The sequence below is a fragment of the Saimiri boliviensis genome, chromosome 9 (assembly GCF_048565385.1).
Source record: "Saimiri boliviensis isolate mSaiBol1 chromosome 9, mSaiBol1.pri, whole genome shotgun sequence".
NCBI classification, from domain to species: Eukaryota; Metazoa; Chordata; class Mammalia; order Primates; family Cebidae; genus Saimiri; species Saimiri boliviensis.
The window spans coordinates 74,195,900-74,340,078 of NC_133457.1; positions in this window are offsets into that span (position 1 = coordinate 74,195,900).

The window sequence follows — 144,179 nt, forward strand, 5'->3', positions numbered from 1 at the left end:
CGCTCCGCCTCCCACCTGCCCTATCTCCTACCTCCCACCCCCTTCCTCCCACCCACCCTTCCTACTACCTAGCTCATAGGTAGGGATGTGACAAGCAAGAGGTGACGCCTGTGAGGCTCCTCCTAGAGCTAATGTGCCATGTAGGTTGCAGCAGTGTTTGCCTGTCGAGCGGCTGCTGTTTGCTTCCCCACAGCCCCTGACCCACCCCGGAACAGCTGGGCAGCCCACGTGGCCAGCTCTCTCACTCTGAGTCTAGGTTTTCTGGCCGAGACTTTCCTGTACCACAGCCTGCGACAAGCACTCAGGCGATGGAGTGGCGCTAAGTGGAGCGTGCTGGGCCTGGCTCATGCTCACCGGATGACCCTTGCTAATGGCCTTGCGCATGCTCGCTGGATGGCCCTTCTCCTTCCCTATCTCACTTTCCTTCCCAAATCCCTCACCTGTGCTTCCCAGATTGCCTCCTGAATGGATTCCTTGCAATCAAGTCCCTGTCCCAAGGTGTGCTTTTTGAGGAATCCAAATAAAAATCTCAGTATAATACAGAAATTCACACTAACCTAAGGGCAAGTAGAATTTTCTCTGGAATTTCATATTTAATTGGTTAGGGTGTGGCCTAAGCTCAGAATTTTTTTAAAGCTCCCAGGTTCTGCACCTGCCACGATCAAGGTTCAGAACCACTGCTTCTGAGGGCTGCAGCCAGCAGCGTGGGCCCCCATGGGAGCTGGCCTGACACAGAAAACCTCAGGTCCAGCCAGACCTACTGCATCGAAATCTGTACGTTAGCAAGTTCCTCAGGCATGGGTGTGCTTTAGAGTTTGGGGCATGCTGCTCCTCACCAGACAGCAGAGCAGGAGAAGCGTGGGGTTTACCCTCCCTCCTTCTGGGTTCAGGCCTCCTTGAGTGTGGCCTGGGGCAAATGATCTCAGTTCTTGACACTACAGGAGCCTAATAGTACCACCTCCTGCATGGTTACCGTTAGAAATAAGGAAAAATAGGCTGGATGTGGTGGTTCATGCCTGTCATTCCAGCACTTCTGGAGGCTGAGGTGGGCGGATCACCTGAGGTCAGGAGTTCAAGACCAGCCTGGCCAACATGGTGAAACCCTGACTCTACTAAAAAGATACAAAAAGAGCCAGGCGTGGTGGTGTGCACCTGTAATCCCAGCTGCTCAGGAGGCTGAGGCAGGAGAATCACTTGAGCCGAGGAGGCAGAGGTTGCAGTGAGCCGAGATCGTGCCACTGCCCTCCAGCCTGGTGACAGAGTGAGACTCCATCTCAAAAGAAAATGAAAAAGAAATAAATCAAATATCGTCTTTCTGTTCTTTGTAAGCAAGAAATACTGCAAACTTCTTTTTTGCCCAGTATGTGTTTAGAGTCGAGGTTCTACCACGAAGGCACTCACGGCTCTGGTCAGCCAGTTGTGCTGTTGCCCCAGTCACGGCGACAAAGAAAGAAACCCAGATCTTCCAGCTGCTCTCAGGACAGCATCACCCTCCAATTTCAGCTGCATCAGCTCCCTGAAGGGTGTGCTGAACACAGACGGCTGCGCCCCACCCTATAGTGCCTGATTCAGAAGGTCAGGCGTGGTGCCGGGAATTCATGTGTTTAATAGCTTCCTAGGGGATCTCCATGATGCTGATTAGCAAACCCACTTTGAAGCTTTGCCTCCTTGCCAGAGTCCTGTGGTGTGGACATCTCACAAGCAGGGACACTGTCTGGGGAGGACACCACAGGCACATGTGCTCGCAGGGATGGATGGTCGCAGCTGTGAACACCCACAGGCATGGATACTCTTAGGTACAGAGTGGACACTCACAAAGACAGGCCATTAGCAATGAGACTTCTCCAGTTCAAGGGCAAATGCTTATATCTTGGCCTCACAAGCCTGCTGGCCATTTCTTCTTGTTACTTGGAAATCTAGAGGAAATTTATAAAGTTCAACTGGCCCTTCAGTTCAGTCCTTAGCTGCCCTTTTAGATCTGAAATTTGGAACCTGAACTAAGAGCACTGTCCTTGTGGAAATGCGCTTACACTTGGCCAAGGCCCACAGGGAGCCTGAACAACAGGACACAAGAAGACAGGGTCCAGAGCTGTGGAAAGGAAGGGTCAGCTCGGCAGGTGGCGTCTTCTCACCCAGGGTGGAAAGTTGAGGCTGTGTGAGCTCTCTGGGGCACCACGATTCTATGACAGCCCTGATAAGCCTCAGACTTCGCACCTGGGCACCTGGATCAGAAGTCACCTGTGGGGCCACTTTCTCAGCTCCTCTCTGTCACCCACACAGGTTGGCCAGTGCCTTGACCACTCAATGCACTCGCCAGATGCCCAGTGGCAGGCAATGGGGTTCCTTGGGCCTCCTGAGATCATGCGCCCTGTTTTAACCAGAGAAACCCTGTATAAAACCCTGAATAAATAAGGCTGTGGATGGGCACTGTGAGAGCATTAGGGGCTGAAGACTGGGCTGCATGGGCCTCAGGATCTGTCATTCCCATCACAGCTTTTGAACCCATCTAAGTTGTCCTGTACACCGCACCCTCGGAACTATTAGCCCTAGTGTTAGGGGCTGAACTAGGTGCCCCCAAGTTCATAGGTTGGAGCCCCAGTATCTCAGAGTACGACTGCATTTGGAGACAAGTCCTTTAAAGACGTGATGACATTAAAATGGGATCATACAGGTGGGTATTAATCAAATACAACAGGTATCCTTACTTGAGGTCAGGAGTTCAAGACCAGTCTGGCCAACACAGTGAAACTCTGTCTCTACTAAAAATACAAAAATTAGCTGGGTGTGGTGGCGGGTACCCATAATCCCAGCTACTTGGGAGGCTGAAGCAGGAGAATCGCTTGAACCAGGGAGGCAGAGGTTGCAGTGAGCTGAAATTGTGCCACTGCACTCTGGCCTCGGTGATAGAAGGAGATTCTGTTTCAAAAAAAAAGAGAGAGAGAGAGAAGAGAAGAGTAGGGCATAGACACACACAGAGGGGAGAAAATATGAAGACACAGGGAGAAGACAGACAAGTTTAAACCAAGGACAGAGGTTTAAGGAGAAACCAACCCTGCCAGCCCCTTGACAGAACTTCAGGCTCCAGCATGGTCAGAGAAGATCTTCTGTTGCTCAAGCCACCCAGGTCATGGTATTATGGAGACCAGAGTTGACAACTCTTGTATTTCTCACAGCAAACAACTTAGGGCTGGTTTATGATTTGGCCTCAATAAGCATGCATGGCTGACAAGGTATCAGGGATTCATTCTTAGCATGTCTGATTAAATGTCCTGGTACCAATATAATACAAATAAGGTGAAGGCAGGCTAGCACAAACTAAGAGGTTTAGTCTGTGTCCTGGCTGTGTCCAGGCCATGTGCAGACCTGCTGCCTCCTGTTCATGAGGCTGCCTACATAAACATATCTAGAATGTCTCATCGTAAAATGAGGATAATGAAGGCAGTTTTAAAATAAAGCTGTTGTGAAAATTTGTATGAGACCAATTTAAATAAAGAATTTAGCACAGTGCCTGGCATAGAATAAAGATGCAATTGGAGTTGGCTATTTTTCAGGTTTTTAAAAATAATAATTATAATAATAATGGAAAAGGAGCATTCATTTAAAACATTTGACCTGGGACACTGCAGAATTAAATATGGACTTAAAAAGAAAAAAATTAGTTACAAAAAGGTTTTGAAATTTGTTTGGAACATTTGCCTGCAGAAGATGTGTGTTGGCAAAGACCTACCTCTATCTTTTTCTCCTCAGTCCTACAGATTTTTGCTTCTTGTTAGAAAGCAAGAATGTGTAAAACAATCACTCAAAATTAGAAGACATAAAAAGCCACTTGAAGCTTCATGAACCTAAGGTTGCAATAGTTTTATATATTTCTTTCCTGTCTTTCAAAAAAATCTTAGTACATGTGCTATTTATTTTTATCTGCTTTACCCACACACATTGTCTAAAAACTCAAGTCCTTCTGCAGGATGTGTCCCCACCCCTGCAGGGCCAGCTCCCTCTTTTCTTGCTTATACCCAATTTTTTGCCCCTCCCCATAGCAGTAACCCCCTCATCTCCAACTCATTCTTCATATAAAGCTCATTTTCATATCTCAAAGTTACACATTTATATTTCTACATCTTGATTTTTTAATCTTAGACATTGGCTATCAACTTGCATTCTATAGATGGCGGTTAACTCTGCTGCCTTATCAGAACAGCAGTAGTGACAGGTGAAAGCTGATACTCAACTCAGCAGACACAACCAATTCTAACCCTGAGCCAGGCTGGTTACTCTCTGTCTCAGAACACAGGACAGGGAAGGCAGCATGCCCAGTGTCTCCATCCATCTGGAGTCCAGGAGCCCTCACATCCATGTGGGATGTGCACAGCCATCACAGAGGAGACCCATGGTGAGCAGGGCTGCCTGGACACAGAGAGACCACAGACTGGTTTACCCTCGACCTTTTGCATTTTCCTGGTTACTCAGGCCCAAGGCCAGCAGGCCAGCTCACAGCCTCCCCACGTCAGGGCAGCCCTAGAGATCAGGGGTTCCAGAGCAAACCAAGTGGACAGCCCTTTCCTCATGGATCTTACCTCTGCCATCTCCAAGGAAGCCGCATTGTGTGAAGACGCTTAGGTCTTTTCTCCAGGCAGGTCTTGATCAGCCCAGGCCAAGGCCTTAATCAGCCCAGATATTAACCTTTTATGTGTATATACACACACTTACTCTCCTTGCCTCCAGCAACACACACCCACACTCACACCCACCCACACTCACACATAAATGCACACCCACACATACACACACAAGCATGCATGGCTGCACTTCCATCCTCTCTTCTTCTCAGCACAATCACACTGCAGATTTTGTGAAGTCCCCCTATTCAACTTTTTTATTTTGTGGTGATGTCACCCTCATTGACAGCTGAGCCTGATAGTGTACTATGATTGCTCTTCCCCCTCACTTGACTTTTTGTTTTTCCTGGGGTTCTTGATTGTGTTTTTGTACTTTTCAAATACAAATCACTAATTTATTCTCAAACTCTCCTCCAGTTACTTAAGATACCCACACCAGATGCTCTTAATTCCTTTTTCTTGAAGAAGTGTCTCCTAGAGTCCCCAACTCTTCCAGCCTGGACTGAGATGTAGATTTGATGCGTTGCTGCCATCCTGGCCTGGAGTTCCTCCAGAGAGTCTCCTCTCCTCTTCTGTGCTGGATTATCTGCTTCTTGGATTCTATCTCACCACATTCTTCGATTCATTCTCACGATTCACTGGAGTACAAACTCTAGTAGCTGCTTTAGAGAGAGAAAGGAAGGAACATTTCTGAGATCTCACATATCTGAAAGTGTCTACAGTCTACCTTCCTACTTAATCGACTGGTGCTATGATATGAATGTTGTTTGTCCCTCCAGAATTCTAATGTTAGAACCGAATCCCTAATGCAATAGTATTAAGAGGTGAGGTCTTTGGGTGGTGATGAGGTCATGAGGGCTAAACCCTCATAAACAGAATTAGCACCCTCGGGAGCTTGTCCATCCCTTCCACCATCTGCATACACAAGGAGGGGAGGGCTGTCTATACATCTGCATACACAAGGGCTGTCTATAGAGACTGAGCACTCGTCAGACACTGAACCTGCTGACACCTCGATCCTAGCCTCCAAAACTCTGAGAAATACATTTTTCTTGTTTACAAATTACCTAATCTAAGGCATTCTTTATGGTAGCCTGAATGGTGTAAGACATCCAGGTGTAAAATTCTAGGTTGCAAATTACTTACTGTCACAATTGAGGTTTGTTGTTGTTGTTGTTTGTTTTAAGATGGCCGGAGTGTAGTGGTGCCATCTCAGCTCGCTGCACTCCAGCCTGGGTGACCGGTTGGGGAGCCACCGTCTTCCTGGTGAAAGCAGGTCTCGTGCCTCAACTTCCCGAGTAGCTGGGATTACAGGCACCTGCCCGCATGCCCAGCTAAGAGAAAGTTTTGATTTATGTCTTGTAGCTTCGAATATGGTTGTGGAGAAGTCAGATGGCATGTGACCCTTGGTCTTTGGTATAAACTTTTACGGTTTTGTTCTAGAATGCATAGGAATTTTTTATCTTAATTTACTTTCTTCCAATGTGCTGGGCTCTTGAAGGGCTCCCTCACCCTGGAAATTTTTGTCCTGCAGTGATCTCTTAGTGGGATGAGCAGGATATATTACACAATGGTGTGGTTGATGGTACAGCTGGTTGGTTCCCCTGGTCTTGGCTGACAGAATTTTCCCTTTCCCAGCTATGACTGCTTTGGAGCCTAGAGGAAGTTGAGTCACTTCCTGGTACAAATCAGAAGCTGTCAAAAACGTTATTCTTGCAAGTGAATTTTCCACATATCTGAAGTAATGATGGCTTAACAGGAGCTTTAAAAACACCCGGGCTTCATTGACACTAATCTGTAGAGTTTATAAAGTAATATCCAGCCCATTGTCAGCTGCTGAAAGATGAATGGGCTATTCAGGCTTCCGCTCTGGACTCGCTCAGGTTAATTCCCTCTTGTTCAGCCCAAGTGGCTTAGGAGTGAGCAAAGGGATGTTGGAAATAGGAGGCTGAGTGTAAAAAAAATCCTAGCAGTATTGCATTCTGGGTTTATCAGTCATCAGGCACCAAGCTTTCTCACCAACAACATTTGCATAAGTTCAGGCCAGCCTCTAATCAATGATATAGTCCTTTCTCCTCTAAAGAAAGCCTTTTGAGTGTTTAATGGAAGAATGATGGCTGCCGTTGATAAGGCTCACTCCGGGAGTTATGGCATCTGGCTTTATATATGCTGCTTTTATGCCTCTGCGATCTCAGACAGGGGTGATTATCCTCTTGTGACAGTGAGTGAGCTGTGACTGGAACACTGTGGCGCCTTGCGCAGGGCAGCAGAGACCAGATTCACATTTAGGTCTTTTTGCTTCAATTCCCCGGCGACTAGGCCACACATCCCCTTGATCCTCAGGTGGAAACATACATGCTGATAGCGGAGGAAAGAAATGGCAGCCTGTGAGGTGACGCTGTGGGGTGAGCATCGAGGCAGGGCCCTTCCGGAATGGGGGCTGTGTTCCCTTCCAGACAAACCACACAGGCTAAAAACTGCTTCTTAGGTAGCACGGGGCCACTGAAGGCCCTGAGCCTGGACAGGGCCTGGGCTCTGACATTAGCTGTGCCTCCTTGGGAGAGAGCTCTGTGCCTGACATTTTGTATTTGTAGGTTGCAAATGAAAGTGCTGGCCTATTCGTGGTCACAGCGCTTTGTGAGGGCTCAGATGAGTAAGGTGTCTGCTAAGCAGTTGTAGAAACCTGGAAGCCCTGAGTGATTTCTGTCACCTGCAACTCCCATCTTTTTCAGTATCCTGGATGTGGAGCTGAGGAATCGCTGCGCACACAGACAGATCTGTGCATTTAAGCAGCTGGGTGGGTTTCTGCTCACATAGCACTTTTACTGTAGGAGAGAAAAGTGGCCAGTTTCTCTTTGGCCTGGCACTGGGACACTTGCCTTAAGGTGGGGGTGCATCTCTTGGAACGCAGCGTGGAAGTGGAGCCTCTTCCTCCTGGATGGGTGTGGGACCCCTTGGGCTCTAGCCAGGATGGAGGGCAGGGTCTGGAGGAAGTGGGAAAGGCTGGCTCATCTGTTCCTGACTTCTGTCCCGTTTCACGGGTGACAGAGGCATCTGTCTCTGTGTCTATTGTGTGTGTGCTCCCAGGGTCAGTCACGCCTTCCAGGGTCTTATCAGTGATGAATGACACTGCAGGGCTGGCCGCTGCTGGGGAAGGTGAGCTATTGGAAAGAACAGGTAGGAAGGTGGGAATAAGGCTTCTGGGGCTGAACTGCCAACTTACACTTCCTGAGTTGTTCTTGTTATTAAGGACAAACGCAAAATGATGTGAACGAGGACGTGTGCTCCTGGGTATTTTTATGTATCATCCTGCCTTTTTCCAGCCCAAGATAGGATGATCAGATCCACCAGGCAGGAGCACTTAAAATGCTGGCCACTTCCTAACATAATAAATGACAGCCTCTACTTTAAGATGCAGAAACTGAGGTTTAGAGGGATTCGAGAAATTGGACACAGTTACTAAGTGGCAGGGTACTTGGGTGGGAACCTAGGTTCTGACCCAGAGTCTTTGTTGTTAACGTGCTGGGGCAGCTGACCTCCTCCTGCTAAGAGCGACCTGCTTAGACATCACCTGTGATGCTTATATGCACCGTACTGGCTTGAAGAACACCTCCACACTCCTCACAAAAAATCTAGGTCCACACAGAACCTCAGAACCACATCCTCTGAGTGTGTTGCAGATGTAATTGTTTACACTGAGATGAGGTCATGCTGGAGTACAGTGAGCACTTCATCCAGTAAGACTGGTGTCCTTATAAGAAGAGAAGTGCCTCAGAGACAGAGCCACACAGGGAAGAACGTCAAGGTGGAGGCAGAGATTGGAGCCACGCAGTCACAGCCGTGGAAGGCCTAGAGCCACCCGGAGCTGGAAGAGGCAGGAAGGATCCTGCCCTGGACCCTTCTAGGAGACCGTGGCCCTGCCGAAACCTTGACTTTGGACTTCTGGCCTCCAGACCTGGGAGAAAACACCTTTCTGTTGCTTTAAACCACCCAAATGTGGGCTGATTTGTTACAATAACCCAGAAAATGAACGCACATGCTGATTGGAGTCGGCCTTGTGAGCCTCCAGGCTTGCTGGGCTCCATCAGACAGATTTCCTTTCCTCACAGCTGAAGCCTTGCAGCAGCTGCTCTGGCCGAGCCTGGAGTTTATGTTGGGAGTTGCTGGGAATCCTTCCTGCCTTGCCTGCTTGGTTACGAGGCTGTCGGTGAGTCCCATCTAAGTGCTCCTGCCTCTCTTCCTCCACGGAGCGGAGGCTGTCACAGGCACAGAGTCCACCCCAGGGTGCTCCTGCATGCACCAGTGAAGCCAGCCAGCCTTGCAGATGCAGGGCCCTGGAGACCCACACCAAGCAGCTCTCCCCGCAGGGCGGCCCCAGGCTGCAGCCCCCAGGAGGGAGGGACAGGAGAGCTGCACCTGGAGGCTGTGTTTGAGACATCTGGTGGCATCTCACACAACCCCTGCCAGGTCACCAGCAGTTATGATTTAAAATCTGAGGGTAACCGGCTGCAAAGAAAGGGTTACTACTGTCCTGAAAAGCCAGCTGGAGACCCCAGTTTAGTTCTGAGCAAACATTCCCTAGCACACTCCAATCTGGCTCCTCGAATGGCTCTTCATGATGGTGGTTTCGGAGACAAAAGCAGAGAGATTTAGTCCCTTCTCATCACAGACCAGCCAGCACTGGGCATGTTCTTAGACATCACTGGGGGCAGGAGTTAGCTGCCCGGTTCCTCCCTTGTAAAGTTTCCAATTTTCCCTCTTCATATTTGGAAGCAACTCACTGAGTCTGCCCGCCTCTAACGCAGGAGAAGGGAATTTAGCTTCCCTCCTGGAGGGGGAAATGTCCACATGTATTATTTTGTGTCTCCTGTTTTAAATTGTGCCATTCCCCCGCTCCCATCTTGGTTCCCCCATTGTGGACGGCGTGCTCAGCCCTTAGCATTCATGGACAGGCTGCAGGTGTATGGGTTTATGGGTCTCTCCCTCCAGGACATCAGCTCCAGCAGAGCTAGGGGCGGGATGAACTGGTGAGGAGCTCAGAGGAGGGAAGAAGGGGCGCTTACTGAAGTGTGTCTTTGCCCGCTGTCAGATGTGAAGCACCTTGGGCAATAGTTCTGAGCCACTCCTGAAAAACTGGGATGAGAAGATCCGGCTTCTAGGGATGTTGTGAGAGATTAACGAGAATGAAAATAAAGTGCTTTGAACCAAGAAGTTTCTGATCTTTTTTTGAAAAAACTTTCCTTTCGTTTGTTTAGGGCAAAGCTGCTCTAGCATTATTTCTCAGCTGCGAATCCTCTCAAAGAAAGTACTTCCCTTCCTCCCTCCCTCCCTCCCTTCTTTCTTTCCTTCCTTCCTTCCTTTCTCCTTTATCCTTCCATCTCTGCCTCCCTTTTTCCTTCCTTCCTTCCTTCTTTCCTTCCTTCCTTCCTTCCTTCCTTCCTTCCTTCCTTCCTACCTTCCTTATTCTGTATCCTTCCACCTCTGCCTCCCTCCTGCCTTCCAGCCACCTCCATGCTGGGGCCGGGATGGTGAGTTCCTCGAAGCCCTTGCCTTTGTGCAGTCTTCACCCTGGTGACCTACTCTAAGATCTTGGCTTCCATTTTAACTTTCTCTGTTTGCCCACATGACATTAAAGTTGCTTTCTTGCTGTTTGATTATTTGCAGACAGTCTCCTTCATGGGGTTCTGTATACCCCAGAGGTAGACCCCAAAGCCACGGATGATCATGCAAAGGGAAAGCTGCTTCAAGAGGCAGCCTGGGTACAGGGAAGCCACCCAGTTGAGGCTGGACAGCCCCACACAGGGTGGGAGGGGGTGGCTCACTGCTTTGTCCAGAGTGGCCTTCTGTCCCTTTATTGTGGAATAAGGAAGCCACAGAGTCTCAAAGCTGAAAGAGCCTGTTAATATCTTCCAGACTCAACATCCAGGGTAATGGGGACTGGCACTGTTCAGGCCCATCCAGGGGGTGCTGGAGCCTGCTTCAACCTGAAAGCCAATTGTTAAAGTGTCAGGATTCTCTGTAGCCAGTTTTTACATACAGCCCTTATGAAGAGGTGAATTATGTACACTTACAATGAAATAGATCATATTAAAACAAAGGGAATAGTTACACCAAACTCATCACTTTCTATTTTACAGTTTTTCATGATCTATGCTGTTAAGGTTAATTTCATCCACTGTGTCTATGTGGTGGGGATAATCTGGAATGGTGGCTTCTGCATATTCCTTCCCCAGTTCACATTTGGTGACATCACACTGGCAGCCCGAGCGGGCCTGCTCGCTACACAAGAATTTCGTGTTTTCTGGAGAGCCAGTTCTTCCACATTTACCAACACCACTGGATCCATCTCCAAACAATGCATCAGAATTTCTGTGATTGGGCCTGGACTTTCGTACTTTCTCAGGGGATACTGAGGTAGCCAGCCAGGCAAAGTCTTCAAAGTGGATTTGGAAAATGCTGACCACCCAGCCTGCAGAGCTGGGGAGATGTTGTCAGAGGTGCAAACCTTCAGTTACGTGTTCTGGGGACCCAATGCACAGCATGGTGCCCGTGTTTATATTACTGTATTGTTGACTTGAAATCTGATAAGGCAGCGAATCTTTAAGTGTCTTTACTGCCTTATCCCCCCAACATGATGGTAATCGTGGGTGGTGATGTGTTCATTAATTTGACTATGGTAATCAGTACGCTGTATATATGTAGATTAAATCATCACATTGTGCTTTGAATAGATGCAGTTTTTGTCAATTACATTTTTTAAAATAAAAAAAGGATTCCAGCACCGCATGAGTGGATGGGCTGGCCAGTGTCTTCTGATGATTGCTGAGCAGTGGTGAGTTTCCAGTCATTGGATGTATTCAAGAACTGACTGGACATCAGTTAGCAGAAATTCCAGCTGTTCGTCGTATCTTTTCAGTTAGTTGTGAACAATATGGTACTGACTCTGTCAACCAACTTGTTACCTTTTATTCCTAGTTATAGGTCAACTGCCTCATCTAAACATCCATAACAGTGTTTGATGGGATGAAACCTTTAAATAACAACCTTTTTTGAGACATTCAGAATCAAATATAATTAGAACATTTTCAGACATATATTTGTTGTGTAAAGCAATGCTTTTCTGCCAAAAGAAGGCTCTATTTTTGCGGAGAACACGATTTAGTAAGAACCAAATCAACCGTCTAAATTCTTCCCAACTGACTACTAATTCAGGATGAAATCTTAAATGAACAATTCCTTAATGAGATCTTTCTCATCCCAGATTATGTATTCTGTTGTTCTTGCTTAAAATTTTTTTTTTTTAGTGTTTACTTTTTCTTTCTTTTTTTTTTTTTTTTGAGACAAGTTCTCGCCCTGTTGCCCAGGCTGGAGTACAGTGGCACAATCTCCGCTCACTGCTACCTCTATTTCCAGGGCTCAGGTGATCTGCCACCTCAGCCTCCTAAGTAGCCAGGACTACAGGTGCTCGCCACCACACCTGGCTAATTTATGTATTTTTTTTTTTTTTTTTTTTTTTTGTAGCGATGAGGTTTTGCTATGTTGCGTAGGCTGGTCTTGAACTCTTGGGCTCAAGCGATCCACCTGCCTTGGCCTCCCAAAGTGCTGAGATTACAGGTGGAGCCTCCACATCCACCCTTACTCTTACTTTAATTCCTCTGAACACACCTTTCTGGTCCTGATGGGACATCACAGTCGACCCTCTTGCTGCCTCATGGGTTCATCTTCACTGGGGCCTTGTCTCATTCCCTGGTTGGGGTCATACACCCCCATGATCCTGTTCTCTATAGCCACCTCCACCAATCATGCCCACACAGACTCACTCTCTGTTGGGTCCTGTTTCCCCAGAACTCCTGTGGTTTATGTACCATCCTTAGAAATGCCCTACTAAGCGCATGCATCCCCAAACCCAAAGGAGGTGCAGAAACTTTCCCTGTCAGGGCCAGGAGGATAGAACCTTTGGAACTTTACTATGTGGACTGGAAAGGCCTTGAGTTACCAGGACAGAGGATAGGGTACAGCCACCATGAGGAAGGTAAGCTGGTGTTTGCTGCGTGGCTGAATGTGTGTAGAAACGGGACACTGCTTAGAATTGATGTCCACGCTCTTCCTTTTGCTCAATTTGCCTTTCTTTCTCTTCTTGCAAGCTAACAGCTGAGAAGCATTTGTTCGTGCATTTAAAAATGCTTTTGAGCCTGTACTATACATTAAGGATTGCTCCGGGCACTGGGGACTGACCACAAAACACACCAGTATGAACCTCCACCTCTGAGCCACATACAGCGATTCTCTTTAGAGCTGGTACCTGGGGGAGGTGGTGATCAGGAGAAAAGCTGTTTCTGACATCATCAGAATCTGTAAGATCCCTAAATTATACGTCCCTTCTATTGTGAGTGCTGTCCTTGTTTGAGGACTGGGACCAAAGCAGGCTGCTGGCAGGACTTTTTCGCAGTTTCCATAGAGGCTCAGACTTTGCAGGTAACTGGGATTATAAATTCTTGACTTGCTCAGGTCTAGTTACTTAACTTCACAAAGACATGATTTCCCCAGATTGGTGATGCTTCATAATCATAAAATGAAGATAACCAGATGATCATGCAGGTGTGACTCGCCATGGGCACTAAACACATGATGGACCCACAGGGGGCAGACAAATTCCCAGGGGGGCTCTCCCTCCTGGTTTCTGAGGCTGGAAGCCTGGCAGAACCAGGTCTAGGGGTTTTAGGCCAAGCTGGGAATCTGACAGAGGCCAGAAGAACGCTCCTAATGATGGATGCTTAGGCATGGTCATCTGCTCAGGGCTCATTTTAAGATAGAACAGACTTTGGCTTCATCAAAATCAACTACAAGGGCTTGGGACAAGTTCAGGGTAAGAGCCTATGGGGCCTTGATAAGATTGCAAAGCAGACATATTAGGCAGACAGAAAGCAAGTAGCAGAGGCTGTCCTGATTGGGTGGAGAGGAGGTCTTCTCTAAAGGCGGTGGAAACACAGACGGAATTCTTCCAGATGACAAGTAGGGAATATCTATGGTCATATGCAGTACAGATTGTCATATAATTTGACTCAATAAAACTCCCTCTAATAATTTATTGTAAGAAATAACAGGCTGGGGGCAGTGGCTCGTGCCTGTAATCCCAGCACTGTGGGAGGCAGAGGCGGGGGGATCACTTGAGGTCAGGAGTTTGAGACCAGCCTGATAAACATCATGAAACCCCATCACTATTAAAAACAGAAAAAATTAGCAAGGCGTGGTGGTGGGTGCCTGTAGTCCCAGCTACCTTGGAGGCTGAGGCAGGAGAATTGCTTGAGCCTAGGAGGTGTAGGTTGCAGTGAGCTGAGATTGTACCACTGCATTGTAGCCTTGGTGACAAAATGAGGTTCTGTCTTAAAAAGAAAAAAGTAAAAGAAAAAGAAATAACAAAGTATCCAGGATATGTATGTAGTGATGTTCATTGTGATTATAATATTTAAAACTAGGAGTGGCGCACGCCCAGCACCATGCAATGCATTTTAGAATATGCATGTATGGGATTCTCCACAGCTGGGTGCAATGACAATGCAGAACTGTATGTTCCAGAAGGATAATGAGAAGACTGGCTCATCCCAAATCCAGTAAAATGTCAGATAAGTATAAATCCTCAATGTGGGAAACTGCATTGGGTAGAAATTCTGATGGGTTTCTGAAACAGAGAGAAAGCAGACGGGATACACTCCATAAAGAAGCAATGTGGAGGACCACACAGCTCAGACACCTGCTGGAAGGAAACGCCTCACACAGACGAACCATTGGGAATTCTGAACCCAGAGACCACGGATAGAGGAAACGAGGAGACTCCTGGATAGACTCAGAGCTGATCTGGGAAGGTGGATGTAGCACCCCAGGCTGGGAGCCCTTTTCTCCCCAGCATCTTCTGCTAAGCAGAGAGAAGTGAAGGAATAAGATCATAGGGTCAACGGGGCAGTACAGCAATGGGCCCGGAAAGGCTGGGCAGAGCGTCAGGAATCCCTGCAGCTAGGAGCGAGAGGAAGGTACCCTCTTCATCTCAGCCACTTCCAGAACCTCCATCACAATCCCTGCCATAGGCTAAGATAAACTCAATAGGGATGACAAGGATTCTTAAGCACAAGAGAGGAGCACGTCAGCACTAGAAAAAGCAGGCATGGACTTAACAAATGGAAATGGCTCTCAAGGAAACAGAGCACACAGAAAGCAATTTTAGCACATGCGCAAGTACTACAAGTAATACGTTTGTATATGGCAAGTGTAGCCTTTTGAATATGTGGGAAATGTTATGTTCTGAAACGACACTTGGATTCAATTGTGATAAGTGGATACACTTTTAGAAAAAAAAATTAGATCCCTCCTTTATGTCATTAATGTTTCTGGAAGTTCTTTATAAGAAAGAAATATAAAAACTAAAACTGTGTCCAGGCACGGTGTAATCCCAGCACTTTGAGAGGCCAAGGTGGGTGGATTACCTGAGTTCAGGAATTTGAGACCACTCAAGGCAATGTGGTGAAACCCTGTCTCTACTAAAAATACAAAAAAATTAACTGGGTGTGTGGTGCAAACCTTTAGTCCCAGCTACTTGGGAGGCTGAGGCAGGTGAATTGCTTGGGCCCCAGAGGCAAAGGTTGCTGTGAGCCGAGATCACACCAGTGCACTCCAGCTTGGGTTACAGAATGAGACTCTGTTCAAAAAAAAAAAAAATTAAAACTACAGTTTGTATGCATACGACACTTGTACAAGTTTTTTTCCCCCCTTAAAAAGCTTTGTCTTCCATTACCTCCGAACACAACATAATTTACTATGGAATATCTATTCCGATTGCAATGCTTTCTTCCCAAATAAGTATCTTTTCTTTTAGAAAACCTCTTTTTGTTTATTATTTATGTGGACACATTTTTAAAAAACTGAAAACCCGCAAAGCTTATTAAGGAAAAGTGAAGGTTTTGATTACATAAAAGTATTTTTAAAATTATCTGTGATCAAGTTACTATAAACAAAATTTAAAAAAACATATAAAAAACTGAGAGAAAAAAATATACAAAGATTTAGTGCCAGTCTATAGAAAGAAGTTCTAGAATCACTTTAGAAGACTCAGTACATAGGGGCAAGGATGTGAGCAGGTTATTCACAGCAGTGGAGATACTCCGGCCAAGGTAAACATCAGCAGTATTCAGGGAAGTTCAAACTAAAACAGCCATAATAATTTTCGCCTATCAGGCTGGCAAGCAGTAAAGTATGTAACGATTTCAAATGTTAGCAGGTGTGGGAAAACAGCCGTTCCAATTTCAGGAGAACACATCAGTACAGCTATTTTGAGAACAATCTGGTGTATTTATTAAAATAAAGAGTATGCCCATGCTTTGACTCAGCAGTTCCACTTCTCTGTGTCCCATCCAGAGAAAGGGGTGTGAGCTGGGGCCCTGGGAAGATGTTCACAGCAGCATTGTTTACTGGGGCCCTGGGAAGATGTTCACAGCAGCATTGTTTACTGGGGCCCTGGGAAGATGTTCACAGCAGCGTTGTTTACTGGAGCAGGGAACAGCAGCAGCCAAAAGGGGCTGCATGAGTGTGGGGGCTGATGGGGAAGGGGCTCTGTTCATTTTTATGTTGTTTGAATCTTTTGCAGTATATGTGGGGGCTCCAAAAAACCAATGGAAAGATTACGAGATGAACTCATTTTTAAAAAAATAATTATGTATGTGCATATATAATATATATAATGCATACTGGAAAGAAAAACGTCAAAACATGAGTGGTGTAAAGTAGGATCATAGTGAAGAAGGATAATTGGTATTTTCAGCATTTCTTGACATCGCTTCTCTTGACATTCTAATTTTCCTACACAAACATAAACATTTCTGTAATATATGTTTTAAAAGGTGTCATTATCACCCAGGGATTGCCCTGATGACCTGGGTTGAATGGAGAATACCATGACCTTGGGTGCAATGTGTTCTGGGCTCAGGCCGCTCCACAAGGGAAAGGCAAGCACTGGGCTTGAAAAAGGGGAACTTGTGGGGTCCTGCCCCTACCCTGACTCAGCATCCCTGTCCCATACTTCTTCTGGGATTGGGCCATCCCCCTCTTTCTTTCACAGGGGGCCTGGGTTGGGGACAAGAGGCTGTGTGTAATGGGGACTCCCCTTAATGTCCATTGAAACTTTCCTCGTGGCTCTGAGGAGTCTCTTAAGGACAGCAAAACCCAAATGTGTTACCAGTGCCCCGTTCATCCTCCCTGTGAGGCAGGAAACTGAGGCTCCGGACCCAGCTCCTTGCCTAGCTGGCCAAGGCTGGAGGAAGCACAGGCCTCTCTGAGCCCAGCCTTCCTGGAGATCAGAAACCACCATTGAAGCAACAGTATTCTTTTTTGGGTCTTGAACTTAAAATATGAGAATTATTATGGTTTCAGAAAACAGCTTGAGACCTTGAGTCCTCCAGGGCTTTTATGTAGACAGGCTGAACTAGAAATATTGGTGTTAGGATAATACATTTGCTTTTGTTTCCAGGATCAAAATTTACTGGAAACCAGAACTACATTCTAAGCATCTGAGCTGGAACAGGAACTGATATCCCTGTTAAACAGGTCACTGGGCACCACGGCTGTGAGAAGTGCTGGCCATCTGTGAAAATCTCGGTGGCTTCAGCAGCTCGGGAAAGAAAACCTCAAGGGATGAAAACTATAGAGAGAACATTTTTCGCTTGAGCATTAGGGAAACTCAGAAGATGCTGTGGCTGAATGAAAGGCTTGCACGGGCCCTGGAGGTGTAGCTAACCATGCTAAGTGCTGCTGACGGACACTCGGCCACTGCCAGCCCCAGAGTGCGGCCGCAGCGTCAGCACATCCCACTGAAAAACACGGGGCTGGGTGGGCCAAAGGCCACTTCCGTGGTCCTTTGCCAAAAGGTGGAGCCCAAAAATTCCAGAACAAATGTAATGTCTTGACCTGGGAACTAATTTTGCAAACAGCAGCCAAAAATTTCTAAACGTGGAGGCTCTAGAAAGAAAGGCAGAGGGCGGGGGTGGGGGTGGGGGAGAGCTGAAGAAGGCAGCACGTTTAGTGTATGAGCAGTGAATAATGAGTTAAAGAATGGGTCATTTCTGTAATCTTGATGAGGAGTCAGTGCCTGCCTCAAGAGACCATAGGGGTGGGGTTGCCCTTCCAGCTCCACTCACGCTGGTTGCTCAGTCACTGGGTGAGTCCCCACTTCAGTTGCTCTGGATAGCAGGTTGATAATTTTGTTTCACAGAGAGACTCTGCACAGTCCCTCTTGCATCCTATCTCTTCTGTGTGTAAGCAGTGGACACGCTAGGCGCACACCTTCCTTCCCACAGAAACCTTTCAGATAGTGACATCCAACTTACGGAAATATTTACATCCCCCAATTCATAGTGAGAAGTGACCCAGGAAACAAGAGACATAGGAGCGTGGTGGTTAGGGACACCAGCCAAACATTTGCAAGGGATCCAGGCAAGTGCCCCAGCCTTACTAGGCCTCTGCCTCCTAATCTGTAGAATGGGATTGTATCTGAGGATGGGCACGCTGCTGGAGTGATCGCACATGCAAACCTGATGGAGCTGGGCTGTTTTTATAGTAATTACCGTGGACGTTCCTCTTGATACAACTGCTGTATAAATTCCATTAGCCTCAATTTGTTTAATTTAAAAGCGATTAGGATTCAAGTAGTAATACTAGGATTCCTTCAAGACAAGGCAGTGGCTGGACAAGACATGTCATGGCTGAACAGTGTGATAGCAAACTGTTGTCATCTGCTTATTTTATTTATAACCAGGGTAGTGGGTCAGGATAAAAGTGGGGATGTGGGGAGGGGACACTCAAAAGCGTAGGGCAGAAGAGAGAGGGCCCCAGAGAACAGCACGTGGCCCAGTCTCCCCAGGACCCCAGACTGATGGCTGAGAGCCCAGTGGGCAAGAAGGGATGCTGACCGCCTCACACCAGCAGTGACCAGAGGCTGATGTTCAGACAATAACTTGACAGTCTTGTCTATCAAGTTACTGTGCCAGCTCTTATTATACAGTAGCATCTGAGTTTGGATCAGTGTGAAATGGCTTATCGGAGAGGCGACTCCAGGAAGGATAAGAGATTGGGGAAATGAGGCAGGGAAGCAGAGGCAGAGAATCAAGGTGCGCGCTCCAGCAGGGGCCCCTGTGGACAGCTCCAGCTCCGTCCTGGGAGGAACCCTTGAGATCAGTGTGAGTGTGCACACACAGACACACATACACAGACACACACACACACAGACACACATACACAGACACACACACATACAGACACACATACACAGACACACACACAGACACACATAGACACACACACATACAGACACAAACACACACAGACACACATACACAGACACACACACAGACACAGACACACATACATAGACATACACACACACAGATACACCCAGAGACACAGACACACATACACAGACACACACACACAGACACACACATACACAGACACACACAGACACACACAGACACAGACACACACACAGACACACACCGACACACATAGACACACACAGATACACCCAGAGACACAGACACACGTACACACACACATACAGACACAGACGCACACACACACACACAGATACACATAGACACACTCACACAGATACACCCAGAGACACAGACACACGTACACACACACACATACAGACACAGACACACACACACACAGACACACATAGACACACTCACACAGATACACCCAGAAACACACAGACACACACACACACACAGACACACACACACACAGACACACACAGATACACCCGACACACACACAGACACAGACACACACACATACAGACACAGACACACATACACAGACACACACAGACACACATACACAGACACACACACATACAGACACACATACATAGACATACACACACACAGATACTCCCAGAGACACAGACACACATAGACACACACACATACATAGACACACGGACACACACACACACAGACACACACACACATAGACACACACACATAGACACACTCACACAGATACACCCAGAGACACAGACACACACAGACACAGACACACACACATACAGACACAGACACACACAGACACTCAAACACAGACACACATAGACACACTCACACAGATACAGCCAGAGACACAGACACACATACACAGACACACACATACAGACACAGACACAGACACACACAGACACTCACAAACATAGACACACACACAGATACACCAAGAGAGAGACACAGACACACGGATGCACACACAGACACACACATATACACACACAGAGACACACAGAGACACACACACACAGACATACACACACAGACACATACACAGGGACATACACACACACCAGCACTGTTCCTCCCGGGTGGAGGGAGCCCACCGCACGCACTAGCACAGTCTGTGGGTGAGGGCTGCTGCCAGGCAGTCTGGGTGCCGGGTACTCCCTTCCTGTTGCTTCTGTGCACCCACGTGTGCGCGCAGATCTGCTGCTCTGGGGAAGGCTGCCGGGCATGACGAAGCAGGCTCTGCTGTGGAGGCGGGCAGGAGCCACCAGGACGGGGAGGAGGAACAAGGCAGCTTCCTCACTGAGGCCCCACTCTGACCGGTAAGAGGGAGAGGTGAAGGCCAGAGGGGGATGGAGAGGTGGTGAAGAGACTGATGATAAGGGGCCCCAGAAGTTCTCCTGAGGGAGGTGGGCAGGTGGAGACCAGGGTCTGGAGAGGCGTCCCTGCGGGTGGGGAACTGCCGATGCCTTGAGAAAGGATGCGGACATGTCCATCTTTCCTGAGCTTTTAAGGAGAGGCGTCACCGTCCCATCTGTATTTTAAGATCCCTCTGGTCCCCAAGTGGAGCCTGAGATGGGAGGGGACATGCAGGGTCGGGGCCGAATCGTGGTCTGGACTGGGACCACGGCTGAGGGGAGGGGCATGGGGAGGACTTGGGACATATTTAGGAGTGACCTTGGCAGCTCCGTTGGGTGTGGGAGGTGAGAGCGAGGAAGGCGTGGAGGGCGACCTCGAGTCCGTCCTGGTGCCTGGCAGAAGGCACGCACTGCCCTGAGACCCCCAAGTCTGTCCTCCGTCCTCCCGGGCCCGCTCCTCCCATCACAGATGCCCTCCCTGAACCCTCTCCCACTCTCGGGCCCTCCCGGTGGCCCAGGGCGCCGGAGCCATTCTGTCTCCTTAAGGTGCCGGCTCTGTGCACAGGGTGATCTGGGCTCTGGGCGCCAGTCCTGATGGGGCCACACGTTTCTAGCTTCATCTCCAGCCAGTCCGTGAGCTTGTCTTATTTTTGAAAGCGGTAAACAGTGATTCAGTGTCTAAGTAGTCAAAGCCAAGATCAGCAAAATAAAGGCTCAGAAAGATCAGAATTCCAACTTCCTGGAAACGCATCTTGTAGAAAGACGATCGCCGTGGCTCAAGCCGGAGCCTGGGGCCCTGAGTTTCTGTTTGCCAGCCACGCAGATCTGCCTGGTTCTGTCGGAATCGCGGGTACAGGGCCCTCGGCCGCCTCCTGCAGCTCCGCTGTGGGCCGGCTGTGCTTTGCTTTGTGAGAAAAAGTTCTCTGAAAAACAAAATTGGGGTGAGGGACTTTATCCCAGTGAACAGTTTGCAAACCGGGGCCTTTGCTGTGAAAGAAAGATACCTTCCTGCGGCCAAAGAGAGGGTTTGGGTTTTGTAGCAAAGGTCCCACACAGGGTCCCAATCAGGTCGGGTGACACACATACAGGATTCAAACTTGGTTACTTCTGATTAGTCAAGGCAGCTGAGTTCTGATTCAGATACATCTGAGCCCTGATTGGTCAGCTAAGCTTCGATTGCAAAGGTCGATGAGCTCTGAATGCTTGGTTCAAGCGAGCTCTGAAAGTCTCAAATCGAAAACAGGGCTGGTTTTCAGAGTGCTTGTGTGAGCACCTGTGTGGCCTCTGATTCGCAAATAGCCACATGGTTATATTTTAAATATAGGGTCAGTTACCCACATGGGATTCATCTGGAAGGCTGGCTCTTCCAGCTTCGCATTTGTTCACAATTTTCACAAAGGTGTCACAGTGGGGACAGCAGGGACTAGACTGATTGTGTCCAAATGCTGATTCTGCCACGTACTATCTGAAGTCTTGGGCAAGGCCCTCATCCCGTCTGTTCTCCACTTTCCTCGCCTGTATCTACCTAATCAGTTGCAGGAATGATCAAATGAGGTGCTGGGTGCAGGCGCTAGGAAGCGTCCTGGGCATTAGCCGCTGCTGCTGTTGGAATTTGGACGTTTCAGCTTCAGCTGCTGAAACTGGTGGAGAGTGAGCTGGTTAGCCTGAGCACGGAGGGGTAGATGGGTTTTAAGGGAAAAATCAACATTTCTTTTGGTTTTGCTTTCCCCCCAGTTCTTCACAGAGCTGCTTTCATCTGAGCATGTGGGTCTTGGGTGGCATCTGTGATTTTTGTCTCCAATAATTATGTGGGTATTTATGTCAGTGCTTGACAAATTATGATCCTCGGGACAAATCTGGCTAGCCACCTGTTTTTGTATGACCCATGGATGTTACATTTTTAAACAGCTGGGAAAATTAATATTGCACAACACCCAAAAATTATATGAAATTGAATCTTCAGCATATGTAATAAAGTTTTACTGGAACACAGTGACACAATTTGCTTATATATTGCCTATGGCTGCTTTGAAGCTACCACATCAAGTTAACCAGTTGCAGCAGAGACTGAATGGCTCCCACAGCCTGAAATGTTTGCTGTTTGCTCTGCACACAAGAAGTTTGCTCATCTGGTTCAGACTGTGAACTGCCCAGCAAAGATATTAAGTTAAGCCCAAGGGTCAAGAAGGGTGCAGGCTGACCCCTGTGTCTGTTTTGCTATCAGGGTCCTCCTGTGATTCCTCAGACATTTCGGTCCACAGCCAGATGTAGAAAAATGTCTGGACACTGGGGAAGGAGGGTGCTAAAGAGGAGATGTTGGGGAGGGAGGGCATGTAAGCAGGCACCACGGAATGATGCCAGCAAATCCCAGGGCTGCTGCTGGCCTGATGGGAACCAGAGCTCCTCTCTGCCCTCTCCGTCCAGGTGCAAATGTTTACCTGGTGGCTCCTAAGGAATGTTGGGGACAAAGCTTAAGGCACTGAACTCTTTCTGACAAGCATAATGGCCACATACATCTTGAATTCATCATCATTTTATTTTTAGATATTTTCCTCACTACTTTCACTAAAGCTTCAGAGTTAAGAAAAATTCCAAGGGTCCTTTGCTGGGTGGTGAATTGAGGAGTGTCCCTGCAGTGGCATAGTGCCCTGGTGACATGAGCTGGGCTGTGAGGGCAGTGAAGTGTGTCAGTTCTCCCCAGGCTCTGTGGAGGGCCATGTCCCAGGACTGGCCAGGCAGGGGGCTCAGACTTCCTGGGCTCTGCCTCTCCTCCTCCTCCATCAGCCCTTTTGCTTCCCTCGGACGTCCTGTCACCCTGCTGTCCTGCTGGTCCTCTGAGCAGTGCCTCATGGACCCCACTTCTATCATCTGCTTCCTCCCACCAGGGGATCCATCTGCTTGATGGAAAGAGCCAGTGTGGGCACCTCATGTGCATGAGTGAGCAAGTGCTGCAAACCCTCCAAAATTTTGTACCTCAGGAGATGCTTGTTGGCTGGACAGGGTGGCTCATGTCTATTATCCCAGCATTTTGGGAGACCAAGATGGGCGGATCACTTGCTATTAATGGAGATTTAGGCCATTTCAGTTTTTACTTGTTGCAAACAGTGCTTAAAAAAAAAACCCCACAATGTACATATCTTATCGTGCGTGTATTTCAGAGATCAATACCTAGATATTTTTAAAAATAAAATTTGCTGAGTCATGGGATAAGCTGTTTTCAACCTTTGAAGCTAGCTGATATTACCAGATAGCTTTTCAAAGATGTCTCATCAGTAGTGTATACAAATTCACAATTTCCTACCACATCTTCAACACTTGTTAGTGTAGAATTTGTTAGATTTTTCTCTCCTAAGAATTGAATATATGGCTGGATGTGGTGGCTCATACCTATAATCCCAATACTTTGGAAGGCCAAGGTGAGTGGATGACCTGAGGTCAGGAGTTCAAGACCAGCCTGGCCAACATGGTGAACCCTGTCTCTACAAAAATACGAAAATTAGCTAAGTATTATGGCAGGTGCCTGTAATCCCAGCTACTGGGGTGGCTGAAGCAGGAGAATCACTAGAACCCAGGAGGCAGAGGTTGCAGTGAGCTGAGATGGCACTGTTGCACTCTAGCCTGGGCGACAAAGTGAGACTCCATCTCAAAAAACCAACAAAACAAAACAAAACAAAAACAGAATTCAACATATGACGTTGTTACGGTGGATAGCTAGTCAAACACAAACAGAGCAGGAGAAAACTTCCACTTCCCCACCAGGAATGTCAGGTGACCATCAGGTGATGGTCAGAAGGTTGTGACACACCTTCTCTAAAATAATAATTGGTTGCAGCCAGAGCCAGGGAAAGGCAGTTTCTCAATAGATAGAACACCTATAACTGGTGATTGGCAGCTTCCTAATAAGATCTTAGGAACTGGGCAAGTGGGCTCAGACATGCACATTAAGAGGCAAAGTTGAAAAAAAAGGGTTTGCAATCCTAGTTTCTTACAAAACAGACTTTAATCCAACAAAGATAAAAAAAAAAAAAAGACAAAGAAGGGCATTACATAAGAGTAAAGGGAACAATTCAACAAGAAAAGTTAACTATTCTAAATATATATGCACACAATACAGGAGCACCCAGATTCATAAAACAATTCTTAGAGGCCCTCAAAGAGACCTAGACTCCCACACAATTATAGTGGGAGGCTTTAACACCCCACTGTTAATATTAGATCAACAAGACAGAAAATTAACAAGGATATTTAGGATTTGAACTTAGCACTCTGGATCAAGCAGATCTAATAGACATCTACAGACCTCTTCACTCCAAATCAACAGAATATATATGGTTCTCAGTGTCACATCGCACTTACTCTAAAATTGGCCACATAATTGGAAGTAAATCACTCCTCAACAAATGAAAAATAACTGAAATCATAACAACCAGTCTCTCAGACCACAGTGTGATCAAATTAGAGCTCAGGATTAAGAAAGTCACTCAAAACCATGCAATTTTATGGAAATTAAACAACCTGGTCCCAAATGACTCCTAGGTAAATAATGAAATTAAGGCAGAAATCAAGAAGTTCTTTGAAACCAATGAGAATGAAGAGACAAGTACCAGAATCTCTGGGACACAGCTAAAGCAGCATTAAGAGGGAAATTTATAGCACTAAATGCCCACATCAGAAAGCTAGAAAGATCTCAAATTGACAACCCAACATCATGATTAAAAGAGAGAGGCAAGAGAAAACTAATCCAAAAGGTAGAAGAAGGCAAGAAATAACTAAGTTCAGAGAAGAATTGAAGGGGATAGAGACACAAAAAAACCCTCCAAAAATCAACAAATCCAGGAAACAAAATAGACGGCTAGCTAGGCCGTCTATAAGAAGAGAGAGGCCGTCTATAAGAAGAGGTCTATAAGAAGAGAGAAAAGAATCAAAATAGACACAATAAGAAATGATAAAAGGGATTTCACCACTGACCCCACAGAAATGCAAACTACCATCAGAGTCTACTATAAATACATCTACACAAATAAACTAGAAAATTTAGAAGAAATGGATAAATTTCTGAACATATACACCCTACCACGACTAAACCAGAAGAAGTCAAATCCCTGAAAAGACCAGTAACGAGCTCTGAAATTGAGGCAGTAATTGGTAGCCTGCCAACCAAAAAATGCCCAGGACTAGACAGATTCACAGCTGAATTCTATCAGAAATACAAAGAGGAGTTGGTACCATTCCTTCGGAAACTATTTCAAACAATTGAAAAGGAAGGACTTCTCCCGAACTTGTTTTATGAAGCCAGCATCATGCTGACATCAAAACTGAGAAGAGACACAACAAAAAAGAAAACTTCAGGCCAATATCCCTTATGAGCATCCATGTGAAAATCCTCAATAAAATACTGGGAAACACATCAAAAAACTTATCCACCATGATCAAGTCAGCTTCATCTATGGGATGCAAGGCTGGTTCAATACATGCAAGTCAATAAATGTAATCAATCACATAAGAGAATCAAAGACAAGAACCACATGATTTTCTCAATAAATGCAGAAAAGGCCTTTGATAAAATTTATCGTCCCTCCATGTTAAAAACTCTCAATTAACTAGGTACTAATGGAATATATCTCAAAATAGTAAGAGCTATTTATAACAAACCCACATTCAATATCATATTGAATGGGCAAAAGCTGGAAGTATTACCTTTGAAAGCCGATACAAGACAAGGATGCCCTCTCTCACCACTCCTATTCAACATAGTATTGGAAGTTCTTGCCAGGGCAATCAGGGAAGAGAAGAAAAGAAAGAGTATTCAGGTAGGAAGAGAGGAAGTCAGATTGTCTCTGTTTGCAGACAACATGATTCTATATTTAGAAAATCTCATAATCTCAGTCCCCAAACTCCTTAAGCTGACAAGCAACTTCAGCAAAGTCTCAGGATACAAAATCAATGTGCAAAAATCACGAGCATTCCTATACACCAATAATAGACAAGCAGAGAGCCAAGTCATCAATTAACTCCCATTCACAATTGCTACAAAGAGAATAAAATATCTAGGATTAAAAAAGAAAAATACCTAGGAATACAGCTAACAAGGGATGTGAAGGACCTCTTTAAGGAGAATTGCAAACCACTGCTCAAGGAAATAAGGCACAAACAAATGGAAAAACATTCCATCTTCTTGGGTAGGAAGAATCAATACTGTGAAAATGACCATAGTGCCCAAAGTAATTTATAGATTCAATGCTATTCCTATCAAACTGCCATTGACATTTTTCACAGAACTAGAAGAAAACTACTCTACATTTCATATGGAATCAAAGAAGACCCTATATAGCCAAGACAATCCTAAGCAAAAAGAACAAAGCTGGAGATATCATGCTACCTGACTTCAAACTATACTACAAGGCTACAGTAACCAAAACAGCATAGTAGTGGTACCAAAACAGACATATAGACCAATGGAACAGAACAAAGACCTCAGAAATAACACCACACATCTACAAAAATCTGATCATTGACAAACCAGACAAAAACAAGCAATGGAGAATGGATCTCCTATTCAATAAATGGTGCTGGGGAAACTTGCTAGACATATGCAGAAAACTGAAACCAGACCCCTTCCTTATGCCTTATACAAAAAGTAACTCAACATGGATTAAATATTTAAATGTAAAACCCCAAATCATAAAAACCCTATGAAAAAACCTAGTCAAACTCCAAATCATAAAAACCATAGGAAAAACCTAGGCAATGCCATTCAGGATATAGGCATGATCAAAGACTTCATGACGAAAACACCAAAAGCAATTGCAACAAAAGTCAAAATTGACCAATGGGATCTAATTAAACTAAAGAGCTTCTGCACAGCAAAAGAAACCATCAGAATGAACAGGCAACCTATAGAATGGGAGAAAATATTTGTAATCTACCCATCCGACAAAGGGCTAATATCCAGAATTTACAATAAGCTTAAACAAATGTACAAGAAAAAAACAAACAACCCCGTCAAAAAGCAGGAAAGAATATGAAGAGACACTTCTCAAAAGAAGACATTTATGAGGTCAACAATCATGTGAAAAAAAGCTCAACACCGCTGATCATTAGAGAAATGCAAATCAAAATCAGAGTAAGATACGATCTCACGCCAGTCAGAATGGCGATTATTAAAAAGTCCAGAAATAATAGATGCTGGTGAGACTGTGAAGAAATAGGGATGCTTTTAGACTGTTGATGGGAATGTAAATTAGTTCGACCATTGTGGACAGTATGGCAATTCCTCAAGGAGCTAGAACCAGAAACACCATTTGATCCAGCAATCCCATTACTGGGTATATACCCAAAGGAATATAAATCATTCTACTATGATGATACATGCACATATATGTTTATTGCAGCATTATTTACAATAGCATAGTCATGGAACCAACCCAAATGCCCATCAGTGATAGATTGGATAAAGAAAATGTGGTACGTATATACCAGGCGTCCCCAAACTTTTTACACAGGGGGCCAGGTCACTGTCCTTCAGACCGTTGGAGGACCGCCACATACTGTGCTCCTCTCACTGACCACCAATGAAAGAGGTGCGCCTTCCTGAAGTGTGGCAGGGGGCCGGATAAATGGCCTCAGGGGGCTGCATTTGGCCCGCGGGCCATAGTTTGGGGACGCCTGGTATATACCATGGAATACTATGCAGCCATAAAAAAGAAATAGATCATGCCCTTTGCAGGGACATGGATGAAGCTGGAAGCATCATCCTTAGCAAACTAACACAGGAACAGAAAACCAAACACCACGTGTTCTCACTCGTAAGTGGGAGTTGAGCAATGAGAACACATGGAGACAGACAAGGGAACAACACACACCAGGGCCTGTTGGGGGTGTTGCGGGGAAGGGAGAGAACTTAGAGGACAGGTCAACAGATGCAGCAAAGCACCAGGGCACACATATGCCTAAGGAATAAGCCTGCACGTTCTGCACATGTATCCCGGAACTTAGAGTAAAATTTTTACAAAGAGGCAAAATGGCAGAGTTTAACTCGTATATGACCTTCCTGGGGGCATTCCACCAGAAAAGGGAAGAATGCCTCAGGTGAGCATTTGTACAAATCCAGAAAACACTGCACAGTCTCACCTCCTAAGTGCCAGCCAGCCACCGCGCATGCAGGTGGCCCTCCCTAAGGGGAGGGTCCAGAGAAACGGGAAGCCGGACACTGAAAGTGGGCCGGCATGTAAAACTCCAAGTCCAAGGTCAATTGGGGCACTTTACCTCCGATAGGCTCACCTGGCCCTCCTTCGAGTGTATTTCACTTTCTTTTCATTCCTGCCTAAAGCTTTTTAACAAGCTTCCATTCCTTCTGAGAAACTCGTCTTAGTCTCTTTTTCTGCTTTACGCCGCTCAGTCAAAGTTTTTCTTCTGAGGAGGCAACGATTGAGGTTGCTGCAGATGCCTGTGCATTTGCTGCCGGTAACAATATTAACTAATTAATAGGGCAATTAAGAGTTTTTAATAGCACCACAACTGTATTTCCATTTTCCATTGATTAGAGTGCCTATTCTTGTGTATGGGGGGATGGGGTAGGTGTGTGTGTGTGTGTGTGTGTGTGTGTGTGTGTGTGTATGCTGGAAAAAAATCACTTGATTTTATTTTTGTGTCTTCCACAATTTTGATGTATTTTTTAAACTGCCAACTGTTATAAACCATTGGAAGGATGAGTGGGTACAAAGAACAAGTGGGAAAGATGGTAAATTCCAGAGGACAGGTGAGAGGAAGAAGAAACGGACGTGTGAGGACCCGTGTCTCATGAATTACAATAAGATGTTAAGTCAAAGGCAGACCTCCCATCGATCTTGGGAACAAATTTAGCAGGTGACTCAGCTGAGCTCCTCCGGGAGCCAACTCTAGATTAAGAACCAAGTGCACGTTCATTTGAAAGGTGAGCCTGGGAAACATGGGTAGGGGAGTGGAGAATTGATTCACATAAAAGAAGGCAGCAGATAAAGAACATTTTATGAAGCAAGATACTGCTGTGGGCACCTGGAGTGTAATCCTGATGGGAACCTCTGGGAGACGGTGGAGAACACACATCTTGCTCGTTGCTATGAGGGATGAGGAAGCCGGGGTGTGGATACACCCACTCTCCTGAGCCACTAGGAGTCAATTAACACGTTCCTGGGAGCACTAACTACCTGGCACTTCCAGACTGCCCATGGGCAGCAAAGTGTCTCAGGTGGCTAGAAAAAGTCCTCAGAGAAAGAAATGTCTATACAGGCAGTTGGGAGATTTTTATGCACTGACGTGTTAATGATGAGACAATATGGAAGAACAGCAACAGATTCTTCCACAGTGATATGCCAGGTATTAGGTCCAAGTAACTTTGCATCCTGAAGCTCACTGACGTTGTATCACACGTTGTAAGTGGCTAATGGCGTGTCAAGTAGAAAGTACACAAAAAGCAGAGTAAAAAAGCAGTAAGGACTGAATTTTTCAGAAAGCACTGTGTAAGAGGTGAATACAAAGCTAATCTTAGGAGAAAATTCAAATAGACTAAAACTGCTTATCAACTAAGGTCTCAAGCATTGTTCATTCACTTGGTCAGGACCCAGGGTCTTCTGTACCAGTTAGCGGAGATATCCACTGGCTAGAACAAAAGATGAGCAAGGCTTTGCCAAATCTGTCAGTGACATGGGCCTAATGTGCCCCCCTGCCAAATTTCGTATGTTGACAATCACCAGTGTGACAATATTAAGAGGAGTCTTTGAGAGATGACTATAGCATGAGGTTGGAGCCCTTGTGAATGGGATTAGTGTCCTTATGAGTGAGGTTGAAGGAGTTTCCTCGTCCCTTTGCCTTTCTTCTGGTAAGCCTCTTCTGCTGACACATGTCCATGGTACTTTTTTACATCATGAAGGCTCTGTAAGTTTATTGAAGTGTCCCATAATTAGCAACTTACTGCACGGGATCTGATTTAATGGTACTGACGATTTAGCCCTAAATTGAATCATGACATGCCATCTAAATATTACCTTTCACACTTAGGCTGTAAGCAGCTTATATTAAAGCTACCTCTTTTATGTATCTGCTTAACTCTGTGGGTATATGACAGGTGTGCTGGGCGCTTGTAAAATGCATGGTACTTGTTTTCGATGACAATATCTTGTTATTCTGTGATGGTTAATTTTATGTATCAACTTGACTGGGCCATAGGGTTCCAGATATTTGGTCAAACATGATTCTTGACGTTTCTGTGAGGGCTTTTTGGATGAGGGTAACATTTGAATCAGTGGACTGAGTGAAGCAGATGACCCTCCCCAACCTGCGTGAGCCTCATCCAATCAGTTGAAAGTTTGAATGGAAAAAAACTGGCCCCACTGCAAGTAAGAGATAGTTCTGTCTTTGGACCACTCTTCTTCATGCCTTTTTCCTGTCTTTGAACTAGGATGTTGGCTTTCGTCTGCCTTTGGCCTCAGACTGAAACACTGGCTCTTCCTAGATGCCTGCTTGCCAGTTTCAGGATTGAAACTAGCCCTTTGGCTCTCCTGCTCTCCAGTTTGCTGACTTACCTTGTAGATTTGAACTTGTCAGTCTTCATACTCCTATGAACCAATTCTCTATAATAAATCTCTTTCAATAAATATATACACCCTACTGGTTCTGTTTCTCTGGAGAAAGCTTATTAATACGCAGACAGACTCGCTGAAACTATATAGCTAAGTATGGCAAACAGGCTAACTTTACTTTGTCAACCACAGTATCTTTGACTTCCCACAAGTTACTGTGCACATCTGTGCTTTTCCTATTGAATTTCTATTATATTCATTATCAAATGAAGGTTTTTCTCATCTAATAGGTGAGCAGACCCAATTCTCTTGGATTAATATAAAATGTTAAAACAAATTAGAAATTTTTGATTGGAGGTTTCAGAAATATGTGGCTCTATGTATTAACTTTTCTTTTCTATAACTAATCAAAAATGTTTATTGAGCATCTAATATACATCAGACCCTGGAGATGCAGTGCGTCTCATAAGTGATTATAATTCAGCACTGTTCTGAAGCTCCCTGAAGCTTAGGCCCAGAAACAATCCAATGTTGTTCTAAGCCTCTTAAAGTTTGACCACAGGACTCCACACTCACTTCCCTGCTTGTCAGAGTCTGTACTCTGAATTTTACATACGGTTGTTTCTTACGTGGGGATTTTAATTATAATGTCTTTGCTAGAGAATGTGCAAGAAGATGAAAATAAGATGTTGTCTTGGCAACGGGGACACCTGGGCCTGATGCTTCCCATCGAATCTGTATAATTCAGTCTGCTCTCTCCACACGTAACCCTTGGTGGAGACACTCCGTGCATGGAGTGTCGTGGGAGAGGTTATAGAACCAGCATGAGCACCATTCCTGACCAAATACAGCCCTCCTCACTTACTTTATAATTTTTGAACAATGAATATAATAGTTGCATCATATTCATAATGCAAATAGTAAGATTTGCTGTAGGTGGTGAATCTGGAGAAAACATGTTGTTTCCTAGACCCATGAGGGAAACATTCTCCCACCCCCACGTGTCCTGGAAATGCAGCCCAGCCACCTCCTTCACTTCTACCTCCATCAGCCTCCTCCTGACAGTGGCAGAAAATTGCAGGAAACTTATGTTTGCATCAAAACAAAGCTTCGCTGTGGCCTAGAAGGCCGACGCTCTTGGTCTGTCTTGTCCTCATGTCTGCCTGTTTGGAATCTGCAGTTGCCATGACCAGGTGTGTTTTTCTGAAACTGTCTTTTGGAAATTTGCCTGGACTCCTGCTCTGTTGCCTGGGAGACACTCAGGAGGGGACTTCGGGCTTGCAGAAATGTTTGGCGCTAAAAGGTCAGTTTCACCTTTCTCTGTTGGACTTACTGTAGGTCAACTAATTGGCATTGTCACTGGAAATCCATGCCTCTTTCATTGGACTTTGTATTACTCAATCGAGTCTCTGCTTACCTGCCCTGCTAGGTAAAAAGTGTAGATAGATTAAATTTGTTAATCAATTTCTTACAATCTTCTGGTCAATTGAATGTTTGCATGTAGTTGTTAAGGATTTAAAAATGTATGCTGACTGAAAAAATATTGCTATAAAATACACCCTAAGGACAACTGATAAAATTTAAATAGGTACTGTGGATTAGATAACAGTATTGCATCAATGTCAAGTATTCTGATTTTGATGGTAATACTATAGATATGTGTGTAAGAAAGTGTCCTTGTTTTTAGAAATTACAGGCAAGTGATCATCAGTAAAGTTAGGGATGATTTCTCCAACTCAACTCTCAAACAACCAAGGAAAAGTCTGCCTTTCTCTCTCTTGCTTTCATTGCAAATGGAGAAATAGGTAATTAACTGGTGAATCTGAGAAAAAGGTAAAGAGGAGCTCTTTGAATTATTTTTACAATTTTTCTTTAAGATTAAAATACAGTAAGAAGTTAACAAAAAAGATGTGTTCTGGAGAAAGCAACTATAAGGTGTGTATTCAATCAGGGAGACCTGCTCCAACAAGCGGAGCGGAAACGCAATCCTGCTGGTTATTTTCAGCCACTAAAAATTTATTTTCCTCATTCGTCTTAATGTTTTAAAGGCCGGAAGGACAACACGCCTTCCTTGAGCCGCCATGGGGCTTATAAGCAGAAGAGGGTCAGTCCACACCTCAGTGGGGAAAGACAGACCTACACCTGTTCCGACCCTTAACACCATTTCTTCTTGCTGCCACACGGTGTCGCTGTTGGGGACGGAGCGCACAGATTCCGCAGCGCTGTGCTGGCCCAGGCCCCTGCAAACGTGGCCTTGGTTTTGGATGGAAGCGAACATGCAAACGTGGCCTTGGGTTTTGGATGGAAGCTAACATGCAAACGTGGCCTTGGGTTTTGGATGGAAGCGAACATGCAAACGTGGCCTTGGGTTTTGGATGGAAAGCGGGGTGCTGTAGAATGGAGAAGGGGGCTGACGTCCTTGGGGAGAATAATGGCAAGGCTTCACGACGTTGGAGTAACTTTGACCTTTTGACTCAGACAGTTCTTACAGACAGGACAAGGAGGGGCTGCTTCTTAGAGTCTTTGGTAGTTGGGGTTCCTGGGGCTGTTTGCCTGTTTGTAAGCTGTGCCCCGGCAGGTACTTGAAAATACGCAAGGAATTAAAGCTTTTGCATCTGCTAGGTGTTTACCGTAGTATATGGAAGAACTGGCCACAGCCTGTCACCACTCCCTGTACCTTGCTTGACCTCTGCAATATGACTCGGCAGCTCCACTCACTTCCTCCCCACTAGGACCTGAGCTGACCTCGTGTCTTGCTTCAGCCAACGGAATGACGTAGAAGAGGTACCCTGTCGATTCTGAGACTGCACCTCAATATGCCTTGAGTGCTTTTGCCTCGTTTCTTAGAACCTTGTCCGGCTTTCATGTAAACAAGCCCTTCCTAGCCTGCTGGAGGGCGAGAGGACGAAAGAGCAGAGATGAGCTGTCCTAGCTGAGGCTGTGCGCCACCAGCCAGCCCTCAGCTGACCCAGCAGCTGCTGCTGACGCCATGAGTCAGCCCCGCTGGGGGCGAAAAATGCCCAGATGGTGAGAGGGATGCATGGGTTTTGTTCTGAACCCCGAACAAATTGCCAAATAATGCACCTCACCCACCTCGACACAGAAAGATGTCCACTTCCTAATCCCCAGTATCTGTGAATATGTCACCTACCACACACAAAAAAAATGGCCTTTGTGAATGTGCTGAAGTTAACGGTCTTGAAATGGGGAGAGCATCCTGGACTATCCAGGTGGACTCAGTGCAATCACAAAGTCCTTATAAGAGGGACACAGGAAGGTCACACAGAAGACAAGGTATGGCAGCAGAGACAGAGACTGGAATTATGCAGCCTGTGGATACCAGAGGCCTCTAGCAGCCAAGGAGGCGAGGATCAGTGTCTCTGCAGCCCCCAGAAGGAGCCAGCCCAGCAGATGCTTCGATTTTAGCCCAGGACGACTCACTTTGGACTTCTGAGTCACAGAACTATAAGAGAATAAATGCGTAGCCTCCTTTTTTTTTTTTTTTTTTTTTTCTGAGGTGGAGTTTCACTTTTGTCGCCCAGGCTAAAGTACAATGGCGTGATCTCGGCTTACTGCAACCTCCACCTCCCAGGTTTGGGTTCAAGTGATTCTCCTGCCTCAGCCTCCCAAGTAGCTGGTATTATAAGCGTGTGCCACCACACCCAGCTAATTTTTTGTATTTTTAGTAGAGATGGGGTTTCACCGTGTTGGCCAGGCTGACCTCGAACTCCTGACCTCAGATGATCCACCCGCCTCGGTCTCCCAAAGCACTGGGATTACAGGCAGGAGCCACCACACCTGGCCAAATGTGTAGCATTTTAAGTCATGACATTTGTGATCGTTTGTTGCAGGAGCAATAGTAAATGTGGTAGCTTGTTAGGCAGCAAAAACTGACTCACAGCATTGTGGAAGCCTTAGGACAAGAAAGAAAAGTGGGGTGCTAACAACGATGAGAAGGGTGTGTGCTTAGAGGCCCCGACAAGCAACGCTTTAGCAGGTATTTTGAGGAAAATGGTTTTCAAGGTACCTGCTATAAAAAAAATATATGGGACATTCATTTACTGGTAAATCCCTTGGTTAACAAGAATCTATATATTTTGTGCTAGGATGGAGGAAGCTGACTCAAAGATAAATGAAACGTTTTCTTCGCCCTCATGAAACTCATAATCACCCACCCAGAGCGCGTCCTTTACGAAGCTCAGCCACATGCAGGGGCTTGTCCTTGAAAGAGCCTCAAGGCACTTCCTGATGAGCCACTCTGGCCCCCTTCACAGCAGCCTCTCTGTCCCTCTATCCTTGGTGCATTTTTCTCCGTATTTTTTCTTAGGTGAAAGTCCAGGCTCAAGTTTTCCATCTGTACCTTCCCCCAGGCTGAGCCTTCGTCTCTTGCCCTTGGCTTGGCACATGCATGACAACTCCTGGGAAAAGGACTCCTCTATTCTAACAGGCTCCAGGATCACCCCAGCTGCTTCTGAGGATGTATCCCCCACAAAGCCCTGCCCCAGTCTGCTCTGACTTCCTACACAAAGGCCTGGATGGCAGTCTCATGCTGGGGTTGGGCCTGACGCAATCCACACTGTCTGAGACATTCTCTGATAGCCTCATGAGCGGGAACGTGGGGTAGGGGGATGGCTTCTTCCCGGGGCCAGGGAAAGCTTCTCTCTAGAGGGCACAGAGAGGCTCTTTTACAGCAGCAGGTAACTGGGACTGGGAAGGGCTTCCATCCGCAGCTAAAGCAGGGCAGAGGTGCAAAGGCATAGAATGACACAGTAGCAAAGGCCAATTCTCGAAAGTTAACATATGATCCCCACACACATATTTTTGTATCAGGTATTTACTTAGCTCATTAGTGAGAGAACTCGGATGATAAAGCTGGTTCAAAGGACTGGAGGAACTGGCAGTGCATATCAGAATAACAGAGTCCAGTGATAAAGTCAGATACAAGACTGATAATGTCCTGTAAGTCCATGGAACCACTGTCTTTCAGGTAATTTACTCTGCCAGCAAAAAGGGTTGCAATGTATCAGTGTTCAACAAGATAACATCCGACTTCATAGAGTCTGGTCCTTAATCAATAGTCACACAATTTGATTTTTTAGTGTGGTGTCACCCTAAAACTCAGCAGCCTACACCAGCACACATTTCTTGTCTTGCACAGTTTCCGAGGGTCTCCGTGAGGCTCCAGTCAGGCTGTGAGCCTGGGCTGCAGTGTTCAGAAGTTGCTGCAAAATCTGCTTCCAGGCTTACTCAGGTGGTCCTTGGCAGAGGCTCCAGATCTTCTCAGCACGAAGGCGGCCTCTCTGCACAGCTGCTCACAAGACCTGGTGGCTCCTTCCCCCAGGGAGTGATGAAAAGGGACATGGGGAAGGGGAAAAGGGGGAGGAGCCAAGATGGAAGCCACAGTCTTTTTATAACCTAATCTCAGAAGTGATGGCTCATCACTTCCATTGTGTTATATTCGCTAGGCGTGAGTCTCAAGGCACAGCCCACGCAAGGGGAGGGAAACTAAGTTCCACCCTTTGGGGAGGATTATCAGAGTGTGTGGACATTTCTTAAAAACCACCATGTTACCTCCCCCAGAGAATTTGATCACTCTCAGGCAGGCCTGATCAGCAGCCAGTGCTCTGGTGTGGCTGTCAGAGGGTCACATAGTAATCTTTTGACTCATCCCATGTCTTGGGTAATTCTCCATAACAAAGGCATGTTTAGTGACACCAGGTCATCCAGTGGGGTTGGGCGGGAGAGGAGAGAAGAGACAGGCTGGAAGGACATGCTGGCAGGGTGGGAATGGGCCTGTCATCCTGGAATATCTTGTTACATGGGAACCCCGTGCTGTGCTGGCCTTAGTGTGGGCTCCGGCCCTGCAGCCAGTCACTAGATGGGTGTCTTAAGAGGTTGCTGACACTGTAGAGAGCTAGGCTGGTTGGGAGCTGGCAGGTACAGCCAGGCGGAGACCTTGGCCTTGGAGTCTGCAGGAAGGCTGTGGGGGAAAGGGCACAGGGAGCATTTGAGGGAAATGCTGGGCCCAGGGCTGTCTCACAGCCCTGCTGAGCACCACAGAGTGAGCAGAGGAGAGACAGGAGGGCAGAGGTGGAGGCGCTGTGTGGAGCGGGGAGAGGACTGGTACCTTGCGCTGCCCCCCAAGACCGCCATTTCTACATGCAGAGTAAAGATGAGGGATTTTGAAGGGGAGCTGAGAAGCGTGTCTGGCAGATGACTGAACAAATGCCAGAGGGTCCAGGCTATGAGTGGGCCAATGTCTTGGGTTTGAGCATCTTAGAGAAAAACCCAAATCCCTCCTCTCTTCAGGGGATTGGGAGAGCAGGCTCCTTCTGAGATGCAGGAGTCACAGCAGTCCCAGTGACTAGAGGGCAGCTGTGCCCAGCGGCTGTCAACCAGCAACAGGCAACACGACTGTCCAAGATCAAAAGATATGGAATTAAAAACACACTGAGATATCGCAGGCAGTGGGGCCAGGCGGCAGGAAGTTCCGTCTCCTATATAAGGTGGAGATCCTTCCTGTGGGGCCAGACAAGTGCTTCCGCCTGGCACATGCCGGAGCAGGTGGCCCAGATGCAGGGAGAGCTGGCGGATACGCGGTGCCATGGCGCCTTGCCTGCGGCTGGTGGGAATCCCACTCCCCAGCTCTGGGACACGCCCTTCCGGAAAACACAGTGGCGATGACTGACACCACACTTAGCACAGTCTTGAGTGTTTGGAAGAACAAGAAATCCATGCAGTCTGCACACACCGCACCTTGTACCACTGGACAGGAGGCCTTGTCCATTGGACTTGGTGGCACGTGTTTATGTGGTCACCCTGAAGGCAGACTCGGTACTGGGGGCAGGCAGTACACCTGGGACGTGATCCCAAAACACAGGTGCGAGGGGGTGGGGAAGTGAGATGGGAGGGGAGGAACAGCTGCTGTGGGAGGGGTTCTTATGGGCAGAGCTGGGCAGCGTCGGCCTCAGAGGTGTCGGGCAGCAGGGACAGGGAGCCAGGGCCACTCCTCACCATCAGTTCTTTGCCCCTTCTCTCATTCATCTCCCGGAACCACATGCCACCTGGGGCCAGCACTGTTAGGTACACCTCCATGTTTGTTCTGTCTTACTTTATTCACGGAAAAGGTATTTATTCTTTTCTCACTGCCCTTATGCCTAAAAGTGTTCTCTCTGAGTTGGATTGTAAACTTTGAAGTTTCTTTTCTTGCGTTCCTTCTGCCACCCCATTATTTCGTTGTTAATTTCCTGGACAATCAAAACCATCATTAAAAATATCTGCACATCCCATGTGACCACGCTTGTCCAGTGGTGGGTGTGAGGGCACCTGCCTGTGATGTCTACCCTGGCAGGGGTGGGTGTGAGGGAGACGGAGGTGAGAAGAGGGAGCAGGGGCGGCTTCCTCCAGCGATACCCAGAGCAAGAATACTCCCTGATTTCATCGTGGAAATCCTGTTTCCCCTCTCACTCAGTGACGGGTACTTGTTAGCTCTGGCCACTGTCTGAGGATCTAACTTAGGTGTGGGTTCCACATTGGTCCTTTGGTCAGAGTACCTCCTCCATGTGTGTTTGGGCAGAGCAGGGGCAGTAAGGAGAGGCAGGCCAGATGTCAGGTGGCATGGAAGCTGTAGGGCAGAGGTGGGCATGACGGGGCTTCTGGGTGGGCGGGGGCTGTGGCCAGCTGAGAGCCTGGCATGGCAGTGTGGCTCCTCAGGACCACCATGCGGTTGAACCATCTGGGCCACTGAGATCCCCAAAAATCTAAAAACTCATCCTCAATATATGAATGTCTATGGACACACATGTGTTTTATCCTCATGATGCTGACATAGTATATGATTTGAAAAATAAAATATACATTAAAATAGAAAAGATACAAAGAAAACAAATATGAAATAAACAGTGTTTAAAATATTTTCTTATTATAGATGCAATTTTAAAAATTTTTGAACTAAAGTGGTATTAAAAGGATTACTAATACTATTGGTCATGCTCTGTAGATTTTATAAATCTTAGTTGATAATTTCTGATGCAGCAATTCAAGCTTCTCAGTTTGGGCTGCTTTGGGATCTGGTCTAAGGGTTGCCTTGGTTGGGAAGGTCCCTCTCAACACACAGGGTTTCCAGAGATCCAGTGAGTGCCCACAGCTGCCTAAATCACAACACTCATGTTTTCACCAATCATGCAAAGGCTTGTGTTGAAATGTGGCGAAAACTTATTTTTTTTAAATCTCAGTTTTTCTTACAAAGTATTTGCATTTTTTATAATTTTTAAGCAAATAGTTTCAAAATCCACTAAAACACTTTGGAAGATTTTTAAACAGATTACAAAGTTCTGATTGTAAGTTTTTTCAATGTATCGGACATGACCATTTAAAAAAATAAATGACATGTTTATGTTATTTTTGGTAACAAAATCACATAAGGAGGAAAAAGTTCCACATATCCTTTTGCAGTCTCTCTGTAGGGTAAGTTTCTTTGAAAAGTAGTTTCCTTAGCATCTAGTGTTCAACCTCACCTTTACCTTGAAAAGACAGCTGGAGCGTGTTTAGTATTTTTGGAAACACTGCTGGATTGCATCTTGATGACTCGCTCTTGTGCACCCACAGAGGACAGTTCAGTCAAAGAAGTGCCTGCCTTTTGTCAAAGAAAACCACCCACCTCGAAATCGCTTGTCTGAGTACATTGGCCACACACGGAGTTGCTAGCAGAGTGGTGTGAAGATTCCTATCTGTAGGGAAATCCATGCACCCAGGTGCGTCTAAACTGCACAAATTGCAGGCAGGGTCTCACGCCTGCCTCTCCACTTGGCAGCTCCTGCCCTTTGCTCTCCATAGCTCAGACTTCCGGGACTACAGTGCTTGGCCAAGTGGAGTTAATCCTTGCACTGTTAGGAAACATTCTTTATTATATGCAGGTGAAATATGGGCAGATCGCTCTGCGTACCCTTCCCATACGCCACCGGATTATCACACACACCCTTGCGGTTCCACATCTGCCTTGGAGACTGCTGATTCAGGCTAAGTGCTGGTAGGACCGAGCTTCCAGCTCCACTGCCGGAGCCCCTGCTTGTGCTGGTATCCTGACTCCATGCACACTGAGTCAGGGCAAGTGTCTTCGTCTGTCTGGCTGCTCAAACAGAGTACCATAGACTGGGTGGTTTATACAAAACAGAAATTTGTTTCCCACAGTTCTAGAGGCTGGGATATCCAAGATCAAGATGCCTACAGTTTTGGTGTCTGCTGTGGGCTCTCTTCCTGGTCCATAGACACGTATTCTCACGGTGTCCTCACATGGTGTTGGGGGAGTGAGGGATCTCTCTCCCTCACTTAGTGACCTTTTACTAGGTCACTAATCCCAGTCACAAGGACTCCACCCTCTGACCTCCCAAAGGCCCCACCTCCAAATGCAATTATATTGGGGATTAGCCTTCAACATATGAATTTTGGGGAATGAAACCATTCAGACCACAGCAGCAGATGTGACCACCACTGTCACATTAACAAGGGATGTGCCATCTAGACTCTCCAACTAAATTAGGGTTCTCTAGAGAGATGGAACTAATAGGATACATGTGTAGATAAAGGGGATTTTATTAGAAGAATTGGCTCACAGGATCCCAAGATGAAGTCCCACAATAGGCCATCTGCAAGCTGAGGAGCAAGGAAGCCAGTCCAAGTCCCCAAAACCTCAAAAGTAGGGAAGCCGACCGTGCAGCCTTCACTCTGTGGCCGAAGGCTAAGAACCCCTGGCAAACCACTGGCATAAGTCCAGGAGTTCAAAAGCCGAAGAACTTGGAGTCTGATGTTGGAGAGCAGGAAGCATCCAGTACAGGAGAAAGGTGAAGCCTGGGACTCAGCCAGTGACATCCTTCACGTTCTTCTGCCTGCTTTATTCTAGCCATACTGGCAGCTGATGAGACGGTGCCCACCCAGACTGAGGCTGGGTCTGCCTCTCCCAGTCCACTGACCCAAATGTCTATCTCCTTTGGCAACACCCCCACAGACACACACAGGAACAAGACTTTGCATCCTTCAACCCCATCAAGTTGACACTCAGTATTAACCATCACACATTCTCTGCAAAGGGTTCCCAATTATGGACTGTCAGGTCCTATGCTGGGTATTTTGGATGTTCATTTCTGATCCTTGTATCTTTATAAGGTGAATCCATGATTCCCGTTTTACAGACGATGTGATTGAGGCTGGTAGGTTTCAGTTCCTCAGTCTAGAGAAGGGCAGAGGCAGAAGGCACAGCACAGACTGCCTCTACCTGCCATACGTTTCTGGTAGTCCCATGCCCCTGTCTCGCCACCTTTTCCCTGCCTTGCACACTTCCATTTGGAAGGGGAGAAGTCATCCAGCCAAGGTAGAATTCTCTCTCTCTTTGCTGCAGTGAGCCATTGCCCTGGGCTTGCTTGAGCTGCCCTCAAGATGTTCTCCATTCAGGGCTGGAAAGCAGACTTGTGGGTTGCAGGGCAACACCCTCGTCAGGGCTGTGGGCCAGTGCTGCTCTTCAGCAGGGTTCCGGCCCATCCTCACCCTCCTGCAGGTAACTGTCAGGGGCAGGCACAGGCTGCTTCCCTCATGGACCTGGCCTTAGGCTTGAATAAATTCATAGTTCATCGATCAGGCTCGGGTGGTCAATATACCTTTATGAACTTGAGAAGCCCTTTCTGTCTCATCGTGGGTGCTGAACCCTCAATCCATGGAAAACTTGTCAGGAGTGCACTTGGCCAACTAGGTCTTCCTGTTTTTAAGCTCTGAAAGTTTCTTTAAAAACATAAACAAATGGAAGTTGTTTTGGACTTTGAGTAAATATTCCCCAAGAGCATTTAGCGTGAAACATGAGTAAGCAACATATGGGCTACATTTCCTTCAAAATACACACATTTTAGAGGAAAGGGGCTTGGAAAAGCACATCCTAAACTTCTGCTGAATGGAACAGTATCTGGAAAGATGACTGCATCTCATTTTTGTCTTTTTTTTTTTTTAAGTTTTTAATTATATCATCTAAATGCAATTTCTGAGGCTGGCATTCACAGGGTGCCCATTGTTGAAAAACCATTCTCCACCTCTGTCCTCCTTCCCCGACAGGATTTATGTTTGTTGCTGGCAAAACTTGGTGTCAAACCTAGAATCCAGGCCTGTTGAGCTAGGGGTGGGGGAGGAGAGAGCCACCTTCTGATTTTCACAGTAGAGAAAGGGAAACCCAGAGAAGGGAGCTGCAGCTGGAAGTCCGGCCTCGGTGCCCGGCTTACCTGCCACCGCCACAGTTTCTGCTGGACATGAGCCCAAGAAAGGGAGTGCTTAAACATACCAGATCTCCAGGATCTGCATCAGGTCAGTTTCTTGTTTCTACTGGCTAAAAGAAACTGACTTGAGGCAGTTGGAATGGAGAAAGGAAATTATTGAAAAAACACTGGGCTTCTCCAGGAGTTTAGGGAAGAGTTGGGTTGGGCAGGTTTGGGGATCTGTCTTCTCTGCAGCCATCATTGGCAGGACTTGGCCCTCAACTCCCAATGCTGTAATCTCATTCCAGATTCCCAGGGGCAGGACTTTGTGTTCCAGGGTTGGGGGGGCCCATCCCCAGCCCCAGGAAGTGACTTACATTCTGTATCGTTAACCTTGAACAATCAGGTGTGTTCGCCTAACGTGCCTTTCCACGCTCTGTGGCTCTTCGGCAGCCCCAGTTTTACTGATACCCTTCTAAATCACAGCCTCCCTCCTTTCTCCCTTTATTGTTTCTTTGAAGAAATACATATTTTTTTTTCAATTAACAGCTAATCCAACAGCAGCTAATAGTTTACTATATACCTCACATGCGTTTAAGGACTTTCCATGTATTATTTAATTTGCACAGAACCCCAGGAAGGATGGTTCTTGTTCTATCTGTTATGACCACCGTTCAACAACACGGAAACTGGGGGCAAAGGAGTCCGTCCAGGAGTGACGGCTCTTCTCGGGCTTCCCACTGGCCTCCCACGTGTGAGCTTCTGGAGTCTGGGCTCACAGCACAGCCTGCTTCGTACCCCACACCCAGCACAGCGCCCTGGGCAGAAAGGGGTTACTGCCCTTTGCGCGTGACGTTGACTCTCTTGACCTGTTCCTGGGAGCCCCTGGCCTGGGAGGAGAGAAGACACAATTTGGTAAGCACTGAGCAGAATGAAAACAAAAAACAAACAAAAAAATGGTTGATTTTGGTGCTCAGCAGCTGCAGAATCAGGATGAATGACCTTCCTCATCAAGTCCAAGCCACGCTTGGCTGCTATGCGTTTATCTGGGAGAGCTCAGCCTGCACCTAGAATGCAATCTGCTCTCTACTGAGGCCGGGCCATTGCCTTGTCTGGGGCGGGAGGGCTGCTGGCTCAGAGGTTGTGCAAGCAGGAAATCAGTCTCGAAGGAGGGCTCTGAGGTTTCTTAGCCCATTGGGGTGCCATTGGGCAAGCCATTCATTTCAACATCTTGAGAGAGCAGAGACCAGAAGACACTGAGCTACTCCCAGGCTGGCACAGAGGTTGGGGGTGCAGGATCTTTGCTAGAAAATAGAATGGGTCCTGATGTCTGTTTGGGGCTCAGAATGTCCTGGAGGTTTGGTCTGAGGGGAGAGGAAACCTAAGGGACACCCTAAGGTCTAAATAGGCATTCTGGTCTTCTGTTTCGATTCAAAATAACGGGACCTCCCTCCATTTGTCCCCTAGCCAACCTACTGCTTCCTCCTTGGCCTCCCTTGGTCCCCCTCCCTCCTTGTATTCCTCCATATTCTAAAAAAGGACTCTGAGGTGGCCTAAGTAAGTCTGTAAAATATACGATTTAGTTGGAAGGCATTAGGCATGACAGACGACCTGTTTTATTTTGTGAGCTGTCTCGGTAGCTCCCCCTGCAGGACGCTGGGGAAAACGCTTTGCTGCTGGCGCATCGCGGAAGCCCAGTCCCAGGCGGTGCTGCCTGTGGCCTCCGTAGATTGACACAGCTGCCTTGGACGGCGTGGCGCACCCCCCAGAACCCTTTCCAGAACTCTCCAGGATGGCGGGGCTGTAGGGGCTGCGTCGGTCTGCTCAGGCTCTAAAACAAAGTCCAGCTGGTCCCTGGCAGCTGTGGGTTCCAAGGCCATGCGTTCTGCATCATGGATTCGACCACCTGCTCATCAAAAATAGATATTTTTTTTAAAGGTAGGTTGCATCTGTACTAAACATGTACAGATTTTTTCTTGTCATTCTTGCCTAAATTGTACAATATACATCTCTTCAATAGCAGTTACAATGTATTATGTATGATAAGTAACCTAGAGCTGACTTCAAGTATATGGCAGAATGCGTGCAGGTTACGCAGGAACACGATACCACACCATTTTATACAAGGGACTTGAGCATCGGAGTTTGGTATCCACAGGAGGTACTGGAAGCAATCCTTTGTGGGTAGAAAAAGATAACGGTACCAGAGACCAGGTGGCTTAAACAGAGATTTATTTCTCATGGTCTGGAAGCTGAAGTCCAAGATGAGGGTATTGGCAAGGTTGGTTTTACTTGAGGCCTCTCTCCTTGGCTGGCAGACGGCCACCTTCTCCCGGTGTCTTCACATCTATGTGCCTGTGTCTTAATCTCCTCGTACAGAGACACAAGACCTATTGAATTAGGACCCCACCCTCCTGATGTCTTTCAAGGCCTCATCTCCGTATACGGTCACATTGGGAGTCGGGGCATGGACTGAGTTGGCACAATTCAGTCCATAACTGGATTCATTTGAGCTTATGGCTCGGTCTCAGGCTGGCCCTTGGTGTTTGCTGACTGCTGTCCTCTGGGTCGTCTTGGTCAGGTGTCTCTCCTGGGCATAGGCAGGGCTGGCGTTCGCTGCTGCAGCCACGGCTGGAGGATGTGTGCTCTGCTATTCCAAAGGGCCCAAGAAGGGGGCAAAGCAAATGCCCTTCTGATCTCCATGTCCCTCAGCCTGGACTTTGGCCTGGCGAGAGGGACTGTGGGCAGGAAGCTCCTCTCCTGCTTCCCACCTCAGCCTCTTCTTCCCACTGTGGCCGGACAGGATAGGTCACATCCCTCCCTCTTGGTGACCCCTGGGAGCCTTCTAGGTGACGCATTTTTCTTTTTCTATGTAGTATCCATTCTTGTCTCTCTTCCATCTCCGTGGATCTATGAAGATGGATGGAAAGAGAGGTGCTGAGAGAAACATGCTTACCTGTAATGAACAATGTAAAGAGTGAGTTTAAACACTGAAACATAACCATACTAAGACGTTGCTCTGGTTTGAATATAGCTTGTCCCCACCAAAACTCATGCTGGGGCTTGGTTCCCAACGTGACAGTGTTGGGAGGTGGGGCTTTTAATAAGTGATTAGCTTGTTAAGAGGAATTACAGCTTTTCTCACAGGAGTGAGCGCTGCTCACTGGACTGGAGTGGTCACCCCCGGAGCTGGTTGTTATAAAGGAGGCTGCCTCTCTTTGGGGTCTCCTCGGCACGTGCACACACCTGCTTCCTTTTCCACATCTCTGCCATGGTCTGATGCAGCTTCAGGCCCGCAAGATGCAGCCACCAATCTTTGACATCCCAGCCTCCGGAACCATGACCCAAAATACAACTCTATTCTTTATAAATTACCGTCTGAGGCCTTCTTTTATAGCAACAGGAAACAGACTGAGACAGATGTGCTCCACTTTCTTCCTTGGAAAGAGAGCTGTGGTGAGAGCATCACAGGCTTCTCAGGGCCTCCCATCTGGTGGCCCTTAGCTCTGCCCTGTCGCTTGTGGACTCAGGCTCCGGCTTTCCCAGACTGGGTCCCTAGGAGATGGGGTGTCTGGTGACTGACTCACATTCTGAGCTTGGCCACAGAAGCCAGAGGTCCTGTCTGGTTGAGTGAGGACCAGGTGTTCACCTTGTGCTCAGTTGCTTGTGGCCAAGTGGGGGCTGGGCCACGTGGACCATGGCCAGCCCGTGAGAGACAGATGCTGGCAAAGGCAGTCACTTTCATTTCTGTATGTTATACAAGGATATATGATAAAACCAAGAACTTCCCCAAGCTTTTGAACTAAATGAAGCCTGGCTGGTTCAAGTTGAGAATCAAGACGATCTTTGGAGAGCACCAAGGGAAGCCCGACACCCCCGTTTCCCAGCCAGGCAGGCTGAGGGCCGTGCAGGACATGTGATTGCCGAAGGCGGCCTGGCGGGGGGGCTGGGCTGCGCTCCGTGTCCCAGCCATGGAAAGGCAGGTGTCAGGTGTCAGGCTGCGTTTGGTGTCATGGTCAAGGCCTAGCTGGGGCAAGGCCTGCGTGTGTGGATAGTCTTGCTCAGGAACGAGATACATTTGTGTTCCCCATTTCCTCAACTATAAAATGGGAATATTCACCAGGGCCCCTCTTTGTCTTGGTGTAAAGACTTTTAAATGGTCTTGCACACAGTGCCTGATCCATAAAGGCAGTGAGATTTGCCTGTGTTAAAGGCTAGAATAGATCATCTCCAAAAAACGTCATACTGCGATTTCTAGAGGAGAAAAAAGAGGCACTCGAGGAACCGGGGCCGTCAGATGAAGCCAGCTGTCTCCCTGGTGAGCTGCCCACACACTCATCTGACAAGTTCAAAAGGCGCACATACTTTGTTAAGGCTCTGGGCAAAGGTCTAGAAGCTTAGGCCCAGCACATGTGACACCTATACAGTGTACCTGAGAGAAGGCGTTGCGGAGGCTCTGAGTGAGTCCTGGGGGCTCACAGGGCAGTGAGAATGCAGCAGGGACATCTGGAAACCCAGACGTGCATTTGATGTGGGCCCAGGAAGCTTTCTGCTCCTGAGCAGTGTGGAAATTCTCCAAGCAGAGGGGCCAGCCTACTGGTCTCACATGCTCAGTACTCACTTGAGAAATACGTACTAAAGACCACGAACTGCCAGGCAGAGTCCTAAAGTGGAGGGATAGTGAGCCCTTCTGCAGTTATATAAATAACTCCAAATAGAGCTTTCATGGCTAAAAAGACACTCATGGTTTACCCCTTAGACATTTTGGAAGTGGGTAGTCCAGGTCAATGTGTGGGCCAAAGACTTAGGCTGACTCCACCCTAGGGGACTGCCATCCCCAGCCCGTAGGGTCCGTCTGCAGGCTTGCATGTCAGGGCTGCAGTGCAGCTGCTCCCGACTCTGGCATTGCTTCCCGTGTTGGGAGCGAGACAACTCTCTGGAAGAAAAAAGCGGTTCCAGGAAGACACGCCCCCCTCCACTTCCACAGAATTCCCTTCGCATATCCTGGCCACTTCTAGCTGCAAAGTAGGCAGGGGTGACACAGTGGTGTCTGGCCTCCGTGGATGCGGGTGGAATTTGGAAATGGTGGCAGCACTGTCAACCCAGAGGGTAAGCCACATAGGAAAGGCCCGTTCAGTTTGGGCACTGGTGAGCCTGACCTGGGACAGCGACTGCAGAGCCCGAACGCTGGGGTTGGTGTCAGTGTAGCTGGCCGTGCTGGTCATCAGCAGTGGAAGTGCCTCTGGCCTCCAGTAAGGGCCGGGCTTCTGTGTGGCTTTGCTCATGCCAGTGAGGCATTTCCTGAGCTCCAGAATAGGATGGAGCATTTGGGGTTTCATAACATAGGGAGCGCTCGCCTTTGCGAACTGTCAGACATCAGAGTGGACTCACTTTTTTGTGGCCTTGTTCTAATGATGGAAGATCAGAGTGCTCTGCTTCCCAGAAGCAACTGGCAAAGCCCTCGTACATAAAACCGAGGTGATGACATCATCCAAATTCATAAGTAGTGCTGTCTTCCTGCTTCTTGCTAAATCATGGCCCAGCTGAGATGAAAGGGCTCTTCAAAACAGATTTTACAATTTAGAGAAAGCGTCCTTTTTCTTCAAGCTGAAAGGACAGCAGAATAACTCTTAAATTATTTGCATTTCTCCAATGTGTGTCATCTGTGTTCTTTCAGAGGCATTGAAAATCATGTGCTCTCAGAAATAGAGTCAGCTCCCTGTATTCCCAGGCTCCACATCCACGGATCTGACCGCCCAAAAAGGAAAAGTAGTCCAAAAAAAAACAAGGAAAAAAGATACAAACTTAAAAACACAGAATAATGACTATTTCTATAGCGTTTATAGGTGTTAGAAGTAATCCAGAGATAGAAAAGAGGAAAAACTTTGAGTTCTGAAAGTATGAGAGGGAAAAGTCTGCCTCTGAACACATGTCCCTACTGGCAAACCTGAAAATCCAGATCACGGGAGAAGGTTTTAACCTTTCTTAGAGCTGAAATGGATTTAATGTAAAAGTCGAAGCAGCTGCAGGAAGAGCCCTGTAGGTAACCCTCCTCGTGCCCAGGGAAGTCATCCCCGGCTTCATCTTACAGGGGTCCTTGGGGAAGGGAGCCAGTGAAACTGGGGAGGAGCCACAGGGTGAAGAACACTTCTAGCTGAACTTTATAATAATTTTGACTAAGCACAAATTTTCCTAAGCAGAAGCTGGGGGTGGGAGGTAAACAGGAAGTGCAGATATGAATACAGAAGCCAGAGCTGACAGTGCAGGCAGGTGGGGAGGGAGAGGTCTGAGAGCCCTGCGCTTTCTCAGTGGGGAGGCTTGTAGCTTGGGGCAAGAGCTCAGCCCTGCTGGCTGGCTGCCTGAATACAAACTTGGTGCTGTTGGCGGGACAGAGGGGGAGTGACATTAGTCTCGCTGACTGCATGGGAGCTGGGTGAGGCCCATCACTGCCAGCTTTCCCCCATTTTCCTGGTGACCTGTATGCTGCAGCAGAGGCAGACCATAATTGCCCTGGGGACACAACTCCAGGGGCCTGAGAACTGCCCCTCATGCCTCACGGTGGTTGCAGCAAGCCCTGCTCAAGTAGAGTCTGAGCTCAGACCTGCCTAGCCCTGCCCCGACCTGATGGTTTTCCTCTACTGGCCATGGTAGCTGAAGACAAAAGACATAAACTCTTGGGAGTTCTATGACCCCTCCCATTGCCTAAGAAACCTGAGTACTTATAAAATCAGACTTCTTTGTGGCCAAGGTAGGGCAAGCATATATCTTCCCTACACTACCATAGCTGATGCTCTCTTAAAGCACCACCTTCTGGCTGGATGCCAACCAACTCAGGCCATTGCAGAACTCATAACAGAACAACCCTGCTCCAAAGAAGGAGACAACAACAGCTAACACCACTGCTTATAGTACCCTGGCTAACCAGAGCTCTTGAGTCTGTCTACTTGACAACTTTACTGCTAGCATAACCAGCATTCAAGAAAGCCAGCACGCTAAACAAAACTACAGACAAGGACTCCCACAGACCTCCCTTCACTCCCCTGCCGTCTCCACTGGAACAGGTGCTGGTCTCCACAGCTGGAGACCTGAGCATGGATCACATCCCAGGATGCTTTGCAGACATTCCCCAGCACCAGCCTGGAGCCCCACAGTCCCTGAGAGGCTACAAACAGAAGGGCAATGACAATCACTGCAGTCTGGCTCTCAGGAAGCCCCATGCTTAGGGAAAGGAGAAAAGCACCATATCAGGGGATCACCTCGTGGGGCAAAAGAATCTGAATGGCAGCCCTTGAATTGCAGATCTTCCCACTGAAATAGTCTACTGAAATGAGAAGGAACCAGAAAAGGAATTCTGGTGACATGACACAACGGGGTTCTATAGTACTCCCCAAAAATCACACTAGATCCTCAGGAATAGATCCAAACCAAGAATAAATCTCAAATTGCCAGATAAAAAATTCAGAAGATTGGTTATTAAGCTACTTAAGGAGATACCCAAGAAAGAAAAAAAAAACCAACTTAAAGAAAATGTTTAAAATGCAGAATATAGATTAAAAAGTCTCCAGAGAAATAGATATCATAAAAAAAAAAAAAAAAGAGAGAATCACAACTTCTGGAAGTGAAAGACATACTTACAAGAATGCAAAATACACTAGAAAATTCCAACAATAGACTCAAACCAGTACAAGAAAGAACTTCAGAGACTAAAGACATGGGTTTTGAATTAACCCAATCCAATAAAGACAAAAAAAGTAAAATAAAATAATAATAAAAAAAAGAACAAAGGCTTCAAGAAATTTGGGATTATGTTAAACAACCAAACATAAGAATAAGTGGTGTTCCTGAAGAAAAAGAGAAATCTAAAAGTTATTTGAGGGAAGAATAGAGAAAAATGTACCTCGTTTTGCTAGATATCTAGACATCCATACAAGAAACTATAAGAATACCCAGGAAAATTCATTGCAAAAAGATAATCACTTAGACACATAGTTATCAAGTTATCTAAAGTCAAGACAAAGGAAAGATCTTAAGGGCTATGAGGCAAAAGCATCAGGTCACCTATAAAAGAAAAATATCAGAATAACCACAGATTTCTTAGCAGAAACCCCACTAGCCAGAAAGGATTGGGATCCTATCTTTAGCCTTCTTAAACAAAATAATTATCAGTCAAGAATTCTGTATGCAGCAAAACTAAGCTTCATTAAAAAAGGAGAAATAAAATCTTTTTCAGATAAATGGTAAGAATTCACCACTACCAAGCTGGCATCATAAAAACTTCTTTTTTTTTTTTTTTTTTTTTCAGACGGAGTTTCGCTTTTGCTACCCAGGCTGGAGTGCAATGGTGCGATCTTGGCTCACCGCAACCTCTGCCTCCCGGGTTCAGGCAATTCTCCTGCCTCAGCCTCCTGAGTACCTGGGACTACAGGCACGCATCACCATGCCCAGCTAATTTTTTTTTGTATTTTTAGTAGAGACAGGGTTTCACCATGTTGACCAGGGTGGTCTCGATCTCTTGACCTCATGATCCACCCGCCTAGGGCACCCAAAGTGCTGGGATTACAGGTTTGAGCCACCATGCCTGGCCTTTAAAAATTTCTAAAAAGAGCTCTGAATCTTGAAACAAAACCTCAAAATACACCAAAATAGAACCTTTCTAAATCATAAATCTCACAGGGCCTATAAAACAATAACACAATGAAAAAAAAAAAAAGGCAAGGCATTCAGGAGAAAATTAATGTGATGAATAGAACAGTGCCTCACATCTCAATGCTAATGTTGAATGTAAATGGCCTAAATGTTCTACTTAAAAGATACAGAATGGATAGAAATCCACCAGCCAAGTATTTGCTGTCTTTAAGAGACTCACTTAACACATAAGGACTCACATAAACTTAAAGGAATGATAAAAGGTATTCCATACAAATGGAAAGCAAACATGAGCAGGACTAGCTATTCTTATATAGACAAAACAGACTTTAAAGTAACAACAGTGAAAAAATACAAAAAGGGACATTATGTAATGATAAAAGGATTAGCTCAACAGGAAAATTCTAAATATAAATCCTAAATATAATTATAAATCACAATCTTAAATACATATGCACTTAACAATGGAGCTCTCAGATTCATAAAACAATTACTACTAAACTTAAGAAATGAGATAGATGGTAACACAACAGTAGTGGGATACTTCAGTACTCCGCTTACAGCACTAGACAGATCATGAAGGCAGAAAATCAACAAACAATGAACCTAAACTATACCCTAGAACAAATGGATTGAACAGATATTTACAGAACATTCTACCCAACAACTATAGACTATACATTCTTTTCATCAGCACATGGGACATTCTCCAAGATCACAAACTAGGCCACAAAACAAGTCTCAATAAATTTAAGAAAATCAAAATTCTATCGAGTACTTTCTTAGACCACAGTAATATAAAATTGAAAATTCACTCCAGAAGGAACACTCAAAACTATGCAAAGACATGAAAATTAAATAATCTGCTCCTGAATGATCTTTGGGTCAACAATGAAATCAAGATGAAAATTTTAAATTTTTTCAAACTGAACGATAATAGTAATATAGTAAAATGGGTGCTAAAAGGCAAGTTTATAGCATTAAATGCCTACATTGAAAAGTCTGAAAGAGCACACATAGACAATCCAGGCTCACACCTCAAGGAACTATAGAAAAAAGTACAAACCAAACCCAAACCCAGCAGAAGAAAATAAGTAACAATGATTAGAGTAAAACTAAATAAAATTAAACAAAAATACAAAAGAGAAGTGAAGCAAAAAACTGGTCCTTTAAAAAGATAAAATTGATAGACCATTAGCAAGATTAACCAAGAAAAGGAGAAAGAAGTTCCAAATAAGCTCAATTAGAAACAAAATAAGAACTATTACAACTGATACCACAGAAGTACAAAAGATAATTTAAGGTTACTTTGAACACCTTTATGCACGCAGACTAGAAAACCTAGAGGAGATGGATAAGTTCTTGGAAATATACAACCCACCTAGACTAAACCAGTAAGAAATAGAAATTCTGAACAGCCCAATAACAAGTAGTGAGATTGAAACTAATAAAAACATTGCCGACAAAAAAAGTTCGGGACCAGGTTAATTCATGGCTGAATTCTATCAGACATTCAAAGAAGAGTTGGTATCAATCCTACTGAAACTATTCCAAAAGACAGAGAAAGAGGGAATGCTTCCTAAATTATTCAATGAAGCCAGTATGACCCTAATACCAAAACCAGGACAGGACATAATAACAAAAAAGAAAGAAAGAAAGGAAGGAAGGAAGGAAGGAAGAGAAACCTACAGATCAATATCCCTGATTAACATAGATGCAAAAATCCTCAACAAAGTGCTAGTGAACCAAATCCAACAGCATATCAAAAAGATAATACACCATGATTAAGTAGGTTTCACACCAGGGATGCAGGGTTGGTTTAACACACACAAGTCAACAAATTTAAAAACGAAACCCACATAATCATCTCAATAGATCACAGAAAAAGCATTTGACAAAATCCAGCATCCCTTTATGATGAAAGCCCTCAGCAAAATTGGCATAGAAGGGACATATCTTAAGGTTATAAAAGCCATCTATGACAAACCCACAGCCAACATTATGCTGAATGGGAAAAAGTTGAAAGCATTCCCCCTGAGAACTGGAACAAGACAAGGATGCCCACTTCAACCACTTTTATTCAACATAGTACTGGAAGTCCTAGTCAGAGCATTCAGACAAGGGAAAGAAATAAAAGGCACCCAAATGGGTAAAGGGGAAGTCAAACTGTCAATCTATAAATTCAATGCAATTCCCATCACTGTTTGCTGATGACATGATCGTTGATCTAGAAATCCCTAAAGACTCATCTAAAAAGCTCCTAGATCTGATAAATAAATTGAGCAAAGTTTCAGGATACAAAATTAAGGTACACAAATTAGTAGCATTGCTATACAGCAGCAGTGACCAAACTGATAATTAAATCAAGTACACAACCCATTTTACAACAGATGCAAAGAATAAAATACTTAGGAAAATACCTAAAGAAGAAAAAGATCTCTACAAGGGAGACTACAAAACACCACTGAACGAAATCACTGACAACACAAACAAATGGACACACATTCCATGCTCATGGATGGGTATAATCAACATTGTGAAAATGACCATACTGCCAAAAGCAATCCATAAATTCAATGCAATTCAGACAAAATTCCATTATCATTCTTCACAGAACTAGAAAAAATCCTAAAATTCATATGGAACCCAAAAAGAGCCCACATAGTCAAAGCAAGTCTAAGCAAAAAGAACAAATCTGAAGGCATCACATTACTTGACTTCAGACTATACTGCAAGGCTATAGTTATCAAAGCAGCATGGCACTGGCATAAAAATAGGCATGTAGAACAATAGAACAAAATAGAGAACCCAGAAATAAGGCCCAGTACTTACAGTCAACTAATATTTGACAAAGTAAACAAAAATATAAAGTGGGGAAAGTACACCCTATTCAACAAATGTTTGTGGGATAATTAGCAAACCACATGTAGAAGAATGAAACTGGATCCTCGTTTCTCTTTGTAAACAAAATCAACTCACTTAGAACTAAGACCTGAAACCATAAAAATTCTAGAAGATAACATCAGAAAAACTCATCTAGATGTTGGCTTAGGCAAAAAGTTCATGACCAAGAACCCCAAAGCAAATGTCACAAAAACAAAGAGAAATAGATGGGACTTAATTAAACTAAAAAGCTTCCACACGGCAATAGAAATAATCAGCAGAGTAAACAGACAACTCACAGGGTGGGAGAAAATATTTGCAAACTCTGCATCCAACAAAGGACTACTATCAAAAAATCAGCAGAAAAAAAGCAAATAATCCCATGAAAAAGTGGGCTAAGAACAGAATATTCTCAAAAGAAGATATACAAATGGCCAATGAACTCATATGAAATAATGCTCAACATCACTTTTATCATGGAAATGCAAATTAAAATCACAATGTGAGACCATCTTACTCTGGTAAGAATGGCCGTAATCAAAAAATCAAAAAAATAACAGATGTTGGTGTGGATGTGGTGAAAAGGGAACACTTTTACTCTGCTGGTGAGAAGGTAAACTAGGACAACTGCTGTGGAAAACAGTACGAATAATTTTTAAAGAACTAGGAGTAGAAATACCACTTAATCTAGTAATTTCACTACCGGATCTCTACCCTGAGGAAAATAAGTCATTATATGAAAAAGCCACTTACATATGCATGTTTATAGCAGCACAATTTGCAACTGCAAAAAAAATGGAACCAACCTGAATGCCCATCAACCAGCAAGTGGATAAAGAAAATGTGATGTGTGTGTGTGTCTGTGTGTGTGTGTGTGTGTGTGTGTGTGTGTGTGTGTGTGTCTGTGTGTGTGTACCATGGAATACTACTGAGCCATGAAAAGGAACAAAACAATGGCATTAGTATCAACCTGGATGGAGTTGGAGACCATCACTCTAAGTGAAGTAACTCAGGAACGGAAAACCAAACATTGTATATTCTCACTTATAAGTGAGAACTACTCTATAAGAATGCAAAGGCATAAGAACGCCTGGAGCTGGGGCAGGGCCGTCTTCCCTAGACCACAGGTGAGGGCAGAGCCTGGGCATACTAGAATTTTGTATAGCATAGTAATATAGTACATTTTATATAGTCCAGTAATGACTATGGTAGTAATTAGAGAATGACCTAGGAATTGTAAATAACTACACTAAACAGAGATAAACTGATCATCCTATAAATGACTGATCAACCTGCAAACAGTCACGAAGCCTGAACTGCTTTCAGGCACAGTGAAGGATAGGAAGGAGTGGGAGGGAGAAACTCAGAAGTCCTGACCTCCAAGAGCCTGCAGTGTAGATGAGAACACAGAACGCAGGCCGAGCCAGTGAGTGGGGAGTGGGTGAGCGGCCCTGCGCACAGGAGGGATCCATGCAGCCCAGACTTCTCAGATGGACTCACCGGTGCATCCAACCCATTGCAGGCTCACTCGAACTAAACTGAAAAAATGTTCATAACCTTGGAATAACTTGTGCTTGCTTTCTAAAGCCTTGCAGTTGAAATACTTGTGGCATACTTGACAGGTAATGCTGTGGTTTAAAGCTGAAATGTGAAATTGGTTTTCGACTTGTGAGTTTAGGTTGATAAGTACATAGGAATGTTATGAAGTTTGTAAATCAGCATTGCAATACCTAAGAGAACGTTGATTCTCTACAGTTTTAACTTTGGTTTATTAGATTTAAAGGAGCTGTTGAAGTACTATGTTAGTTTTCCATTGCTGCTGTTACAAATTATCACACACATAGTGGCTTAAAACAACAGAAATACATGATCTTCCAATGCTGGAGTTCAGAATTCTGGCCTGAGTCTCACTGGGCTGAAGTGAAGGTGCTGGGAGGACTGTGTCCTTCCTGGGGCTCCAGGAGCCACTGCTTCCTTGTCTCCACCAGTGTCCAGAGGCCACTCCAGTTGGCCGTCCAGTGGTCCCCTCCTGCCATCTGCAGCCCCACCTGGATAACAGAGTCATTTGCCTATGTTATGGTCAGTTGTTTAGCCAACTTAGCTCCCTCCGCCACCTTAATTCCCGACTTCCATGCAAACTAACATGTTTGCAGGTTCTGGGGATTAAGGTATAGTCCTTTTTGGGGAGGTCATTATTCTGCCTGTCACAAGTGCTCAGAAATTTTTTCCTGCAGGGTTTATAAGATGTCTTCACAGAAAGTCATGTGAATTGGGATTGATTTCCTAGTGTGGCCATGCTTACATCTCCAAAATAGACCGTCCTTGATGGGCTATTGCGTCTTTAATGTATTCCTGGGTTGTATTTGCTACTATTTTACTTATGATGTTTCCACCAATAATCATGAAGCAGATAAGTTTATTGTTTTATGTGTGCTTTCTTGGAATAGGGTGTCTTATCTGCTGAATAAAAATAAATGTGAAGTGTTGTCTTTTTTATGGACCTAGAGGCATTGGAAGTACCTGTTACTTGAACTGAAGGTTTTATCAGATTACATAAGAATCATCTGGACCTTAGTGGAAGGGTTCAGACCAGGCGTCCCCAAACTACCAGCCCCCTGAGGCCATTTATCTGCCCCGCCCCGCCCCCCACCCCCTCACTTCAGGAAGGGGCACCTCTTTCATTGGTGGTCAGTGAGAGGAGCACAGTATGTGGCAGCCCTCCAACGGTCTGAGGGACAGCGAACTGGCTCCCTGTGTAAAAAGTTTGGGGACGCCTGGTTCAGACCTTTAGTAACACTCCCAATTGTTTCATGTAACTTCTCTGTTTAGACATTATATTTCCTCTGAGGTCAGGGGTGTGTATGTGTATATATATACACACACACACTTTCTAATGTTAAACCATCTGTGAATTCCTGGAATATAATAATTTTGACATGATCTTTTATGCTTTTATGTGTATTGACTGAATTCATTTTGCCAATATTTTGCTTAGTTTTTTTTTTGCATCTATGTTCATAAGTGATAGACCTCAACTTTTCTGTTAAGTTTTGATAACTATAGTTTTGATTTCAAAGCTTTCTAAGATGGGAAATGTTTCTCCTTTTCTATTATCTATAACTGTGCTGGCCAGTATAGTGGCCACTAGCCATAGGTGGCTATTAAAAACTTGACTAGTAAGTGTTGAAGCATGCTGTGTGTGATACACACTGGATTTTGAAGACTTAACATATAACATAAGAATGTAAAACTTCTCAATAACTTACATTTTGAAATTGCATATATATGTATATATATATACACACAATATATATACATATATGTATAATGTATCTGATCTTATATATATTGACTGAAATAAAATTTCTGATTATAATTAAGAACAGATACATACTCAATTAAAAAGAGCTTTTCTCCACACACTCTCTCTTTTTTGTGTGGAAGTTCTCTCTCTCTTCTCCTTTTTTTCCTCTCTCTCTACCTAAGTAAATTCACTTCCTGCAAAACCAAAACAAAATGAGTAACAAAAAAGCACTTTTCAAAGTGGGGCATTTAAAGCACTCCACTGGAGCCAGGAAAGGAATAAAGGCATGAAGTGGGTGGATGGGAAGGGGTTTGGGCTCTGAAGTCAGCTGGAGGCTCTTGGAGCCCATTTCTGTTTCCTCCATAAACTGGCTCATGTTACTACCATGGTTGTTCTCTGGGTTTGATCACAGTTCTTAGGAACAAAAAGATGGTGGGTGGTGTCTCCATCCTGAAAGAAAGCCCTCACCATGCGCCCTACCTTGGGTTCTCAAAGCAGCCTGTGATGACTTCAGGTAACTAACTGGAGTAAAAGCAGGGGATATCAATGCAACAGGAATCGAACAATTCGGCTCCCCTACATCTCGCCCCAGGCAGGTGCTCCGCAGGACAGGGCGTGTGCACTGTGTCACTCTCTGCAGGGCTCTCCTGGTGTGGAAGGAGCCAGGCTGGTGATTTCATGACTGTGTTAAACCAATTAGTCATCTTGTGCTCAGGAGAAGAACAAGTATAGGGGTGAGGAAAGCAAACAAAGAGTTCCCACAACCTCTAGAATAAACAGATCACTTTATTAGACATTTTATGGATAGCCATTAATTTCTTGCTAGATAATCAAATAGTGAGGGGTTTTCTATTTATCCTGACAGCACAATTTCGAACTGATATCATCCTCTCAGTACAAATGTCGCTATTCCAATCCTTGTGGAATGTCCTAGGCCAATAAGTAAATAAAGACACAAGAGGAAAGATAAGATGAAAACCCAGTTCCTAGGGTGGGTGCCACTTTGATGTCTACACTTTTTGTGAGATGTCGATGGCAATGATCATTCTCTCCTGTCAACTTAACAGTCTTTGCAGCAAAGCTTGTTACTTCCTCACTCTGTAATTAAAAGCCCCAGGCATCAGTGTCTGGCTTTCACAGGCCACACGATGGAAGCAGGGAGAGAGAGAGTCTTAAGCAACATTCAGGGCAAGTAGCAGGGCAAGGAGAGAGCCTGGACCGGGACTGTGAGCTCAGAGCTGGGCCTCCAGCTGCGGATTTGTTTCTGGTCAGTTTTGTAATCTCTGATAGCCATAGACTGGGGATCACTTGTGAAACTATGTTGAGAAGCACTGAAACCTTCTGTCCAAGACTCACCACATCAGAGAACGAGAAAGTTCCTGCAATACCCACTCTAAGACACGCTTCTGAACCAGGATCTCAGACCCTCAGGATACTTCAATGTCATCTGGAAGGGATAACCAACCACCAGTGACCCACCCGCTGACACCTGAGCTTCAGGCACTTTATAACTCTGAGCACAGGACTAGGTCCCAGGACAGGCTGAGTGCTTTGAGTTTAGGCTGGAGTCAGGGAGAGTTGGGGTTGGGTGCTCAGATGTGAAGTCCTGGTGTGGAGGTGCAGCAGAGACCTCCCTTGCCTGCCCTAAGCCCTTGCCCCAGATCCCGCTCTGCCTCGGGGAGGGAAAGCTCCTGTCCAAGGGCAGCCTCCGTGAGGCCTGAGTGCACGTAAAGTGCTGGCACAGAGGGAGATGATCTGGAGGAAGGAGAGGGAGTGTGGGCCATATGCTCAAGCTCCCTCGTCTTTCTAAGCCTTTTCTACAGAGGAGGCTCTTGGATAGGCAAGAAGGAGCGCATTGTGTGAAAATATTGAGGGTCATATTCTGAGAGCCAGTGCAAGGGCCTGGGCCAGAACAAGTGCTGTGAGTTGAATGACACAGAAGGGAGAGTGGAGGAGAGGAAGTGGGGGCGGGTGGCAGGGGTCAGATCACATCTGCAGCTTTGGAGGCCATGGAGAAGAATCAAATCCAGAAAGAAGAATGCACTGGAGGGTCTTAAGTGAAAGGAACAGTATTATTTATCTTGTGCTCATAAGAGATCACTCTGGGTAATGGAGAGATAGTGAAATAGACAAGAGGGAAGACAGGTAGCAGAATGACCATTGAGAAGTGAACAAAGTAGCTGTGAGGATGGAGGAGAGGGTGGGAGCGGTCTAGGCAGTAGGGATAGCTTCCCTTGTACTGATTCAGGTATGTCCTCCTTCCTGGCTTGACGTTGTCTCTGTTGTCAAGAACTCCTGCTCCATCAAAGCTCTCAGGTCCCGGCCCTGCATCCCCTTCCCTCTCCCAGCTCAGCACTTCGTTAGTACTTGTAATTGTTTCTGTTAATCAGATTCCTGCATCATTCAAACCTCACTGACATGCTGTCTTAGGCAGCTTGCACTGCTGTAACAAATTATCATAGACTGGGTGGCTTAAACAACAGACATTTACTTCTCATAGTACTGGAATTTGGAAGTCTAAGATCAAGCTGCTGGCTCATTCGGTGTCTGGTGAGAGTCCAGCTCCTAGCTCTCAGATAGCCTTCTTCTTGCTGTGTCCTCACCGTGATGAAAGGACAGGAGAGCTCTCTGGCATCTCTTTTAGAACTGCGGTAGTCCCATTCTCAAGGGCTCTACCCTCATGACCTAATTACCTCCCAAAGTCCACACTTCCTAACCCATCACACTGAGAGTCAGGGTTTCAACACCTGAATTTGGAGAGACACAAACATTGAGTCCATAACATTCCACCCAGTTCCCCCAATTTATTCTTGCATACAAAATACATTAATTCCATCCAAGAAGCCTCCAAATTCTTCACTCATTCCAGCATTCACTCTAAAGTGTCATCTAAATATCATCTAAATTACATATGGGTGAGGCTCAAGGTATGATTTATCTTGAGGCAAAATTTCTCTCCAGTTGTGAATCTGCCAAACTCAACAAGTTACAGTGATGAGAAAAGCATAGGATAGACATTCCCAATCAAAAAGGAGAAAATTAAAAGAAAGAAGAAAAGGGTGGCAGCAAATCTCATGAGTTCTTAAAGCTGGAGAATGATCTCTCTAGCTTGGTACTTTGCCTTCCAGACCTCTGCTAGCAGGGGTCAATCTCCCCTCCCCGTTTGACACTGAAAATGCAGCCCTGGTGATCTCTGAATCTTCCTTAGTGCCATTCTTCCTTTGTCTTGAGAAATAGGTCACTTTCAAATAGCTCTCTGGTCTTGTGCTACAAAATTCAGGAAATCAGGTGACCTTCCACCACACTGGAGATTACGTTTCAGCATGTGAATTTCATTGGGACATGAACACTCAGTCTGTACATTTCCTACAAATGATGAACCATTATGGTTCTCCCACAGTGAGAACACCGCGGTGAGCGCAACTCGTTAACTTGTCCAGTGTCACACAGCTACGTCATTGTGGTAGGGGTGACAATTGAATGCAGATCCATCTGGTCCCAGAAACCTGTTTTCTTCCTCCAAGTTGAGTTGAGCCTGGTGGACGACTGGGAGGGCCCCTCTGAATAGGGCTGAGGTGAGCACGCCCTTTTGTCCCCTTCCTTGGTCCCCACCCCATTTTAACTCAACCCACACATACGCTCAGAGTAACTACTTACCTGATGCCAATTAGAAATGTATTTGTTCTGATAATGTTAAAAAAAATCACTGTCCAACCCAAGTGGAGATCAGCAATGTCCTAGCTCTGGGGGCACTGGGCCCTGAGAAAATCTATCTTTGAAGAGGTTTGCTGTGGTCAACTTCTTCTTCATGTTTGTTTCTTGGGCGTAGAGCCTCCCAGGAGAGAGGGTCATGCACTTCACGGCATGACGGGAACGTGGGGTCACACAGAGGGCAGGGATGTCACTGTAGCAATGCTCCCATCAGCTGCATCGTTGTGAATAAGCAGGTGACTCCAAGACACTGTGGCGGCTTTTCTAAAACTATTCATCAGATTGGAAATCCCCTGTTTGTGGAAAAATCCCGCTGGCACAGTACCCCTTGGAAATCCTAAGCCCTGGAAGATAGCCAGTGACCCCAGGGGAATTGTTTCCATGTGTGCATGAGACTCAGACACATTTCAGCCATAATGTGCAGTGCAGGGCAGTGGGCATGAAAGCTGGACCCAAGGGCCACGGTCAGGGCTTCCCTTGCCCAGGCCAAGGCAGATAGTCAAGAGGTCCATTCTCTCTGCCTCTTCCATTGGGTCACTGCCTGGTTGACAGCTGTTTCCTGTTATTTTTTGTGGAAGCATAAATCTGGACGCATTTTTCTTTGAACAAGATTTTCAGATTTTTATCAATGAGACATAAGTTTAGTGTAACATTGACCTCCTCTGTATAGAATCAGTGTGAGGAAATCTCACATATAAATATGCAGACCGATAACAATAGCCAACATAACTAAGTGTCACCACTTTGCTGGGCAGCATGCTACGTAACTTTTCCCATTTAGTCCTTTTAAATACCCACGGGGTACATATTACTGTTGCTTCAAACCCCCCATTAAGTCAACAAATTGAGCACTGCCAATGTGTCCAGCGTCACTGAGAGCTGGGCAGTTGATGCTGGGTAGAACAGTAGGACACTGTCCCCATGCAGGTGTGCGGGTGGGGACAGGAAGGGACACTGAGGCTTAGTGAGATCAGGTCAACTTCCAAGGCCATACAGTGAGAATTTCAACCCAGGGCTGCTGAGGGGGCACAGGTGACCTTGTCCCCACCTTGCTCTCATCCTGGAGCCCCCCCGGGGAAGTTGACAAAGTACACATGCCCCTGCTTACACCTGTTAGTACTCTCAGCTGTGGGTAGGGTCATTTTTGTTTTTGTTAATAAATAACATCAAACTGGTGATGAAGTCTTCTCCAGGCAACAACTTCTGTGGATAGCTTTGGTTTAATGCACTGCAGAGCCAAGAAACAGCCCAGGGCCTCTCTGAGTCCTCTGTGGCCCCAACCCAGCAGCCTCCTCTCCATTCAGGCAATGGGGCTTCAGGTCGGAAGAGTAGAGTCCTTTGGTTTCTGAAAGGGGCATTTCTGAGGACAGTATGATTTGGGATGCATAAAAACTGCTCTTCCTTTAAGTCAGTGGTTCACCAACACTAGCTGAATTAGAAGCATCACAAATATGTTTTAGGACGTAGATACTTGCATTCTCACCCCAGAGTTTATTGTTCTGGAGACGTGGAATGGGGCTGAGAGCTTGCATTTCTGCCAAGTTTCTAGGGGATATGAGTGTTTCTGGGCAGGATCTTATTCTGGAGAACGTCTGTTTGAGCTGAAATGGGACCCATGATTACCAGGTTTTCAAAGAGCAAAATTCCATTACATGATGACAGCCTTTTGCCCTGTGTGTGCTGCCAGCCCTGGCAAGGCAGGAGGCACTCTGCTTCAAAATCATGGCATCCCAGCAGGTGAAAGCTTTGTGGGATCTTAGAAACATCCACCCAGTGCCTCTCAGCCCTAGCACCATCACCTGGCAGAGCTTTTGAAAAATGCTGCCCTGCTTAAGTCAGAACCTCAGGGGAGACCTAGGGAATCCGTCTGTCTCAGGACCTCTGCGGAGCAGACTGGCCGAGAACCTGGATTTACTATAGAGCCTCCCAAAGGGAGGTCCCTGGGCCATCGGCATCCCTAGAAGCCTTGGTGGAAATGCACATTCTCAGGCTTCATCCCAAACTATGGAATCAGAAACTCTGGGCATGGGAACTTGCCATGTGCACTGTCCCCCATGTTCTTTGGGGAAGGCTTTTGGATGTAGGTTTTGAGCCACCTCTCTAGAACATTTCCTCATTTTACAGGTGTGACAACTGAAGACCGGAGGTTAGAGCGCTCTGATGGCATCACGCAATCTGCCCACGGCAGAGTTGGTCTTGAAATCAGGCTCCTGCACCTGGCCAGGACCCTCCCATTGCCTCGCTGCTTCCCTTTATCAGAGTTCTGCTCAGGGCCCAGGCCCTGGGTTACCCCTGGAGGGGCTGGGACAGTCGGGGTGGCCATTTCTTCCAGCTTCTCCATGCAGTCGGGCAGGAATCCTCTTGCTCGGTGAGCTGGGAAGCACAGGACAGAAAACAAACAGGCAGCTCAGCCAAGCGGCTAAAATGAGGCTCAGGGACTGGGGATTGTTCATTTGCAGGATGACAAGTCTGGGCTGCCAGAGCCTGGGCGTCACTCTCAGCTGTAAGAGCAATGCCCAGAGCCAGAGCTCAATGCTGCCAAATCCCATGGTCGCGACTTCAATATGAGGAGCAGCTGGACCATGCATACAATGCCTTGGAAAGCCAAGTTTCTCCTGCGAGGAGGAAAGGAAGTCGTAGAGAATAAGTAAAGTTGTCTAAGAATAGCATAGCGACCATCTTTCATGAAAAGAAAACGAGAATTGTGCCCACAAAGGGCTAGCTGTTTAATCTCGGAGATTTATTAGCATAAAAGAGGAGGTTTATGAGATGTTTGTATTCCTACTCAGTTCTGCCTCTCTAAGCACCAGGAGCCCAGAGAACAGCAGCTCCGAGGCACCAGCTGTGCTGGAAAGGCCTTCCATTTGGGACAAACTGCTCTTGGACACAGAACCCCCACAGAGCAAGGATTTAGGACGGCCTGTGCCAGTGTGCTCTGTAGCAGTGCTTCTCATGCCTGAATGTGCACATCCATCGTCCTGAGGTCTTGTTAAAATGCAGATTCTAATTCTGGGAGTCTGGGGTGCGGCATTGAGATTCTGAATTCTAAACAGCTGATGAGTGTCCTTGATGTTTTTCTCCATGAGCCACATTTTGGGGAACAAGCTTCACAGAAAGCCACTTAGGGCATTTATCGGGAACATGGCTAATAGCTTGAGTGTTGAGTAGTCCTGGGTCTGGATTCCTGGGAGGGGTAGGGAGGAGAGAAAGAACAGGCTTCCGTGAACACATCCGGTTGGGTCCTTTCTCTTTGCAGGGTCAGAATAGGGTCAGATAAGAAAACATCGGACTTAGATATAGAGACCATATTGGAAAAAAACCCCTGCTGCCCCAGAAGATCACATCAATATGTGGAAGGCTCAGACAACAAGATTTGCAAATGTCTCCCAAATCAGGCAGGCAGAAAAGAGTTTTCTGTGAAAGGGAAGAGTAAGCAAGGCTGGAAAGAATCGGTGTGCGGAAGCGGGGCGGGCAGGTGGCCTAGCAGGACAAGTGATCAGGAAACTGACAGCCAGTTCTTTTCACATCTGGGGGGAATGTCAAGGAGGGGTTGTCCACCTTCTGATGCTGGCTTAGGCTGAAGGTGGGTCTGGGGGAAGGAGAGAAACTTAACCAAAGTTTGATTAATTCGAACGAGCAGCTTCTTGTCCAGATTGGTCACTGTGGCAAGCAATTTAGCTAATTATTTCCAAAGAATGGAAACGGTGGTGAGTCTGGGACTGCGTGTGTCATGGGTAAAAGAGGAGGTATCATGCATCTTATCCAAGCCCCGTGGGGAAGGGTAGGCCTCTGCAGTAAGCTATTTCCAGGAACAGAAGGGTGGGGGGGTTCTTACGTGTCCCTGCTTTCCAGGGTCTCAGGCTCAGGTAAAGTTGAACATTACTGCTGCCTGTCGTATGCCATCAATCTGGTTATTTGTCATTCCTATCAGTGTAGTTTTCAACAAGTTAAAAGAAAAGACTCACACAAATATAGAATGAACACAGCCAGATATTTCACTCAGCTCATCAGTGAAGAAATAAGATGATAAAGCTGATTCAGAAAGAAACAGAGAACAGGTTCTAGTCTTGCTGACTCACAGGCAACCCTGGTTGGTTAATGTCCTGCAGGGCAATAAAACTGGAATATTTGACCTTGTTTTCCTACAGGACAGAAACGATATGCGTTTCTCCTAGACAAGGCCTCTGATGTATCATGTCATCTCAGTGTCCAGCGTCAAATAGTAGTAACTGGCATGACAAACATAGGGTTCATGCCCCTAGATAATTAAATAAGCCTTGCGTGGTCTTAGTAAACATGGCCCCAGTATTGTAATAAAACCTGGTGCCACCCACTTTGGTACCTTATTTCCACATTTTAAATACTTTTTCTTAACGTCCCTAAGAATTTATATAGGGCCTGATTATGAGCTGGCCTGTACAACGCACATTAAGGTCATAGCCTTATTCCCGATGAGCATTCCAATCAGGAGAACGGTCTTTTTATAACCATCGGCAGGAGGGTGGTGATAATGTTTTGCTGTTTGGTATCCCAGGATTTTCCATTATTCTGGCAAACTTTAAAAGATTAAGGGAGGAAAAAAAACCTATTTCTATTAACATCACCCCACAGATCAGAAACAGTTTAGTAAGTTTCAAAACAAAAATATTTTCCTGAGGGCTGAACAATTGCAAGCTACCAGCAGCCTCTGTGTCAAGGCTCTGCTGCAGAGTGCTGCCAAACAGCTATTATTAGTTTTCCCCGACCCAGAGCCCTTGTTTGCTCACCCAGATGAGACTGCGTTTCCTAAAACCATCAAAACCCGCTTTACTTAGTCTGTTAATAGAAACTTGTTGTGACTCCAGTTTCTCCTTGCATCCAATCTTTGCCTCCAATCTCTGTTAATTCAGTTGAATATCATGTGGCAGGAGGAACCCAGCGATTCTGTTAATAAAAATAGGCTGACTTATCAAGGTTTTAACGATCAGAGTGAAAAACAGGAATCGTTTAGTAATCCTTCCCGCTCAAATGTGAATAACACGATGTTTGTTCTCTGCAATCCGTTGGTGCTCTAAACAATTGAATTGCCCACGTTATTTAAAGGGAAGCTGTTTTTAGAAATGGCTACCAGAAAAGGATGCTTCTCTGAGTAGCTGACCTCAGCATTCCTCCATTCCTCTAGGGATGGAGGCTGTACACGCAGGGTCCCATTACCCAGGGAAGACCGGAGCAGCATAGGTGAACGGAGAATGCAGGCTTTATGTGGTAATGGGGCAGAGGAAGATGAGGTGGGCAAGGAGGGAGGAAGACAGTGTTTTTGACTGCATTTTCTGCTTATTAATCCTCACCAGTGCATTATTTTTTTCTTCATGGCATTGATCATTAACTGACTTTCAATATATTTTGCTTTCTGTTTCTTTGCTGTCTCTCTATACCCCACCTTCTACCCCCCACTAGAATGTCACCTCCATCAGGGCAGTTTTTATTGTTTTATTGTTACTGTTAGGACCGTACCTGATACATAGCAGGCACTGTTGAAGTTAGAATAAAAATGTGGAGATGAATGTCTTAAATGTAACACTTTATTTGGGACGTGAGAATTGCAATGAAGGGCATACACATGGAGTAGTCTTCAGTATGATGTCCAAAGAACAAAGAGGTTGGAAGCTTTTTAAAATGATAAAATGTTAGATTTTTTTTTCCAGAATGTTCTTTGGCATTGTAAAGTTTTGGGGAGCTGGCAGGCTCTGCTTGGTAAAACTAGTCTTAGAGTCATGGCAGGGTGTTTTAGTAGCCATGAGATGAGACTGGTTTCAAGTTACAGGCAGTTTCCGCAGCCAGGTTTGCAGACAATTACATTTTTGGAGCCATATTTTGTGCTCTGCGTGCATTCCCCAGGCCTCCTGACTCCGTTTAAGTCAGGTGCATTAAGAATGACCCAATTTTTATGACCAACTCCCACAGCCTCAATACATACTGGCTGAATAATAACGATGAATGAGAAGAATGGCTGAGTGAATCCAAGTGCTCAAGAGAGGAGCTCAGAGTGGGAGTTGCCATGGAATCACGGGTGTCAGGGAGGGGATGGGCAGAAATCCTGGGGAGGTTGTGGGACTTGGGGTTTGAGTTGGTATCTTGGCTATACATTTAGTGAGTTGCTTTATTGAAAAGGGAAACTGCTTCTATGCCTGAGACCAGCACTTCCCAGCTCTCCCCACACACGACCAGAGTCCTGTCCTGTCTTCTGTGTTCCACTCTGTTGTCAGAAGCCCACCCTTCTTCCCTCTGTCTCTTTGGAGGGCCGGGAGCTCTCTGAAGTTCCATGCTGTTTCCTGCTACTTGGCCTTCATGCTTCCCTCTGCCTGTAGCAACCTTCCCCTCCTCATCTGCTTTAGAGGAACGCCTAAAGTTCAGCTAAGAATAAACTCTTAAGCCTTCAAAGCCCAGCTGGGAGTTACCCTTTGACCCTTACCGAGCAGCTAGCCCAGCCCCTTCATGCTGACCTGCGGTTTGTGTCTTCGTCTATTGTTAATACTCTGAGCTGGAACAATTCCACTGCAACTACTCAAGAAAACCCTGGATGCGCTTATTGAGCAGCTGATCTGTTCTTCTAAGTCCTGGAAATTGGGTGTCATTTAATTTCAGATCAGTCCCAAGAGATAGTAGCTTATTATTCAACAGATGGAGAAAATGGAGTAAGGGAGATTGGATAATTTACCTGGGGCAGTGACACAGCTCACACGTAGCGCAGTTTGATCAGATGTGTCTGACCGCAAAGACCATGCCGGTTAACAACGTAACAGCACTAAATTACACTTTTGGCCGTCTCCCCACCTGTTGGGATCATTGCCAGAAAGAGCAGTCCCGATGCCATGATTCCATGGCTTCTTCCCCCACCTAGTCTTTTTGGGTGTTGTCTCTATAAAATTCCCTCCAGAATTTCTGGCAGGTTAAGGAGGAAACGTCACGTGTGCCCATGGTCTTGTCAAATCCCATGACTGTCACTGCTTCCTGCCACACCCCCACCGGGCACATGGGGTCCCTGAGGCCGCTCCCTGCTCCCTGTGGCATGTCTGGGTTGGGGCCTGGCTGTCGGGTCCTTGCTCTCCACCAGGTGTCATGCTTCTCCTTCTAGGAGCTGCTCTGATACCCAGCTTGCCAACTCTGGAGGAAGCCCGCCACTCCTCGGGCTCTCTGGGAGGCCAGGCCTCAAACCGTGATTGCTACACCCTAATAATTTAGAGTAAAGCAGCCTTTTCTGTTTTGTCACCTTGCTGCAGACGTCCATAGGGCTTAGACACAGGTCGCTGGGGGCTGTACTGGAAAGCGATGCTGTGTTGAACTGGGGGCACCTTTGCCCTACAAGGGCTGAGGTTTGGTCCCTGAGTATGTTTACAGGACCCAGATGCCCTGCCCTTGAGGACATCCTCCACCGTGCACCTGGCTGCCCGGGTTTGCATCATCGAGGCTTCAGTACACAGCAGAGGGGGCTTCACACTGCACATCAGTATCGGGTGGGTTCCTACCGCTGGGTGGCTGGCCTGGCTTCCAAATCCCACAGCCTCGAGTGCGGCCACCACTGAGTGCTTCCTGCACCCTGTGGCCCTGCACACGGCTGTGGGTCAGTCCTCACCACACGTTTGTTGAGCAGAAGTGTGAATGAAGGCACAGATTTCTACATTGCATGCCTGGGAGTTTTTTACTGGGTCTAACATTGAGGCTTACTTTACTTCCAATATGTTTTGTATTTTAAAAAAGATTCTGCTTGATTTTTCTGTGAACCTGAAACTCCTCTCCAGTAGTTTATAAAAATGTAGAGATTTTGCGTAGAAGATAAATTAAAAACAAACAAAGAGGTGCTTTGCTGAGCTTCTTTGCTGTCTAAGCAGAACTCATAAAATGGTCACAGGTTTCATGCCAACAAATACAAACAAGTGAAAACATCAGTCTGTTAGTCAATCAATAACCACTTAATCAGGGGTTCACCCGGAATCTTTGGTGTTGGGTCCTGGGACTATACAAAGCTCATGTGATCACACAATGGTCTATACCGAAAGGAACATACACTTTTTCCCATTGATTTCGAACTTAATTGCGGAGTGATCAGAAATCACAGGAAACCTGTTCTTTGATGTCTGGGAAGCTCTGCTCTGGGGCCTCACAGGTAGTCCATTTGAGTTCTGCGCCGGCTTTGAGGAAACAGACAAGGTGTCCCCATGCTCTCGGGAAACACAGACCTTTGTTGTTTGGAATCACAGACCTTTCTCTGAGACTCCCCGGCCCACAGAGCTGCTCAGCATCCTCCCTTCTCGTGTTCTCTTTCTGCTGGTAAGCCCAGCCTTGGGAAGGACTCAGCTTACAAGTCGTCCACAGCTTCTTTGAAGTCATAAGGTAGAAAGAGAGTTATCTCCAGATCAAACTGCTGTAAAGAAAACCATTGTCAAGATGAAATTTAAAATGCCCTGAGGGGGCTGTCCGAGTCCCGTGCCATGCTGGACTGAGAAGCAGGCTGCTCAGAATTGTCAACCCAGGTGAGTGACCGTGGTCAGGTCGGTAAGAACAGTTGGAAATTCCTGGGGTTTGGGCCCTTCTTACCTCACAAAGCATTCTGCTTTCATCTGCCTCTTGGTTCCTCATGTCAGCTCTGTGACGTCCGCGTTATCTTGCCTTAGGAATCAGGGATTTCCAGCCCTGTGGCCTCTGTTCTGCTCACCAGCATCCTTCTGTGACCCAGGTGTAAAAGCATTGCACAGAGGTACAGGCGATCGGGGTTCTGATCACAGGCTGGATGTTAAACTTTCTGCCTTACCCTGGGTAAGTCTTACAGGTTTTCTTCTTCATCTGAAAATTGCAGCAGTTGAATCGAATCAGTGATTTTTCAGATGAAATCTTCTTCATATCTCAAATGAGCAGCTTTGACTGAAGGAGGAATGGGCCTGGAGTCCTTTTTGTCTTCTTCTTGGCCTCCTTGTCTTTTGTAAAATCCTCTGAGGCACTGCTATAACCCCTAGGGCTCCCTGGAAATGTTGACCTCATGATAGGTAGGTTTTTGTTTACCTTAGCATTATGTGACATTTTGTTTCTGTGTAAAAGCAAAAAGATGGGATTCAGTTGTCCCCAAGGATGAGCTGATGACTGTGATTTAACCCCAGGCTTGGGGGATGAATGAATGGCCTGCCACCTCTTACTAATGAAAGGCTTTAACTTCTCCATCCAGTGGAAGCAGTTTCCTCCACGGGAACTAAAAGAGGTCACAGGTGAAAGGTGAGCCTTTTTGAACATTGGGGCTGCCTCCTCTGGCTCTTGGGGAGATTCCTGCAGCATCAACTTAGAGAAAGCTTTGCTTTGATGCGACAGGTCCTCTCCTTGGATAACAAGCAGAGATAGGGTTTCCTATCAGGAGACCCCATGACATGCGTGGCCGCACATGTCTTTTGAAATATCGCTGGGGAAGAAATGCTCTCACCAAAATTATTTCCTTTCCTTCGGAAAGATTGTTTTTAACCATAATTTAAAGATTCATGGGCAGAACTGTTTCTGGATAAGATGGAGTAACGGGGACTGGGTTTATATTCCTAACTGAAAACAAAACAAAACCAAAATCAAAAAAAACTAGACAAAATATATAAAACGATAGTTTCAAGACAGGGACATCAGACAATGGAGGACAACAAGCCCTGAGAGACAAGAAAGGAATGAGGAAACTCATATGATTGCCTCAGCTACTCGCCTTGAGAGTTCCAGGCTGCCATACAAGGAAGGAGAGCCCAGCTGGAGCCTGGTGGACTCTGAGTTGAAGAGATAGAGCGGAGAGTCCAGGGAGAACCAGCTGGCTGGAAGCGATAGGAGGAATGCCAAAGAGGGAACACGTGCATGGAGACAGCGGGCAGCAGAGCTCTGAAGATGTGCAGAGGGTCGCCCTCAGATATTCGGCAAATTATTAATGGGTTCATACACGAGAAAAATTTGTTAAGGGCTGGGGAAAGAATATTCGAAAGATTTAGATTGAGCAATGCTCCAAGTTTACTCAGAGCTCTGAATAGTGCCTGTTCTCACCAAGACTGGAAAAATCCTGGAAAGTTTATTTGTATATATATATATTTTTTTGGAGAGATGTCTGCTCAAGTCCTTTACTAATTTTAAAATCTGTTTTTGTTTTAGCTTTCAGTGTACAAATCTTTAACTTACTTATCTTTGCTTCTAAGTATTTTATTCTTGGAATGACATATTTATTCTTATGCTATTACCAATGGGATCGTTTTCTTAATTTCCTTTTCAGATTATTCATCGTTAATGTATAGGAATGCAACTAATTTTTGCCTGCAATTTTGAATCTTGTAAAGTTCTGAATTTTCTACCCTGCTGAGTTAGTTTTTTTGGTTTTAACATAAAAACATTTATAGCTGTAAACACATTAAAACAGAAGATCTGACATCAACAACCTAACTTTATTTGAAGGAACTAGAAACACTTCAAGGTACTAAAGTGTGTGAGTGTGTGTCTTTGTGTGTGTGTGTGTGTGTGTGTGTGTGTGTGCATATGTATGTGATCTAAAAGATTTTCTATGTAAAAGATCATGTCATCTGTGAGCAGAGATAATTTTATTTCTTCTTTGCCGATTTGGATGTCCTTTTATTTATTTTTCTTGATTCATTACTCTGGCTCAGTCTTCCCATACAATGTTGAGAAGAAGTAGTGAAAGTGGGCCTCCTTTTATTCTGCCTGATCTTAGAGAAAAATATTTCATCTAATGTCTTTCATCATTGAGTATGATGATAACTGTGGGTTTTTAAAAAAATATATAGCCTTTATTATGTTGAGGTAGTTTTCTGTAACATGACAATAACAATAATCCCACAATACATAATATAATATGTATTATATTGCAAATCATTTTTTCCACTGTTTTTTTTTTTTTTTTTGAGACGGAGTTTCGCTCTTGTTACCCAGGCTGGAGTGCAATGGCGCAATCTCGGCTCACCGCAACCTCCGCCTCCTGGGTTCAGGCAATTCTCCTGCCTCAGCCTCCTGAGTAGCTGGGATTACAGGCACGCACCACCATGCCCAGCTAATTTTTTATATTTTTAGTAGAGACGGGGTTTCACCATGTTGACCAGGTTGGTCTCGATCTCTCAACCTCGTGATCCACCCGCCTCGGCCTCCCAAAGTGCTGGGATTACAGGCTTGAGCCACTGCACCCGGCCTCCACTGGTGTTTTGAAAGTTCTTGGGTTCTGTCTATCCTCTAAATTGTGAGGGTCTAGAATACAATCTTGTCTTCAGTGATGTTATCTGGAGCCTTCTATGAGATGACTTGTGTAAAGTGTTTTAAAACAAAGCTGGATACAGCCTAAGCCTTTGATCCACTGTAGCTTTAAGAGTATCTTTATTATTATTATCATCTCATTGATGGCAGTCTCCACAAACTCCACAGCAATGGCCCAGTGCTGGTGGGGCTGTCTCAGCTTCACCTAAGGCACCTCTCTCAGGTTCCAGCCTCCTCTTATTGAAGATCCCAAACATATTTGATTGTATGGTCTGGAATGCACGGACCTGGACATGCCTCCAAAGCTGGGCCCCAGAAAAGAAAGCCACAGAAATTGATCAGAAAACAGGAAGAACAAACCAAACCAAAATATAAGACAATAGTAACCTTTGGTCTGACCTGAAAGTTAACTCTCCACAGTCTTCTGGATAAGAATGACTTGGAGAAAGCCAAATTAACATCTTTATCTAGGGAATGGGGGCAGAGACGGTTTAAAAGCCTTGGATAATGAGCCTGTAAATATACCTCTACATCTGATGAAGTCATCTGATGAAATCATCTGATGTGGCCCAGGAGACAAGTGTCTTAACGGTTATGCACGAAGGGGTTATAGTGAATGACAAGCGTTCCTGCTGTAACGTTAATATCCTTCAGTGCTTATCACCCAGAAGCAGGGGCCCAGCAGCTGGTGCCAGCTGGCAATGGGATATGCTGTTTGTGTGAGCTACTCTGCCCACAGCCCAGGGAGGGACAAGACTTTAGTTTATCCCATAAGCGTTGCTTAATGTCTGAACATAAATTAACACCAAATTAACACCACTGAGTATATCCAGCCCAGATTTTCGATGAGTGGAGGTTGAGAGTGGTCAGGGTCAGGTGAACACATCGAGACTGAGTTTAGGAGTTAATTATCGCCCCATGAAGTCTGAGGTGTGTGAGCTGCCTACGTATGTGTGCATGAAGACTCCTCTGGACCCCGTCTTGGGATCTAGAGCCCTTCACACTCAGTCTACTGAGTGATCTCACCAATCATAGAAATGCTCTTACAGTTCAGCTTGACCCCAGGCAGGGCTATGTTAAAGCCTACTTTGAAAACTCTTTTTTTTCCCCACCACAAATAACAAACAAACAAATTCCCCAAACCCCCAGATTCCATGTTCCCTCAATGATCAATGATCAATTCGAACAAAGAAGAAAAAAGGGGCCATCCCTCAAATCCACCTGCTAGGCCCTTGGCTTTGTTCTTTATCTGTAAAGTGATCTGATTCTTTTTTTAACCAAGTCTTGCTTGAGATCTTGTGTTCAGTGTTTTTACCACGCCAGAGCCTTGACACTCAAGAAAATGGGTCTTGACTCACAAGATAATAAACCAGTGGTGTTTTGTTAACCCACGTGCTTGGAGAGCACTACTGAATATTGACAGCATTGATTATCAATAACTGCAAAAACTCTCGGTTCCTATCATTCAGTGTCTGTTTTCTCATCGATTAAAAAAATTGTACACGTTTTTTTCTGATTCTGGACAAGCAGACTTTTATAGTCCAGAATTTGAGAATACAAAGCATGTTGATGTTAATAGCATTGTATACATACAGCCTTGCACAATTAAACGGAATCATACAGAAGCCATCTTCAACAGCCTTAAAAAAACCTTTATCACACAGTGAATATTTTCTCACGGCACCTGAGATTTTTCTCAAATTTAGGTTTTATGGCTGCCTAGCATTCAAATGCATGTGGCATCGAAGTTTATTTATTCCATCCCCTATCATGGTCCATGGTAGGTGCTTCCAAATTTTCATGATTTTATATAAAACAGTGATAAACATTTTTGGATATTCATATTTGCAATGAACTCATTACGTCCTTAGGATAAATTCCTAGCATTGGAGTGGCTGGGATGCAGTGCCTGCGCATGTTAAAGGCTGGCAAGCCTTCTTGATGTTTGCCCTCCAGAAAGATTGCAGGAGTTCATTTTCCCACAGCAGTGCGGACTGCCTGTCGCCCTGCCCAACAGCACTAGGCATGTCCATTCTCATCGGCCTTAAAGATCAGAAACAGACATGTTTTGTGTTTCTTTATGAGATAATCAGTCAGATGCCGCCACCGAGGTGACAGAGAAAGACAACGTTGATTTTCAATGCACAGTTCCAGAGAGGGGGCCAGCAGACACCACTCAGGGCCATACGAGGAGCACCAAGCTTTGGTCCAGTGGCAGAAGACAGGAGCTGGAGACAGCTTGGACCTCAGCCCTTATTTTGGTTTCAATGGAAAAGGTAAAGCAGGGCAGAGTGAACAATTTAGGACTGGCCTATTGGAATAATTTCAGGGGGCTTTTGGTGGTCCCTGGTTGCCTGGTACCTGGCCCTGGACTGGTCAAGGTAGAGGAATATTGCCTTTGGAGATATACAGGCCAGATAGATGGGAATGGCTCTGGATGGGTTAGTTTGTACATCAAAGGCAGGATCCCAGCTGAGCCCTTTGCTGTTTCTAAGAACTGGCTAACCCCAGAAGCCATCCTCAGCTGGAAAGTTGTTTTTGTTTTGCTTTGTTTTGTTTTGTTTTTTTTCCTTTAAATATCAAACATCATCCTCAACAGAAAAGAAAAAATTATGCAAAACAGGTAAGTAAACAAATGAGACCTTTTTTAACACCTGAACTGCAAATTGAAGAGCCTACCTGCATGGGGGCAAATCTCCATTCTCTGATGATTTCACATGCAGATTTGACTATTCTCAAAACAACAAAGCTAGATTTTGTCGACTTTGAATAGTTTCAGGTGTCAGTCAACATCCTCTGAGTAGCTGTTAGAAAAGAAAAGCACTTTTCCCCCTAAATTCATCCTAGGTCCTAGATCGGGAACTGAAATCTCCCTGCTGATCACTGGTTATATTGCTTCTCTTGTTTGGGATACTTTGAAGAGGGCACCTGGAGAAGGCGACCCAGGCTAGCCGGTTGTGTGAGGGCTGGTGGTGGTCGCTGAGGTGTGTTTTAACTCTGCTCTTCTTTCTCCATGCTTGGCTCTTTGTATCTGCGCATCAACAATCACAGAAATGCTCTTTATAGAAAGCGAGAGCATATTTGCTTGTGTGCTTGCTGATGTTGCAGATCTAAGAAGACTTATTGGTTACACGTGGTTGGAGTTCGGATAACCTGAATCCCTCTCCCGAACAGGACTGCCTGCAGGCCGAAGAACTTCCTTCCTGAGGTTTCCATGGAGGGTCCTTTTTTGTCTATGGTGGGTAAAGCTTATATACAGTGGCACCAAATGTTCTTAAGCTAGAGGTCAAAATCAACCTCATCTCTTGGCTTCTAATAGCATTCTCATCTTAATAACATTCACCGAGTCCCTACCATGCAGGAATTTTATTTTGGAGAAGTGACAAAGTTTGTGGTGGAGATTTATAAACAAAGAGCCGTATCTACCAGTTCCATCTATCCACCCACCCATCCACTGATCTATCTATCTATCTATCTATCCATTTATTAATTTATTCATCTGTTTATTGGATTTCTGCTACTCGTCAGCTAAAAAACAAATTTATCTTGTATCAATTAAGATAAGTATAGTTGTGCTATGTAATTCACACTTAGTGAATTTAAACAACGGTTGATTTCATCTGCACATTACATGTTCACTGCAGCTTATCCGGGGGGGCTCCACTCCATGTCATTCTTCCTCTGGGATTCAGGTGATGGCGTGATGGGTACAGAACGCTGTTGGTCACTGTTGCAGAGGGAGGGAGCGCTCTGGAGGCAATTAAACTCTTTGGTCTACAGGGGCAGATGTCATTTTCCTCCTGATCCTTGTGCAGAGCCAGCGCGTGGCCCCAGGGGACCAGGGTAGTCAGTTCCTCCTTGAGCCTGGAGGTCATAAATGTCCTGTTATTTCCTGAACAGTGTTGCTGACCACAGGTCTCCTCTCTGGTCTGGAGACGGATGGTTTCTAGTCACTTGGTGGTGAGATAGTTTTTCACTTTGGTCAAGACAAGAGCTGCTCTTTGGTCTGGGTTTGCTGTTAGCCTGGGGAATTGGACATGGTTTTTTAGAACGTGAATATGGATCTCAGGCCACAGTTTGGTAAATGTCACTGTTTAGAAAAAGTTTTCCTCTTACAGCTTAATTTTTTCCTCGCTACATATTTCAGAAGAGGGAGATATAAAAGGGAAAAACAAGACACGCACACATGGAATCCCAAAGCAAATACACCGCCAACCATCTTCATTCTTTATCTCACTCCTTCTGTCTCAGCCTGTGAGGTACTTGGTTTACTCTGGTCAGTTTAATCCTTGACTATTCCCTACATTTAAACAACGAGACTCCCGATGGCAGAGACATTTGAAAACTGCTTTTATGTTGAATAATGTTTTAGGTTCCCTGTCTTTTGAAAATCTTGGCTTTGTTCTCTGTGCCTACTGCTTTATTTCTTTAGACCTGGCCAAGGAAATTCCCCCCGAGCCATGACGTATCTGCAAAACCTGCTGTCTTATGAGCTAGCAAAGGGCAGAGGGAGATCGCGGCCCACTTGCCATGTGGCCTCACGTCAAGGGACGCCGTGTGATGTGGTTTGGAGACGTGTACTTGATGCCAGTGACAACAGCTCTCAGCCGTCGCTGGCCACCACTTACTTTCCCCAAGCGCATCATATATCACCTGGCAGCAGCGCTGGCCTCTTTAGGAATGCAGGTTCACAGGGGCAGTGAGAGGGCTCATGGTTTCCCAGGGATAGGGGAAAAATGCAGCAGAAGGGTTTGGGGCCGAGCCCATTTCTTCTCCCCAGAAGGACCTCCTTGGGTCTCTACGGTCTTCGGCTTCTCTTTGCAGCAGCACTAACCAGGGTGGGCACATCCTGCCAGCAGGGCGTCTGCCTGGGGAAGCAGAAGTACCTTGGTCACACCCGTGCCTTGAGCACATGAGTGCCAGGCAGACAAGCCCCACACGGCTGTAAATAGGGATTTTCTTAAGTCCCTGTCACACATGATCAAGGGCATCCAGGGCTGGGGCTCACACTTTCTCCCAGTACTTCCCAGCTCCTGCATGTGACCTTCTCTAACTAGGCCTGGGGGCTGTGTTGTTCCCCTATTGGCTAGGCTTACATCACACAAGCTAGACTAATCCCGACTGGCTGTTTTAAAGAGAGCAGGGGTCTGAGCTGGAGTGGCAGGGTGGGTGTTTTGGTGGGAAGGACCGTTACAGGTGGGTCAGCGCAGGTAGCCCGGGGCGACCTAGGTTAAAGCAGGTGACCGGAGCAGGTGATGGATGAGTCAGGGCGGAGCAGGGGCCGGGGAACAGATGTGAACTACTGATTAGAACCGGTGGAGAAGGTTGTTTACTGGAATTACAAGGAAGTTAAACTTTAAAACAGAGAATTAAAGAATAAGACAGCTGAACATACTGACGTACTAATTCTTTGAAGAGAAAGTTGGGGTTCACTATAACAGATGGAATCAGAGCGTGGAGTACCTGCCTGAGGACCTGGGAGACTCTGTGGAGCTGAGCCCCACCCTGACTCAGCCTAGAGGTGAGTGTGGCTGCTGAGGAGGCCTGTCCAGGCTGATGGGATGGCTGGGGCTCAGGCAAGAAGGTGACCCTGGCTCTCCCCTAGTGAAATGTAATTCCTACCTTCCTCCCAGGGCAACTCGGAAAACCCCTCGGAGGAGGGAAACAATAACCAAGAAAGTAGTGCTGTATTCTTGCCCTCTTTCCTGGTATCCAGGAAAGTTCTGGATACCAAGTTCATAGGGCAGTTCTTAACATTTCAGGGTGCTTGGAACCTCCAGCAGGCTCCTGCTGTGGTGGGAAGAGCATGGACAGGAGCCAGCCAGAGCTCCAATTCCAGACGCACTGCTCACCTGCTTTAAACGAACCTCACAGAGCCTCAGTTTCCGCACCTGAGTGACGAGATGAGACTATTCCCCTCAGAGGTCAGCACAGTGTGTGCTCTGTGTCAACATGCTTGCCAGTGTTCTAGAAAACAGCAGTGGCTCTGGATGATTTGAGGAGACAGCAAGGGTAGTGATAAAAACAAACAAATAAATCTCGCTGGGCCACAGAAGGAGAAGGGGAAATTAGGTAAGAACTCAGAAAAGCATCAGCGTTAGCCAGAGAAAGTCTTTGGAGAGGAAAACAGGTCTGGGCCCTCAACCAACGCGTCTTCCCACGCTCTGGCAAGGAGGGGACAGGAGGGCTCATTCCCAGTGTCTCTTTGCTGCAATGGGGCCTCACGGTGAGGAGACCTGAGCTCAGAAGCAGGAGGGCAAGTGTGTGACCTCCACCCTGCAGAGGGGATCGTGTGTGGAGCCCCGGCTTCCTAGAGAGGCCCAAGGCTTCTAGCAATCTTCCCAGTGCTGAGTCGAGCCCTGCCTGCCTGACCTCAGGTACAGTCCTGTTTTCCTTCCCTTTCTTTTTTCCTTTAACATAATGAATGCTCGCCCGCCTGTAGGGTTTGGGAAAGGACACACCCTCCCATCAGCTGTCCGCAGCTGCTGCGATTGTCTGCAGCTGCTGCGATTGTCCCCAGCTGTGGAGAGGGCCTCCTTCTCTGGAACAGTGAGGGTGTCCTCAGGCACCCTCAGGAGGAGCAGGGGCTCACCTGGGCCCCAGTGTCTCATCAGCACCCTAGAACTCTCTGAGTTCCAGGCAGAGGCCTGGGCTGAGTCTCCTGGGTGGGCCTCTTGGGTGGCTCTCAGCTGGACAGCCCACCCCTCACCCAGCACAGTGATGGAACCACAGCACGCAGTGTGTGGTCCAGGATTCAGAGCCAGAGACTGAGGAAGGGGGCTGGGCAGGGAGTAAACGTCACTTCCTGAGTCCCACGCATGGTCCACCCAGCAGCTGCTGAGGCCCGTGGCTCACCTTTGACCTTCACCGTGACCTGGCTGATCTTTTGGAAAGGTTGGTCCAGGCAGCTGATGATATCCAGGAGGGGGACTCTGGGGACGCCAACTCCAGAGGTGCTCACATGCTGTTTTATTTAGAAAGCAAAGGATAACACTAGAGAAACCAAGTAGACTGCTTGTGCTTCACTGATTACAGCTCCTACTGCTGTGCGTTCTCGGGGCCACCCCCAGGCTCAGGCCCCGCTCCTCTCCAGTAACGGTTCCCTGTGTCCCAGCAGGGAGACAGCACAGCTCACAAGCGCCCTGTCCCTCTCCTTGGGATTATTTTCCCAGACCCTCTTCTCTCCCTGCCCTGGGAGGGTTAACTCAACGAGGACAGCTTTTGGCATCTGTAGTGGCTGACTGAACCCCAGCCACCATCCTTGAGCTCTTTCTGTGCCCTGAAGGGTGCTCTCAGGGAGGGCTGAGCTCCTGGCAACTGTCTAACAGCAGCCTAGGTTAAAGCATAGATGTGGTGGAACCCCCCCCTCAACCCCCCTGCCAGGTGAGGATGGTGCAGGGAGAGCCTTCCTGGAAGACTTGATAGCAGAGCTGGGTTTTGAGGGATGAATAGGAGTTTAGTAGGGTGGAGGGGAGCATGGGAGGGGAGAAGGAGGAGATTCCAGGCAGGCCACAGAGGATGTTCAATGACACAGACAGGCCACTGTCTGAGGAAATGGAGCCGTAAGAGAGTGTTTCATCAAACAGTAGATGGGTCTGAGCAGAATACACTCAGGACAGCGCCATCCCTTTTTCTAGGAGTGCCCTCGTCAGCCCACCATTCAGGTAACAGGTTCTTAGAGGCCTCCTCTCTTTCCAGCCACTGTCGTGCTGATCAGTTTGGGCTCCTCTGCCTGTCCTGATCAGGTAAGCTTACCGTCAGCATAACCAAATCCCCCTTGCATTTTACACCGTGGCTTCCAATCAGCCAGTGCTTGCTGGGGTGTCAAGACCTCTCATATGAGTTATTTCACCAGATTCTCACGTTTGTCTATCCATGAGAAATGAGTATGTGAGCAAATGGAGGTGCAAAAATATGACTTGTTTAAAGCTAGATGGCCAGGAAGTAGAGAGGCTTGGTTTTGTAAACTGACTCTTTGATAAAGTCTAACATTTCCTCACCATGTATACCCACAGCTATTTCAGTGTCAACAGAAGGTCACAGTAAGTGGGGAGAAATTTGCCACAGTCCCTGCAAGCGAGGCCCGTCCTGCAAGTCCAAGTGCAAAGAGCTGAGACAGTGGTGGCCACAGCTGATACGTTGTTTGTAATTTTTTAGTAGAGACGGGGTTTCACCATGTTGGCCAGGATGGTCTCGATCTCTTGACCTTGTGATCCACCCGCCTCAGCCTTCCGAAGTGCTAGGATTACAGACGTGAGCCACCGCGCGCCCGGCCAGCTGATATGCTTTGAATGCCATCACTCTGTGCGTGCCTTCTGTCATTTGCTCCTCAGAAGCCAATGATGTGATGCGTCTTTATTCCCACCCCCTGGGTGGGAACACCAGGTTGTCTGAAGGAGGCAGCTCCACGGACCTTGCCATGCCTGCCCCAGCACAGGAGGGCAGTGCTGAGCTAAGGGCCCTCCCCCACTGCCCATGCAGGATCCAGCCACCCTGCCGTGCACTAAGATAAGCAGGCCGATAAGCAACTGGATCCTGCCATTGTTTTCCTAGAGGAGGAAGAGGAAGACGGACAGCGCACAGCCCCTCTGCCTGGCAGCAGTACCGCCTTCTCCAACACTTGGCCTGAAGCATGCCGCCTAGATTTGCTCTGGCTGGGAGAAAAAATAAACACAGAAACCGTAAACTGATATGTTAGGTTGCTAAGGAAAGAGCTGCTTACAGCTTGGGGACCTGAAAGGACACTCACATTCTGTCTCATCTTTTAACCCTTTCTTCATCAGCATCATTAGGGGCGCTCCTAGGATCCCTTCTGGGAAGGGACGAGAAAGACACAGAGCAATGTAGGAGAGAGGCAGGCTGGTGCTGACTCTGCTGACCCCTGCCCACTCTGTGAGGACTCTGAAGACTGACACAACGCTTCAGAGTTGTCTTGGAGGGACAAGGGGCCCAGGCCCTCATGACCCACATTGAGCAGTGTGTGGACGCCACCCTCGGAAGAAGGGGTAACTGTGGGTGGGGGGCTCTCCGCCGGCTAGGCAGTCCTGGAGGGGCTGACCATACAGCTGGGGGCTCTGGAGCTGGGGCTATGCTTTTCATTCCTGAAAGGGGTTTGAGGGGTGCATCAGTTGCAGGGTCCTCTGCAAACGTCCCCTGGTATCTCAGCATCTCTTAACGGTTTGAGTCCTGTCGAGCAGGAATTGGAAGCTGTCTGCTTCTCTGCGGATGCCCTGGCGGTCTCTCTAAACATCTTTCTTTATTAGCCCCACGGCTTATTTTTAGACCCAGGATCATTCTCTGGCTCCTACTCGGGTTTGAATCCCAGTCCTCCCACTCCCCAGGTGTTTAAATGTAAGAGCTGTGTCTGCTTTTACATTACTTCTGTTCCTATGTCTGTAAAGTGGGGGTGCTAATAATACCTATGTCATGGCGTTACTATGAAGACAAAATTAAATAATGCCACTGGATATTGGCTCTATCATGGTCTAGGAAATTTATACTAAGAAAAAATAAAATATTTATGTACAAAAATGTTCATTGAGGTATAGTTTATTAGAGGGGATAACTGAAGGCAGTTTAAGTGTTCAGCACTAGAGGATTTGTCGTCAGTTGCGGCACATCGCGTTAGAGGATACGAGGCTATGGTATCTCCAAATGACGATGCAGGTGTATTTTCAATGACATAGAAGCGTGTTCACCAGATATTACATTTCAGAAAGCAGATACAGAGCGTATTCTTCAGCAAGGCATTTGGTGGAGGGGCCGTGTTATCCACACTCAGCAGTTTTCCTAATCACGACCCCCTGGGGAATGTCTCCTCCTGCTCACACCCCCAGTGACCGGGTTTGTGTCAGGGACCCGGTGCGACCTGTGTTGATAAAACCAGGAAAGAAGAGCTGAGCAGAGCTGGGCCAGCCAGATTCTTTCTTTTGAGGATAGAAACAAAGGGTCCCATCACACAGTCAGCGCTGTGCACAAATGCTTCTGTGTCAGGACAACTTGGGGACGGTGGCCACGTCACGTCGTGAACCCGCAAGAGAAGATGTTCTGAAGCAGGGACACTAGAACAGGGGGTGGTAGAGAGAAAAGGCCCAGCAACCCAGGGGGAGGCAGAGTGAGAGATCAGAGAGAGAATGAGAATGGCCACTTGGGGATGAGTGACTCCCATGAAGCTCAGCTGCGTCTCCCGGCCCTTGTCACCTGGAGAGGCCTCTGTGTCCATCTGAAAAAATCCCTGCTTGCTCTTGCTTAACATCATTTCTGTTCTTTGCAATCAGATGATTGTTGGCAGGAATATGCTGTGTGCGCACACAGGGTGAAAATAGTTGTTGCTAGGTGAAGCTATTTTGGATCATTTCAATCATGTTTTGGAACTTCTCAGTATTTTCTGTTCTTTCGATAACGATCACTCAAGTATTAGTCGCTTTTAAAACATATTAATAGTAAGACCAGCCATGATTTGTATTTGTAAATAGATTGGCGGGTTTTAATTTTAACATACACACACACACACACACACACACACACACACACACACATATATATATATATATATATATATATATATATATATATATATATAAAGCAGAACTTCAACCTACTGAGGTTTTTTCAGTCTGAGATTTTTACCCAAGATAAAGGACAACGTATGTCCACAAGAAGACTTTCCTTAAGTGTTGTAGCAGCTTAATTCAGCCAGTGGCCCTAGACCAAAATCAGCCCCCATGGCCATTTGAATGAATCAACAAACCGTGATACATCCATACAATGGAATATGACTCATCAATAACAAAGGATGAAGTCCGTACTCACGGAACATCATAACTGATCCAATGAAGGCAGACAAAAGAAAAACATCCCGACTAAGCCCATGCAAGGAAGGCCTGGGAAAGCTCTGTGGGTGAAGAGATGGGGCCTCCCGAAGGGCTTTTCTTGGGATGACCCAATTACATTGTCTCCTGCGTGCCGGCACAGCCACACGCCTCATGCCAAGATCTACTTTGTTTTGTCTTTGGTGGGGATAGGCTGTGATAGTCACACCAAATGCTTTCTGCTTATACCTCTCAATTAGTGTTTTTTTGTTCATTTGCTTGTTTTTAAGGAATCTCGCTTTGTTATCTAGGCTAGAGTACAGTGGTATGATCTCAGCTCACTGCAACCCCTGCCTTCCGGATTCCAGCGATTCTCCTGCCTCAGTCTCCCAAATAGCTGAGATTACAGGCGCCCCACCATCATGCCTGGCTAATTTTTGTATTTTTAGTTGAGACGGGGTTTCACCATGTGGGCCAGGCTGATCTCGAACTCCTGACTACTAGTGATCCTCCTGCCTGGGTCCCCGCAAAGTGCTGGGATTACAGGCATGAGCCACACTGCACACAGCTGTCAACTAGTGTTTTCTAAAATGTAAGTTTCTAAAAATTAAAGCCAGGTGAATTAAACAATCATGGAAATCCAGTGAGAGTGCTCTCACACACAGATCTTACCTTTCTGCATGATGCCACCTACCCCCCTGCCCTCCTTGGCCCTCTTCTTTCTATGGCAGACCCGGTTGTGTCCCGCCTCCCCTCTCAGGGCTCTGCCTGACTTCCCAGGACCTGCCGGTGTAGTCATTCTGGTTCCCAAAGGCTCTTCCCAGAGCAACTGAGGCTGTGCCACCCACACTGCAGGTGCCTGGAAATGCAGGAAACCAGCATCCCAGGAGCAGTTCCTGACCAAGGCCTGAGCCAGCCACTTAGAGCACACCAGCTCCCTTGCCCTGCCCAGGATGCCCCTGAGGCCTGGGGTCTACCCAGTGTCCTAGAACCTCTAGGCAGGCATTCTCCATTGTCCACTTAATAATGCAGGCTTGACAGAGCTCTGTGTCATGGCACCATGTCCCCACTTCCCTCCTGGGGTTTCCTGTACCCTCTCAATAGGTGGTGGATTGATAACTTGGATTTGAGGGAACCCCAACCAAAGAAAGCCCTGAGTTAATTTTCTAAAGCGTGTTTCAACAGTGCTGTGCCCAGGATCAAACACCTCAAGGGTTTTCATGCTATTTCTAGGAAAAAGAGGGGGCCCTTTGTTCGGTGCTAAGACTTTGTTTGTCCCGAGATTCCTTACCAACCTCACCTGTCTTCAGTGCCTCCCTCATATCTACACTCTGTGGTGCTCTGAGCCCCCTTCAGCCCTTTGACCATGCCTGCTGCTGCACGTACGCTCGCACACTCAGTTCAACAAGAATGCAGGCGACCCGGCTCAAGGGCAGATTCTAGTGCGGCCTCCTGATTTCCCAGAGTGAAGCTCCTGGTGACTTCGCTGCTGCTTCCAGAGCTTTCGGCTTAACCCTACAAAAGGGCACACGTGCATGGGTATTGCTTGCAGGCTCATGCGTGAGTCCCCTCCACCCACCGATGGAGAGCACGGTATCACTGGGATATGGTCCTGATCGTCACAAACCCCTGTTGATCACTAAACTGAGCTGACATTTTGTTAGGGGAAGAATTAGTGAATGGATGGATTTAGTTAAAGGAAGAATAAGTAAATGGATGGATCTGTGTCCCCTTTCCTATCCACTTTCTGTGGGGTAGATGGCAAGAGCTTTTTATAAAACAACTCAGTCCTGTCATCACTTGCTTGGACGTGGCTTGTCACCACACTGGTACGTCAGCAGCACCTTTGAGGGAAGCTGTGATGTGACCCCTGCGTGGTTCTCTGCAGGCATATCGTGTGACACTCCTGGCACTGCCCCCTTGGCCACGCCCACCTTCTCTCAGTTCTGTTGCACACTCAGCTTCTCCAGTCTCTAAGGATCTTTGGACTGCCTGCCCTCCTCACCCACAGGGCCCTGCTCAAGGTCTTTGCAGCTGGTCCCATGGTAAGGACGGGTCCCAGCACAGAGGGATGTGTCCTTATCATGGGACCAGCTGCAAAGGTGCACATTTTTGCCCTGCCTAAGGCACCTGCTTACCCGCAGATGCTGTGGCCTTCCCTGCGTGCTGCTGCATTAGAGCTGAGCTCCTTTCCTGCTGAGGCTCATACATCATTCGAACCCCCTACTAGAGCGCCCGCCCATGAGCACAAGGACTTTCTCTTCATTTGTGTCTCCATCCCCAATGTCAAACACAGGGCACACCTGGCACATAGAGGGCCCATGATGCCTGAGTGAAGGTTTCCAATTCCCAAAGCATCTGTGTCCCCAGAGGTGAAATGGAGCCAGACTGGCATGCATGCTGCGCTCAGTTCCCTGTCTGGCATCCTTAGGTTATAAGGGAAAATTTCCACATGTTTGAAGCTGAGATATTTAAGTACATTTGGAAGAGTAATGTTCCCAGACATTGTTCTGAAATGTATTAAACACAGACATCTCCGTCCTCAGGGAACAAGTGTGCCACCAACATCACCATTTCCTGATGATTGATTCCAAGCACAGAGCTGGCCCTGAGCCTGGCACAGGAAGCCCCCAGGCCGGGTGGGTCAAAGCCACATTTGCCACCTCTGACCGCAGGGGCTGTGCTTTCGGGATTGTGAGATGCTTTCTCTTGGTTCTCTTTTTATTTTCATTCATAACCCTGAAAGTTTCTCTGACAAGCCCGCAGGGACCTGCCCTGTCACGGCCTATAAGCTGAGCGGCCCCTGCCTCATCTGTGCAGAGGCTCCCTTCACCTCTCCTGTGGCTTTGTCATTTCGGGTCGTGACTGGAAAAGGCCGAGGCCACCATGTCTGACCCACTCCAGTTTCAGCACTAAGGAGCTGGCCATTGGAGCCATGAGGACCTGCTGCTGCTCCTGGAGCCACAGCATCACCCAGGGGGAGGAAGGAGAGCAGCTTGGGGGGTGGGGGGGGGGTTGGAGAGCGTTCCCCAAATGAACATAGCACCTGCTGGCCTCTGTCCAAGTGTGGGACCCGCAACCCTGCTCCCCACATTGGAGGAGCCCAGCCTCCCCTGGAAGGTGATTTTTCCTCTCTGGGAAAGGCTACCCCACAATTTGATCTGATGAAAAACATCACAGTTCCTTCCCCTGAAAGACTCAGAGGCCTATAAAGGCAGTTAAAAGTCATTTAAAAAGGTTTTTGGCTGGATGCAGTGGTTCAAGCCTATAATCCCAGCAATTTGGAAGCCCAAGGTGGGTGGATCACCAGAGGCCAGGAGTTTGAGACCAGCCTGACCAACATGGTAAAACCCTATCTCTACTAAAAATACAAAAATTAGCTGGGCATGTGGCTCTTGCCTGTAATCCCAGATACTCTGGAGGCTGAGGCAGGAGATTCACTTGAACTGGAAGGTGGAGGTTGCAGTGAGCCGAGATCGCACCATTGTACTCCGGCCTGGGCAACAAGAGCAAAACTCCTGTAAGAAGAGAGCTTCTTTTTGAGGTCGAAAATTACACTAAGGAAAGATATAGAGAGAAGGAAAGGCCTGGAGACAGAGGCAGAAAACAGAGTGGAATGAGGAGGGGACGAGGCCATACAACAGGGAGCGTGGGAGGAGGCAGAGGAGCTGGGGCGGCTGCACTTCCCGAGTGAGACACAGGAATCCCAGGCCACAGGTACACATTTTGGCCAGTGGGATGGATAAAGGAATCATCTTTGTTTATGAGCTATTTTGGGAATGTGTGTTCTCTTTCTCACAGCAGGCAGATACCCAGCAGCCTGCACAGGCCAGCACCTTATCCCTGGACACATCCCAGATGGATAAACTGGCAGAAAACCCTCAGAGCAGCCGGTGTCCCAGGTCCCCCATGGCTGCCACACCAGCCCTGCAGGAGGAGGAGACTGGCCAACTCTCAGCCCTGGGGGAGTGCAAATAACCCTGGCAAGGGACACACTTCTGGAAGGCGAAGTGCCCGTGTGAGGTCCCGGCCACCATGGTGCATGCCCAGGAGCTCACCGTGTAGTCCCTGCTGGCTGCAGCTCAGCACAGCCCGCAAGCCCAGCCTGCCTGCAGCTGCACTGTCTCCGGAATGGACTTTGGAATCGACGGCTTCCTCTCCCTCTCCTTCTTACCGTTCTGCTGCCAGACAGCCCCCAAAAGCTGGAGGCGGAAGCAAGAGAGCTATAAATAACTGCAGAATCGAGCCGGGCGCGGTGGCTCAAGCCTGTAATCCCAGCACTTTGGGAGGCCGAGGCGGGTGGATCACGAGGTCAAGAGATCGAGACCATCCTGGTCAACATGGTGAAACCCCGTCTCTACTAAAAATACAAAAAAATTAGCTGGGCATGGCGGCGCGTGCGTGTAATCCCAGCTACTCAGGAGGCTGAGGCAGGAGAATTGCCTGAACCCAGGAGGCAGAGGTTGCGGTGAGCCGAGATCGCGCCATTGCACTCCAGCCTGGGTAACAAGAGCGAAACTCCGTCTCAAAAAAAAAAAAAAAAAAAAATAACTGCAGAATCTACGGGGTGGGTGAGTGGACCCTGCGGCCCCAGAAGCCTAACTGAGCTCCTGCTCCCACAACCTGCCTGTCATCAGCGGCAGCTGCTCTGCCTCCAGGCGCAACCAAGCTGAAGTTAGAGAAAATTCTAGGGCTCTCCAAGACAGGCATCTCCAATACTGTCACACAGGAATGAATCACCTGGATTACATGAAGATGCCCTGGCTGCACCCCAGGCCCGAGACACCAGAATCTCTGCACTTGGCGTTTGGGCATCAGCATCTTGGAAGGCTTGCCAGGTGATTCTGGCATGAGGACAAGGTTGACACATGGCTTTGCAGGGAAGAACTAAGATTGCCATCAAGGTGTGATTTTCAGGACATCCACTCATCCAGCTTGTCCTGCTCAGATCACCGTCCATGTGCCTCTCTGGTCCACCATTCTGCCTCCATCCTCGCCCAAACCCTGGCTGCAGCAGGGGCTTCCTCTGTGGTTTTCTGCTCTGCTGGCCCTCTGTGACCATCCCCTCGCATCCTCACATCTGTCTTCCTAAAGGTAAATGGCAATATCTGACCACGTGCTCACCATGTGTTGAATGAATGAATAGATTTTTGTACCTGCTCTGGTGGGAAGATGCTCCCTGAGGTGCCGCCCCCACCCTGACCACCCCTGCAGGTCTGCCTGGTCTCCAGTTTCCAGATATCTCATTTCAGACCCATCCTGATGCCCACAGGGCTCTGTTTAGTGGTTGTGGCTTTAGCTCCCAGGGGTCTCTTGATGTTGTCTCCCTGGGGCTGCTGGCCTGGGGTTGTAGGAAGTGTCACTGTTGCCTCTTTCACAGCTGTCAACCTGGAGGTCAGTGGGGGGCTGTAACCCTTTTCCAGGGAGGATACTGCCCTCGCCACGATTCTAAAGGTGAAAGGCCGGCTTGTTCATCCCGATGCCGTTTGTAGCTCATGGGCCTGGCTGCGGACGAAGCCAGCTCCACTTGGCAAGCACAGCCCCTAGTTTGGGCCTGTGCAGGCTGCTGGGTGTCTGTGTGTGCTGTCCCTCTCTGTCCCCACTGTAGGAGGACACCTGCCCAAGGCCGGCTGGGCCTGCCGTCTGCTCTCCTCACACAGCTCCTTCCTCCTTGGGAGAGAGGAGGAGAGAGGAAGCTGGCTGGTCAGGTCCTGGGGAGAGATCCCACAGAGTGCTCCTGATCCCTGCGGCCCCGTCGCAGGATGTGTGGGGCCTGGCCGGCAGAAGGCACGGGCCTGCATCTCGGAGTCACAACGGGACCTCGCTGCTATAATCTCCCTTTTTTGGGGTGTAGGTAGCCAAAGAGAAGGAGGGGCCTGGTAGAAGCCCCTCCAATCCAGGGCAGCAGAAGATGGGAAGATGGGGTATCCCTAAGGGAATTTTATAGCAGCAGTTTCCTCCAGGAGAGGGGTGCCCCGAAGCAGGACTCTGAACTGGGTGCCCAGGTCACCCGTCTGCTGTGCTTCTGCCATCAGTCCTGGCGCAGCCCCAGGCCCCTCTGTCCGTGCCAGCCAGGGTCCATCTGGATGACACGTTTATCTCTGCATCCTGGAGGCCAGGAGTGCTCTTAGGCCTCGAGAGGAGGCCTCTCATCTGAGCCCATGTCTGTAGCGAGCATGGGGGTGGGGGAGCACCCACCGCGGCTGTTTCATCTCCATGTTGACGCAGTCACTGAGTACCTTACAACATACCGGGCATCGTGCCAGGCACTCGGCGAACCCAAGTGTTAAGGTCCAGCCCTCGTGCCGTGTGCTGTCTGTTGGGGAGACACATATTTAATACATCATCGCGTGACTCACCCTTAGTTACATCACAGATGTAATGAATACAGTGAAAAACAGACGCTATGAGACAGAATACTTGGGGAGGGTCCCACCTGCTCTGGGGGCTCGGGGGCTGCTCTAGTGAGCACCCACTCCTTTGAACGTGAGATGCTGGAGCTGGGCCCTCTCTGGCTTCAGCCACACTCATCCAAAAGCTAGGGGTGTCTGGCCTCACTTCTCCCTGGTGGGAAATTGCGTCCATCTCCCGAGGCCTGGGCTGGGACCCTTTTCTGCTGTGGAGCTGCCCTTGCTGTTCCGTTCCACACAACTGCAGCCCTTTCAACTCCAGGAGGCTACTTTGAACCCCATTTTTACATTGCCTGTGCTGTGTCCTAGTACTGTCAGATGCTTTCTGCAGATGTGGGGTGAACTCCCCGAGGAAGGGGCTCCCCGTTGGAGGCTGTCAGCGCCTCGGGGTTTATCCAGTCACTCACCACTCACGCACTGAGTTCCTGCTCTGCACCAGCCCAGCAGGGGGTGCCCAGGACTACCGAGGTGAGCCTGTGGGAGGAAATGAGAAGGCAGGCGGGGAAGGCTGGGGAGCTGCGGTCTCAGCCCGGGGCCTCAGCGGCTGCGCCCTCCACAGCGGAGGGTCTGCCCCAGAGCCTGGCATCTGTACCACAGTTTCCTGTGCTCGCGTGCTAGTGTGGGTCGAGCACGTTCAGATGGCACACTCATACTTTACTCAGCTCTGTCGGGATCCCCGGATCTGCACGAAACTGTCAGTCCTGACTTGCGAAAAGCAGGCTAGGGGGTTGGAGCCTCAGTATCTCAAAGCCAGACCTCCTGGGGCAGCCGGGGCTGGCTCCTGGGGCCTCCTGGGCTCACCTTGCTGCCCCGTCTCAGCCTCTGCCCTTCCGCCCACACCTTGAGGTGCCAGACGAGGTTACTAGAGGCAGGAGTGGCACAGAGACAATCCGAAACCCCACGGACGCTTACTTGGTAGCACAGCCTCCTCCGAAAGTTTCTGTAAGCAAGGACCCTGGCGAGTTTCACCACCGACCCCAAGGCTTGTGAGCAAGCCCTGGGCTGGACTCCAGACTGCGCAGTGTGGGAGAATCTCAGAGAACTCCCCAGGGTGACACTCAGTCCGAGAAGGAGTTGTTGCCCTGCCTGTATGTTGCAGGAGGGAAGCTGGGCTGTCAGCGGAGACGCCCCTGGTGGGGGGACGTGTCCATGTGGGCTTTTCTTTTCAGGTATCTGCAAAGCTGGGCCTGGGAGCTAGGGCAGCAACATGATTTATCAACACAGTAAATAAGATTTCTGCCTAGAGCCAGACCACCCTGAACATAGCCCATCTCAGCAGATCTCAGAAGCTCAGCAGGGTCTGGCCTGGTTAGTACTTGGATGGGAGATTGAGACTGCCAGGTGCTGTAGGCTTAAGAGAAAATTCCAGTTTCTCCCCACGTGGCAGGAAAAGCCATGGGAAACGCATCTCCTGAACACTGAATACAGGAGGGAGGGTTCATTACAGCTGGGAGCAATGATTTGTTCAAATTCAGCTCATCTAATGAAGGATGGTTCTGCCTTTATATGGGCTTATACTTTAGATATTACATGTGGAAGTATCTTAGGTTTATAGCTTTAGAAATCACATATGAAAAGGATCTCGGTTTACAGCTTCAGGAATCACATATGAAAGGGTTCCAGTTTACAGTTTTAGGACTCACATGTGAAAAGGTCTCTGTTTACAGTTTCAGGAATCACATATGAAAGGGTTCCGGTTTACAGTTTTAGGACTCACATGTGAAAAGGTTTCTGGTTTGATCTTGTTTTAAGTAAAAATTGTGTCTTTCAGGCGCCAGCTGGCCTGCTCTTCTTTTGAGACCCACAGTAGATGACAGAGGGGGAGGGAATCCCAGATGCCTGGGTCTCCTTCCTCACCTGCTCTTACCCCCTGCTCTTCACTGCCTGTCCATTGCCTAAGGACCCATTCAGAGGTCTGGAAACCTTTGAATGAATCTCAGCCTCTCCCTTGCTTGTTCCTAAGGAGGGCTGGGTGTTAGCCAGCCAGGTCTGGGGTGCAGAAACTGTTGAGAGGATGAAGACAGTCAGGGTGGGTGGTGACAGAAAGGGAAAAAGGTTCCTACTTCTTGGATCAGCTTCTGAGCCCTCTTTTGTTTCAAAGAATTCTGGTAATGGATAAATAGGGAGAAAACTTTTCAGTCCGTGTAAAATGCTGATAGAGCACAGACAGAGGATGAAATTAGGAAAGACTGAAAAAGTGAAAGTGATGTGAATGTTTGCCGTTTCAAGTGAAAGGCTACCAAGTTTTGGAAGAACAAGAAAATAAATGAAAGATAATTTTAAGAGGTGTTGCTCTGGTTTTTAAATTGAATTCCCTTTAGCATTCTTCTGGACACTTGAGTGAAAATTGAAACTAGCCATTGATGTCTTTTGTTTTAGGTTTGTGCTGCTTTGACTGTGACTCTCTGTATAGCCTGAACCACATGAAGCCCCAATTTGTGTTTGGGTTACACACACACAGGTGGGGGCACACATGCTATGGAAATGCATCTCAGAAGAGTACTTTTAAGGGGACAACTGAAATGATTCATTGCACCATGGAAATGTGTTCTTTCATCTGTTAAGTAGCCATGTTTATTTCACTGAGGGATTAAGATCCAGTTTTATTCTGTGTGCTGACTCCTTCATTCCCTCCTTGGCAAAGCATTTGACTTCAGCTGGTAAAGATGTCACACCCAAGCTAAAGAAATACGTTTCCTCTTGGCTTTAAATTTCACAATGAACCCTGCCACACAAATCGTAAAAGAAGATGCCTTTCTCATTTACTGCAGGCAGCCCGGAAGTGCATGCAGCCCTCTCAAACGGAAGCTGCTTCCCAGGGACCACGTCAGCTCTGGGTGAAACCAGTGCAGAAGAAGCATTGCTGAACTTCCTGGAATCTGTGGACAGAACACCTGCTGGGGCAGCTGGGAGCTGAAGTACCAAGAACATTAAAACCGTGTGACAAGATGGATGAGAATCTCTTGCTCCCATTTTGTGCCTAATTACCCAGAGGAAAGTACAACAATGGGTACTGTAAATTGTCCTTGGAAAACAATCCTGGGAGTGGTTCTGCCTTTCTCTGTCCTCAGACAAGCCTCCCCACCCACCCTGCCCCCAGGCTGGTTCCCCCAGCCTCCTTCTAAGCAACCCTTCAAGTGTGCTCCATCCTGCTCCACACCCTCCATGCCCCCCATCCCGACTTCCTCTGCATTTCCCCTCCCTAAACGAGGCCTCACCCCCTTCCTGTTTTCCGGGTCACTAAAGACTTCAACTCAGGGAAGGGAAATGTTATGTTGAGCCCTTTCCTTTGTCCTCACCTTCACTATTTGGCTTAGCTGTAGATCTGATGATACATGAGGGGAAGAACTGCTTTGAGTGCTTGAAAAATGGGGTACAAGGAACCAGTGAGTGACTCTGGTGCTGGTTGCTGGGCAGCCCACCAGGTACTGGGACCCTTGTCTTCAAGTCCAGCTTGCACAGGTGGCAGAAATGATTCCCCAAGGCAAAGTACCAGAGGAAAAGCCACGTGCAAACACAAGATTTGGTCATTGATAAGGAGACAACAGCGTAATAGCTTCTAGCTTTCAAAATAAAAATAAGTCTCTGTGAAAAAATAACGTGTGATTCCTATTTTTAAGTTACAATTTTTTCAAACACAAATATGGCCAAAAGCAAATGCTGGACACCCATGCAATGCACTTGTCTGAAATTTTTGGATGCCACATTTATGTACTTGAGCCAAATATTGGCATCAGCACAATGTATGTTTTCTAAAATGGCTTCTACGTCTTTTAGAGGATTACAATACCTGATGTCTTACCCCTAGAGACACAGCTGGGGGTAGCAATCAGAGGATTGTTGTACTGGAGTGAGCATAGAAAGTCAACACCAAGACAAAAGTATGCCAAATTGCAGGGTCTTTATTACCGGCGGCCACGGAGGACTTGCTTCTCTCCAACCTGTGGCCCCGAATGGAGGGTGTGAAGACCTTTTATAACTGTAAAACCACCTTGGGAGTGAGGGTGAGGGGCAGGGGTGGGGGTGAGGGGCTTCAGAGATTCTGAGGGCTAGTTGATTCTGTAAATCACCTCCTGGGCAGAGATGAGGGTGAGGGACTCTGGACATTCCAGTGGATTCCTGGGTGAAGATGCGGGTGAAGGGCTCCGGATATTCTGAGGACCAGGGGACTTTTGACATTCTGATTGTTACTTAAGTGGTTCACAAAAGTCAAGGTAAGCCTTAGTTTACACATTGTCTGTGTAGTGATGGCAATTACATATCTTAATTACTTATTACAAATTGCAGGGGTCAAGATGGCGTGGGTTTGGACTGTTTGCCTGTCACATTAGGGTTACAGAGAGCAATTTCAACAGAAAGCTGAGGTATGGTTGAAGTATGCAGTTTTATGGGGCTTTTACCATGTCACAGATGACTCTGGCCCAGTGGCTTGATGCCCTCCATTGGCGACGCATGGAAGGTGAACTCTGCATGGCTGGGTCAGAGGTGTTCAAAAGGCACATGGGGGCACTTGGTCATTTTCCTACTGCTCTTTTGACCTGAGTTTTCTTCCTCAGCATGAAGTGGGTTGGAAGAAGCTTCTAAGGGCAAGATGAGGCCATCTAGGACTCTTCCTTCCTGAACCTCTTTGGATCAGCACAACTGCCTTCCCACCCTCTCCCCCCAGCAAATATTTTGGCATATTCTTTCTTTCTTTCTTTTCTTTCCTTCTTTCTTTCTTTTCTTTCTTTCTTTCTTTCTTTCTTTCTTTCTTTCTTTCTTTCTTTCTTTCTTTCTTTCTTTCTTTCTTTCTTTCTTTTTCCTTCTCTCTCTCTCTCTCTCTTCTTTCTTTCTTTCTTTTCTTTTTTTGAGACGGAGTTTTGCTCTTGTTACCCAGGCTGGAGTGCAATGGCGTGATCTTGGCTCACTGCAACCTCTGCCTCCTGGGTTCAGGCAATTCTCCTGCCTCAGCCTCCTGAGTAGCTGAGATTACAGGCACGCGCCACCATGCCCAGCTGATTTTTAGTAGAGATGGGGATTTCACCATGTTGACCAGGATGGTCTTGATCTCTTGACCTCGTGATCCACCCACCTCGGCCTCCCAAAGTGCTGGGATTACAGGCTTGAGCCACCGCGCCCGGCCCTGGCATATTCTTAAAACAGAAGATGCTCCTGGGTCAGTGGAGGTGCGAGTCAGCAGAGTAGAAGGCGCTTTTCTGGACATCGGCTGTTGTTTCTTTAATGTGAATAACAAAAGATACACAATGCAAAGCACTTTGCTTTCTCTGAATCTCATTTAATAGGAGGAAGTTGAGAGTTAATCTCCCCATTTTGTTGAGATCCAGGCTTAGAGAAGGGAAATGACTTGCTCAAATTAACACTCATTTAGCAAATATTATGGATTATCTACTGAGTACCCAGCACTGGTTTCAGCCATGGGTTTACGCAGATGGAAAGCAGAGGGGTCCCTTGTCCTCCTGGCACCTACAGGCTACCCCCAGGGTGCCTGAGAATGGGAAGATGTGAGCAGCTAATCACAGAGTGGAAATGGAAGCAAAAACAGCATTTCTCTGGGCGTCATGTTTGAGAAGAACTGAGTTGCCCTTCAGGTACCTGCTGCTTCATCTGGATGCATATTGGAGTGAAAGATCCACTCTCCAGCCCTGGAGGGGCTCAGTGCTGTGAGTTAAACCTGGCCCAGCTCACCGTGTTGAACAGAATTGCCTTACGTGATTAGCAGTCTTCAGAGAATCAAAGACAGTGAAATCGGCTCAGCTCAATGAGCTGAGGGAAAGTTGTCCAACCCTTGGAAGACTCAGAAGACACTAGGGAAATTTACAGGGCTTTGGAGAAAATTAAGTTATGTCTATGAAACTGTTTTTAAAGAAAGGATTAAAACCTTCTTTCAATGCAATTTATGTGTTCCTATTTTCTAAAAAGACTCAAGACAAATTATAATAAAAGAAGTAGAGAAATTAGGATGCGTAAAGAATAAGATTGAAAATACACATCATGCCCTGAAGGAGAAGAAAGACAAAGTCATAAAATAAAATAGACTTTAATGACAGCTGTTCACTCAAGTATGTAGTTCACATCGGAGCTCCCCGGCAGCCATGGGAAAAGGTGGAGTGCCATGAGTTACATGACTTCTGTTCGAGGCTGTAAAGACCTTCACTTCCCTTTGCTTCAGATGCCAGAGGGTGTCCCTGTCTGCAGAGCATCTCTGTACAACGAAATGAAAACAGACATGGTCGTCAGTAGCTTTTGATTTAGCTAGAAATAATGTCATGCGGTCATGTATCCCAACCCAGTATTATTTTTAAGAGCCTTGAATTCCAGTGATTTCTGGGCCTGAGGCCTGCTAACATGTTTTGGCTGATAGACTATGCAGAGATGCAGAGGGACTGTTTTTGGGCACTGTGGTCACGGTGACCTGGCTGTGGTCCATGGGGCCACACGTGAGGGTCTTTACAGTCGGGGGAATCCACTGTGGGCAGAGTTCTGAAACGTGGTCTTCATAGACCTGCGGGAACACCCTCCGGGCTCCTCCGGCTCCCCTGTGCTGCGATGTCTTCGGCTGCCCTCTCTTTCTGGGATGATTCTGCCACCCCGCTGCGCTGTGCATGCTCATGTCACCCTAAGCACCTCCCTGCTGCCCAAGCACCACCCAGCTCCAGGCATTCCTGTCATCGTAGCTGGGATCCTGGCCTGTGTTCCCCTCAGCTGGGGGACCCGGGACAAATGCTCAGAAAGGGAAAAAACGAAGAGGTTGTATTAAACGGCTGTCGAAGTTTCCTTGCTGCTCCTGCCCCTGTTAGGATCAGTGACTCCTGACGGGTGGAGAACCACCTCTCTGAAAGGTTTTCGTTTCAACAAGGATGCTTGCTGAGGCTCTGTCATGGTCCAGTGGTGGGACTGAGACTTTTGCATGTTCATTGAACCCTGGCCAATGACTGTTTGGCGATGGCCTCGCTGATGACACAAGGACCCTGTTTGGTTGCTCCTAACAACCGGAAAACCACAGAGTGTGAGTCATCTCCAGCGCACTATGACTTCTGCCAGGCTCAGCCTGAGTCAAGTGACATGCAGTCAGGGGACAAGCTGCGGCCAGGGGACAGGGAAATGACCCAGATGACCCCACTGTGCCCCTCGCCCCTCGGCCCAGAGTGCCCAAGTGAATGCTCTCCATGATGTCTGATGAAGTCTTTGTGGTACTGAGGGCAGAGCAGACACTCTTGGGAGCGATCCCAGGCCCTTAAACGGGAGAGCTCCTTGGAGGAGCCCTCACTCGAGTGGGGACGTTGCGGGCGAGGTCTTGGCCATGCAGTGTCTGACGGGAAAGTGCAAATTAAAGAGCTCTGCCTGCCTAAGGCTGTGAGGTCTGAAGGCCACAGATGTTACTTTTCTTTCTTTCTTTTTTCTCTCTTTTTTTGTTTCTGTCTTCTTCCCTTCCTTCCCGTCCCTTTCCTTCTCTCCCTCCCACCCTCCCTCGCTCCTTCCTTCTTCTTCTTTCTTTCTTTCTCTCTCCTTCCTTCCTTTTCCTTCCTTCCTTCCTTCCTTTTTCTTCTTTCTTTTTTCTTTCTTTCTCTGTCTCTCTTTCTTTTTCAGAACCAGGCTGGAGTGCGGTGGCACAGTCATAGCTCGCTGTAACCTGGAAGTCCTGAGCTCAAGCAATGTTTTGGCCTGCCCTGCTGAAGTGCAAGGTTACAAACACGAGCCATGGTGTCTGGCTATGACCTTCTTTCATGGAAACACATTCCCAATCATTGCTGTGAAATGGGCGGCAGTGTGGAAAGGGCGGGCTGCCTGCTAACCTCCCTGCTGGGTGTGAAAAGCATAGAGGACCGAGTGTCTGAGGAGAAACCCTGTTCTAGGTGCCACCAGTGGACTTGTTTTCCCAACGTCATTGTCTTGCAGCCTCTGGGAGTTTGGAAGGACCTTGCTGGAGCCGAGGCGAGAGGCAATGGGACTGGCACAATGGGAGGATTTCTGCTTTTCATTTCAATGCAGCAATCTTGTCCTGATATAACACCCGCTTCTCCTTGGGTCTCTTAATTCCTGTCCATACCTGTGACAGTTCAAGGGAGGAGTACACTTTCAAGTCCAGAGGTTTAAATGGGACGACCTCTGTTAGAGACTCAATTCTGTCTCCCCTAAAGATCCTCAGTTGAAGCCTTGACTCCTGGTACTCAGAATGGGACTGTATTGTAGATAGGGCCTTTAGAGGGCTGATCAAGGTAAAATGAGGTCACTGGCTGGGTCCTAATCCAATCTGACTTGTATCTTAATAAGAAGAGGAGATTGACATCCAGACACACAGGAAGGGCCCCGTGAGGACACAGAGTGAAGACAGACAGGGCAAGCCGAGGAGGGAGGCCTCCAAAGAAGCCCACCTTGCTGGGACCTGGATTTCGGATCTCCAGCCTCCAGAACGGTGAGGAAACCACAGCCCGTTGTTGAAGCTGCGCAGTCTACGCGCAGCCCGTGGGGGAAGAGTGGATGTGGGTGCGTGGCCTGCACTGGGGTTCCAGCCTCTCAGGGCAGGGGCTGAGCGTGGGGGAGCTGTCCTCCGACAGTGAAGTTGTTTCTCAGTAACAGGGGCTTTTCCTCTGCTGGGAAGGGGTGCATGTCAGCCTGCTGTTTCTGAAGAACTCTCCTTTGATCTTGCAGTGCCAGGCTCTGTCTGACTGGCTCTGAGAGGATTTGCTCCTGTCCTTTGTCAGAACCGGGGGAAGAAGGGCAGTTCAGAGCCGACGTCAACCCTGATTCACCTGGAGCACTGGGACCTTCGCAGATTTCTGCCTGATACCCACTGGGAGTGGATAGGCGCGGGCATGGGGTGGGGCTCTGCCTGCTCTCCTCACACGGTGATGGAGAAGGAAGGCACTCTGCGAATGTCTCAGCTGCTCCTAAAAGACCATTTTAACCCCCTTAACACTGAAAATGCTTTGCAACATTCACATTGAAGGTAATGGTGCACAGGGCAGCAACAGGTAACATGTTTTCACTTTAAAGGAAAAAAGAGACACAACTTCTAAAAGGTGTGTTCATCATGGCATTTTCATGCATTTATCCCTGAAAAATTTAATAGCATTCTAATTCTGACATAACCTTCAAGATGATCACAACAGACATTTTTCATCTATGGGGAAATGAAAATTGGAACAGAATCTAGAAAAGCAGTACAGCTGACTGCCCGTGATTCTTCTTCTGTCGCTTTGAGGTTGGGATGCCACCTTTGGAGACACCTTGAGAGGGACTGTGGCAGTGTGGTGGGCCTGGGGAAGCCTCCTCCCACCTCTCAGAGCCAGTCAGCTCCAGAGCACATCGTCTTTCTAACCGGACTTCCAAAAATAAATCGCAGACAATGTCCCAAGGCTCTGAGTTTAGTTCTAAGCACATGTCCATTTTACTTTTCTTCCCCAAAATAATAATTTAGCATTCACTGAAGATTGCTTATATATGTACCAAAGGCTTACATTTTATTCTCAATTGAAAACAGAAATTAACTCAGCCATTACTTAAGTGGGACATGATTAATGTTTATTAGCTACACGTTACTGTCCCCCAAAGCTCGACGCTGATGCCTTGAGTCAGCTCACAGCTCACAATGTCCTGTGCTTGGAGAGCATGGATGGAGCTGGCTCAGTGGGCTCTTCCTCCATCATGCAGCCCTGTCCGTGGGGAGGCGCAGCCGTCTGGGTGAGCCTGTGACGCAGAGCGGTGCTTCTGAGCAAGAGTTGCTATTTTTAGCTGGTCTTAGCACATCAGGCTGGAGAGTGACCCGGCGCCCTTCAGAGAGGAGAACGACATCAGTGAGTGACACAGTGCAGCTGCAGGCGAGAAATACAGGGTGTCCCTGATGCCGGTGCTTCCTGTAGGAGGAGTTGCTGGTTTGGTGACATTTGACACTAAGGAGATATTTTCCAAAGATAAAACCCTGGCCGGGATTTTCAAGAACGTAATAAAACTGTAGTAAGATTGTTTAGTGGTCAAGATGAAGAATGGTCTTTTCCTAGTATTTTTAAGGTTCCTCAGAACGAGTGGGCCCCTGATAACACCGCCCGCCTCCTGCTGCCTGTGCAGGGTCATCAGCGCCTTCTTCGATGGAAACTTGGGTGTTGCTGTGGAACTGAAATGCTGTGAACACGGAATCCAGCGAAGGCTTTTGGTATGCATGCCGTCCAGTCGCCCCACACCGTGTGAATCGGGGCGGGCCTGTGACCCACACGCTGCGGTGGAAGGGAGCTGGGCCTGGCTGCCGCCTACAAACAGCTCGAGCTCCTGTTTGTGCTCTGGGAGTGCTGAGCTGCCATGTGATTAAAAAGCCCACGTGGAGGGGCAGAGACCCTGAGATGATGCCTAGAGTCCAGCCTCCTGGCCGTTCCCCAAAGCCCTGGGCCTCTGAGTGAGCCGTCCTGGGTGCCCCACCCCAGGCGAACCCCCAGTGATGATGCCACACAGTCCCGTCAAGCACAGCAGAAGGACCCCACACTCAAGCCACGGTAGTGAGGAAGAATAAACTGCTGTTTTAAGCCACTGAGTTTTGAGGTGGCTTCTTTTACAGCAAGAGATCGTGGAAGCTATTACAGATGAAACAGAAAGTCAAGCCTAAGGCCAAGCCGAGCATCATGGCCAGTGCAATCAGCCCAACTATCCTGCCTGTTCATGCTGGCTTAGGCCACGTGACAGTTCCAACCCCGGCAAGGGGAGGGTGAGTTTCTGGGTCAAAGAGAAGGTGAGGTCAGGTCAGCAGGGGTCTGGGCAGGTAGCTCTCCTGATGGCAACTGATTTCCCCAACCCACCAGGATTCCGGCAGGCACAAAGGCCCGGGTCATGATCCCACTGGGTAAGGAGTTTCAGGGGAGACCTCCAGAGGCCCAGCCTTCCTGGTTTTGGGAGGCCCCACAGCTATGAAGGGGCCTCCCTCATGCCCAGGGCCTAAGAAGTAAGGGTCAATTCCCTGAGAGTTCTCAGTGGCCACTGCAGAGAGCAGGGCAGATGCAGACGCCTGGAGTGTGTGTGAGATTCCTCCGTGGTCAACACTGTCCTTTTTCGCTAACTGAGTAGCCTTTAATAGTTGAGCCTCAGGAGGCATCAGGCTGCCTCTGTCCTCCCTGGAAAGAGGGGGAAAGTGGGGAAGACTCTGGCCTGCTGGGGAAGAAAGCGTCGCAGCTTCTCTGCACCCCGTGAAGGATGTCTCTTGCACTGTGCAGAAAAGAGTGGCTTCACTGTGCTCTACTCACAGGAACTGGCCCCTCTTCCTCCTGGGGCAGCCTGTGGGAAGAGGGACAGGCACCTGCCACCCACTGACGGTCAGGGAACCCGGAGGTCACACTCCAGCAGCAGAAGAGTGATGGGCACTGCCCCCATCCCTCTCTCAGCTCAGAGGCCTGCCCCAGTGTGAGGGGCAGCACACTACTGATGGCACTGGCCCAGTGGCATTGCACCCCCCATGCAGCTCAGCCCCAGCATGCAAGCCTGGCATGCAGGCATCTGACCTGGGTGCTTCTCCAGGTACCTGCTTGCCCACTGTGGGCCTCACCCATTTTAGGAGCCACCTCTTCCTCAAAGCCTTCTGAGTCCTTCCCTTCCATTATAGGTGAGCACCTCCCTGCCCCTGAGATCTCTGGGGGCACCTGTGAGTCTTCTTTCCAAGGTCTCCTGCACACTCCCTGGCCTAGGAGGTTCAGTTGTATTTTCTCAGGTCCACCAGAAGGCTCGTGCATTTTCTTGGGAGCCAGCCCTGGAGGCCTGGCAGGAGGAGCTTGGAGCTCCGGGTACTGAGGAGTATGGAGCTTGCCCAGGCTCAGGGACAGGGTCCCATGACAGGCCAGGCCTGCCTGCTGGGGAGGAGGGGGCACAGTGGAGGGTCAGGCTTTGGGAATTCCTGCCCCAGGCCATCTTCACGCCTGCACGGCGTTCCTTCTTTCCACTTCTCTCTCAGATTTTCCAGCCTTTAAATAGGGTTTCGACAGATGAAGAGAAACGTCCCCGATAGAAACCCCACTGTGGAAAGCGATCCCCTCCCCTCTGGGAAGTAGAATCTCTGAAGAGGATCTTAGACAGAACGGCACTTTGTGAGTTCAATCAACTTTCTCAAGTGAGGATCTCAGTGAAAATCAGGCCAAATCCTTGCTGCACATCAGAGTCGAGGCTGTGTTTCCAGGCAGTGCGTCGGAAGGGTGACCCGAGGTTGGCTAGAAGCAGATGGCACCTGGTCTAGAAATGGCCGAGGTTAATCTTCAGGGTAGCAGCGACGCCGCTCTTTGAAGTGTCAGGCCAGGGCAAATAAACTCCTGAGATGTCAACGTTTCGTCTCCTTTTTTTCTGCCCATCTCGAGCAGAGTTGGGTCCTAAGCTCTGAGCGGGTTTACATTCCCACAGGTGATACGTCCTCCGTGGAGAGCCAGCATTCCAGGTGCACTCTGCCCTGGCCTACAGTTCTCCTGCAAAGGGCCTGTTCCTAGAGGACATTCACACATCAGAGCGAGGGTTAAGTGCGGTCATTTATTTGACTCCTCACTCGCTTAGCAAACTTCAATTGAGAGAAGAACTTGATTTTGTCTGGGAAGTGATCCCAGGGAGCGGGAGGAAGAGGAAGAGTCAGACAGTGAGGAGGCAAAGGAGGGTGTGTTTCGGGGTCTTTGAAAACACGCACATTGCCTCTCGGAATTTTCCCTCTGAATCAGGGTGAGCCCATATGCACTAGCTCCTACCTTGAGGGCACTGGTGCCCTCCCCCAGTACCTTTCATGTGGTGCCTGCACTCAGGCCGAGGAGGACGATGCCACGGTGTAGGTACACGGGAAGGGTGCCGTCAGGGAGCACAGCTGGGGCCACCACAGCTGGGGCCACAGGCCTGCACCTCCACACTGGTGCTGGCCGCTGCAGCCCGGGATGGTCCTGTCCATCCAGCCCCAGGTCCCTTTGGCTGGGCCATAGGAGTCTCTCAGAAGATTTCCTTCCAAACTCATAACTACCATCCTTATCTGAACCTTTGCAAGTCATGACAATGTAGAAGCACGGGCTGGAAGTTAGAAAGCAGGTTATTATCAAGGCACAGGCTTACACCGCCTTCCTGGGACCTCCCTGCGGCAGGGCCTCTGACCAGGCATCCAAGCTGCCAAGACCTTGCTGTGGGTCTCGGATCTCACCAGAGCAGGAATCCTTTCAGATCACAATTTCCTGGCTTATTTGTTTTGTAAAAAATCTGCTAAAGAGGCACTGAGAAGATGTGAAAAGCCACATCCACCTATTTTAAAAGTTGCACATAGAACGGGGAGGAACTTGCTCTGTGTATCCCAGAGGATAAAGCTAGGGACAAGGGTGGTGTGTGTGTGTGCGTGTGTGTGTGTGTGTGTTGTTGTTGTTGTTGTTGTTGTTTTGTGTGGCTTGCTGTATCATCCCCCATAAGATTTGAGAATGAGGAGGTCTCCGGCCATACCACCCTGAACGCGCCCGATCTTGTCTGATCTCGGAAGCTAAGCAGGGTCGGGCGTGGTTGGTGCTTGGATGAAAGAATGAGGAGAAGTAAAGGAGAACAAAGAACACGTTGGATCGTCCTGTTGAAAACTCATGGTTGGCCAGGCTAGAAGCTGCCGCATCAGCATCTTCTAGGAACTCGTTAGGAAAATTCTTGGGCTTACCTCAGACCCGCTGATTCTGATACATGCTCAGGTATGAGAATCACTCTTCGAAATACAGGAAAGCTCTTTCTAACTGATACCACTGAGCAGAGTTGCAGTGCCTTTCCTCATGGGGTGGTGAGAGCCACACCTCTGAAAGGATTCAGGAGAAGGGGTAACCGTTAGTCACACATGTTGCAATGGAAGTTAACACAGCAAGCAGAGGGATCGACGGAAGTTGTTTTCTTGGCTGCTCAGTGGTTTAACAAACATTTACTGACCAGTCATACCGGGCACTGTTCACAGTGACAGGTGGAATACATATCCACAGAATAGAAATAGAATGGAAATCCACAGACACTCCCTGTTCTCACCTGCTTCAAAGACTGAAGTCCCGTAGCCTCTCATGCTGTGGGCCCAGACACTGCTCTTTGTCTTGACCACCAGACCCTGGCTGGTCAAATGACGATTCACTGTCCTTACAACACATTCCAGTCACTGAAGATTCCCCACGGAACCACCACCTTCCTGCTCAGCCCTCCTTCATCTATGCAACGGGAAGGGGTGAAAGAGACCATTCACCCAGGACTGCCCTGGCGTGCGTGAAACCTTGAGTGAGGGCTGTGGCAACTTCCTGTCCTGCATACACTACTCCTGCCTTCTTGGTGCCTATGAGTCACGCCTTGTCACCCGTGTGACATTAGTCATTCAGTGGGGCTCAGAAATCCAGCAGATGAATTCTGAGGCTGAGTTGGGGAGGAGGCCGAATGTCTCATCTTGAGATGAGTCCTCGGGTATGGTCTCTGACAGATGAATATTCTAGATTACCAAGGCTTAGCCCTTTAACCAGAGAATAAATACAGGCTGTGGATGTTTCCATGTATTTAAAAAAATAAATTCTGACACAGGTGGTGCACATTTGTTAGGGGATAGTTACGGTACAGACGGGCAAATCCAAAGAAAAAAGTGCATCAGTTCCACTAAACTCCATTACCCAGAAACAATCGCTATGAACACGTGGGCGTAGTTACTTTCAGTGTTTTTCTGGGCGCATAATGTGAGTGTGTGTGGCAGTGCAGCAGTGGAATCGTACTGTAAGACAACCCTCACACACCTTTCTATTTCAAGTATATTACCTTCCCCTCCTGTTTTCTAATCCAAGTACAGGAATGTGACAGCGCTTGCTTCTAAGTGTCCTGGGGTTGCCATTATTCAGTTCAACCCTTAGGATGTAAAGTTTCAATAAAGAAGCAGTTTGGTGGAGACAGAAGAGCTCCAGATTAGGAATCAGGATAGCTCTGGGCCCCTGTGCAGTCAGGCTCCACTGGTTATGCACGAAACTTTCAGAACCTTCAGATTCATCACTAGCAATCTGGGTCCAGGACGTGGGTCTTTGCTATGAGGTCACCTTAAATCCCTTCAGAGGTCCTGGTCACACCAGCTTAACTCTTTGGAGAGGAGAATGTCAATGGAGGGAGAGAAGACGCGTCTCAGAAACACACCCCAGTTGTTGCTTGGACTGTGTCAAGGAGCTGCTTGTCTCCACCCATAGCTCCTCCTGGCACACAAAAGATACAGATTCCTGGGCCCAGCTCAGCTCCTGCAAGTGAAGCGCCAATAACGTGCTTTTAAACAAGAACCCATGAAGTTTGCCACAGAAAGTTGAGCTCATTGCCCTACTCCTAAAATGTCATTTCTCATAAATATCTGAAACGGTTCTGCATGGGGAGGCCGCTTGTTGATCGCTTGTTGGCTGCTGCGCCTCACAGGGCAGGGGGCAAGCAGGAGGCAGAGGAAAGATCAGGACTGGCATTTTTCTTCAGTGTTCCGCAGGCAAATCATTCCTTTATGTTTCTCTTTGGGATTGGCAAGTACACACCAAAGATTTGGCTCCTGTAGGGTTTTTTTTTTTTTTTTTTTTTTTGAATGTCCTCTCCCAGCCCCTTTCTCACTGATCTTAACCCCCACTTCCTGGATCCACAGTGCCCTCACACCCTGACCCTCTGAAACTGCCCAGCCCTGAGACCTGCCATGTCCTGGCAGAACAGTGCATGTAGAGAAAAGACGAGAAACCCAGCTGTGAAGCGTGGAGTGCCCTTGCACCGAACGCTTCATTCATTTCAGCAGCTGTCACCAGGGCCCTTTAGGGAAGACTGTGTAATCTGTGTGGTCTAAACAGACAACTTCATGTAGATTGCACTGGATTTATCTTGGCTCTGCCCAGAGGTGATCTGGTTCTGATAAGGAGCCTTCTCGTGGAGTGGTTTTGGCCTCTGAGAAGTGGCAGAATTGCTGAGTTTAGCCTGATTCTTCAGGTAGAGCCACATCTTGTACAACTATAATATTTTTTCAAGATCTTGGAATAAAACTGCTGTTCACCAAATGATGCTTACTTCTTAATTAAACATCTGTTAAACTCTCGATAGAGGCCAGACAGTGTAGTAGGTGGCCATATATTAGAATGAATAAACAGTTGACTCACTGAAAATGAACTTTGTAACTCTTCAGAGAATTAAAAGTAAAATTCAAACTTGTTTAGGAAAATATAATCAATTTCATATGTCATTTAAATACATAATTAAATAGATAAGATAATAACTATTCATTACTCACTAAACATCTTTTTTGCATATGCATATTTGTCCTTTAAATCCAACCTCCCCATCTCTATGAAAGCTGTTTTCATGAAAAACATTCACAAAGGTGTGGCACATTTCTCACATCTGCTTTCTTAAGCAAGGTGTTCTTGCTTGGAGTTTGATTTGATTTTCTCTGTTGTGTATTGTGCTGTGTTGGGTAAATGAACCATACAATTGCACCCCCCACCAGGGTGCTCCCAGTGACCCTGCCCGGCTGGGATTCAGGGCACCGTCTTGGCCCTTTCTCTGGTTCACTGTTTCCTTCAGTGACCATCTAGACACGCTTGCCATGCCGGATGACACACACAGCGTATGTGCTCTCTGTGAGTTCCCACCTTCCATGCCACATCTGTAGACTGGCTCCACCTCAACTCTGATCCTCACGCTTCCTGCCGTCACCCTGGCTTGTTCTGCCGCGAAGCCTCCTGTAGGAGCACCTCCCTGCCTCCAGCATCCTTTCCTGCAGGCCCTCCCCACAGCCAGCCAGCAAGCTGTTTCTTTGATGATTTCATGTTCCTGAATCAGACCTGGCAGCCTAGCTCCACGGCACCGATGGAAGCCCCAGGCTCCGTTTCCTGGCCTCTCACTGCCCTATGCGGCTGCTCTAATTCCCTCCACCATGGCTCACGAGACTGCAGCTTCGTCGTCCTCCTCTCTATTTGGACACACCAAACTTTTGCACAGGCTGCTTTCCTCACCAGGCTTCGCTTTCCTCCCGAATGCCCATTGGCTGGCTCCTTCTTGCCATGTGGCTCTTTGTGGAAATGGGCCTCCCCGGGCCTTACCCCAGCCCACCTGGTTATGCTCTGTCATTCATTCTCCCTGTTTTCATTCTCCACGTAACATTGGCTTGGTGCCCTGACCCTTCAGTGCCTGCAGCCCGCCATCCGGCATCCTCGGCCCACTGAATGTGGGGGGCTTGCTGACTCGAGCAGCCTTTAATCTGGGGAGAATTGGGTTGTCTGAGTGACATGATTCTGTCCTAAAGATTTAAGTCTTTCCCACCAGCCAGGAGGGCTGCTTCAGTGGCCCACAGATGGCTGCCTACACTTGTCCAGAAGGAGGCTGGGTCTCCTGCCTCCTGGTGAGAGAACGTCTGGGAGCTGTGAGAGCTACTTCTTTCATGGAGGACAAGGGAAGAAGGTGACATGGCAGAGGTTCCCAGGCAAGGCTGCTGTGGCACACAGGCTCTCTTGGGAGCCATAGCCATGCTGGCGGGGGAGGGGGTGCCAGAACTCCAAGCCCAGAGAGAGTGTGTTTTCCAAAACCCTCCGTATATCCCACAGAGCATCTCAACGGACATTTGCTCTATGGAGCCAGCTGTGGTCAGCACCGTTCTGTGGAAAGAGAACTGACATGGTGACTGGGTCACGTGCTTCCCAGCACATCTCCGGGTAGAGTGGGAGAGTGACCCACGCTACACTGAGCTGGTGTTGGATGACTCGGAGGACCCAGGCAGGTGACTCTCACTGGAAAAGACATAGCTCCCATCACTTCTTGCCCGCAGCCCTGCAGAGAATGTCTGTTCTCAGAGCAAGCTCACTGGACGTCGGAGAACCTGAAATCTGACAAATGGTAGCGACAACGCTTCGGTTGAGTTAACCCGTGAGAGGCAGAGCAACCTGTCCAGGTGCTGAAATTTATTGAAAGGCTGAGTTGTGTGGTAAGTTCCTGCAAAACCTGCCCTGGGGACAGGCAGGACTTCCACAGGACAAGGAGGCTGGAAATACCATGGACATCATGTGAACAAGAGGAGAGATGACTGTCATTGCCTGACATGAAACTGACAAATCAAATCTCTCTCCATTAGTCAGCCAACCCTGCAGCTAGAGCCAGCTCTTGGCCTGGGAGGGAAGGCAAGTGTGTGTGGTTCAGACTGGAGCAGCAGCTGACTCCAGGCTTAGAACAGTGTCACAAAGATGCATGCATGCACACATACACACACACACACACACACACAAAATATACGCACACATACGCAAATACATGCACCCGTAAATACCTACACACACAAATAAATGCATGCACACACACATATCGATCTAGACATTTGGACTCGTGCCTTCTCTCTTTCCCTCCCTCTTCACTTCATTCTCTTCCTCCTTTTCTTTCTTCTTTCCTTGGAAATAGAAATTTCTCCAGCACCGCTATCTGCTAAGAACCCCAAAGCTTCTAAATTTTTATTACCTACCCTTCCTTTGGTTTGAACAGAATTATCTTATTCTCATAAATCATGTGTTTTCTGTACAAATTGACAACTTTGTACGAAAGCTAAACTTGGTTCTACGACTCATGAAATAAAATATGTTATTTTTTTTGTTGTTGTTATTTTATCTGGGAACAGAATCCCAAAGACAAGTGAAACTTTAACTGATTCAAAATAGTTTTATTGCAAACTTATTTTTTTAAGGATTCCCCAAAAATGTGATGAATTTCTAGAATTCTCCATCTTCCGAATGTCTCTTTTGTCTGGCTTCCTGTGTCTTTATAAAAATAACTGCACCATCCCTAACACTAGCTGACAGACCCGTGTCACCATTGCTGGGTTTGAAGGTCAGGGCAGTCTCCTTTAACATGGCAGGAAGTGAGCTGCTTTCCATGGGCCCCAGTCATCTGAGATTTCCCGAGTGCTCAGCACAGTGATGACTGCTTTTCCTGCTTTGGGATTATGAAAATCATAATTATGAAAACCAGAGTGTTCACATTTGGGAAAAGAGCTTACCTTTTAAATGATATATGCTTAGATACAAAATTCAAACGATGTGGAAAAATACACTCAATAAAGAGAATGTTAGACAGCCCACTACCCAGAAGGACCTGATCATTTAACAGGCGACAGAAATGTGGGGCTGGTAACCCATGAAATCAAAGCTCTAAAGACCCTATTCGCTTCTTACCTTCAGTGTGGTCACATTTTGTTGGCTCAGTTTACTACCAGAAATCATCAACAATCACCAGTGCACAGAATGCACTCACGTGGACTTTGCTGTCTACTGAAGTGTAAGCTATAGTATAGGAAATCCATGTTATGAGAGGAAAAGAGAATGCCCTGGTGTCCTGTTTTCTAGCAAATACATCCAGGGCCCCTTCCGTGTTGAGCTGGGCTGGAGGCAGGAGTGGGCATTCACAGTGCCACTGGTCCTCACTCCATGCACCTGACCTTGATCAAGCCAGCGTCCCTGGGAAAGCCTCCTGCTGTACATTCTTCAGCCTGGGGCTGGAGGCTGCCCTGGCCAGGTCGGACCACAGCACATGCTGGACCAGAGCCTATCCAGGGGCACTGCTCTAGTATGTTTCCTGGACTGCTGTCTGCTGGCTGAGACCTCTCCTCAAGGGTCCATGCAGGCCTGGCCCACTCACTCTCTCTGTGACCAGATATTACACAGGCTGTGATTTGACAAACTTAGTTCCTTCAGCATTGTTTGCTGCTTCCTCTAAGTTCTCTCTGAGGCCTTCTTTTGTGGTTGATCAGTCAAACCTGCCCCATTACCCTCAACATGCTGGCCACACCTAGAGGTCAAATGCGAGCTCTGAAGCCTTCCCAAACCACCCTACCCAAAACATCAGCCCCTGCCTGTCTTGAGCCTCTGGCTTTTTTGCATTTTTGTTCATAGCATTTTGTGCATACGTTCCTGATTCTATATTCATTTCTAATTTTGTGTTGCCTGCCACCTCACTAGGAGGCAAGCCCCATGTAAGTCTGCTTTGTTCCTCACTGGATCTTCGGCCCATCAAAGTGGTCCTGGATAAATGCACTTTGAATGAATGCATGAATGAATGATGCACGACTCCAGACAAGGTTCACCTACTTTGTTTCCAGCTCTCACGAGCTGTGTGCAGAGTCCATTGGCTTTGAGAAGAGGAGAGTCCAAGCCTTCCCAGATGTCTGAGCTGACCAAGGCCGTGCAAATACTCTCATCTTGTGTCTCATCTCAAAGGGTTTTAGCAGGATGTGCCAGGAAATGGGAAAAGCTGGAGTTGTGAGCTGGTGGGCATGAGGCTGGAGGAATGGCCCCACCCCAAGACTGTCTGGTCTCTGCTTGCTCGGGCTTCCCTCTCTTCAGCGTCCCCCTGAAAGCAGAGTCACTAAGTCAGGGTCCCCTGCCTGCACCTGCTGAGGTTCCTTAGAGCTTCGCCTTTTTGCTACTTATCTTGGTGTCTGCTCTCAAAGCACTGTGAGGCCCAAGAGGCCAGAGACACCTGTCATTTGTTTTTGTAAGCCTAATGCTCAGGACACAGATGCGGGTCATTAGGCTTGCAAAGTGAACGCCTACAGACACACGCTGTCCCCAGAGACCTGAGGGCACCGATGCCCAGAAGGCTAGGCGGAGGACAAGGAGGGTCTCCTGAGGACCCCTCCTGCTGAGTGCTTTCCAGCCTGTGCCTTACGTATGGAAGCATGGCCCTCACAAAAAGCTGGGCCTTGGTTTACCATCGTGTTCCTGGATGCCTCCCTTCAAAGGCTCTTGAGGTCCATAGGGACAGCTCCATGACCAAGCTGTGGTCAAAGCCAGCAAGACTGGGTGTCGACTGGTCAGCAGAGGAACATCTGGCTGCAGCTGTGTCCACATGTTTGACTCTCAGCTTAGGCCGACCCAGAGTGGGGTGTGGCTGACATCCCCCGCAAAGTCACTCTGGTGGGGAGAGAGAAGCTGGGCTAGCACTGTGTCCTGGAAATCCCGACCCTGAGGACCCCTCCCTTGCTTAGCTAAGAACATTAGGTCACTCCGCTTACATCATAACGTCTCATGTCTCCCAGTTGAACAATTTTTTAAGTCATTTTGAGTGTTTTCCTTTTAAGTCTTGAAAGCCCCTGGTTACAAGCTGAACATCTCAGACACAATGCATGCTCTCCTGGGGTCCAAAAGGAATCAACTCAAGTTGATAAAATCAATTAATATTTAAAGAACAGATGTGAACTTCAGAAGAATTTTAAGAAGTAACAACTAAAATCGGGATGGAGAGAAGTATCAAAAGCTCAGTGCTTCTAACATTCTGTCTAAATCATGGATACATTGTCTCACAGAAGGATAGAGTTACAGGAGTAGCGACATGAGCTTAAAACGGAACTCACAATGCCCAAAGAATCAGGAGGAACACACACATCCAAAACAACACGAAGAATGTAAACCAGACATGAATAAAGAAAGCTTGGGCAAAACATGAAGACGAAGCTGAGATTGAAGAGCTCCAGAATTTGTCCAGGATGGACGTAGCATTTAACTATAAAAGATAAGCCGGGCGCAGTGGGTCACACCTGTAATCCCAGCACTTTGGGAGGCTGAGGCGGGCGGATCATGAGGTCAAAAGATCGAGACCATCCTGGTCAACATGGTGAAACCCTGTCTCTACTAAAAATACAAAAAAATTAGCTGGGCATGGCGGCGCATGCCTGTAATCCGAGCTACTCAGGAGGCTGAGGCAGGAGAATTGCCTGAACCCAGGAGGCGGAGGTTGTGGTGAGCCGAGATCGCGCCATTGCACTCTAGCCTGGGTAACAAAAGCAAAACTCCGTCTTAAAAAAAAAAAAAAAAGATAAGCACCCTAAAGGTGAAATCATAAATTTACTAGAAGGAAATGTAGGAGAATTAGAAAAATAAATAATTTTTGAGTAAAGAAGTATGAATAAGGCACAAGAAAGAAGGCAAAAAACAAAAGATGAATGCATTGACTGCATATAAAATAGAAATAATCTACATATTAGTAAAAAAAAAGAATTGTTAAAATTTTAAAAAATGACCGTGAAATGTGTTCGCATTACATATCAAATCCAAAGGGGATAGTTTCTTTATTTCATGTTATTATTATTAATCCATGATTGAAAGAACAACAACTCCACAGCAAATGGAAAAGGGATAGAGACTGAAACAGAAAAATAACTGCCTCTTATACGCAGGGAAAGATGAGAAAAACACCCAAAACTGGGGGAGATGCTCCTGCTTCAGCAGCTGGTTGGGGCCCACCAGGGAGTGTGCCCGCACCATGAAGTGAGGATGAGCAGTGTGAACCAGAACCGCTTTCACAGAGGGCAATTGGTAGCATCTTGCAAAACAAAACCTGCTAACGGCATGTGCCCGGCACGTCCTCCTGTAGGGGCGTTTCCTGTGCATGTCCATACGTGCACGTAGGCTCCGATGTTTATCATAGCAAGTCCTTCATCCAGTGACTGGGGTCAGAGCTGAATAAATCCTGCGCACACACAAAGCTAGCTCACTCCAAAGCACTCACAGAGCAAGGCAACCCTCTACTTTTGTTCAGAGAGAGACTAAGTACACAGCTGTGCATATAATATACCGCGGTCTATGTAAAAGTCACAGAGAAAAGAGGAGTCTGTGCCTCTTCATAAGTACGTAAGAAACTAGCCATGGCCTTTGTGGCTGAGAAGTGCATTGTAAATTCTAAAATGCCACTTAATCAACCCCTTGTTAAAGGAATTTTTCAGCAGGTAGGGTCTAACGTGATCACATACTCAATAGTCTTATTTTCTGGGTCACTCTCGATTTCCAATATCTTGTCTGATGTTAATATTCGTATCCTCAGTTGTTGACTAACGTGTGTCTTAGTTTCCGTGTCTAAGGCCAACAGAAAGAGAACGGGTCCATAAGAGTCGAGGGCTGGCATTCCTTTCCTTGAGAAGCTGCCCTTGCTGGCTTATGCCAGCGAATATTCGTTGGCCTCCCTCGAAGGCCTCGTGGGTCTATGCCTTTCCTCTGCTTATGTGGACATACATTCTCATATTGTGGTCCCGAACAAGGGCAGGTACCTTTGACTTCACGCATTTGAAAATCCTTGATGAAACAGCTTCTGAGAACGAATGATGTGGCAGCAGTCAGGCCTTTTCTCATGCCTTGTCACTCTAGCAGCCCGGGTCCCCTCCTTACCCAGGTGAGAACACAGTGCTTCTGTTTCAGCTAGGTGGTCCCGAAGAACTGGAGAAGCCCAGCACCTGGACAGCTGAATTGGAGACGCAAGCTAAGTCAGGTGAGGCCAGTGTGTCTGCAGCAGCTGGACGCCGTCAGTTGACAGGTGGGGGTGCGTGCAATGTTTGTAGTGTGAGTTTTGCCAAGCCTGTTGTGACATTTTTAACACCGATTTTGCAAACCTGCCTCTCAGGATTTCTAAGAACTCTTTGGAAATTATTCTTATTTGGTCAGATCATTAAAAATGCAAGGAGAAGGGGGTTCTAACCAGTTCAAGTTGGTAGCAGATGATTTTTTTTGGCTTCTATGGAAAGAAACATGAATCTGAAAACCAAAATCAGTGTGAGATGCAGGCAACGCAAAAGGGACAAGTAATGAATGGCACAGAAAGCCTGCTCCCTCCTCCAGAGCCTGTTTTGCCAGGATCTGCTCCCAGGGAGAAAGGGCTCACCACAAATTGCCTCCACCCTTTATTAGACCACTGTGTTATCCAAAGGTCTACCAGGTTGACTAGGTAGTAAAAGAGAGTTTTAGGGGCAACATCAGTTTGCAAACCAAACTGGTGAGAGTTTCCAGCTTGAATCAAAAATGCTCACTCTAAAGAACAAAGAGAAAGTCAGAGGTTTTATAAAAAGGAGAAATGTTATGTATTGCTCTTTGAGAAATTTAACCAGCACTAGTAAGGTTCCGAGTAGCTGGCAAGCTCTGATTGGGAAGTGACAGCTGTGGGCAGAGCCGGTCTACCAGGAATCCTAGAGGAAACTGGTTTCAGGTTGCCGCAGGCAGGTTCAGTGGCCAGGCCTATAGCCAATGACACTTCCGGAGCAATGTGCCCTGAGTGCTATCCCCCTGGATTCTTGGCTGTGTTTTAGTTAGCGTGACAAGAATGACCCAATCTGTATGATCAGTTTTCACAAAGGGAAAACTTTTCTTTCAAAAGGCAAAGCAAAGATAGACTCAGCAGAGCCTTTCCTCAGCCTTTCTGTAGGATCAGGCCCAGTGGGAGAGAATTTACAGGACCCGGGATCTGAAAGCTTCTCCCTGGCTCTCTCTGGCCTCAGCCCGCAAACCACCTGCCTGCCTTTACTTATCCTCTCCTCACCTCCTGCCCCATAGCCTCCTCCTCTCGGAGACCCTGGGTGGAGTCTTTCCCTCTCCCAAAGTCTACCTGGGTGTTTCTTGGGTTCTCTGCCAGGCTGAGATCCAGGCCCCTCCCAATACCTCCGTGTTCCTTGGTTTTGCGTCGGGGGCTGCGGTGTTTCCAGCCCCACCTGGCTGCTGAGGCCAGTGGAGGTTTTCATGTCAAATGCCCATGAAGCTGGCTGTGCTGTCCTCAGGAAGGGCGACCTTCCTGCTCGAAATCCATTGTGGTAAGAGAAACTGTGGGCTCAGCGGGTAGGTGGGGTTTGTGCATTGCCTTGACCCTGGAGGGGCTGCTTCGCTGCGTCCTGGCTGTCTCTTCAGCAGAACAAATGGAGAAAATAATGGGATGAAGACAGAGCTGAGCAGAAGGGCGGCCACTGCCTCCACTGCCCCATGAGCCGAGCAGAGTAAGCGCCAGTGGCCACATCTGGAGCCCCGCATGCCGCTTCCCTGTTCCCACAGCCCCAGCCCTAGGCCCCCCTGCTGCCTCGGTGGGCTGGTGGTTACTGCTCTGAGCTCTGGTGTTCAAGGTAACGTTTCTGAGGAGGGTTGGGGAGGCACACCCCGAGAGTTCACGCCTTGGAGCGGCCCCTCCCGGGGGAAATCCGGGCCAGACGCTGACTCGCCCTAACCAGCAGAGTGAGTACCAGTGAACGGCGCCGGTTCCCTCCCGCCCGACACAGGCCACAGCTGCTCCTGCTGCTCACTGGAACATCACGCCTGGGAGCCCTGAGTCACACTGCTGCAGAGGCCACAAGCGAGGACACCTGGAGGACAGGACAGGCCCCTCCACCTGGTCTAACCTCCAGATCACCCCAGGCCCCTCCACCATCGAACTAAAACCACACGAGAGACCCCAAGAGAGACAGCGGGAGAAGTGCCAGCTGAGATCCTCCCCCCCACCCAACCCAGATGACAGAATGGGTGTTAAGTCGCTGAGATTTAGGGCGGTCTGTTAAATAGCAAGAAACAACCCAGACAGAACCCAAAAGCCTGGCTCCGTCCACCTCTGCGGCTTGCTGGTTGAAGGGCTCATGGCCGATTTCTTAAGCCCTTGAAGTCTCCTCGGCTTTCCAGTCTGTACAATAGGCATAGAGAGCCCTGCTCAGCCCGGAACTCTGCACACCAGAATCAGCGCATAATGGCTCTTGCTGTGATCCATGTCCACAGAATTAAGAGACCTTGAAGAGGAAGTCAGGAGCATTTCTGCCCCGATGAATGGCTTTCCCTTACATGAATCAGGCCTGGGAAGCTAGATGTTCAGTGGCCCCCTCTAAGGTGAATGCGTTATGCGCGTGAGCAGCACGCTTTCTCCTCTTCTGAGAGCGGGGACGCACTCTGTCCCACAGTGCGCAGCGGGCCTGGGGCCCAGAACCTGTCCACTCGCCTCTTCCTCCTCCTCACACTGACACCCTCCGCAGTGATGGGCCACAGAGCCACAGAGGGCTTGATCCACCCAGGTTTGGGAGCACGAGCCCACGTCCCACTCACGGAGGATACAGGGCATTCCCTTAAAAAACATGGTTTCTGTGCAGACTTTTTTGGTGTGTATTTATATTTTTTGAATTAAATTGTGGGAAAATATACATAACAAAATGCGCCATCCTGACCATGTTTAAGTGTACAGTTCAGTAGTGTTATATACATTCACATTGTTGTACAGCCCATCTCCGGAACTCATTTCATCTTGCAAAACTGAAACCCTGTGCCCTTAAACACCAATTTCCACTCCCCTCCCCCACAGGCCCTGCCACCTCCCTTCTGCTTTCCGTCTCTATGGATTTGGCAACTCTAGTACTTCATTAAAGTGGAATCCGACAGTATTTATCTTTTCGTGACTGGCTTATTTCACTCAGTACAATGTGTTCAAGATTTACCCTCATAGCTTGCATCAGAATTCCTTCCCTTAAAAAGGCTGAGTAATATTCCACGGCGTGTTTGTGCCTCACCGTGGTCACCAGTCACGTGCAGGCGGGCATCGCGGTGACTTCCACCTTTGGCTGTGGCGTTTAGTGCTGCTGCTGTGAATGTGGGATTACAAATGTCTCTTTGAGACACTAATCCTAATTCTTTTGGTTGTACACCCAGAAGTGGAATTGCTTCTATTTTTGCTTTTATTCTAATTTTATTTTATTTTTTTAAGAACCTCCGTATTATCTCCCACAGTGGCTTCGTCATTTTACATTTCAACAAGCGGTGCTCAAGGGTTCCAACCTCCGCACATGCTCACGAACACTTAGGACTCCTGGGTTCTGTTTATCTAATAGTAGCCATCCTGATGGATGTGAGGTGGTAACTCTGTGTGGTTCTGATTTGCATTTCCCTAATGATTTGTAATGCTGAACATCTTGTCATGTGCATATTGGCCCTTTGTATATCTTCTTTGAATAAATGTCTGTTCGTGTCCTTTGACATTTTTAATTTTTTTTGTTGTGATTGTTGTTCAGTTGCAGGAGTTCTTTATATAATCTGGACATTAACCCCTTATTAGATATATGATTTGTCATATTTCCTCCCAATCGATGGGATGCCTTTTCACTCTGTTTATTATTGTTTATTATCATTTATTGTCCTCTGATGCACAAAAACATTTCAATTTTGATACAGTTCAATTTATCTATTAGTATTTTATTCTTACCAGCACTTGGTTTGGGTGTAACATCATTGCCAAATCTAATGTTATAAATATTTTCTTCTATTTTTTTTAAGAACTTTATATTTAGGTCTTATGTTTAGGCATCTGATCTATTTGAATTAATTTTTTATATGATATGAGGAAAGGTCTAACTTCCTGCTTTTGCATATGTATATCCAATTTTCCCAAAACCATCTGTTGAAAAATTTATCCTTTCTTCATTAAATGGTTTTGACATCCTTGTTGAAAATCAAAGGTTTATTTTTGGGCCCCCTATTTTATTCCATTAGTCTATGTATCTGTCTTTATTCCAGTACCACAATGTTTTGCCTACTGTAACTTTGTAATATGCTTAGAAATCAGGAAATTTGAGTCCTGCAGCTTTGTTCTTTGATTCTCAAGATTGTTTGGCTCTCCAGGGCTCCTTAAAATTCCGTAAGAATTTTAGGATGAATCTTGCTATTTCAGCAGCAAACCCCTTTGGGATTTTGATAGAGATTGCATTACATCTATAGATGGTTCTGGTCAGTTCTGACACATTAACAATATCAAGTCTTCCAATTCATGAACAAAGGGGGTCTTTTGATTGATTTATTTCTTCTTTAATTTATTTCATTTTTTAATGTATTGGTGTACAAGTCTTTCTCCTTGTTGGTAGGGTTTATTACTAAATCTTTATTCTTTTTGATGCTGTTGTAAATAGAATTGTTTTCTTAATTTCCTTTTGGAATTGTTCATTGTTAGTGTGTTCTGTTTGTCCTGACTGACATGGGGAGTGTGACCTAGCTATGTCTGTAAGAGCTTAGGACCCTCCTTCTGAGCAGCTGGAAGAGCCCTGGACAGCCTTGGTTAGGCCTCAGAGTTTTCCAGAACAGACTCACAGCCAGGGAGGTCAGCTGCTCACAGCACCCATCTGATTACAAGTGCCATAGGAGCTGGCTGTTGGCTCTGCTTTTGTCCCTTCCTCACTGTGCCTCCCAGTGAGGGGCGCTAACCTTACTATCTCCACCTGCTGATGCCTGTTGGCATATAAAGTGAGTTTATACCGTATCAATAATGCCTGCAGAATATAGACACAATAAACTGATACGATGCTCTCTAAATCCCTAATGATTGATTGATGCTGAATCATTCTGGCCTTAGCCTGAGTAAGTTGAAGTGATAAACAAAATTAACAAAGAAAAAAATGTGCTGAAATCCTAACGCAACTCCTTGGAAAATGTGCTGAAATCCTAATGCAACACTGGGATGATGAAGTCCAGGGAGAGGTCCTGTGGGCCTCTTGCTTTGCTCCAGAGGGCTAAGCTTCTACTGCCAATGAATGTGTCTGGGTCCCTCTAGAGCAAAGGCAGCTATTGGGGTGGCTGGTGTAGAGAGACCCACCCTCCGTTGTCACTGCCATCATCTTGTCTCTCCTGTAAACTCTGCAGCCTGAAAGGGAAGCTGTCTGGGCGTTGGAGGCTGGAGAGCCTGGCACAAGTTGCCTTATCTGTAGCCACACTTCTGGAGCTAGGCCTGTGACCTCACTCCACCCATGATCTTCCCCAGTGACTTCCCAGTTCCTGGAATTGTTAGAAAAATCCTTTTTAAAATTCTAGGAAGCCCTGGTCCTCTCAGTGCTGCTGCTCATGCATTGAAAAAGAGAGAGGCGGATCCAGGCTGGGAGCGCTCTGTGATCCTGGAACCCCCTCTCTGGGGTCTGGGGCTGGGTCTAGTCTCTGTCTTTCTCTGCTGGCCCTTGATTCCTGAATGTGAAAGCAAGACCAGGCCCTGCAGATAGAGAAGGCTCTCGTTTCTTGGCCCCTAGCCCTCCAAAGGAAAACCTTTAGCTTAAGGGACTCTCTTACCTCCTTAGAAACACATGCTGCTCCACGCTTTTCAATATGAAACCCAGAAATTCAGAAAACAGAAAGGAAGAATAAGAGGAATATTAAAAACCAACACCTTTCCAGCTCTCATGGTGTGCCTGACCCTGTGCAAAGGACATTACTACAATAATTCGATTCTCACAGTAGTAACCCAGGAGACAGATGTTGTTGGTACCTGATTTTACAGATGACATACTAAGGCATGAGGTGGCTGCATATCCATGGCCAGCCTTGTCATCTTCAGGGACTTGTTCAAAGGTCATTCCGAATTGGAATGTAGCCACTGCAGAGCATGAGCCTTTCCTGGGTATGCGTGGTAAGTGCTTCATCAATGCTGTTCTGAGGCCAGGTCTGATGGGGACAGCGCAGATGAGTGGTGGAGTGAGCCCTAGTCTCAGTCCCAGTCCCAATTCTGCAGCTGCTGGAGGAGAAATCCATCAGCCTGCTCTGGCCTGGCCCTCTCCTGGGAAACAAGTCATTGGGCCCTATGAACTCACCGAGGACTAAATGGAACTGTGGTGCAGCCTTAGTTGCTGGAAACATGATTTTGTCACCTCTGTGCTAGTGTTACCGGGAGACACTTCCAGGCAGAATAAATCCATACTGAAATTGACTCGATGTCTGTGCTGTTATTTTTGGTGAAAAAGATAAGAATCAGGAAATAAATAGCACATAAACCACACAACCAGAAAACACACAGCATAATCGTGCTGACAATATAATGACAAGAAGCGGGGTCTTACCAAATAAGGAAAAGGGCTACGGTGGGGTGATCTGCTGCTGGTCTAGGAGGGCAGTTGCTTGTTTGGGCTGAAGTCTTTGGGAATCTTGAAAGGCCTGGCCGGTCATTTCACATGCCGAAAAGACTATGGGCCAACTGCAGTCAGATTATCAGGAGATTCTTGAGGTTTAAGGTCAATTTAAGCTCCCGGACATCATGTAAGCCTCACAAATATGGTCACTGCCTGTGGCAGCTGACCCGGGTGATGCTTGTGTGGCTAAATTCTTCAGTTATCACGGAAATAAATACCAAGTGGTGGAAAAACAACATCATGCTGTTCTCTAGTGGACTTTAGGAATGGCAGACAGCGGTAACAGACTCTTCAATAGCACAGGCTATACCCTGCTCCTCCATCCTTGTCCTTTTCCTTTTCTTTCTTTTTTTTTCTTTTTTTAAATTAGGGTCTCCCTCTGTTACCCAGGCTGGAGTGCAGTAGTGCAAACACGGCTCATTGCAGCCTCGACCTCCTGGGATCAAACCATCGTCTCATCTCAGCCTCCGGTGTAGCTGGGACCACAGGCATGTGACACCACGCCCCGCTGATCTTTTTGATTTTTTGTAGAGATGGGATCTTAGTGTGTTGCCCAGGCTGGGCTCAAGCCATTCCCCTGCCTCTGCCTCCCACAGTGCTGGGATTACAGCCCTCCACGTCTTTTGAGGTGCCAAACATTGAATCAAGATATGGAAAATCCGGGTGCTCAAATATAACTTCAGTCATACGGAATGAGCTCTCTACTGATCACACATGGGTAGCAATCCATAGCATGATGCCCTTTTTTCCAATGGACAACATTGCTTTTAAGTAAAGCAGGTTTTTTATTTAAAGTTTGTGCCTTGAATATGCTAATACATATTTTAATTGCCAAGCCAGGGTGAGTATACAGCTATGCTCAAGCATAATTTGACAAAACATTCAAACTAATTTTGCTTCTATTTTTTTTTTCATGGAATATCTATCAACTTATTGTGGAAAATACATGATCCAAAAACAGCAGCTTGCCAAATACAACTTGAAGAAAGCTAAAGATAACTGAATCTTTTACACTCAGTTGGGCTGTTTGGATTCCTGCTTTGTTTTGTTCCACTGAAATCCTTGGCAGGAAAGTAGAATCAAAGAAAATCTTGCTGTGACTTAGACATTCTGAGTTTGCTAACACCTTTGCATCATGTTTAGAAGATTCCATACTTTTCACCCTGTGCAGTGTGAAGCCTGGGATGTTGGGTGACTCAGGGAGTGACCCTCTTTGGGTTTTGTCCTCAGCTCTTATGCAATTTTGGCACTTCAGGGACAGCCTGTCACAGGCAGCCAAAAGCACTGGACAATCAAGAAGAGCCATTTGGAACTTTCTTATGCACATTCTGGCCCCCAAAATTTGCCTCCCTCGCTGTTTTTCAAGGGGGCTGATACTAACATTTGCCCCCCACCCAGGGTGTGAGCTGGAGGCATCCCTGCCTGGATGAGTGCCAGGGGCCGTGGAGGGGCCTCCGATGTGACTCGCATTCCCAGCATTTCAGTCTCCACATTTGTGTGGGGTGCCCAGCCTCATGCATGCCTCCTGTCCATGCCCAACTTCAGAATCACCCAAAACACCCACCGGAAGGCTACGCTGCTTCCAAACTCCTCTGCTCCTAGTTCCAGGCCCCCGCCCCTGCCTGCCTCTGTAGCCCAGCTTCTTGGAAAGCCCACCAGCTGCCCGCCTCCCCTCAGAGCCCGCTCTGGCAGGCTCCTCTCAGCAGCCTCAGGGGGGTCGGGCTGCCTGCTCTTACCCAGGTATGTCCCAGACACCTGGAGGGCACCACTCAAGTCTTTGGTCCCTCTGCCTGCCAGTCCCGCTGCACTTGGTGGACTGAGCCTGGGCCAGGAACTGGGAAATGGCTTCCATCTGAGTCCTGGACTAGGAAAGGGAATCGAAGCTGGGGTGTGTTTCCTGGAGGCTGAGGCGGCGGTATGCCTTTTATGGACTAGAGTATATTTTCTGCCTTTTATGGACTAGAGTCTCAGGGGAGGTCAAGGTTGGCCCTGTCCACAAGTGACACTGTAGGGTTAGATTCGTGCTTTGCAGCACCCCCCCGCCGACTTTTTTTTTTTTTAAAGCACTGAAACCCTGTCTTATACCTACTACTAGCAGAAGCTCCTATGAGAACACGTAAGCGTAACATTGACCTGGCTGGGTTGAGAAGGGGCTTTGCACCCCTGCGCCCGCTCACCCTCACCTCCTCTCCCAGAGTTGACCCGGCAGGGATCTCATCTGCGCGACTGGAAACACTGGGTTGGCTGAGCCCCATCAATTCTTTCAGTGCTGATGGTCTGAGTCTGTTTTCTGACGTGTGGCCTGAGGCCACCTGCAGAAAAATCTCCTGGAAGTGTGTTACGAAGACCCCTTTATGGGGTCCCTGCTTTCCCTTCCAGTCAGACGAGAAAAGGGAGCAGGGATGGTGTGTAGAAAAAGCATCTGTGGTTTAACTGCAGCCTGTGTAGTGCTTTAGGCCAACTCTGGTTTAAGAACTATTTTCTTCTGACTTCCGTGTCCTATCAAAATTGATAAGAAAAATATTCCGTACGAGACATCAGCGTTAGGCAAAGACCAAAAATGAGTTTGGACACCGTGAGCAGCTGGGTGGCCTCTCTGTGGCCAAGGATGCTGCTGCTGAGTCTTTTTGGGGTGCTGCAGTCCCTTTATGTAACTGGGGAGAGGGCACATCCCTGGGCCCCGGAGAAGGACTCTGCCCTGGGAAGCCTCCCTCTCTTCATTTCTCTGTCTTCTGCTTTATCCCCACTTTTCAGGTTTACCTCTGCCCTTCACGGTCCCACTCAAGTCCTGCCTCCCCCCAGACCTCACCAAGCCGAGGTCACGTGGACCAGAAGCCGTGGACCCCAGAAGCTGCTTTAGGGGTCTGATTTCTGAACACAGTTCCTAATACCTGCACTGCAGCGAGCATTTCTGGTGTCTCAAATGCATCACTCTCACTTCTGGCTCATTGCCCAGCACATGAAGGGTGTTTTTATTAGAGGTGCCAGGTGTGGCCTCCGTGTTGTGGTCCATACCCTCAGCTCCCGGATTTCCACCAGGGTCACCCAGCGGGAAAGGGCAGCTGCCTCTGCATCCCCATGAGCCCAGCTCACCCTCTCTAAGGGACAAGGAACACCAGCCTCACAGCGGTGGGTGGCATCACCTAGTCCTTCTTCTGTCATCCTCCTGTCGTGGTCAGCTCACTGAGAAGCAATGGAGCGCTGAGTGCCAGCAACCCCCAGCAACTGGAGAAGCTGCCTCTGAATAGACAGCTTGGCAGCGGCCTCAGCACAGAGCAGGGGCAAGGGTAGGGCCCACCTGCACTTCCTGACTGCCTAAGTGCTTGTTGATTGGAAAGTGCTGCCTCAGAGCTAGGATGCCTGAGTTTGAATCAGGAGCTGGTGCTAATTAGCTGTGTGATCTTAGGTAAGTGACTCAACATCTCTGTGCAAGGGGGCTAACCATATGGTCTTCCTTAAGGGGTTCTCATGAAGATAAGTTAATATTATAAAGTTAGACACCACCCCCCCCACCCCCACCAGGCAGATGATGTGGAGGGGCTGCCACCAGCCAGGATGATGGAGGAAAGGGGGAGGTGCTGAGCAGGCTGCGGGCCTCAGGCCTGTCCCTGCCGCTGGCTTCACCGTCTTCTTCCCGCTGTGCCACTGCCCATGCCAAGGCCCCACACACGTTCACCCTTACTTAGGGCCCAGGCAAGGGAGAGGCTGGCTGTCTTGCACCCTGGCTCTCCCTGCCCAGTGCCCAGTGATCTACAGCACTCCACTCCACAGCCCCGGACCCACCTTTGGCAAGAGCTATGTGCCCTGGAGCCTGTGCCTCCCGCCTTCGTGCCAAGCTCCTCCTTCTGGTCCTGATTCCCAGAGGGCTGAGGTCAAGCTGCCTTGCCTAGTTTCTCTCTCCCATGGCCCCTCGATGCCAGCTCCTCCCTGGCCAATGCCCCATGACCAAAATCCCCTGTTCCGACCTCCAACGCCCAGGCCCCACTCCAGGAGTCTCTGGGTGCCTGTACTCACTGCCATGCCTGTGGGACCTGATGCCAACCTCTGCCCTCTCCATCTGGAGTTAAAGCTCCCTGTTCTGCTGCTGTCATGCCGAGGCCCTGATGTACTGTCCCCAGCCCCTGGTGGTACAAAGCCCCTGGTGGCGCACAGCCCCTGGTGGCACACAGCCCCTGGTGGCACGCAGCCCCTGGGCTCCCCTGCACTCTGTGCCCCTGCTCCCATGCTGCTTCCTGAGGCCCACCGGCTCTGATCTCCAGCCCGGGCCTGGACCGGCAGCAGGGCCCCCTTTCTTCCCAGGGTCATGGCTCCTACTGGTCACAGCTCAGGAGTGAGAATCCTCAGAATCCCGTGGCTCAACCTCCTTACTCCTGCCACTCAGGCAGCCCCCTCAATCCTGACTCCTTTGGGTCCCCTTGGCCCCTACCACTTCCCTTCCTTTGATGCCTCCTTACCTTGCTGCCCTCCAGAAATTCTTGATTGCCCCTGGCTCTAGCTCAGTCCCTCCCATAACCCCACCAAGGCAACCCTCCAGTCCCCCCAGCCTGCCCTCCCCCATCAGCCCTGATCCTAGTGCCCAAATCACTCTACATCCCCTTCCCTTCTGCTCTAGCTGTATCTGGTGTTCCAGAACCTTCTAGTCTTTAGTTTTTCTTCCCTCCAGCCCTGCCTCTCTGCATGTACTCCTGCCCCGCTCATTTCTGAGCCTAGGGCCTCAGGCTGGTCCCTCCTGTTGGAACATCCCAGGCTCAGCCTACAACCCAGGACTCCCAGCCTTTACCAGGCCCCCAGGAGCCCCAAGCTCTGGAGACAGATCCAGACTCTGCCAGGTCCCCTTCCACCCCAAAGCTACATTGTTTCCATTTAGAGCAGCAGCCGTCAACAGGGTGACACTGGGTGGCATCTGAGAGGTGCTGGTTGTTGCTCAGCACCCTACAGTGCCCCAAACAGACACCATCACAGAGAGAGGTTGGCCACAGATGCCCACAGTGGGTTTGAGTGACAGCCTAACCCACAGCCTCAGGCTCCCGAGGGCCAGGACCCCCTAATGTCCTGAGCTCATTTTTGCGTCGTTCGGCTTTACCAGTGCTGTTTCTGTGATAATGGACGTGCTCTGTGTCTTCGCTGTCCGCCACAGGAGCAACCAGCCACGGGCGGCCGCTGAGCCCTTGGAACGTCACCCGTGCAACAGAAACCTTGAATGTTGTGCTGCTTGCGCAGACTTCAATAGTGTTCACCCACTTTCTTCTCGTCTCCCTCCCTTCCTTTCCCCTACAGCTTCTTCCTCTCTTTTCCTCCTTCTGAGTCTTTCGTCCCCAGTCCTGGGATTCTTTCTGATTGGCATTTTCTCCTCAATGCCTCCTTCCCGGCCCGCTTGTGTCTTCTAATGGGAAATGCAGAAGCCGCCTGCCTCACACAGGGGGCCGCTTTCCCTGCATCTGGCACTCACCAGGCCAGTCTCAGAACTGACCCTGGGTGTTTGTGGAGAGTGGAGAGACCTGGGGGCAACCACTGGCCAGCTCAGGGTTAGCACAGACCTCTGCATCTGCCAAGACCGACGGCTGCCCCTGCAGGGCATGCAGCTCTGCGGCCCAGGCTATCACATCGCTGTCCCTTTTGGCGGGGACGTGAGGCCTGTGGCTGCCGGGGAGAAGCTGGCGGGATTGCTGGTGCTGTGGGGAGGAGCTGGTGTAACTGATCCACGAGGGAGGCCTCTTGTGGGTCTGTGGTTGGGAGGAGCCCCAGGGAGGATGGGCCCTGAGGAATCCAGCCTGGCACCTTTGACAGTTGCTCGGCTGAGTCACCCTAGACTGCAATCTTGCTGGTGTCCTAACCACGTTCTCCCTGGGGCACCTTCGGGGTACCGCAGCCCAACCCTTACTCACTGGCTTTAGATTTCCCTTCCAGCTTCCTTTTCTGCTCCTGCTGAGAAATGTGGGTTTGGGCTGCACGCTCCAGTGTGCGGAAGGAAGGGCAGTGCACTCTGTGGACTGAGCTGGCCCAAGGGAAGCTGGGTCTGAGGGGAGACTGACCTCACTCCTCCTTAAGCAAACTGCCCTTTCCCTGAGCCTCAGTCGCTACTACCTGGCACAGGTCACTGTGTGTCCTCAGTCACTCCCCATCACATGCATCTCCACAAGCACGCCGGGAGGTAGGGACATTGGCCGTTTCTTCAGCACCAACCTCTGGAGGCCCAGCTCCTGAGACCCACCACGCACACCTGCCAGAGCACCTTAGCCTGAGACATCTGCAAACCACGGTCCACGGCCGAACCCGCCTCACTGCCTGTTACTATACATAAAGGTCTATTGCACACAGCCGTGCCCCTCCTCCAATGCATACGGCGCCCGGCTCAGCACCTGGTGCAACGTAAGCACCACCCAGCTTCCCGCCATCATCGCTATTGCTACCGTCATGAATATTAGGCCCCTTCTGGAAAGCAAAGATGACCCAGGAGCTGCTCGTTCTGTGTCCAAAGCACAGAGTTTTTCTTTTTTTCCTTATCAACTTTATTGAGGAATAGTTTACAGGCAATAAACTATGTCCATTTAATGTTATTGGCAAGCTCTTAAAGAATTAAAGTTCACCTTGTTCAGAAGCTGACCGAGGACTGCAGGCTGCAGGGAAGAGCCCTGGGCAGCCTCCACCGAGGTTCTGGATTTCAGCTCGCACTTGACATACAGGTGGTGGAGGTCCAGTACGTGCAGAGTCACATGAAAGTTTGGGTGTCAGTGCATCTGGCTATGGATTCGATGACAGAGTAGTAATCACTGACCCTGTCAGATGTTATCTTACATGTAGGAAAAGCCAAGACTAGTGTCATGTATCTGCTAAAAAATATAGCGACTCGGGCAAGAGCCCCAGGAGGGCGTGTGCTCCGTCCTGTTTTGTCTTAGAGCATCTTTCGTTTACAGAGCAGGCGCTTTGTGAAATTCTTCTGGCAAGCAGAAATGAGCAAACCTAGTTTCTTATGTTTACTACTTTATCTCATGAAGTGTACATTCGCAGTGCACGATTGGGGGCCATGGCAGCACCAACACAGCTGGTCTTCACCCCGTCCTAAGGTTCCCCGTGCCCCTTGGCAGACTGGCCCCTCTCACTCCTGGGCCCAGGCCACCATTGACCAGCTTTTTGCAGCTAGAGGGTAACCTTCGTTCTATGTAATTGGAATCACACAGATGATCTCGTGTCTGGCTTATTTCACGCCACATAACGATCCCGAGATTCAAATGTTGTGTGTATCAGTATTTTGTTTCTTCTTGTTCCTGAACGCAAGAGGGAATATGAGACTGCAGTTTTCTTCCTGGGCTAAGGTGGGGATGGACAGTTCTAAGTCTCTCTGGAAGGCCATCTGCGGTTTCTTCAAAAGTTACCTACACATTTTCCTTCCCATCCTGAGGAGCCCCTGGGGGTAGGGGAACGCACAACCCCACACCTTGCTGACATGTACAACTAGTAAGGTTAGTTTCTCCTCTTGACACCAGCTGCAGGCACCTCTGTGTGGACAGCCCTAGCTGTGATCCTTAAGGCACCCTAGGGACTTGTCCACACGTGTGGTCTAGGGGTGGAGGAGAGCAGCCTCTGGCCCATGCGTGCCATGCACTGGGCCTTCCCAGGGAATCACGTTACACCGTATTTCCTTGAGGAGCTACATACAAGATAAAAAACTGAAATCAAGAATATCAGTCATTTCTGAACATGCCATTCTCCCAGGATATAGTTTGCTACAGCTTAATTACGGTAGAACAATTTTGAAGACAAAATTAACCAAAAATCTAATTAGACAAAATAGTTAATTTTTTTGGAACCTGTCACAAAAATCCACAGATATTTATTTTCCACTGTAGCTTATAATGTCCAAAAGCCTTTCTAGTAACCTGTAATTGACGGTGAGCTCCCGCTCTGCGGCAGCTGTGGGGCGCCGGTCTGAGGACTTCACCCTGATGCATGGTGAGTTACTGAGGCTGTCAGAGTATGTCAGTGAGCCCGAAAGCCAGGGAGAGGCCACGTTCCCGCCGGACTGTGAAGCTCCATTGCTCCCCTGCCGTGGCCCTTGGTCAGGCCACGTTCCCTCTTTGGGTGTCAGTGGCTTCATCTACAAAGTGATAAAAAACCAAAGCAAACAGAGCAAAATGAAATAAGATGGGGACCTCTAAGGTCCGGGGGTGCTGTGAATGGAAGCACAGCCTGCAGCTAGGTATTGCTGTTTCTGCCCTCAAGGAGACGGTTGCTATGCAGACGTGGCGGGTCACATTATCAGCCCATTCTACAATCCTTCCTGTGTCCCTGCCATCACTGGGTGACTTTGCTGGGAACCTTCCCCCACCCCAACTCCTGACCTCGAGCTGTTTAGTGGGCGTGACGCATGCAGCAGAGGCACAGAATGGACGTGTGCATGTGGTCACAACCATGCCTGCATGGAGCAGAGCCCCAACCCTGGAGCAGCTAGAACAAGCTGAGATCGACAAATGCACACTTGACCCCCAGATGTGGGGGTGAGAATAATAAACAAGTGCTGTTTGAGTTTTGGGGTGGCTTGTTACATGGCAACGGCTTACTGACATGACAGGGATATATGACGTGGCCATGGGGAACTGTGTTACAGGGGAAGTGGTGAACAGTGTGATGAGATTTTAAAGAGGAACAGATTGACCACTGACTTCAGAAATCATGGAGGGTAAATCTCTAAGGCTGGCCTTGAAGAGTGTGTGGAAGAGGACACAAAAGAAGGGAGAAGAATCATGGCATCCTAGGTAAACGCGCACTGTGTTGCAGACACAGGGCGGAGGGAGCCTCTGTGCTGGGACTGGGATAGAGACGCGGGGGAAGGGACATGGCAAGCTCAGTGTTGCGGGGACAGGCACGTGTGGGGCTGCATTATGGTCATTGTGATGTACATACATTGTCACCCCCCACTGTCTCTGCCTCTGGCTCTCCCAAGCCCGAGCTGTGGGATCCAGCAGTGCTCAGGCTGACTCTCAGAACCTTGGCCTTGCCTAGGGGGCCCCTCTCAGCCCCGTGCACCTGCAAGCCCTCCCACACGGACACATGACAGCCCTGCTGTCACTGCACGTGTTGGAGACCCGTGGGGTGGCCGGCCACACTCTTGCCAGGCTGTGGGGTTTGTTGCATGGCAAAAGTCAGTGGTGAATCTTCCTCTAAGACCTCATCACACTGTTCACCACTTTCCCTCTAACACAGCTCACCATGGCCAGTCACACGCCCCTGTCACATCAGTCAGCAATTGCCACGTAACGACCTTTGCCCAACTGGGCAGTACTCCAAAGCACTCAGAGTAGGAGTGCAGTCATTTCTCATTATTAGATTCAGTAGACACACTATTTTGTCAGTCTTCATCCTTGCTTCATCATACTAACAAGTCGTGTGGACCCGTGGTGGCTGCGGGCCTGGCTTGGAGAAGCATCAGCTTAGGGCACAGACTCCAGTCACACAGAGCTGGGTTTACATCTCACTTGCAAATGGTAGGATCTGTTTTACTGGTGGGTAGAGAAGAATTAGTAAAAATCCCTGAAACTCAAATCACTCTTGCTCTAAAGCCACAGGAACACATGGATGCCCTGGCTGACATGTGAACACTCCTAGATGTCATCATCAGGGTCGCTTGACAGCTGTATGTAGTAAGGCAGTGCTGGCATCATCAAAAGCAGCAAAAATAATAACCTGGAAGTGAGGAATGGATTTCTATCCTTCCCTCAGAAGAGGCTTTGCCTTGCCGTCAGGACCTCTGCTCAGTTTCCCAGGACAGGTGGGGGCCTCTAGGGGCAGGAGATCCTCCAGCCCCTCCTACAACGGCGCGCAGCCCGGGCCTGCCCCTGGCTCCCCAGCCTGAGCTGACGGTCTGGCAGGGCTGAACGGCAGTGCTCTCCGCTGGACACCAGCTTCTCCTTCTCGGGAGGCCTGAGCCCAGAGATGCAAGAGGCAGAAGGCTTCAAACTCCTGAATTTCTGATAAGAAAAAGGCTCTTATCTCTTAAGGAGTCACAATTCAGATAAGAGACATCCAGCAGCAGGTTCCAGAGCTGGGAGCCCTGAGGAAGTGCAGCTTTGGGCTCAGGCGCAGGACACGCAGGGGCACTGGGCAAGCATCTTTTCACCCACACATGTGCCTGGTGAAGGGGTGGAGTGGGGCATGGAGCAGGGCAGGAAGAAGAGAAGGAACCCACGAGCCATCTGCTGGATGGAAACAAGGCCTGCCGCATACCATCCAGGGGCAGGGGGCTCCTTCCCAGAGGAAAGCTGGTTTCTTGGATTTGGGGCAAGTTTCTCATGTATCTACTTCTTCATCTGCTGACTTCTGGGGTGAACCTCCTCATTCGACAAGATAAGGGGCAGCTTGAGAGATGAAGGTGGGGTTGGGGTGCAGAGTGGGAGGAAACCAAGAACAGGTCCTGGAAGCCGGGAGAAGACAGTGCTCTAGGAAGGAGCTTGGGTCCTAGGCTGCTTGTGCTGGCAGGACAGAGCCCACACTGTGGCTTTGCTGGAATCGGACAGAATCAGCTGTTTGTTTTTGTTGGGGGAGTATTGAGAAGACAGTGTGCCCTAAGGAGTTGGGAGCGTCATGGGCGTCAGTTCTTCAATCAGCAAATGTCTCCTGAGGGCCTCTCAGGTGCAGCCCTGCACCAGCCGTGCTATGCAGAAGGCGAGGAAAACCATCCTGTGGGCTCCCAGCCCAGGGCCCCTGCTGGCCACAAGTTGTCAGCCACCCCCAACCCACATGCTTCTCCCTACACGCGTGCTTCTCCTTAGCCGAGCAGAAGGCAGTGGAAGAGCCTCTGGGAACCTTGTCCTTCCATGCGTAGTTGTGCAGCACGACAGGACCCCTCCAGAGAGAGGCCAGGTGGGAAAGACTGGAACCTGCTCTTGGGAGGCTCGAGGCGGAGAGGTCAGGGGCCCAGAGGCCAGAAAGAACCCTGCAGTCTTTGCTGTGTGTATGGCCAGGTGCTTGGGGCTTAAGTTAGTTTGCAGAGACTCCACCCAACCCCACACCCTGCAGAGCTGACCTGAAACAAGGAAGGAAAGGGCAGGGAAAGGATCGGATTGTGATCATGCAAGGGAGGACAGAGGCGTGGCCATGCAGCTACTGCAGCATGGATTGGGCCAGGGAAGGTCCCGTGCCTTAGCATCTGATTCGCACTGAGAAAGGGTCACTCTGCAGCCACACCCCACAGGGCAAGGGACAACTGGGCGACCTCGGGTGTCTGGTGACACAGTCTGGGAAAGGGGCTGTGGCCGCCTGGGGAGGGGGGCACAGTGCCGGTGGCAAGAAATGGACCTTAGAGGCTGGACGGAGGTGTGGGGTTTGCTGAAGTGTTAGTGGAGGAGAGAGACATGTGTGGGAGCGTCGGGAGGGAGTCGGCTCAGCCATGCTGAGTTGAGGGAGACCTGAGGATACTCATCCTTCTTGGATCTGGTGCTGAGGAAAGGTCCTGGCTAACCTTCCCTATGTCACCGCATGCAGCGTCTGGGGTCTGAGGGGATATGAAGAGCCTGGCCCGGCTCTAGCGAACCTCAACACGAGCCCCCGAGGGAGCAGCAGGCTCCGGAGCAGGGCGCTGCAGGCTGGAGCTGGTAAGCCTGGGCTGCGGGAGGCAGGCCTGGTCAGGGCACAGGTGCCCAGCTCTAGGAGATGTGGGGACAATGAGCACCTTGGCTCTGAGAGGGCAGACTTTCCTCCCGACAGGGCCTCAGTTTCTATAAGTCTGCCCTGTGATGGATGGGCCTTCTCGAGCTGATCACTCAGCACGGAACGTGTTACTGTTCCAGGAGCAGGAAGGAGGGACTCTCACTCACCCAGGGGCCTCCTGCTGACCGCCTCTTCAGCCATAACTTCTGAATGGGGTGTTGAAGCCACGCCCAGACCTCCATTGGGCTACAGTTTAACAAAAAATATTCCCTAGCAGTGGATCGGATCTTTCCCTCCCTCCCTAGCACAGTGTCGCTTTCTGGGCATGGTGTGACTGACTATTCTTTTCCTATTCTTAATTCCACCCTCCTTTTCAAATGGGTGGGCTTACCCGAAAGGCTGGAGGGAGAGGGCAGGGCTGGGAAGTTGGGGTGCACTAGTTCCTTTCCTGAAGGACCCATGATCCTGGACCCCAGGCTTGGCACTGTGTAGGCACTGAAGGCGCATTTGCAGCCTGAGTGTGGAAGTGAGCAGGGGAAACTCCTCCAGGCCTGGACCCAACAGCCAGGCCGCCCCCACTGCAAGATTCTGGTGCACCTTCAGTCCCCTGATGTGAAGCGGATCACTAGGCCCTGGAGGCCACCCTGCCCACCAGCCTGCTGTGCTGCTTTCAGAAGATAAAACAGGCACATTCCGGGTAAGTATGTAGGCTAACGCACGCATGGAAAAACTTTGCCTGGAATGAACCTGCACGCAAGTAGAGAAAGTTCCTTCAGACCCATGATGCCAGAGAAAGTGGGCATGACGGTGACGAAGATGTGGAGCCGGCGTAGGAAGAGGGGCAGGAACCGCGTCCCCAGCAAGCTTCCCGTGCATTCCTGGGTGCTCTAGCAGCACAGCAGGATTCTGGAAATAAGGACATCTGCTTGTTCGAAATTACTGTCTTTCGTCAGTCCAGCCTTTTAATTAGCCAAGGTAAAGAGCATGAATCTAGGAATTCGGAGATTTAAGCTAGAGTCCTGATCCAACCTATAAATTTGCTGTGACCTTGGGAGGCTTGCATAACCTCTCTGAGCCTTCATTTCTTTGTAAACTTAAACTGCCCGGTATCACCTTCAGGTGTCATTAGAAGAGAAAGAAACTGTGGCTGCTTCTTTTTTTGAGGTGGGGTTTCGCTTTTGTTACCCAGGCTGGAGTGGAATGGCGCGATCTCAGTTCACCGCAACCTCCGCTTCCTGGGTTCAGGCAATTCTCCTGCCTCAACCTCCTGAGTAGCTGGGATTACAGGCACGCGCCACCATGACCAGCTCATTTTTTGTATTTTTTTTTTTAGTAGAGACGGGGTTTCACCATGTTGACCAGGATGGTCTCGATCTCTTGACCTCGTGATCCACCTGCCTCGGCCTCCCAAACTGCTGGGATTACAGACTTGAGCCACTGCCCCCGGCCTTGTGGCTGCTTCTTGAATTTAAAGGAGCAACATTTATATGGGTTCTCAGAAGTGCCACACCCCTGACTATAAATTGTCCCCTAGCCAAGAGAACCACCTTACGGAACGTGAAAGCAGAATTTTCACTCAGCCTGGGTTTTTCATATTTATTCTGAGAAACTTTTAAGGAAATGACTATAGTCAATCGCTCTTAAGCAACAATAAAGACACAGACATTTTTTGAAAGAAAACTGAGTTCTAGTCAAATTAATGAGATTATATAAGTAATTAATTTATTGGAGAAGAATTTGTCAATTTGGACAGCCTTTTATTTTCATTTGGAAAATGAAATTACATTAGTAGAGGTAAGTTGATGGTTTTAATTTCATTATTATGATACGTTGCATTAAAAACAATTCTTAGGTGGCATAGATTGTTAAGAAAAAGAGGATAAAACCTCAAAAAGAGTAAGAAATCTAAAAGTCTAGGCTGGGCACGGTGGCTCACGCCTATAATCCCAGCACTTTGGGAGGCCGAGGAGGGTGGATCACGAGGTCAAGATATCGAAACCATCCTGGTCAACATGGTGAAACCCTGTCTCTACTAAAAATACAAAAATTAGCTGGGCGTAGTGGCGCGAGCCTGTAGTCCCAGCTACTTGGGAGTCTGAGGCAGGAGAATTGCTTGAACCCAGGAGGCGGAGGTTGCAGTGAGCCGAGATCGCGCCATTGCACTCCTGCCTGGGTAACAAGAGCGAAACTCTGTCTCAAAACAAGAAAAAAAAAAAAATAAATAAATCTAAAAGTCTAGACTAGTGTTTGACAGAGCTCAGGTTTTCAGATGACTCCTTTGGGATAATCAACCTTCTGCAGGAATGTTATGTATGGACCATTTTGGAGTGATAATGAAGAAGTAGAAAGGGCGGGAGGCGCTTCTCAGATCTGTGCTTCCGTTTAGAGCGCCAAATAGAACGGTTTTCTCTGTGGCAGATAGAACCATGGCTGGGTGCAGTGGTTCATGCCTGCAATCCGGACACTTTGGGAGGCTGAGGCGGGTGGATCATTTGAAGTCAGGAGTTCAAGACTAGCCTGACCAACATGGTGAAACCCAATCTCTACTAAAAATATAAAAATTAGCTGGGCGTGGTGATGCGTGCCTGTAATCCCGGCCATTCAGGAGGCTGAGGCAGGAGAATCACTTAAACCTGGGAGGCAGGGGTTGCAGTAAGCAGAGATCTCGCTACTGCACTCCAGCCTGGGAGACAGAGCAAGACTCGATCGTAAAACAAAACAAAACAAAACAAACAACAACAACAACAATAAAACTCAGAAGCAGTCCTTCAGGGTAAATTCTACTTCCTTGTCACGTGAAGGCCACATGCGGTCCAGTGACCTGCTGGGCAAATGGGGTTTCCCAGTAATTCAGAGGTAGGGGAACCTCAAGCTCCATACCTCACTGTGAGCCCCCATGAGCGCTCTGCAAGCTGAGACTTGAGGTCAGCCAGGAGCAGTCCTTTCGTTGTTGGGTTTCATCAGTGTGTTAAATGGAACCATTCTGGTGTTCCAGTCTTGTTTTACCTTATTTGTAAAGGTTTCAGTTTAGTAGTTACAGGAGATTCAGATTACAGGAGATTTAGAGCATATGGTTTGACATCTGCTTTGACTAAAGTATACGTTTAAGGACAGTGGTGGGAAATATGGCTTCTGAGAGCCCAAAGGTTACAGGTTACCATTAAGGCTCTAAAGAGAGCCTGACTTCTCAGACTCAGCAAATAAAATTCTTGGTTCAAGGACTGGTTTGCTTGGCATGTATCGGGGCCCACACTTGGAGCAATCTGCCAGCAGCAGGATGGGTCTCACTGGAGGACGCAGCAGTCAATGCTCTAACCAGATGGGAAGAACAAGGAGCAATTCTGAAAACAGGAGCATCAAAGTCACCATCCCTTCTCTTGGTTCCCGAGAACCCTCAGCCAGAAGACACAAGCGCCTGCCTCGCATGTTCCAGGAACCAGAGAGGTGATGGAAACCTCAGGATGCCTGCTCAAGGACAAGAGGCAATCAGTGGTTTCCAGAACAGCTTCCAGATTGTGAAGGAGTGGGGAAGGGCTGGTCTAGGAGCAGGAAGCAGCTGAGTTTTGCTGCTGGCTGGTCATGTGCCCGTAGACAAGGAAGTTTCTTTCACTGTCTAACTCTGGTTTCTTTACAATAAAATGTGCGATTAAAATAAAATGCAAGAATGCAGTGCCGCCCTAAATGTAAACTGTGCGTGCTTCAGCACAGAGCAGATACACCGCAAATACCAATTCCTTCCTGGTGCCCAGCCTGCCCCAGGGCCACAGCGGGCCGCCTGGCTGCTGCGCCCAGCCTGAGACTCCAAACTAAACTCCGGGGCTGTCATTTCCCCTCAAGGTTGCCCTGCTCACACATCATCTGATTTCATTAGGACAGAAATGGTGGAGGGGGTCTGAGTCCGCAGGGGAAGGAAGTACTCTATGAGATGACCGACAGCTACTCCGGACTTTGTAAAAATGAGAAGCTCTGTGAAGGACATAGTGTCACAGGCGCAGTTTTCCACAACTCTTTAAAGTGGTTCTTGGCTTTCCTGGTCTCATGCAACTCACGGGACAAATGGCTGGTGGTCCTCAATTCTAGCTGCTCTCTGAGTCATTCTCCAGCCTGTTTCACGCCTATGAGTCAGGTCCTGTGCCTGCTGGGGCCTCTAAACCCACCCATGTCTCCGAAACAGCTGCAGGATTCCAGAGGCAAGCTGATAGGAGAAATTTAACAGGGCTTTTCTTGTCTGTCTTGACCGATCTGTTCTTATTTTTATTTGCTGAAACCAGAGAGTCAGGCAGCCCATCTGTTAGTCGATACCTGCTTCTCCCCATTCCCCCATGGCAGGTATCAAACTCCTGCTGTGTTCTGGGACCTGAGGACGATGCATGCGGAATGGGTTGAACCCTGAACCCATGTGTTCATGTAGTATGTTTCCCAGGTAGCTGCGTAGTCCAGAGACGGCTCTAGGTACTGAGGATGGATTAGTCACACATCAGGCAATCCTCTGTCCTGTAGAGCTGTAAGGTGACCAGTGCAATGAAGGAAGTATGGAGGTGAGGGAGGGGAGACCTGGGAATGTGGGGGAGCACGCGCCTGCAGGAGCCAAGTGTGTGAGCTGTGAAGACAACACCACAAGAAAGAGGATTTGCACACACCTGTCACTCTGCCTACACCCCTCCATCCTGGCGTAGACAGTGCCGACTCCACAATTCACAGCAGATGCAATTTCCCAGAGAACTCCAGAGCAGTTTGGGTCAAGGTTGTTTCAGATAAGTTCCTGGACACTTAAAATTAGCTTCATCTTCTGCTTCCCCACCCTGGTGTTCGGTGGAAGGACTTGTTTATTATTGCACAGTCCTGGGGTCATGGGCAGTGTCCTTGGTTTGAGCAGCATGGAGGACTTCAGCTTCCTCCCATATCCGGCCGAGTCCATCACACAACATACCCTATTGCTAATTAATGCCTGCCTCAGCAAGTCCCTCCAAGTCAGGAAAACGAAGAGCAGAGATTGCCGTTGTTTAACGAACATAACTCAACTTTCCCATGGCCTGCCTGGACCTCAGGAGAGGGTCCAGTCTTTACTCAGCAGGTGGCCACAGAGTCTGAACTGGCTGCATTCTACCACAAGCCACACTGAAGTTCAGTAAAGGGGAAAGCGGGAGAGACAGCCTGGTTCCCACTGGACACCAAGGCCAGGACTGGGAACCACTGCGTCCACCCTTCGGCTTCTCCTCTCTGGTGAGTGGTACATTCTAAAGCCACTGGAGGTTGTGGCAAAAGCTTATATGCTTGTGAATTCTCAAGATGCTTTGGGGAAGTAAACACAAAGGAATTCAAGGTCAAGGGCACTGGGAGCCCGTTTTCTCTCTCAAGGAGTGGGGCAGAACTTTGCCTGAGCACCTGCCTCAAGGGCCACGTGTGGTCTCTGAGGTAGGTCAGCAGAGCACACCAGAGGAAGCCAGAAAAGGGGACTTTCAACCCCAGAGCCATCCTCGTGTGGCTGAACTCATACCAAATATGTAACAAAACTGTTGACTTTGTAGGAAAGAGGTCCTCTTGCAGCCTCTGGTCCCTGGACATGCCAAGTTGCTGACCAGAGCTGCGAAACAGGCAAAATCACCAAACTGCTTCAGGTCAGGAACCTGCATGAAAGTTTCTAGTTACACATTCTCATTTTCCTTCCAGTTTAGGAATTTTACTATTATACAGAGATGTCTTTGGAACCAAAAAGTCTTCCATATTCTACCACCCAGAGAGGCTCACTTCAGGCAGGTTAGCAGGTTTCTGCAAAGTTTTAGATATAGCTGAGGTTACTCTGAAAAGAGTTTCAAATCTTGGGTTTCTCTTACTTGAATGTTAAAAGATAAACATTGACCTGTATGTGCCCAAACTTATTGCCAACATAATTTAATTTAGGCATAACACATCACGTGGTTACATGATAGTTTACCTAATCATACTATTATTGTTGGATCGGCACAATATTCTTGTTTGTTTCAATAATGGTTTCATGATATTAATGCAGAACACCGATTTTGTAATTAAGGTGATTTTCTTAGAATGGACTCCCTTAAGAGCAAGGATTTGGAGATTTACAGATTTTCCACTTGTGCACCTACATGCACACACATCACACTCACACACACTTACATACACACAAACCTCTTGCATTCTAGGTTGGCTTTGTTAACCGGATGTTTCAATGTTTTCAAGTCACATAACCTGTCTAGATCTGATTTCTTTGCATCTGTGAAATGAATGGTCAGAGCAAATGGCCTCTGCTTCCCTCCAGCTAGAGTATGCAATGATTGTTCCCAAAAAGATTCACAGGGCTCTTTCCAGGGTAAGCGTTAATGATGAGTGAGTCCATGTCTGTATCCAGGCTTGAGCATGTCTGAGTCGGCTCCTCTATCTAAACCATTTTTTGTCTGTATCCCCAGAGGAATCCACATATTAATGATTTGCCAATAATGATTTTTCAGTTGGAAAAGAACACAGTCACTGGCTTGTGTGTCCTGCTGTGTGACTTCCGCAGGGTCGACTTCTTCTGGTTGTTCTTCATGTCAAGTATCAAGACTATGGCTAAAAGAAAGGTAGGTGGTTTTCAAAGCACAACTGAAAAGCACGCAAACAAAACCCCTAACTCTATCACACTCTCTAAGAGATCGACTCAGGCCTAATCTGGTTCCTTCAAGTCTCCCTTTCCCACAGACTTGGGGGTACCTTCCAGGGATGGCAGGGGTTCAGTTATCCGAAGTTCCCCAAGCACCTTTGTTTAAACCAGGGAGAGAAACTAACAGTTTAAATCCCAAACAACGCACAAGAGCTACAAAGTATAAGTAGGCTTTTTGGATGTGGATTTGTCAGTATTAATTTGTGGGAGCCTCACTGACCAGCTACGGGGCAGGGAGCTCACACTCCAGTAACATTCGGGATCAGCCATGACGTGTCCCTGGGACCCTGACAGCCAATCTGGACTTGGCTGTCTTCAAATTGTTCACCTGCAGCCAGTTCTGGGGCTGAAGACCTGGGTTTCCTTTCTTCTTGCAGCCCCATGCCACCAAGAGTTCTCCAAGTTGCTTTGTGTGTTATCCCCATGAGGCTGAGTCCCCCTAATAGCCATGCGCCTTCTGGAAACTAAGGTAACCCGCAAAAGCTTTTCCAAGTGATGGGGTGTTGCCAGGACGGGATGCGGAAAATGAAGTCTTGGGAGATTCAATGAGCTTGCTGCAGGTCAAAGCAGATGATGTAGGTGTGGACAATGGCGAGACTGAGGGTAACAGGTCTTAACACACAGAGTGTGAGAAATCGGTCCACGTCTTGCCGCTTTTCCTCTCACAGCATCAGTGAGCTAGAGCTTGTTACTATCTTAAACAAGTGTTTGAAAACTGAAGGTCACAGAGGAAACAAGCTTCTCTCAAGATATTAAAATTGCTATCAGCTTTGCGATAACACAGCATTCCCGATTCCTAAATTGGTTGTCTTTCTGAAGGTAGGTTTTAAACAAGTAATATTTGACAAGAGGAGAGCAGCCTCACGGAGGATGAATGCAGCCCTGAATCACTACAGGGCATGACCCCAGCAAGCCCAGAGTCCGGCTTAGAGAGAAGGGCTCAGGCTGGGCCACACAGCCCCGCCGCTTACACGGCAGGTCCTCCCGTGTGCCAAACTCTAAAGAGGCTCTTGGTCTGTGAAACATGAATGTGTCTAGTTTCTCTCATGGGCTTTGCCGGCGCCTCCCCGCACAGCCTTGTTCGATTGGTCATGCAGAACCCCAGGGCTTCCAGCAAGGCGAAGCTGGCCCTTCAGACAAGCCGAGAGACAGGAGCTGAGTGTGATATGAACAGCAGCTGACTGGCAAGGCTGACCCAACATCCTGGCTCTTGATTTTCACAGAACAAACAATTTGACCAACTTCCTGACCTCCCTGCCCTGCACCACACCAGCAGAAGAAAACACTGGACTTCCGTATTAGGCTTGGACCGTAGCTGGCCAGCTGAACTGAAGTCCTTCTCCATTCTGTCTGCAGGGGTAGAATCAGGGATTGCCTGAAGTACCCTGACGCTAATATTTGAAGGTTTTATCAGTCCACGCTTATGCACTGTAACTCAGCACCTGGGTTAAACAGGGTTAACCCTGACTTCTTTTCACGCAACCCCTTCTCCGCCCAGATTCCCAGAGCTGGAGGCCTCATGCCTGGTGGTGTACAGGAACCGGTCTGAGCTGACGTAGGCTTTTTTGTAAGAGCTGATTATAAAATTTCCAGGAATCTCACAAGCTGGTTCCTAAACACAGTCATTACTAAAAATAAACGTTGTAAACCTACAGGTAAGTAAATTACATTTTTAAAAATAACAAATATTAAAACCTTCTGGATGCCTGATGATTTTTGCTGCAATCTCTGCTCCTAAGGGTATCTGCATCTGCGGAGCCTGAGTGTGGGAATGCTGCCCAGCGGTGGGCTGTTTGCTCCTCCTCCCTGCTCCATGCTCCACAACATCACATGGGGCCGAGGCTGACCCTGATGGAGGTATTTACACCATGGGAAGAGGCAAATGATACATAGAGTTTTTTTTTTTTTTTTTTTTTTTTTTTTTCCTGAAAAGCTGTAGTTGATAGTTTGCTGGGCCCACTACTCATAGGTCAATGCTGTGCCTTCTAGCAGCCAGCACTGGGCTGGGCACATGGAGGCCAGGCATTTGCCAGATGTTCTCTTCCAGAGAAGCTCCTTGGAGTTTCTCTGAAATTTCTTACTGTGGAAGAACTTGCTGAGCATCTCTGAGGGCAGCGCTGGCTGGGACCCTTGGAGGCTGACCTCCAGCGTAATGATGACCACATTGGCTTCGTCCCTGGCTCCCAACTGCTTGCTGGATCTTCTGTTCCTAAAGTCATGGGACAGGCAGGTTAGGGAAGTCAGAGGGCCTGGAGTTCAAATCTCACCTTGAGCATGGCCTTGGCACAAAAACTTGGTCTCTACATACCCCAGTTTCCTTCTCTGTAAATCGAATGATCACAGGACCCTCTCCTCAGCGTTGTTATAAAGATCAGGAAACAGGATAAGTCAATAACCACATACATCATTCCTGGTCCTATTGTTATCCTGGTGTGGAGCACTGGTTCCCCTCACAAGCACTTCCTCACTCACCTCAAGCAGCCTCATCTGGCTTGCAAGGGTGTGACAGACAGTGGGTGAGTGGGTCCAGGGTCCGTGTACCCTGCAGCGGCTTCAGGGTTGAGCAGGAGACAAGGTTGAGCAGGACAGAATGGGTCCCTGAATCTGGCTTCCATGGTGGACTTCAGCAGGCCTGGACAATATCAGAGGTAAAAGTCATTGTCTGATCAGAAAACTGGAGGAGCAGTCCCCCGGACACTCCCGACGCCAGTCCCAGGCTGGCTGGGCCACCTCCCGGGGGATCTGGAACCGATCAGCATGGAGACTCTCATGTTAGACAGAACTCTCAATGTTACCTAGCATATCCACTTTCTTTATTCTTCCTCCACGCTCTACTCTCATCCCCAGGACCCTGATCTCACCTCACAGCCGCCAGCTCCCTCCGCCCACTCCTGTCTCTGGTAGTTTCATTCATTGAGGCAGGACATGTTACCAGGCATGGAAATCAGCACTCTGTACATAAACCAAGGGAAACAGGAAAATTCAAAAACAGCTCTTCACTTCAACAAAGACTCGCTTTGTGCTGGACTGAGATTTTGTGGAGGTACGCTGTTTTTCTGCAGGCCATTATATAAAAGTCACAACAATTAAATGTTACCTATTTCTACACCAAAACCTTTACTCAGTGACTCCTCTTTCCGTAGTAAATTTCTAGTGCAGTCAGCCACTTAAGATTTCTTAAAGCAAATTTGATTTCTCTACTAATTTCTGTGTTTAATACATTTTAGGGGAAGAGAGGATTAGTCACTAAACTCTACTTTTTTTTTTTTTTTTTTTTTTTTTGAGACAGAGTCTAGCTCTGTCAGCAGGCTGGAGTTCAGTGGTGCCATCTCGGCTCACTGCAAACTCCCCTCCCGGGTTCAAGCAATTCTCCTGCCTCAGCCTTCCAAGTAGCTGGGATTGCAGGCATGCGCCACCACACCTAGTTAATTTTTGTATTTTGTTAGTAGAGATGGGATCTTTCGTAGAGATTGGCCAGGATGGTCTTAATCTCTTGACCTCGTGGTCCGCCCACCTCGGTTTCTCAATGGTGGGATTATAGGCGTGAGCCACCTTGCCCTACCCAAACTCTACTTCTGTAGGACAGCACCTTTGCCAATTATTTCCTTGCAATTTTAAAGTTTTATAAGGGACATTTTCAAACACATAGAAATCAAGGGAATAATCTAATAACGATTAATGTGTAATAATCTTCACATGTCCACCCAGACTCAATAAGTTTGATGCACAGTCAGTATCATGGCATCTACACCTTACCATTCCCCCACTAACTGTCTGGAAATGAATCCTAGACAGGATAAGAGTTCATCTGCAAATCTTTCAGAAAATATCCGTGGAAGATATAAAAACCTTTCAAAATATCTCATACGACAGCATTAACATGCCTAAACATGGAGAATCACCATTAAATATCCAATGAGTGTTCATGTTACGCTGATTTTTCTGTGATAAATTTCAACAATTTGTTTGAATTGAAATCCAAAGAAGTTGAAAAGTTGGAATTGATTGACAAGTCTCTTAAGCCCACTTTAATCTGCAGGTTTCTCCCCTCCCCCACCTCATCCCCAAGCTAAAGAAGTTGGTCATTTGTCCTGGAGAGCTTCCTATAGTCTGGATTTGCCCATTGCATCTCTATGGTATTTTTCACTATGTGCCCCTATCCCCTGCGTTGACTGCAAATTGGCAGTACAATCTAGAAGCTTGATCAGCTTCAGGTGCGGGTTGATTTATTTGTGATGCTGCTTCATAGGTGGTGCAGGGAACTTCTCTTAGGACGTATATAATGTCCAGTTGTCTCTTTTTTTATTTGCAGCCATTGATGATCATTGCCATTACTTGATCAGGGAAGCAAAATAATGATATTTTAATTCTATTCTTATGGTCACATGTTAGTTGGAAGGTTTTCATACTAAGAAAGTTGGCTTCACCAGCTGTTTCGTGGTCCTAAGTTACCATGCACATAGAAAAGGAGAATACGTGCTTGATTCTGTCCTTCTATATACGATTAAAGAAGAAAAGATGATTCTTTAGAATTCTCCAAAGGCAGAAGTAATACGTTATTAGCTACCTATTGCTAGATAACAAATCACCCCAAACTGAGCAGCGTATGACAACACACTTGTGATCTCACAGTTTCTGTGGGTCAGGAGCCCGAACATGCCTCAACTGAGTCCTCTCCTTGGGGTCTTACAGGCTGCAGTTGATGTGTTTGCGGGGGCTGCCGTCTCATCCAAGGCTGGCCTGGGGAGGATCCTGCTTCCTGCTTACACAGGGTGTTGGCTGCAGCCTTCTCCTCCGGGTCCGCAGACTGAAGGCCTGGCTCTGGGAGCGGGGACTCTGGGCCAGAATGGAGTCTGCCCACCACAGTGGCTAATAATGAGTTGTTTGTTTTTAGTGCTATTATGAACATAGCAGATATAAACCTTTTTGATGTGTTTCATTCTTACATCCTTGGATAGCCAGTGTAACCTTCTTTTTTCACTTTACTTCAGAAATCTAGATTTTTGGCTAGGCACGATGATTCACACCTGTAATCTCAGTTCTTTGGCCAAGAAGGAAGGTTCACCTGAGGCCAGGAATTTGAGACCAGTCTGGGCAATATCAAGACATGAGATCCCATCTCTAAAACAAAAACAAAAACAAAACAAAAACCGCTGGGCATGGTGGTTTGTGCCTGTGAGCGCAGCTACTCAGGAGGCCGAGGAGGAAGGAATATTTGAGCCCAGGATTCTGAGGTTACAAAAACCTGTGATCAGCCACTCCACTCCAGCCTGGCCAAGACTCTGGGACTTAGAGAGACATTGTCTCTTTAAAAAAAAAATACATCCCCAAACTTGTCTCTGTCACCTCCCTGTGGAGGCTGCGTGAGTGATGGAGCTGCCACAGTCTCAGTGCCCTTCCAGCACAGTTCACTGTGAGACCCCCCAAAAGGCGTGGGTCTTACTGTACAGTAAGTTTGATCCCAAACACAGTTTCCTGTCGGAGGCAGTCGAGCTATGGGGAAGAAGGAACTGAAAGATGACTGATCAGTTTCTAATATCAACCACGATATTGTTTGGGCCGAAACTATGTGGTGCTGCTAGACCCAGTGACTCCCTGCCAGCAACCAGTTTCTGCTTTTAACCTTTATGACTCTTTCTTTAAGAATAGCTTTAACCTTTTCTTTACTTGCATGACTGCCTTGTACCCTAGATAATGGTTTAACTGTGGGGATATTTGCAAAGCAAATGCCACTATACGGATGGCTTTGACCCCTGACTCAGAGACTCCTGAATAGGGGGAGTTAAGATAAGTTGAGTCAGGAGCAGACAAAGGAGAATCTGGTTAAAAGATATTCTGATGAGCAAAACCAGAAAACCTTTTCACATGTGAGTCCTAAAACAGGATCAAACCAAAAACACCTGCAGCCATGAGGAATAATGTCTGGATGTAAATAAGCTTTGTGATCACAGGAAATTCTATTACTTTTTAAAACCACCGATTGTATATCTGACTTCTCTATTGTATAGGCCATGTAAGGTATAGATTTGCATTTCCTCTTGCAGTGACGTAAACCAGAGCTGGGAAAAAGTATTTATTCCTCACCTTTGAAACAATGAATTTGCTGTTTTTAGGCACGGCCTATATAGTCCTCCAGACCCCTTGCTTTCTGTCTCTCTTTATTTCTATAAGGGCACGCTCTCTTCCAGGTTTTGGGACCCTCTTGCAGGTTGAGAGATCCCCGGCAGGTATGCCGGCCCAACCATTCCCGACAGTTCACTGCTCACTTCTATTAGAATCACCTGGCATGCTAATTAGAAGGTCAGGTTTCACCGCCTTGAGGTCCCGCTTGTGGAGGACCCAGTTGAAGGTTAAGCATCTGCCTCCTTTAGGAAGCACCCCGTCAGCCAGTTGAGAGCCTCTGACATAGCACAGTTATTCTCCAGTGTGAATGTTGTGGACACGCGAGGCCTGAGGCTGCCACATAAATGTGATCTGTCTTGTTGGTTTCGTAGCTTTAGTTCAACCGAGGTGATGGGATCTTAGCTAGACCTACTAGAGTAATCCTCACCAATTTTTCTTGTAGGGAGTTAACTTACTAAGAAACACCCTGGGGAGACACAGGTCAGCTGTCACCACTGGATTTCTCACACGTGAGAGAAGTCCTGCTGTAAGCAGAGGAGTGCACGCTGCTTTTGTTAAACCCGTAGGCTGGATTCCACTACCAGAGACAATTGTGCAGTGAAGGGCAATCATTTTATACGACAAAGCCGGATCAAGCTGCCCAGCAGAGAGAAGCCACTGCTGCCATAAAGAAGTATGAGCTGTGAGAACATCTGGATGCAGAGCTGTGCCTCTACAGAGGAGCTGCAGCGATCCCTTTGAAAACGACACAGGAAGTCTCATCGTCTTAGCTCTGACTGCCTCATCACAGGGCCTTTGAGACTGTGTGCATGTCAATTACCAGACATCAAAAGGCAGCTTCAACTGTTCTGGGCAGAGGCAATTGCTCCCTTCCTGCTCAAAGTACCACTCTTCTTATTCACAGAAGTAGTTCCAGAACTGTCTAAGAAAGCACCAAGTCATGCAGAGTCACAAGCCAAGGGGACGTCCAAGGCTGGGGACATAAGCCTTGTCTTGGTCCTCTTGTTCCTCATCTCACCTGCTTGCTACAAAGCTCATAATGCT